The 141,729-nt window shown below is 46.1% G+C and overlaps 7 protein-coding genes and 2 non-coding genes across 9 annotated transcripts in view; 4 read left to right on the plus strand and 5 right to left on the minus strand.

Annotated features, from left to right (window-relative positions):
* The first annotated feature begins 4,816 nt into the window (after positions 1–4,816).
* On the plus strand, positions 4,817–11,493 carry LOC134489848 (zinc finger protein 184-like). Its single transcript, XM_063292722.1, has 3 exons — positions 4,817–5,918; positions 7,164–7,287; positions 8,956–11,493. The coding sequence occupies exons 1-3, from the start codon at positions 5,001–5,003 to the stop codon at positions 11,031–11,033; spliced, it is 3,120 nt and encodes a 1,039-aa protein (XP_063148792.1). The 5' UTR covers positions 4,817–5,000; the 3' UTR covers positions 11,034–11,493.
* Positions 11,494–18,175: 6,682 nt separating this feature from the next.
* Positions 18,176–25,493, plus strand: LOC134492109 (zinc finger protein 165-like). The gene is made up of 3 exons (XM_063296269.1): positions 18,176–19,136; positions 20,785–20,911; positions 24,182–25,493. Exons 1-3 carry the CDS (start codon positions 18,441–18,443, stop codon positions 25,063–25,065), a joined length of 1,707 nt encoding a protein of 568 aa, XP_063152339.1. The 5' UTR covers positions 18,176–18,440; the 3' UTR covers positions 25,066–25,493.
* Positions 25,494–36,976: 11,483 nt separating this feature from the next.
* Positions 36,977–37,048, plus strand: TRNAM-CAU (transfer RNA methionine (anticodon CAU)). Its single transcript has one exon. It is a non-coding gene; the product is annotated as a tRNA-Met (tRNA).
* Positions 37,049–39,770: 2,722 nt separating this feature from the next.
* On the plus strand, positions 39,771–39,843 carry TRNAF-GAA (transfer RNA phenylalanine (anticodon GAA)). Its single transcript has one exon. It is a non-coding gene; the product is annotated as a tRNA-Phe (tRNA).
* A 7,302-nt stretch (positions 39,844–47,145) lies between these two features.
* Positions 47,146–69,677, minus strand: LOC134492080 (zinc finger protein 436-like). Its single transcript, XM_063296216.1, has 4 exons — positions 69,615–69,677; positions 53,306–54,019; positions 51,529–51,652; positions 47,146–49,565 (listed from the first exon to the last, which is right to left on the minus strand). The coding sequence occupies exons 2-4, from the start codon at positions 53,996–53,998 to the stop codon at positions 48,319–48,321; spliced, it is 2,064 nt and encodes a 687-aa protein (XP_063152286.1). The 5' UTR covers positions 53,999–54,019; positions 69,615–69,677; the 3' UTR covers positions 47,146–48,318.
* A 35,667-nt stretch (positions 69,678–105,344) lies between these two features.
* On the minus strand, positions 105,345–106,247 carry LOC134489849 (zinc finger protein 22-like). The gene has a single exon (XM_063292723.1). The coding sequence runs from the start codon at positions 106,245–106,247 to the stop codon at positions 105,345–105,347; it is 903 nt and encodes a 300-aa protein (XP_063148793.1).
* Positions 106,248–115,765: 9,518 nt separating this feature from the next.
* Positions 115,766–131,797, minus strand: LOC134492064 (tigger transposable element-derived protein 1-like). The gene is made up of 5 exons (XM_063296185.1): positions 131,693–131,797; positions 129,519–130,004; positions 119,270–121,157; positions 117,287–117,413; positions 115,766–115,813 (listed from the first exon to the last, which is right to left on the minus strand). Exons 2-4 carry the CDS (start codon positions 129,990–129,992, stop codon positions 117,307–117,309), a joined length of 2,469 nt encoding a protein of 822 aa, XP_063152255.1. The 5' UTR covers positions 129,993–130,004; positions 131,693–131,797; the 3' UTR covers positions 115,766–115,813; positions 117,287–117,306.
* A 2,483-nt stretch (positions 131,798–134,280) lies between these two features.
* Positions 134,281–134,755, minus strand: LOC134492166 (zinc finger protein 501-like). The gene has a single exon (XM_063296346.1). The coding sequence runs from the start codon at positions 134,583–134,585 to the stop codon at positions 134,337–134,339; it is 249 nt and encodes an 82-aa protein (XP_063152416.1). The 5' UTR covers positions 134,586–134,755; the 3' UTR covers positions 134,281–134,336.
* Positions 134,756–136,232: 1,477 nt separating this feature from the next.
* Positions 136,233–141,729, minus strand: part of LOC134489850 (tigger transposable element-derived protein 1-like) — a 6,902-nt gene continuing 1,405 nt past the window's right edge. The window contains exons 1-2 of the mRNA XM_063292724.1: positions 141,224–141,729; positions 136,233–136,348 (exon numbers count right to left, since the gene is read on the minus strand). The exon at positions 141,224–141,729 is cut by the window's right edge and continues 1,405 nt beyond it. Coding sequence (XP_063148794.1) covers positions 136,233–136,348; positions 141,224–141,729 — 622 coding nt within the window. The remainder of the gene's footprint in view (positions 136,349–141,223) is intronic.

The following is a 141,729-nucleotide window of genomic DNA, read 5'->3' on the forward strand; positions in this document are numbered from 1 at the left end:
TTCTGGGGATCTTTTATGTAGGGATGATTTCTCACTCCCAGCTGCATTATATTCTTTGAACTGGCAGGATTGGGGGCTTGGGAATGAGACATTGAGTCCAGAGGTTTGCCTTCATTTCATGGTATAGTTACAGCAAAGATTTGCTCTATTACGGTATGTTCGTTAGAGGGAAAGATCATCTGTAAAATGTCAAGGAAGCCCTATCTCTTCTTTTTCCTTTTCCTGACCAGTAGATTCAGTTTTACAGATTTTGGAGGATGCATGACAGCCAAGCTTCTCTCCCATCCCATCAAGGAAACTGTTCCACCCCTGATTTCCCAGATCAAGCTAACACACCAGAAAATTACCTGGCAGCTGAAGCCAGCTTCCTAGGCTGCTGGGGTTGAAGGATAAAAATGCTAATTTTCACCTGTTATGTCACTACATAAAAGGCTTATATGGAAGAGAGTTTTGGGAAAACAAAAGAGGAAAATTGTCACTAAGATCTCTGAATACAGGAGCATTACGGGCCTCTCTTTTGCCATACCCTAAAACAGGAGTTTGTCAGACATGGCAAGTGGAAAACACAAAACCAGAGTTTAAAATGTTTAGCTGTACCTAATGGGTACAATTAGTGGGATAATAATAATAATAATAATAATAATAATAATAATAGTAGCAGTAGGAGTTGGTGTCACAGTCAAAAGCCTAATAGAAAGAGTGAAATCTTTTCCCTCAATAATGATGCTGAGAAATATTTCCCTTTCCAAACTTAGTGCCTTCCTACTTCATAATTAACTTCCGCTCTTGTTCCCCTTTTGCCCACTGAAGTTCTTCCTTGCAACTGAGTTTAACGCACCAATCGATTATGTCTGCTTATTTTGGTGTCTCGTGTTTTTTTTTCCTGCCAAATGGGTTAGGCTTAGGGTTAGCAATCTGTGAATTTATGTACTGGTGCTGTAACCACAGCAAGGCTATTACCCAATCAATTATGTCCATGGTGAGCAAAAATGTTAAATGTGAACATATGTTAGACAACAGATGCAGTATATTGTCCCTTAATTCTCCCTTTAAATACAAGTGTGTATTAGTTAATAGCTGGAATAGGAAATGTTATTTCCTTCAGTCTTTTTTTCTTTCTTGATTGTATAGTTTTAGTAAATGACATTATTACTTTACTATTGTTTATTTTTGATGTTATGTAAATATATTGAGAGCTCTTCCACCAAAGTCAAATTCCTTGTATGTCTAATCATACTTGGCCAATGAAGTGTTCTGTTCTGTTCTGTTCTGTTCTATTCTAAACTTTTTGGACATGAGATTTTTGTCTGTCTGTCTGTCAATCAGAGAGTCAGTCTGGTGTAGTGGTTAAGGTACCAGGCTAGAAACCGGGAGACTGTGAGTTCTAGTCCTGCCTGGGGCATGAAGCCAGCTGGGTAACCTTGGGCCAGCCCCTCTCTCTCAGCCCTAGGAAGGAGGCAATGGCAAACCACTTCCGAAAAACCTTGCCAAGAAAACTGCAGGGACTTGTCCAGGCAGTCACCAGGAGTCAACACTGACTCAAAGGCACCAAAAGAAAAAAATCTATCAAATTTGTATGCCACCTGACTTCCAGTGATTTTTTTTAAACTAGTGGCAGGCAAAAAAAAAAAAAAAGACAGGCTTAACTTTAAAAACTTCAGAGTGACTATCTGCTTATGAGGGACTGAGCCGTGAAGAAGCCAACCCAACTTCAACCCCATATGTGACATGATCTCAGCTCAGGGCAAAGCAGAATTCAGGGAGTTTTATGAAGCCAGGAAGTTGGATTCATAAATCAACCACGTTACATGAACCGCGGAGAAGCAGATTTTACAAAGTGGGCTGCAAGGCTGCTTAGAAACCAGCTGACCATGCATGTAGTTCCTTCCCGCCCCGAATTCCCGTAATTTGCCATTTCGGCACAAGCTGATTCTGGAGCTACCAGATCTGGACGACGAAGTGATGGCAGGAAAGAAAGAGGGAGTTTTGGTCGTCTGGACTGGCAGCTCAGATATGGTCATTCTAGCTGGGACCTGCTAGAAAGAATTGCCGCCTTGAGTTATATATTTTAAAAGGAGGAATAATAGTAATAACAATAACAACAAAATAGTAATAATAATAGACTAAGAATAATAATAATAAAGGCTTGTCGTACTGGGCTTGCCAAAAACTGGACTTCCGCTTGGACGGCAGTAGGCTTGTCGTATTGGACGGCAGCAGAGAGGCGCAGAACCCTCTAACTCTCATTTTTGCAACCCAGATCCTGTGACACGTGCAACCGTTCCCCACGACCCGCCGCCTCGTTCACTTACCCGCCCTTTCTTCTTCTGCCCTCCCTGGGAGCGAGTCGCGGGCTCAGCTGCAAACAGGAAGAAGCTGTCCTCAACCATCTACGAGGCCCCTCTAGAAGTGTCAGCTCTATGTCTTTAACTCTTTAATTGCCGAGCAGTTGCGATCGGGCTGAAAGGGGCTAGAGGAAGTGCGTAGACCATCCTGGGTAGGGAATTCTGGGAGTTGAAGTCCACACGGCCTAAAACCGCCTAGTTTGAAAAACACTGCCGTAAGGGATAGTTTTTTTGTCATCATTTGTATTAAATTGCATTCCCAAACGGGGGGGAGGGGGAAATTACCATCTTGCAGTTTTAAACAAGCTCGGTTCTTTTTTTTTTTTAGATTAAAAGATTTAACCAGTTATGGTGAAAATTAACTTGGCCATATATTTTGGGAAGATGTGTGTGTGTGTGTGTGTGTGCCCTAGCATATCCTTACACACTAGGTGTGTTAAACCATGGTTAAGCATCGTTTACTGAATTCACCCAGTTTTCCAGGTCCATATTATCCTCAATCGTAAATGCAGACCACAATGGGCTGTGGCAACCTTGGCTGGCCTTTGTGACTAGCATTTCTCCAATGCAGGGACCAGGACATTTCAGCAAAGCTTTTGGAAAAATGAAAAAAAAAACCCTTTAGAAGCTTCTTTGCTTTGTCGATTTTGACCGGACAACACTGCCCAGATCTGTTGAGAGTTCAGCGGCCTACAAGTTTAATACATTTTTAAATTGTTGTTACAAGTCGTCCTTGGGTTATGACCACTCGTTCAGCGACTGTTTAAAGCTACAATGTGCTGAAAAAAGGGGAATTACGACAGGTCCTCAGAGTTCTGGCTGTTGAAACATCCCTGCAGTAACGATCACGATCCAGGTACTCGGTGCCTGGCTTGCTATTATGACATCACAGAGAGCTGCGGTCACATGGTTGCAATTTCCGATGTACTCTGCTAGCTTCCCACAAGCAAAGTTAATGGGGAAGCCGCCAGGGTGTCACAAGTTGTGCCTGCTTCTGCTGCTTTTCCACCTGCCCATGCTCTGTGGCACCCGTCCACCAACCTGCTTACCAGGGACTCCTGCCTCTTCCCACATCGCAGCCACGTGAGGTCCTCACTTATCGACCCGTGTGGTCCTGAGGTTACGACGGCAACCGGGACTGCCTGGATTGCTGTCGCTAAGTGGTGTGGTCACATGACATCATGCTTTACGACTGCAATTGCCGTCATAACCCGAGGACTACCTTGTCTTGTGCAGGCTTACTATCCTGGTACAGCCACAACTATGGAACGTTGCCAGGAAGGGTTAATGCAATAGAGTCCTGAAGCTAGAGCGACACAAGCCTGTGGCCGAAAAAAGGCTCCTCCCTGTTTTTCTTGGACGGGGAATAATTTTGCTGCATTTTGTAGCCTGGGGGAGGTCGGGGAGGTTGCGGGCCCGAAGGAGCGCGATGCAGAAACCAGGTCCTTCCAAAAAGCCTCCGGGAGGAAGGGCCGCGGCGCTGCCAGATAATGCTTGTTTTCATCTTTTCAAAGGGCTTTTTACTGCGGTCTCCTATAATAAGTCCGGGAGAACGAAAGAAGATGCTTCGCTTAGGTCTGTCTGCCTCCTGCAAAGACGATGGATTTAATGCTTTCTTTCTAGATCTTTAGTCCCGGGGCGGGGGAGGAAGAGTTGTGAGAATTTTCTGCCTGAGCTGCCAAAATACTTGCTCCCTCTGGATCTCAGCCACGCTGACTCAGTGTGTGTATCGGAGCCCATTTCTTCCGCGTCAGGTAGTGCAATTGTTCGGGTGGCGTTTTGTTTTGAGCTTTTATTCCTTCGGGGTACAGAGTTCGCATCCCTGGCAGATTTTTGGCACAGCCTGGCCTCCCGGCTGGATAGTCTTTATGTGGGACACGTGCACATTACGTGGATGAACATTGGCACACATGGGACGTTTCTGTGGTTGAATTAATGGGAAGGAAGCGGCTGTGCCTTGACAGAGGACTGACCTGCACAAAATCAGGACGCAGAACTTGCCGTGGTTTAATGTAATCCGTGTCTAGTGTTTGCAGCTGAACTGCACTTAGACTGCAGGCTTTTGCAGGTGGCTGTTTGACTGGGTCTCACGCTCTCACTAAACCATGTTATGTGGTTTGTTTGGCTTAGTACGTGGTGCAAATGCCCCAGTAGGGTTTAGTGTTATGCGTGAATCAGTCACTGCAACTCTTCAGTCCAAGAATCCTTCCGTGCTGTTTTGTGCAAATATAACTTAGGTCAGGAATGACTTTCCCATCACCTTGATTTGTGAGCATAGTTTGGTAATTCAGGAGGCCAAGGAGTGAAGTGACCTTGTGTCTGGTGGGAGCACTGTGGTAAGAATGAGAAGGTTGGTTCCCTTAGCATAAACTCAATATTTTACTGTAAACCGCCCAGAGTCCCTCCTTGGGAGGGAGATGGGCGGTGATAAAGTTTGATAAGTAAAATAAGTAAAATAAAAAATATTTTCATCTCCTTGCCAGCCTTTTAACAAACACTGCATTTGTGAAAAGGTGCCCAGAAAAACAGAGCTTTGATTCCAGTGCCTTTTCTCTCTTATTTTCTGTCCAATATTTTTCCTTCTCAGTGGACAGCACTTGTGCCGTTTTCAAGAAGGTGGAAGGCATTTATGCTTTGATGGGTGAATAAATTTGAATGAGTCAGGTCTGTTGCCTAGTGCTGCTGTATCCTTCAAGGAGCGCTGCGAATAAAGACAGCGAAAGAGCCGGCCAGTCCCTGCGGGAGGAAGCATCTACGGCAGGGGCTGCTCAGTCTCTGCTACATCAGAATATGGATCCTGAAATAAAAATGGAAGAACAAGACTCTGTTGACCCTGAGCCAGGAGAGGGAAGAGCACATTTTCTAAACACTGGAAAGAGCAGGGAAGACCCAAGCCATAATGTAAAACAAGAGCCAGAGGAAAGTCCATCAAAGAATTGGGATGCCCAGTTGCAAGACTTTCTGAAGACCCTGCAGGATCCTCATGTAAGAAGGGACGTTCCACAGTTCCTTGAGCCAAAGCTGTGGAGTGGTCCTAAATTGCCTTGGATGTCCTCCCAAGGAGGGATGGATACCAGCAAGTGGTCAAAAGAAATGTGGATTTCCCAAATCCAGACTCATCTCCTTGGGACAACCCAACAGGATTGGGAGACCCTTCTGGACGTTGCCCATGGTGGGAAGGAGAAGGTTGGAGATCTAGCTGAAGAAGCCATCAGGGTGGAGACAAGATGCCATCGTTTTCGGACCCTGGGCTACCAGGGGGCTAAAGGACCTCGGGATTTTTGCCAGCAGCTCCAGGAGCTTTGCCGTGAGTGGTTGAAGCCAGAGAAACACACCAAGGAGCAAATCCTGGACTTAGTGACCTTGGAACAGTTTCTGGCTGCCTTGCCTCTGGGTACGCAGAACTGGCTCAGGAGAAATGGCCCAGAAACATGTGCCCAGGCAGTGACCTTGGCAGAAGAGTTCCTCTTGAAGGGGCAAGAGACCCAGGCATGGGCACAGCAGGTGAGGCTGTTTGCAACTTGGACCATTGCTGTTCTGGGGTTTATAACCACACAACATAAATTAGATACTCCCCAATCATGATAAAAAATACGTGCCTGCTCACCAGCTACTTGTATCTGTTAGGATGCAGTTCCTTTGATGAGGACAAGGGATTAGGGGACAGTTTAAGGATGGCAGGTGAAGGTACTGTATTTGCACTGGGAGAGCCAGTTTGGTGTGGTGGATAAAGGCGCAGGGATAGAAACTAGGAGACTGTGAGATCTAGTCCTGCCTTAAGCATGAAGCTGGCTGGGTGCTTTGAGCCAGTCCCTCTCTCTCAGCCCTAAAAAGAAGGCAATAGCAAACCAGTTTAAAAAATGCTGCCATCTGCATGGACTTGACCCTGTAGTTGCCAGGAGTCAAGACCGACTCTAAGGCGCACACACAAAAAAGATGTTTGCACTGGATCAAGGAGACAATCCCATGGAACGAGACATCACTAGCAATGTCTTTGTGGGTATCCAGGCACCTGGGATTATTCTAAAAGGCATCCTTGGAAACCTCAAATGAAGTAAAAATTCTGTATATGAAATCTCACAAGATCAAATCTCATCAGAGTTCAGTGTTCTCCTATGAGATCTTATGTATCATGCAAGAATCGATATCATTTCTTCGTGAGTAAGGTAGCATACAAATAAAAATGATATGTTGAAGATATAATCTATCCTGTTGAATAGATGACATTTCATGGGAGTTGGCCTTTTAACTACTAATATGATTATTTTTAGGAGCTGCATAAGAAATCACAGCATGGTGCCCGGAAAGGTTACTGAACTTTGCTGCACAGGGGGAGCTGAAAATAAGCATTTGAAATAAATGAAAATAATATGGCTGATTCCTGTTAGCCTGAGGATGCTCTTGGGGCGGCCAAAACCCTTTTTTATATATTTATATATATAGAGAGAGAGAGAGTGTGTGTACACACACACACACATGATTTTTATTGTTTTTTTATCTGTACTGTTCTATTGTGCTAGACCACAGGAGTCTTTGGATTCTGGCAATGTAGCAAGTAAATAAATATACGTAAATAAATATAACAAGTAAATAAATACAGTAAAGGACTTCCAAGCTAGCCTGTCAGGTTCCAGTGTTTGTTTGTTTTTAAATCCAGGTAAGCTGCTCAGAAATCCTCTTTTTTTTTTTATAAACTGAGGAGCAGGAAACTAAGTCCCTCTAGTCAGTAAATGATGCCTTATTCACCCACTGCCATTTTGATTTCATCATGAATTCACTTGGAACTGTTCCCCCCACCATCCCTCCCAATCTTTCCAGGTGACAGAGATGTCAGAAAAAGACTTTGGAAAAGCGTCCAAGACAAACCAGCCTCCATCAGAACCACTGAAGGACCAAGATGCTGGAAAGGTTAAACCAGAGGGTGATGGCAGTGGAAACTTGTGTAAGCCGCTGAGAGCCGGGCAGCGTATAAATTTAATAGTAAATAATTAAATCTCCCTGTCAGGTTCAGTGTTTTTGTTTTTTTTCAAATTCAGGTACAGGTCCCACTGAATACTGTTCAGGGTCTTGGACTCCCATTGCTGTCTTGTTTCTGAGATGAAAGGCTCATCCCAAACATGGAACATGGGACATATACTGTCCTGACTCCCAGGAAACACTCTGAGACAGGGAACTGGTCTCTAATGTTTTATTGCTAATACATAACAGGAATCCTAACAAACTGAACAAGCGTGGGAAAAACCCAGCCATATAAACCCCGCAGGTTAAGGCGGTCCCAATCGGTACCTCTTGGAATGGCTCACCAATTCCTCAGTGCTACGCATGTGCTTAACAGTCTGGATGGGAGCCCCCTGCTCGCCATCCTTACTCATGACAATACAGGTGTAGACTTTCACAGCCAGTATCTGTTGGGCAGGGATGAGCTTCAGGGTTTAGTGACCGAGATCTATTCAACAGATCTCCTAGTTTGTTGTCTAGACCATGGTCACTAAATCCTGCAGGTTAACTCTGCAGAACATGGGGAAGTAGGAGAGTCCAACCTACAGGTGCAAATCTGGGGCATGAAACCACTTTCTTGAAATACAGCTCATGTTCTCTGTGTCTCACAAGGGCAAGAGCTTGGAAGCCAATTCATAATTATAATTTGCCTCCTGTCTTAGAACCATCTGTGTCCATAAAGGGTTTAGCCATATGCAGAGGAAGAAAGGAATAAAACTGGTCTTCGAGTGCAGGATTAAGGAAGTCGTGACCAGCGGTGTCCACAGCTTCATAGTCTGGTGCTGGGGAAATCTCTTTTGGTTCCTGGCGGTTGGAGATACATAATCCAGGCTCTTCCCTGCAGAAAGGCAGAACAAAGTGCAAATATTTGCTATGCGTGTGAGGCATTTATATATTTATTTGCTGAATTTGTGTGCCTTTAAGTCCCAGCTGACTCATGGCAGTTCACACTGCAACAATTAAAACATCTACGGTATAATGTAATCAATCATAAAAGATCCACATTAAACACTGTAATTCCAAAACATCCATAGGAAATCAGTGCACATGCACATAAATACTCATGCAGTAATTAAATTACTACTAAGAATGTATTGTTCATTCTGTTTATTTATTTACTTATCATTCAAATTTTGCTACCGCCCATCTCCCCCAAAAGGGGGACTCTGGGCGGTTTACAATAAAATAAATAAAATCAAGACTATAATAATAACAATTAACATCTATAAAAACAATTACAGATATAAAATGCAGTAAATAAGTATAAAATCCAAGAGGTTAAAAATTCTGATCAGGTGGGAGGGGCTCTAAGGCGCGAGCCAACCCCATGGATGGTTGCCCACCTGCCTGCCCTGTGCGAGATGGCAGAACCAGGTTTTCAGGGCCCTCCTAAAGGTCGGAAGTGAAGGCGCCTGCCTCACTTCTGCGGGCAAGATGTTCCAAAGGGCGGGGGCAACTGCCCTTTATCTTCTGTTTTTCATTCAAGGAATGTATGGAGGAGCCTCTGAGATAAGCCAGCTTGAAAGTGAGTGGTAGAAAGTCATGCAGTGATTTTCATGCCATAGTGGACACTTGAACTTGGGTTCTCACCCAATACTTTAATAATCCAAATATCAACCCATTCAAGCCTTGTTCTGCGCAACCATAAAGGTTTTTGGTGCCTGGCAATTGATTGAGGTCCACATTCTATACTCTTCCTATAGTTGGGGGCAAAAGGCTGAATCCTGTGGTGGCATATCCAGAATGGCAGGAAAAATCATTGGGCACAATGATTACCCATTTTGGGGGGATACCAAATTGCTGGTGGGAGCAGGCAAGCTATCCAAAGGGAGCAGGTTAACACAATACATTCCTGTTGATGTCCAGTTTCCTTTTTTTCTTTTAGCAGGCGTTGGGTGGCTGAATGCAAGTGGCGAGCTGAACCTTCTGTCAAAGAGCTCTGAGAAAATGGAGCCTCTAAGGATGTTTTTGGAAGCTACCATAAAGAGTGATTTGCTGGATTTCAAAGAGAATGACGGCACAGCACACACAGCACCGAGGCAGAATGGAAATGATGTAGGGAAGCGGGTGGATCGGCTACTTCAACCCCAAAGTGTTTGCAAAGGGGTCAATGAGCCTGCTCTCCAGGAGGACGAGAATGGGATAAATAACAATGGGAGTTGGGGAGGTGTTGATCCGAGCTTGCAGATTACGACAAATGAAAGCACAGATGCAGAAGAGAGGCCGTTCAGATGCTGGCACTGTGGTCAAAGCTTCAGTAACAGTTCAAATCTGGTGACCCATGAGAGGAGCCATGTTGGTGAGAAACTGTATAAATGTTCTCACTGTGGAGAAAGTGAGAGGACCCATACGGGCCAGAAGCCCCACAAATGTTCCCACTGTGGGAGTACTTTTGGCAGTAACGCTCACGAGAAGATCCACGTGGGAGAGGGACCTTACGCATGTTTGGAGTGTGGGAAAAGCTGCAGTCAGAAATCTGATCTTCTAAAACACCAGAGAACCCACACGGGCGAGAAACCTTACCAATGCTCTGTGTGTGGCAAAAACTTCAGAAATGGGTCAGGTCTCAAAGTACACCAGAGAATCCACACCGGTGAGAAGCCGTATAAATGTTTGTACTGTGGGAAGTGTTTCAGCTGGAGCTCACACTTCATGTCGCACGAGAGAATCCACACGGCTGTGTGCTCCTACTGTGGAAAAAGCTTCAGTCAGAAATCAGAGCTGGTTGAACACGAGAAGACTCACGTAGCCGAAGATTCGTTGGCCTGCTTCGCCTGTGGGAAAACCTTTGAACTCAGTTCTGAGCTTGTGGCCCACGTGCGGACTCACAAAGAGAAGCCGTTCGAGTGCTCAGCCTGTGGGAAAACCTTTAGGAACAGTTTGCAGCGCATTGCGCACCAGAAAGTCCATACAGGCGAGAAGCCGCATAAATGTTCCCACTGTGGGAAAAACTTCAGCCAGAGGCAGAGTCTGATTGTTCATGAGAGAATCCATACTGGAGAAAAGCCACATAAGTGCTTAGTATGTGGGAAAAGCTTCCGAAACACCCCTAATCTTAAATCGCATGAAAGAACTCACACAGGAGAGAGACCATATAATTGCTCCCATTGTGATAAAAGTTTCAGGTGGAGTTCGCATCTCATATTGCACAAGAGGATTCACACAGGAGAAAAACCCTACAGGTGTTCCGAGTGCGGAAGAACGTTTGACAGGAGATCCAACTTGCTGGTGCACTTGAGGATCCACACAGGGCAGAGGCCATACATCTGTTCAGTCTGTGGGAAAAGCTTCATCTCAAGCTCAGTCCTTTCACGACATCAGAAAGTCCATGTGGGGAAAGATGTCGCAATGTGCTTAGAATGCGGGAAAGGTTTCAGGCAGTGCCGGGACCAGACGGAAAAGGTTTCAAAATGTTCCGAGTGCACCCAGAGGCATTCCCTGAGTTTGGATCTTGAACGTGCACCAATGCAGGTGAAGGAGAAGACATTTGAGTGCTTACTGTGCAGCAAAACTTTCAGGAACAGCTCGCACCTCATGACGCATCAGAGCGTCCACACCAAGGTTCAACCAAGCCAGTGTTTGGACTGTGGGCGAAACATAATTAGGAGGCCTAACCTCATTGCCCCTTTGAGAAACCACTCTGGGGAAACCCCACAGAAATGCTCAGAATGTGACAAACAGCTTAACTAGGTCCTGGAGGAACACGTGGACCTCAACTTTTGTCCACTCATCTCCTGAACGTTGCATTTTGTTCTTCTGTCAGAGGGCATCCATGGTGTTGGTGAATGAGTATGTCGAGATGGCCATGACTGTGGGATCAAAGCTCAGCCCCTTTTATATATGTATGGATGCGCATCAAAAAGAGAACTTCAATCACATGGTTGCAGCCTCCATCTTGATCTTTTTGAATGCTTCCACAGATGGTCACTGTCCTCTGTCAATTGCCACATGAACATGTTGCTCTAAATTAGAAATTATTTATTTCTAAATTATATTCACTTCCTATAGCCCAAGTGGGGCTTCCCCAGCGCCCCCCCCCAAAAGTCATGGAAAATTAGTTTTGATTGGGACTGAATATGTCGGTGGGCATTATATGAACTGTACTTAATAAATCTATTTAAGTTTTAAAATTAAATTCAATTTAGGGGTTGCCCTGGCTCTTCCCATGTTTTTGGAGAGGTTCCATATGGCCCTTGGCCTGAAAGAAGCTGTGAGTTCTATTTTGAAGAAATACAATTCAATCAGGAGAGAATGAGACCTCAGCATGCTGGCTGGGGCATGCTGGGAGTTGAAGTCCACCCATCCTAAAGTTGCCAAGATTGAAGAACACTAGAGTACTCTCTGAGATGATCCTTGATGGAATGGAAGTTGGGGTTCTCTCCTGTGGAGTCCTTGGTGCTCTCTGAGCCTGGTTGTTTGCTTGGAGACATTTCGTAGTCCAACTAGGCAACATCTTCAGTGCTAGATGGGAGTGGGCCTTGCTACATTTATATACCGTGGCTTGCCCTGCCAGTGCTGGTGGGGTGTTGTTCTCTCCTTGGTAGTTCCTTGATTAGGCTGTTGTTTACTGCTTGATTGTTTGTCTGGTGTTGATCCTGGTGTTAATCTTACTTATCTGGGTGTTAATTGTTGGCGAGGAGTTGGGCAACTAAACGTCTGCAAGCAAACAACCAAGCACAGAGAGCACCAAGGAATCCACAGATCAACCCTGAGCTATAAAGAGTCTCTTCTCTTGGATTCAGTTCCTTCCAACTCTTTTATAGACATGCTGGATTATCTCAGCTTTCTTGCTGGGCTTCCTCAACATCTTTCATATATTTTTAGTGGTGGTTTTTCTAGTAGTCTGATTAGCGGTCAAGATGTTCTTTGTTATAAGTGTGCCATGATAGTACCAAATACCTGGATAGGACATTCAAAATTTTCTGACCCTTCAACACTTGGCTTGGAGCATCTTGGAATATCTTGTTTATCTTGCACAATCATTCATATATTTCAGATCTTTTTCCAATGAGCACAACTCTGGAACCTTTTAATGCAGTGTTTTTCAAACTTGGCAACTTTAAGATGTGTGGACTTCAATTCCCAGAATGCCCCAGCCAGCCAGCAAGGAATGAACAATTAGGAAGAAATCCCTCCAAAGGTACCACACCCAAGTTGTGAAAGGTGGCGACTTGGGAATGGAGTTGAAACGGCACAGGAAGGAAAATAGAGATTGATCTGCCATCGAGCTGCGGAAACCAAAATAAGCTGTTTGGAGTCTTCAGCAACAGAGCAGCATCTAAGCTGAATTAATTAATTAAAACCAAGAAAAAATCATAAGCAGAATGAAATGTGAAGTTTGAAGTCCACACACTTTAAAGTTGCCAAGTTTGAAAAACACTATTTTAGCGCTATTAACTCATTAGGGTAGTTTTGATGGTTAACTAAACCATAGCTTTAGGACAATGTGGGTTGTTAGTTCACCTCCTGCCATAGCAGGTGCTATCTTGGCTACCTCTTTTACAAAAAGGTTTATAAAAAGTAACTTTTACATGTCCCTGATCAGAGTTCTGTGGTTGAAGAGCATTGGGATGGAGACTTATGCAATTCGTTCCTTAAAAAAAAAGTGTGAAATTGGGATGCAAAGTATGCAGCCCGAAGGTCATCTTGAAACCATGGCTTGGGGTTGCCAGAATATTTGGCAACTCTATTGTTCTTTGTTCTTTAAAATCTGCATTTATAAGCATAGGTGTTAAAAACCATGACATCACTTGTCTCACAAAGTTATCATGTAAATAATACATATGGTGTAACTGATGTCAAATGCATCATAATTACATTATTTGCATGAAGATGTCACCTTGTGTGTCCTTACAGGCATTCAAGTTTGTAAGATGCATTCACATCACACAGCAAGCTATAAGGTTGGTTTGTTTTTGACTTAGTGTGTTGTGTAAACCCAGTTGGGATTTAGAGATCATGGTTCATGGCTTGGTCTGATATGTGAACCCAGTCATTTGTGGCTTACCGATCATACAAGAATTAAACTAACCCTGGCATAGTGCTGTGTGTGATCCCACACTCCCAGCCATTGGCTTAGTTCTTTGGTTTTATCTCAGCCAATGGCTTGATTTGAAGAAGACCTTCAGATCTTTACATTTCATTCTGCTTATGATTTTTTCTTGGTTTTAATTAATTAATTCAGCTTAGATGCTGCTCTGTTTCTGAAGACTCCAAACGGCTTATTTTGGTTTCCACAGCTCGATGGCAGATCAATCTCTATTTTCCTTCCTGTGCCGGTTTCAACTCCATTCCTGGGTTGCCACCTTTTACAACTTGGGTGTGGTACCTTTGATCACATTTTGCTTTTACCCTTTCTCCAAGGCCGAAACTTCTGTTCCATCACTGTGGCATCTGTTGAGTGTTGCCCATAGCGATGAGGCCTGCTGGCATTCCAGAAGCCTGGAACATGTCCTCTCTTTGGTCATTGTGGGACAATCTTGGCTCAGGCCAGTTGTGAATGATTTTCAGTGAAAGACTGAAAGGTGACCCTCCATCTGAGGTCTTTCACCCAAGAGCCCATCCTCATAAAGAAGCTGTGTTCATCACGTGTTTGACTGGGTTGTCATCATCTCCCCACTTCTGGTAACTCCATGTTTTTTTCATAGTTGCTCAAGAGAGAAATGGATCCATCAGAAAACATTGCTATGCATGGGCACCTCAAAGAATGCTTATAAAAAAAATTTGGTATCAGATTTCTTATCTAATTTATCATGTTCAGATGTGGCTTTTTTTCTTTTTTTGGTTCCAGATAATTACCAAATTCTAGCTTTATTGGGGTTTGGAAAAGAGAATTACACTGTACAGGTGGAAAGATATTTTAAAGAACCGATTCGAGAGATGCGTTCCTGACTGATTTTTGAGATACCCTTTTATTTTAAAAATGAGAAGATGGAGCAGTATTTTCTGCACGGTCTAGACACTTCATTTCTTATTAATAGTATAGTCTCTCTTTTGCATTCTTCAATCTTTTAAATCACAATTATTGATTCTTTGTGCTATCTCTTTTACTTATTATAGTAGTTATGTTTCACCTTAAAAATTAAGTACAAAAAAGAGAGAGAAATTGGTTGAGTGAATACGATTGCCACCCTATTCCGCTTTGGGGAGGGAAATTTTGTTTAAGATGTTAGCCAGGCTGTGACAGAAAAGATGTTTAACTTGATGACTGCATTAAACCCAGCCCACTGGGTTAGTTTATGATGTCATGTATTAGGCAAGCCCTAGACAAATCCCTTGTACAGTAACCTTTAAGCCCCTGTTGTTTGATTGTGGCTTAGCCTGATGTGTAAACCCCACTTTTTTTTTAGAATGAGGTTCCCCCTGAGATTTGAACGGCCCCCACCGTGCTGGTGTTTCGAAGGGCCTTTGGCGAGCATGATTGAAGCTCCCTTTTTCTTCTTTTTCTCTGTTCCCAACTGTGTTTGTTATCTCTGCCTTGTTCTTTTTTTTTTTGCTTTGTGTTGTTTTCTTGTTAGATATAGATAGATAGATAGATAGATAGATAGATAGATAGATAGATAGATAGATAGAGATAGATAGATAGAGATAGATAGATTTTTGTGTGATGGGCAGCCATATAAAGATAGATAGATAGATAGATAGATAGATAGATAGATAGATAGATAGATAGATAGATAGATAGATAGACAGACAGACATGATATGGGCATTGTGATTGATTGATTGATTGATTGATAAATAAAACGACTTTTGTGTGATGGGCAGCCATATAAATAGATAGATAGATAGATAGATAGATAGATAGATAGATAGATAGACGGACGTGATATGGGCATTGTGATTGATTGATTGATTGATTGATAAATAAAACGACTTTTGTGTGATGGGCAGCCATATAAATTGATAGATAGATGGTGGGCCTATGCCCAGGCAAGACCCTTATCCAAACGAAGTACACGTGCCCTTTTCATAAATCCATTAGATAGGGGAAAGCGACAGAAGCATTAAACCCCGGGGCTGTTACTAACAGAAGCTCTGATCGCTTGATTTTGTTATACCCCTAATGCATCTGCAGGAAAAGCAATGTGGGTTTCTGAACCCCGCCCTCGACGCTTCCTCCGCTAGCCGCTCACGGAAGGTGGCTGAGTTTCTGGAAAGGGGGTCGTGGGAAAGCTCTGCTCTGACCTAGGTACTGTTTGCTCCGAATCGCCGCCTGACCCGAACCCCGCTCTGCTCCTAATCGGGTCCTGCCGGGTCCCCGGCGAGGGCTGCCGCGAGCCTCGTTCTCCGCGTGGCTCGAGAGGCTGGCGGCGGGCCAGGGCAGCGAGGCAGAGAACCGCCCGCGGGCGTCCGGATTCCTGCAGCCCAGATCCGGATTTCCGAGTCCGTACAAATTTCTGATCGCCAGTGCTGGCTGGGATTCGCGGGAGCTGCACATCCGGCGGGCGCGCGTTTGGGAAAGGTGGTCCCGCATGGCGAGCTTTGCTTCCAGCACTTGCCATCCATCCTCCTCCCTCTCTTCCAAAACACCTGCGACCGATCCACGCGCCCCGACGCTTTGTCTCTTCCCCCTGCAGCTCCGAAGGGGTTAATGATACCGAGACCTCTTTGCTAGAGGGGCCAAGAGGCACGACTCCTTCCTACTTCCCAGCCCTCCACCCTTTTACTGGTGGGAGCCTCAGTTCTGGATTTATTTTCTCTTTATTTCCCTTTTCCTTTTCCCTTTGCAGCCTGGGAGCAGCTGTGGCGCGCTACCGGGGGTCGACAGGCTGCAATGCAAGGAGAAGGTGAGTCAGAGGAAGGCGCCGAGAGGGGGATTCAGCGGGAGGAGGAGAAGGAAGTCCCCGCCTTGAGCAGGCTTTGCAAAACGGGTAGCAACTCTCCTGCAGGGACCTGCATTGCCCCTGCCCTGCCTTGCCTCATCCATTTACTCCCTCCCCTCCCTCATCCATTTACTCCCTCCCCTTCCCTTCCCTCCCCTTCCCCGATCCTCCAGGACCAGGAGACAAGGCATACAGGAGAAATTTAGAAGAAAAAGGTGGGGGGCCCTGGTCCCATCAAGGAAAGATTTGGGGTGGGTCTCCAGGGCATCCCTTTGCCCCGCGAGCAGGGGCCCCACAAAGCAGAGCAGGAGTGGCTTGTGCGATTTGGAAGAAAGCTCAAAATGGGAAGATGGAGAGGAAGGGAGCTAGCTAAGAACCTTTGAGCCAGACTCTGAAATGGTCAAGGAACAGTTTGCTGGCTGAAGTCTGCCTGGAATAGGCAGTTGATGTCTTTAAGGACAGCGAGCTGATAAATGCAGAGTGGATCAGGCCACACCAGCCTGGATTTTTTTTCTTTATGTCTGGGTTTCTCAGATGTGCAAAGGAGGCTTTCTTGACTTACAGGTTAACTAGAGCAGCGCTTTTCAACTTGGGCAACTTTAAGATGCGTGGACTTCAACTCCCAGAATTCCCCATCCATTTGGGGAATTCTGGGAGTTGAAGTCCACCCATCTTAAAGTTGCCCAGGTTGAGAAGCGCTGCTCTAGAGCTTTAGTATGCTCCTCACTTCAGAAACTAATGAAAACTAGGGGGACAGTCTCAATCAGAGGGAGCCCCAGGGGCTGCAGAAGACAAAGTAAGGGCCTGCAGCTTCCCCCCCGCCCATCTAAAATAATTAACTATACCACTTTATAGTAAAAATATATAAGACAGGCACTATGCATTATGTAGTTAATATAAGGTGTTTGTATTTGGATTTATATGTTTAGAGGAATTCATGGAGGATAACTTTTTGAGTTAGGTAGCTCCAGGGAATATTAGAAGGTTATTTCAACAAATGCATCCAATGAATGCTTTCCAACTCGACTGGGACTGTGTCTCCCAGAATTCCCATCTGTGGGAATGGCAAATGTTGAGCTTTTCCAACATGTCTAGGAGACATGGGGGGGGGGGGAAGACTAATAGACTAACTTCGTGTTGTGCGCCAGTTACGCCCCTTCCTGGAGTGGGAGGCCCTTCGAACGGTCACTCATGCCCTGGTCATCTCCCATATAGACTACTGTAATGTGCTCTACATGGGGCTACCCTTGAAGAGTATCTGGAAGTTACAGCTGGTCCAAAATGCAGCTGCGCGGGCAATTTTGGGTGCTTCAAGATCAGCACATATTATCCCATTGCTGCGTGAGCTGCACTGGGTGCCAGTTTGCTTCCGGGTCCAATTCAAGGTGTTGGTTATCACCTTTAAAGCCCTACATGGTATGGGTCCAGGTTACCTGAGGGACCGTCTCATCCCCATTACATCGGCCCACCCGACCCAATCATGCAGAGAGGGCATTTTGCGGACCCCGTCTGCAAGAGAATTCCATCTGGCGGGGTCCAGGAAACGGGCCTTCTCTGCAGCAGCTCCCGCCCTTTGGAACATCCTTCTCCCGGAAGTGAGGCTAGCCCCCTCTCTTTTGGACTTCAGGAAACGATTGAAGACCTGGCTTTGTCACCATGCCTGTAGTGGGGAGAGGAAGAGCCACTCTTGCGGTTGGTTGGCTCCCTAGGCCTGCTGAGGCTGGTCTAGTTCCCCTTTGGGTGCTATTAGATCTGCCGTTACTTGGATCTCATTACATTTTATATTTATTTATTGATATTGATATTTATGGATTACGGATATTATTTATGATTTTATTGAATTTTTAAACTGTTTTATTGTGAACTGCCCAGAGTCTCCTGTATGTGGGAGATGGGCGGTGATAAAAATATGATTGATAGATAGATAGATAGATAGATAGATAGATAGATAAAAGAATTATTGTGTGAAGATGATGGTGAAGTAGACCTTTGAGAAGATCCAGCAAGGCTCTTCTTTAGCAACATTGTACCCTAGTTGGGTATGGGAAGACATTTGGTGGCCAAATTATTTACACCGTTGGAAAATCGGTTCCCCACTTCTTTTGGAAAACTCTGAAAAAACGTTCTGCAATGTTCACAAAAACATTTGTGTCTGCTGAACGTCACCCGTTCCTAAGACCTGTGGGGAGACATTTTGAAGAAATAAAGCAAAATGAGATCAGGAATGTTATTGGTAACCTTGATTGTAATTCACAGAGCAAAAAGAAGTAAAAATGGAGCAGGAAGTGCCAGAAGGGGCTGGAAAAGGGAAAAGATCCAAGGCTGTACTGAACGATCTCTGTGGCCCCCAAGCTGAGATTGGCACTGAGCTTCGGTTTCAGAAGATTTTGAAACCCATCAAGCAGGAACCGGAAGACGAACTGCAGCAGCGCTGGGAAACCCAGTGGCAGAAATTCCTGAACACCATGCAGGCCCCTTATTTCCCAGAAGTACACCCACAGCTGTCTCGGCCCCCATCAGAGGACAGTCCTAAAGAATTTCAAGCTGCTTTTTCCCCCTTGAAGGGGATCACAGAGACCAGGATATGGCCTAGAGAAGAGGTGTTCAGCCAGGAGACCCTTGGGACCTGTGAGAAAGGCCCGGATCCTTCTGTGCAAGTGAAAGAAGAGATGTGGGGGGAGGACATGGACAGCTTGGAGGAGCAGAGCCAGCATTTCCGTCAGTTCTGCTACCAGGAGGCTGAAGGGCCCAGAAATGTTTGCGAGCAGCTTTGGAGGCTTTGCCACCAGTGGCTGAAGCCGGAGAGGCACACCAAGGAGCAGGTCCTGGAGCTGGTGGTCCTGGAGCAATTTCTGACCATCCTGCCTGAGGAAGTACAAGGCTGGGTAAGAGAAGGCAGGCCGCAGACCTGTGTCCAGGCGGTCACCCTTGCAGAGGATTTCCTCCTGAATCTACAGAGAAGACAGCAGGTAAGGGCTTTTCCATTGCCAAATCCTGTAAATCTTGACTGGGGTGTAGTGGACATCTCTATGGCATTATGTATCCTGCCTCTCTGCTTCATTGCACAGTTGAATGGACAAGTGGAGCATCTCTATGCAGAGAGAGTCTATCTGTATAATAATTTGGAAGAACAATAGGAACAGATCCTGTCTCTATCTACCTATTTATCTGATTTGCATCCTACCTTTTGTTCAGGAGCTCAAGGTGGCATGCATAATGCTCCCTCCTCCCATTTTCCTCACAACAACCCTGTGAGGTAGGTTAGGCTAAGGGAGAGCAACTGGCCTGGACCCCCCCTCCCTGGCAAGGAGCTTCAATGCCTGAGAGGCTACTAGAATTTGAGCCACTAGTATCACCTGTGTTTCCAAGAATACCTCTGGGCCTAAGTGGTCCCCACTGGCTTTCTCAGAAAATAGAACTATAGCTGGTAGTTTATTTGGAACTTTGCCCATTGGAAAGGAAAAAAACCCCCAAAAGTTAGCTGGAGTAGTTGGGAGTGTCTTAGAGATGTGGAGGTCCCTCCTGCCATATGACTATTTTATGACTGGCATTTTGTGACTGGCTCAGGTGTGTCAGTGGCATCTGCTTTGGGATGGATGGATGGATGGATGGTCAGTTCATCATCAGACTAGGAACCCAACATCATGTAGGTCAGCACTACTTTTATTGTAAAGCTATAGTAACAGAGCCTGAAAATGTGCTTCCTCCCTCCCTCCCTCCCTCCCCATCTTTCTCTTTGTGAGAACTAGGGAAGGTTTTCTCGGAGACGTTCTCTCACATTACATTCCTTGCTCCGGACTCAGTCCTCTTTTATCTGACAGTGGTGTTGGTAGTGGCTCTTCCTCTGGTCCTCAAGGCCATTCCCTCTTTCCTCTGGAGGGAAGGAGGGAGGGAAGGGAAGGGAGGGGAGGGAAGGGAAGGGAAGGAAGGAGGGAGGGAAGGGAAGCGAAGGGAAGAAGGGAGGGAGGGAGGGAAGGAAGGAAGGAGGGAAGAAGGAGGGAGGGAAGGAAGGAGGGAGGGAAGGGAGATGTCATGAGTACTGATGGTGAGCAGGAGGGGGCACCTATCCAGGGGGGAAAACGCAGCGTAGTACTGAGGAGTTGAGCAGCCATTCAAAGAGACACAGAACAGACCCGCCTTGACTTTGGGGGTTTATCTGTCTGGGTTTTTCCCACGCTTCTTCAGTTTGTTAGGATTTTCTGTCTAATGTAGCAGTAATAAAACACTAGAGACCTATTCCTCATCTCAGTGTGGTTCCTGACTGTTAGGACAGGAGGGAAGGAAGGAGGGAGGGAAGGGAAGCGAAGGAAAGAAGGGAGGGAGGGAAGGAAGGAAGGAGGGAGGGAAGAAGGAAGGAGGGAGGGAAGGAAGGAAGGAGGGAGGGAAGGGAAGAAAGGAGGGAAGGAAGGAAGGAGGGAGGGAAGGAAGGAGTGAGGGAGGGAAGGGAAGGAAGGAGGGAAGGAAGGACGGACGGACAGACGGACCGCTGATTGTCCTGTGCGCCCAACAGCTGTTGGAGGCCAGCCTTGGTGCTGATCACAGCACAGGGTAAGAGATGGGTCTACGTTTCCTCAGCCCTGTCACTCTGTTCTGGGTTGTGTCCCTGATCTGCTGCAGGAACTGGAGCTTTTTGAAGAGGTGGTGGTTAACTCCCCCAAGGCAGAACTGGATCCATCAGACACAGAGGACCTGGGGCAGTCCGTGGAGGTTGAGCCCGATGGTGATGGCGACCCTCCCTTGTTCAGTAAGTGTTGGTGCAATGAGTGGCTGACCTTGACTGCAAATGGATGAAATCCAAGCTCAGGTGGGCTATACAAATAGTCCTCGATTAACAACAGTAATTGGGACCAGCAACTCTGTTGCCAAGCAACACCGTTGTAAAGTGTGACATCCCATGACCACACTGACAGTGGCAGTTCCAGTTCCCCTCTTAGGCAAACCCCTTGCAGTCGCAGCATCCGGTGGTCATGTGATCACCATTTGTGACCTCCCGCCGGCTTCCCCATTGACTTTGCTTGTTGGAAGCTGGCAGCGAAGGTCGCAAATGGTGATCGTGTGATGCGGGATGCTGTGACTGTCAGAATTGCGCACTGGTCACCAAGTGCCCGAATTTATCTATCTATCTATCTATCTATCTATCTATCTATCTATCTATCTATCTATCTATCTATCATCTATCTAATCTATCTATCTATCTATCTATCCAGTTTGTCCCTGCCCATCTCCCCCCATTGGGGGATTCTGGCCTTAAGTGTGCTCAGGTGACCACAGGGGCACTGCAACGGCCGCAGCTATGAGAACAGGTCGTAAGTCCTGCTCGTTCAGCACCACTGTAACCACAAACGTTCGCTGAATGAGTGAGTGGTCACTGAACAAGGACTACCTGAACGTCAAGGCTGCTTCGGTGCCAGCATGGAAGGAACTGGTCCTGACAGGGTCTATAGAGGGCCTCTTCTATGAGATTCTTCTCGCTTTCGTTCGAAATGCTTCTGCCATCAATCCAAGCCTTGTCCTGGGCACCTTATGCAAATTGCAGAACCAATACCAGAAGAAGAAAATCAAATGTACAAAGTGATAGGAGTATGCCTTGGAAAGGCAAACATTACAGGTAGTCCTCGTTCAACGGCCATTTGTTTAGCAACCTTCTGGAGTTACGACAGTGCTGAAAAACTGACTTACGGTCATTCCTCGCACTTACGATTGTCGCAGAGTGCATGTGCGCACCCCCCTCCACAGTCACGTGATTGCGATTCAGACACTTGGCCACCATCGCACATTTACAATGGTTGCAGCATCCTGCAGTCACGTGATTGCCATTTTCTATCTTCCCAGCCGGCTTCCAATAAGCAAAATCAATAGGGAACCATGTGATTCGCTTAATGACCGCCACAAAAATGGTCATAAACAGGTCTGGATTTGCTTAACGACTGCCTCACTTAGCAACCTAAATTCTGGTCCCAGTTGTGGTTGTTAAGCAAGGACGGCCTGTCCCATTGTCTGCATCATTAAACCCTTTGAGACATTTTGGTAAAATAATGAGCCGCGGTGGAGACTTGACATCCAGGAAGAATCAGAGGATCAAGAGGTAAAAATGTTTGTGCTGCACATTTTCACAAGTAGGAAGAATCGATGCTCAGCAGCTGCCCAGTGTGGGAGATGCACCGCCTCAGCTTACTTTGCTGCAGGAGAAGGTCTCAAGGCTGGGAGAGACCCTTCTCCAAAATCCTGGGATGCTCATCCTCGTCACGGAAAGCCAGGATTGAGGAATCGGTAACCTTCCAGAGTTGCTGAACTACAATTCCCAACTATTCTCACCCCAGATAACCAATAGCCAGGGAAGTGGGAAGTCTAGCTCACCAGCGTTAGCGACTGTACTCGTTTTCCATCCCCGAGGCAGGCAGCATTGAGTCAGTAACCCAAGGGAGCATTTGCTCATGGCGTAAGTGAGGTCTCTAGGGCTGAGAAAGGAACTGGAGCATCTAGACGTATTATTAACAATGAGCACGCTGCTGTTCCTAGGTCAGTCTTACCTGTAGAAGGGGTCAGTTTAGCCCTTTGGTTTTACATTCTGGGCACTAGTGGTTTAAACAGCTTTTAGAGAACTCATCTGACTGCATTCACTGACAAATAAGGGCTTTATTTATTTAAATTTATTGGCCACCCAACTCCAGTGGACTCTGCTGCAGTTTTGCTAGAGCAGTGTTTCTCAACCTGGACAACTTTAAGACGTGTGGACATCAACTCCCAGAATTCCCCAGGCAGCCTTGGGGATGCCCACACGTCTTAAAGTTGTCCAGGTTGAGAAACACTGTGCTAGAGTTTGGGCCTATTCAGTTTCCAAGATTCTGTATATTAACTTCTTTTGACAATAAGTCGAACTAATGAGACCCATTGTGAATGTTTCTTTCTGGGATTTTCTCTGCCTTTAGGGATCTGCTGCTCCTCAGTGTATCTCTGAAGATGGAGGCATCCAGGCCAGAATCTCAGCAGCTCATATAAATATTGTCTTCTTTGACCTTCCTTACCTAATTTCCCAACAGTAACATCCTAACTTTCCTAACCTAACTCCGTAACTGTAAGAACGGATCAGCAGTGGGACCAGTGACCCAGGAAAGTGGTGGGCTCTCTTTCACTGGATGCATTCAACTGTGAACCCACCTATGAGAGATGCTTCAGGGTTCCTGCACTGAGCAGGATTTGTCAGCCCAACAAGGTAGACCAGACTGAGAAACCCATGCCCTTGGGTGGAGCATGACAAGGAAAATGCAAACACAAAAACATTCTGTTGCATCCCTTTTTAAAACATATTCATCAAACTAAGCCAGTAGTCACCCACAAACACGCTATGCCAAAGACCCATTTCAGTAAAATGATTTTTTCCTTGTTGTTTTCCTGTGCCACTAACAGTACAGGAACATAAACAGTTGTGGGGTTGGCCATTGGCACATCTAGTTGGAAAAACCTCTCAGTTGGACCTGCTAGAGACTGAAGCTGCAGCTCGCAAAGTGCATAATCTGCCATTACGTTATGGCAGCCTAATGCAGAAAGGAAACCTTTGCTGTTAAATTCCTGGTTTGGGATTGCTGAGTCACTTTCATGTTGTCATGGTATGTGGGAAAGACCTTGGGAGACAGGGCGAGGGGATACTGATTAAGGAATGGTCAGATAAAAGAGGGCAGAGCCCACAGCTGCATAATGGGTGGGGCAAGAGGCTCAGAAGGGACCCTCCCTAGCTGCTTGGGCTGTAAAGAAGCTGGGGGGCGTGGGAATTGCACTTTCAGCCTTGCAAGATTCTATTAATGTAGCCTGACAATAACGTAGAATTAGTTCATCTGGTCATGTTTCATGTTTGGGAACCTTCTACTTGGAAAGGCTGACACATGTAGAGAAAGACATTAAACTCATCTCTTACTCGTCTGCATCCTGATTCCGTCTACTGCTTTAGGGAAGGTGTCAGGTTTTCTCAAATTCAGTGCAAATGTTGTAGGCTGAGTTTGTGATTCTGTCTGGGCAGGTGACGGGGAAAGGAGCCAGAGTCATCAGCCAGAGGAAATGGAGCCTGGAGAATTAAGCAGGATGTCCAGAAAAGACATACGAGAGCAGGTTATCCCGGATCCTTGCTTTGCTTCAGGTTGTGAGAACGAGGAGCAGGATCTTCGTCAGGGAAGCGCCTGGAAGGCTGAATTCAGTGACATCTCCTTCGAAGGAGGCAGAGGGACCTCTTTCCAGGTGCCTGAAGTAGCAGGAAGGCCAAGAGGTCAGGAGAGACTGAGATGTACCCAAGGAAACTCAGCCAGGAAGGTGCCCAGAAAAAACACGGCTTGCAGGGAAGATGGTTCGGACAGAAGCCCCAGCCAGAAGAGGCTTCCCGGGCAGGGGTCCCAAAAGACGGCCCCAGAAGGTGTGAGAAGTGGCCCGTGTTTTGACCTCCCTCAACCCGCCAAGACTCTGTCCTACGAATGCTCCTACTGCGGCAAGCGGTGGCCCTGCCAATCTCAGCTGCGCCGGCATGTCAAAATCCACACGGGCGAGCGGCCGCACAAATGCACCGACTGTGGGAAGAGTTTCAGCACCAGCTCAAACCTCAGCCAGCACAAAAGGGTGCACACCGGGGAGAGGCCCTACAGGTGCAAAGACTGCGGGAAAAGCTACCGACGCCGGGCCTCCCTGGTCCAGCACGAGAGGGAAACGTGCCGGAAGGGGAACCAGTTAAACGCCCCTGCGGTGGGGTACGTGGTGTTGGGGAACTGCACCTTGCTGTGTATGAAGAAATCAACACCGAGCGGGAAGAATCGTGTGATTGCGCCAAAGGGAGGGGAGGTCCCGCTCGCCGCTCAGCCCTTAAACCTCTTAACGGGATGTTCACAAGAGAGAAGCCAGTTAAATGCTGGCACTTAGGGGTCCAGGAAGCCTGAGCTGTAGGTGGTGGGACGCTGCCCTTGGCAAAACAAGACTCTCGGCTGGGGGAGAGGGACGCAGGCGGGGAGATCTTCCTTGGAACCAAACATCTGCGGGAAAGAAATGGGCAGGCAGGTGCTGACGATTAGGAAGACTCTCCTATTTCAGCATCCTCAGTGAGAACGGCAATGCAAAACTAGGAGGAGGGCAGGGAGGAGGCTGAAAATGGTCGACGGAGGCCATCTTTGGAGGGTCCTGCAAATAGATGGCTTGTTGGCCTTCTTGGAGTGGATGGTGCAAAGAATTGGGAGAAAAGTTCTGAATGGAAGGAGCTTGCTCTCGAAACGGGTTGGGCCTATTTGCAGCTTTACTAAGCCATTTAGAGCAGTGTTTCTCAACCTTGTCAACTTCAAGCTGGGTGGACTTCAACTCCCAGGATTCCCCAGCCAGCCTTGCTGGCTGGGGAATCCTGGGAGTTGAAGTCCACCCAGCTTGAAGTTGACAAGGTTGAGTAACAACTGATTTAGAGTATGCCAAAATGAGCACAATATCCTAGCCTTGGACAGTAGGGCTGCGCAGAAGTCTGGATTCCAAATGAACAAGAAAATCTGGAGCCTGCCCAGGTGGGGATGTCATGCCTGTCGGCAACCCTGTAAAGAAGCAGAGTCTTTTCCTGGGCTTGTACAGCTTCCCTAGGCAAAGACGCTTGGCTTAAGGATGCACCGACAGGGGCAGTGCAGATGTGCTGCTCCAAGTGACCTGTTCCACTTGGGACTGGGATTGTTGCACAGCCTGAATGTACAGTGGGGTTTGACAAAGGCCCTGGCAGCGGTGGTATTACTCTTCTTTTGCCGGTCCAAGCTTAAAGGATCTACATGGCTGCAAGTTGCGCAGGTTCACTCAGTTCGCAGACAGACAATCACACCATGGGCAGACCAGGTGTCACGGGTCTTTAGGAGGAAAGCCAAAGCCTTGTCCAGACTCTTCCAGAACACCAGCAGTGTGAAGACAACTTTTGAGGGGACAAGGGTGAGAGACGGATGCGTCTGTGGAAATGAGGGCACCCTCACATCCAAAGGCATGCATTTCTGCATCCTTCAACCCAGACATGAATTTTGGTGTCAAAAGCAAGTTGATTGCCCATTGGTTCAGCAAATAAACTTGCCAGATTCTCTTAATTTCTCCTTTTATTTCTTGCTTGAATTCTTTTTGAGCCCAGTATCATTTGGGGAGGGGGTGGTGGTGGTATATGCGGCATGCTGTGCCAAGAGCACACAGAAAAAGAGAGACAGGTAGTCCCTGACTTACGACCACAATTGGGACTGGAACTTCTGCGCTAAGCAAGGTGGTTGTTAAGTGAGTCACACCCAATTTTACAACTTTTATTGCCACAGTCGTTAAGTGAATCACCATGGTTGTTAAGTTAAGTGAATCACATGGTCATTAAGCAAATCGGGCTTCCCCCATTGACTTTGCTTGTTGAAAGCTGACTGGAAAGGTTGCAAATGGCGATCCTGTGGCCCTGGGATGCTGCAAATGTTGTAAATATATGCTGGTTGCCAAGTGTCTAAATTTTGATTGCAAGGACGCTGCAACAGCCGAAAGTGCGAGGGCCGGTTGTAAGTCACTTTTTTCAGCGCTGTTGTAACTTTGAATGGTCACTAAACGAATGGTCGTAAATCGAGGACTACCTGTACTGTAGTTGCAAGTACAAGCACAAATGAAGGACCCTCGTATTTCCTCTTTCTTCCCCAAGATACGCACATGCAAACTTGAATGGGGCTAGAAATGGGGTCAGATAGTCGTGTTCACTCTGTTGCGGCAACCCAATCATCAGCTTAGCACACTGTGCGAATGCAGCTATTTGTAGACTCAAGAAGGGCATCTGGAAATCATCTGGTCCAACCCCTGCACAGAATGTAACCGCAACAGCTACCCTGAGTAGGACACATACAAATAATTGCAATAAGTTATAATTGTAACAGACCATAAACAAACTTCCTTAACCAGCTTCGCCTTACTTCCTCCAGCCGAGAGTCTGTTTCTTAAGGAACGTCTGTCCTACTAGAGAACAGCTCTTACAATTGCTTCCAATGTTTAGCTCTCATGGAGAAAACCTTTCTACTGTATGTGGTCACTAAGACTCAATGCTGGCTTGATGGCACATAATCAATGTTTAACCTAAACCTAAACAATAAGAATTCTAATTAATAATCTGTACAATCTAAATAATAATACTCTAAATCCAGGAACGCATTTGGGGACAATGTGGATTAACTTTCCCTCGCTGGGTAGCCCAGTTTGGTTGTTAGATGGTTATGAATCTGTCCTTAACTTGGTTGCTTGATGTAAGCTGTTCAGAGCAGTTGGGATTGGAACAACATTCAAGTGAGTGAGTGAGTAATCCATCAAATTCCCCTATTCTTACTGTACAGAAATTGCTTTCCCCACCCCACCCCCAGGACACCCTCCAGCTTGTCAATTTCCACCTTCAAATGTGAGTTCAGATGTTCAATGCAAGATGGGTCAGGAACTGGTCGCACAGATCCCTCTGGGATTTTACAGGAGTCTGTCTCACGCGTGGGCCACAGAACACGCGTGAGAGATGGCACATGCGTCATCCTCTTGCATGTGGCAATTTTTCAGATGCAGAATCTCAATAGAATTCCGTGATCAAGGATGAGATCTTGTGGGAAATGGCCAAGATCTCATGCAAGCCCAACAAAGGCTCAAGGTTTTAGTTCTCCTGCAGGAGATCCTAGGGACAATCTTGCCAGATTTCTCAACCTCAAGAAATTTCACTTGTGGGTCTTTTTCCCCCCCATTTTCTTTTTTTGTGACCCAGCCATTGTGTGAAATTACGTGAGAATGTCTGGCAATGGAAAATGTTGCTAACCCTGTACACACTCATATTTGGACGATATTATTCCCATATAGGTATCCAATAGGGTTCAGGAGTGGAAAAGCCATTTTGGTGAGCAGCAAAGAACAAAATGGGCTGGCTCCGTATAAGGCTGCAAGCTGTCCACGGAGGATTTCTATGGAAACATATTTGTTAGATTTCATAGAAAGTATCTTGGGGATCCTCTAGTCTAACCCAGTGGCCAGGGCAGTAATTCATTTCCTAAATTTGCCCAAAAGGACTGATTTTAGCAGGAACCATCAACAGCTATCTGTCTGTACACAAACAGCACAAAAATGCCCATTTGTTTGTGAGAGAGAACCATGAAAAAGAATGTACGCTCCTAAAAGTTGCATACAAAAGGAAGAGTGTCTTTAAAAAAAGAGCTTACACTGGGAAAACTGAAAAAACAAGCCATGGGGGAGATAACGATAATAGGGCAGTTTTTAGTTCTAAAAAAAAAAAAATAGTTACCAGGGAAATTTGCTTCAGCAACTCTGTACAATCTGAAAAAAATCCATACGAAAACTCTGGTTTTTTTGGAGAACTGCAAATGATAAAGGCTGCCTTCTAAAATTCTTCTTTAAAAAAAACAGCCAAAAAACACAAAGGACTAGAAACTTGCCTTGACAGTAAAGAGGCCAGAGTGCTTGTAAACTAGATGCAGGGATGCTCTACGGTTGAAATCAGAAGTTCCACTTTCACCTTCTCATCCTAATTGGCAGCTATGGATTAAGCAAGTGCTGCCAGGGAAACATAGTTCAATGTGATCTGGTGGGCAAATCGTAGTAGGTGCTAGTGGGTAGCAGAGGGGAGAAGGACTAGAAACATGTCTACTCTTTCCAGCACCAGCTGAACATTTGGTTTAAATTCCAGCGCTGACTTCCCTGCACTGCACAGGGACAAATTCTCCAAGAGGTAGCAAGGAGGGGGCTATCATAACCCATTTGGTCTTGCAAGAAGTTACTGATAATGTGAATTATCTCACCAAGGTACAATCCTCAACCCACCAAATGCCAGGAAAAGCTTTGCAGGATTTCAATATACATACGTATATGGGTTTTCCAGACTTCTCTAAAATTTGACCACCCTTGTGGTGACCCTTCCACGCGGCCACCCTTGTGGTGACCTTTCCACGTGGCCACCCTTGTGGTGACCCTTCCACGTGGCCACCCTTGTGACCTTTCCACGTGGCCACCCTTGTGGTGACCCTTCCACGCGGCCACCCTTGTGGTGACCTTTCCACGCGGCCACCCTTGTGACCCTTCCACGCGGCCACCCTTGTGGTGACCTTTCCACGCGGCCACCCTTGTGGTGACCTTTCCACGTGGCCACCCTTGTGGTGACCCTTCCACGCGGCCACCCTTGTGGTGACCTTTCCACGTGGCCACCCTTGTGGTGACCCTTCCACGCGGCCACCCTTGTGGTGACCCTTCCACGCGGCCACCCTTGTGGTGACCTTTCCACGTGGCCACCCTTGTGACCCTTCCACGCGGCCACCCTTGTGGTGACCTTTCCACGTGGCCACCCTTGTGGTGACCCTTCCACGCGGCCACCCTTGTGGTGACCTTTCCACGCGGCCACCCTTGTGGTGACCTTTCCACGCGGCCACCCTTGTGGTGACCTTTCCACGCGGCCACCCTTGTGGTGACCTTTCCACGCGGCCACCCTTGTGGTGACCTTTCCATGAGGATTTTGTCAACCAGAAAGACAACACTCTGTCCTGGGTAGCCATAAGATGCTCTCGCATGGAAATGTGACCCACCTGCAGAAGCACTGGGGAGCGCCTGAAGCTTTCCCCCCATCTGAATATTCAGGCTTTTTCTTCTGCACGAACCCTGTTGTGTTCCATTAGCAACATTTTATCAATGGAGCTTTTGTCGCAATTGGAACCTGCTAAGGTTTTTCCCCCTGTGCGAAACCAGATTCCCTTTCTGACCGAAGCTTCTCCCACATCCTGAGCGTCGGTGTGGCTTCTTCCCGGCGTGCACTCTTTGGTGACTGCCAAGCACGGAGCTCTGCTGAAGCCTTTCCCACACCTCGAACATCCATGCGCCTTCTGTCCGTTGTCGATTCGGATGTGTTTCGTGAGGGATGATTTGACCCCAAACCCTTGTCCACGCGTGGTAGGCTGATTCCACACAGGTTTCTCTCCTGTGTGGGTTCCCTTGTGGGTAATAAAATTTGACTTTGAATTAAAGCTTTGTCCACAGTCTGAACCCGGACATGGTTTCTCCCACGTGTGCATTCTTTTATGGTCAATGAACTGAAAGCTGGTGCTAAAACTTTTCCCACTCTTGGGGTATGTGCACAGTTTCTCCCGCTGTGGATTCTCACGTGCGAATTGTTCCCCAGGCTCTTCCCGCAGAGGGAGCATCTGTGCGGTTTCTCCCCCGCGTGAGTCCTCACGTGCATAACCATCAGTTGATGTACCGCGGGCGAGCCGTTTGCTGCACTGGGAACACGGGTGCGGCTTCTCCCCCCGTGTGAATCCTCAGGTGGAAAACGAGACTCCCTTTCTGGCTAAAACACTTCCCACAATCGGGGCACGGAACGGCTTCTCTCCAGGGTGGGTCCTCTCGTGAGTGATCAGGTGGGATTTCTTTGCAAAACTCTGCCCGCACGGAGTACCCTCGTAGGAACTCTCATCTGGGTGGGTTCTTCTGCGAGTGGTAAGATTGCATTTCAAAAGGACGTTTTGGCTGCATTCAACACGTGTGCATGGCTTTTCTCCTGCGGGTCCCTTAGAGCTGCGGTCCCCAACCTTTTTGGCACCAGGGACTGGTTTTGTGGAAGACAATTTTTCCAGGGAACTGGGGGGGAGGGGGGATGGTTATTTTTCCACGGACCGGGGTGGTGGTGGATGGTTTCAGGATGATTCAAGTGGTGGAGCTCAGATGGTAATGCAAGCAATGGGGAGTGACTGTCAATACAGACGAAGCTTCGCTTGTTCACCCACCGCTCGCCTCCTGCTGTGTGGCCCGGTTCCTAACTTGCCACGGACCGGGACTGGTCCACAGCCTGGGAGTTGGGGACCCCTGCCTTACAGGATCAATTTCCTCACAGCTGGCACTGAAGGGTTTCCCACCAGCTGTGCAGCCTGATCTTTTGTGTGGATTCTCTCTTGTGTAACCAGGTGGGTTCTCCTCTGAAAAGTTTCCCAGCAATACGAACATATGAAAGGCGTTCTCTTTCCTTGCACGTCTAGATTCCCTAGAACAGCATTTCTCAACCTTGGCGACTTTATGATGTGTGGACTTCAATTCCCAGAATTCTCCAGCCAGCATGGAAACCCACAGCGAGCGTGGAAAGGGAAGGTGGCCTCCCTCCCCAGACTCCCCCCTGCCCCCACTTCCTTCACTCTGCGCAGAAGGCTGCAGGTGAAGCCTCTGGGCACAGCGGGGTTCCAGCGTCACCCCCTTTGCGGCTTCTCCCCCTCTGCAGTCTTGGCCCATGGGCATCGGCTTTGCTTCCCAGTCCTCCAGCCACTGCCTGACCAGTCCTTATTTGGGGAGGTTGGCGTGCTGCCTTGGGTGATGGGAGTTATAGTCCAGCACTCAGGAGGGGCGTCTGGTTGGAGAACGGTGGTCTGGCAGTGGTTCACAGAATCCTAGACTTGGAAGAGACCTTAGAGGTCATTTAGTCCAACCCCCTGCTCAGTGCAGGATCTGCTACAGCATCTCTGACAGATGATCATCCAGCTGTTTGAAGACCTCTAGGGAGGGAGGGAGAACCAGTTTGGTGCAGAGGTGAAGGCATCAGGCTAGAAACCAGGAGACCGTGAGTTCTGGTCCTGCCTTAGGCATGAAGCCAGCTGGGTAACCTTGGGCCAGTCCCTCCCTCTCAGCCCTAGGAAGGAGGAGGCCAGGGCAAACCACTTCTGAAAAACCTTGCCAATAAAACTGCAGGGACTGGTCCAGATGGTCTCCGGGAGTTGAAGGCACCAAAAAAGAAAAGAACTGACCACATCATGTGGCAGCCTGTGTAATGATTGCCTATCTCAACAGAGTCAGACTCACAAGCAGGTACTTAATGATATCTGATTTATTGTAAGAATAGTATGCAAATACAGAGAAAGCTGAGAATGAGTAAAAGCACGCCAAATACGAACTAAAAACCCTCGGCTCAAAACGTAATCCCTCCCCTCGCCCGGCCGTAGCAAACTCCCCCCCCCCCCCCAGGTGCTGGTAACCGTTTCTTCTGATCCTGGGAAAGGAACCTTGAACACACACGATAACCCAAACACGTTCCAAACCAGCAGCCAACAGATAACGACTCCCCGAGATGGAATCCTCCTCCCTTCCCAGATCAAACACGTATCAGGTAAATGACATGCGAAACGTTACGATGTACCAGGACCATTGGAACGGTGAACATGACAGCCTGTTCCACTGGCTGATGGCTTGTACAGTCAGGAAGGTCCTCCAGGGGCCCCACCTCAATCCTGATTTGTTTTCTATCTGAAGCAGATTGATTTCATTTTGCTAGAGGCCAGCTGCAGCCCCAGTAGGTCTCTTGCTGAGCCGTGCCTCGTCGTCGGAGTTGGGCAGCGCCCAGATCAAATAAATTAAGTTAAATTAAATTTTCAGGGTGGACCCTCCACTCATTGCCACTGTGCAGATATACAATTACACTGTGAAATATGACACCTCTAAAGCTGTAAGGTCAACTTTTTTCCTTGAGTATAATAATCCTAAGAATTATAACGATGATTGTAATAATGTTAGTAACATAATTAACACACTAGTGCTGTTAACTTGACTATGCTACTACTAACATCAGTAATTATTACAGTATGGCTTTAATAATAAATGCAATTAATATCACTACAATAGCACAATAATGTCAGTAATAATTATGGCTGTAATAATGAAAGCTATTAATATGATCACAATAGCAATAATAATAACAATAACAATAATAATGATGTCTATAATAATACTGTTAATATTGTCACTATAGTAATAATAATGTTAGCAATAATGATGCCTATATTACAGGAGGAGAGCTGTGTTCGTCTATGATGATAAAAAATCAGGAGGAGTCTTGAGGCATCTTTTCTGATTAACAAATTGTGTTGTTGTTGTTATTTTATCCCACCTTTTTTCATATATAACTTGAGACAGTGAACATACCTAATACTCCTGCCTCCTATGTCCCCCACCACAACAACCCTGCAAGGTGGGTTGGGTTGAGAGTGACTGGCCCAAAGTCCCCCAGCTGACTTTCATGCCAAAGGGATGCCTAGAACTCACAGTCTCCTGGTTTCTAGGCCAGCTCCTTAACCACCACACCAAACCGGCTCTCAATGAATTAATTGATGATGATGATGATGATGCAATATAATTATTTTATTTATCAAAAGGCTGAATTAAGGGGAGACTATTTGCAGAGGACTAGCACCATTATGGAGAAACAAATGCCTGTAGATGTCTCCTTTGCTCTGTAGTGGGCAGAGGGAATGGCCTTGAAGGACAGGAGAAAGAGCTGCTACCAAAGCAATGGGTAGATAAGAGGGTCCTGAGCCCAGGCCAAGAAAGTAATGTGAGTAAACGTCTCAGACAAGCTCCTCCCAAGTTGACACACAGATAAAGGGAGGAAGGTGGAAGCACATTCAGACCTGCAAGGTTCTGTCCCTGTAGCTGTTAAAATAACGGCAGTCCTGACCTACATGGCAGGGTTTCTTAGTCTGGTCCACTTGGTAGGGGTGATGCCCTCACATCCCAGAAATGGAGCGCTACTAATGGTTTCTGTGTTTTTCAGTGGCAAAAGGGTGGATAAGAGTGAGTCTTGAACTATTGCCTTCCCCACGTCAGTCCTGGGTAGTGTGGGGGTGGGGCCAAGCTGGGACCCCCCAGCCCTCTTTTCTGGAGGCCCAGAATCTGCTTTAATTGAGCCCAGATCTGAACCTTGACCCTTCCACTAGGCAGCTGCCTTTTGTCTTTCCTTCTGACACACCACAAAAAGAGAAAGGTCCCTCTGCACTAGAGACAGCAGCTTCCTTCAAAATTTTGTCAGTACAGACCATGTTTCCCCAGCAACACCTTTGAACCTAAGGGGTGAGGGCAGTGCCCAATTTCTTACAAAGCCAAGGATCAAACCAGGAATCCAGGATTTTATTGTAAAGTGCCCAGAGTCACCTTTTTGGGAGAGATGGGCTGTGATAGAAATTTGAAGAATGAATGAATGAATGAATGAATCCTCTGATCTACAGTCTAACACTCTCCAAACTGAACTACAGTACTTTGGCTATCCAGGAGCACATAGAAAAGGGACAAGTTTGGATGCCAGCTCTCTTTCAATGGGGGAAAGGAGAGTGTTCTTGGCTCAGGGACTTTTGCTGAGTCAGGAAGAAAAAGCATTATGATTGCAGCTATTGTTGGGCCTGGCGAGCATTTCGTCTGGCACAGAACACATCCATGTTACTCAGAAAGATGGTAGCATCTTGTCCTGCACAGAATCTCAAGCTAGCCAGTGATGGATTGATTAATACAAGCACTGTGGACAAAGTGGGGTGTGGCAGAAGGTGGCTGTGTCAGGACCCTGGAGAGCTCCCACTGCCGGCTGGGTTAAGCTTGATGTCTGTTTAAGGGCGAGGTGATTCTTTAGTTACTTCTTGCTGTCTTTAAAGAGCCCATGATCCTTCCCCTGATTTGGCTGCAAGGTTGCAAAGAGAAATGCAAGCTTCTGCATCTGGTAGGAAAAATGTACAGCATGTAAAAGGATCTGGGTGTTCTTGTCTACTACAAGTTAAACGTGAGCCAATAAATAAATAATAAACAAACAAACATGAGCCAGCAGGATATTTTGTATTTTATTTGTATTCTGAAACTTTGATGAAGTTTGATTAAAAAGAAAATGAGCCGTCAGTGTGAGGCAGCTGCGAAGAAGACAAATGCTGTCTTGGGGTGTACTAACAGGAGCAGAGTCCAGATCATTGGCAGTAGTTCTCCCACTCTGTTCTGACCTGGTCAGACTTCATTTAATGTCCCGTTCTGGGCACCACCGTTCAAACAGGACTTTGACAAATTGGAGCAAGTTCGGAAGTGGGTTACCAAGATGGCGAGGGGTCTGAAAAACCAAGTTGTATGAAGAATGGTCAGAAGAAATAGGTATGTTCTTCAGCTGAAGAGACAGCTGAGGATAGATGATAGTAAAGGTAAAGGTTTCCCTTGACATTAAGTCCAGTCGTGTCCGACTCTAGGGGGCAGCGCTCATCTCCGTTTCAAAGCCGAAGAGCCGGCGTTTGTCCATAGACACTTCCGTGGTCATGTGGCCGGCATGACTACAGGGAACGCCGTTACCTGCCCGCTGAAGCGGTGCCTATTAATTGACTCACATTTACATGTTTTTGAACTGCTAGGTTGGCAGGAGCTGGGACTAGCAACGGGAGCTCACCCCATCATGCGGATTCGAACCGCCGACCTTCCAATCGGCAAGCCCAGCAGCTCAGCAGTTTAACCCACAGCAGCCTTCAAATATCTGAAGGGCTGTCATAGAGAAGAGGGAGTGGACTTTTCTGCTACTGCCCCAGTGGATAGGATCAGAATTGGGAGTTAATACTAGAAAAAAAAAGAGCCTTGTGTGGCACAGAGTGGCAGGCAGCAGTATTGCAACTGAAAACCTCCCCACAACCCAAGTTTGATCCCAGCGGAAGCTGGATTCTCTCTTGGGTAGCCGGCTCAGGTCGACTCAGCCTTCCATCCTTCTGAGGTTGGTAAAATGAGCACCCGGCTTGCTGGGGAAGGTGATGACTGGGGAAGGCCATGGCAAACCACCCCACTCTACAGTCTGCCAAGAAAACGTCACGAAGGCGGTGTCTCCCCAAAGGGTCAGACGTGACTCGGTGCTTGCACAGGGGACCTTTCACTGTTCACACACTAGAAGGAAGCAGGTTCAATCTGGATTGGTCATCTATCAGTAGATCCTACACTAAGCAGGAGATTGAACTAAATGACTAAAGGTATCTCCTCACTCTATGATTCTATGGAAAGCCCTAGAGAAGGCTCCTCCTTTGAATCTCATTATTTACTACACTGATTTCTATCCCGTTACCTCACTGAGTTCTGGGTGCTTACAATAGTAAAACAGTACTGTGACAATAAAAATAGGACTGAAAACAAATATTATGTCCATCTTCACAAAAATGAAAACCTGCAGAAAGCAGCAACCTCAGTCCCCAAAGGTCCAATTAATATATATCTTCATTGCCTTTCTAAAAGCTAGACGATCCCGTATTATTGATTCATCCATAAAGGTGCTGAGTTGGAGCTATCGGATAATAGGTAGCTGTGCGTGATGGTCCTGTCAGAAGAACTGTCTTCAGATGTAGAAAAGCTCCAGGAGGAATCATCCCAAGAACCGGACACCATCCTTTTAGGATCCAGCATTAATGCTGAGTCAGCATCCAGCCTCACCCTCTCCGGACTGACCAAGAACCCCCTCCTCCTGGCCCTCTAGATCATCACCATCCGAAAATAAAGACTTGAGAGCTATGCCAAGGACCAGCTGATCCTGGCAGGACTACTTAGGAGCTGAAGGGAGCCAGACTTGGCCATGGGCTTAGGCCGAGTCAGAGGCTGCTGTGAATTAGGGATCATGGCCAACTGAGCTTCCTAGAACAAGGCTGACCCATGAGGCCTGGTTTCACTCCCTCCCGGGCTTTTGACTTGACTTCTCTTCTGACTGGAGATGTCTTCTGCCCCTTCTGGCACCCTTCTTCCAGTGAATTGCATATGCCAAATTTAGACTGAATTTACAACCTCCATCTCTGGTTCTTCACTTGAAAAGTGAGTCTGGCTGCATGTGATGCAGAATGGTGTGTGTCTGTGTGTCTGTGTGGTGTAAAGGTACAGCCCAGCCCTCTCCTGCTGTCACAAAGCCAGAAGTGAAATCTTTCTGCTCTGCAAGCGTCATTATTATGCCTGTTAGCTGGCCCTGCAGGAGCAGAAACAGACTGACAAATCACATCAACCTATTCCCTTCCCCTCAACCCTCTGTTTCCAGTCAAGCAGAGTGGCGCAGCGGGAGCGTGCTGGGCCCATAACCCAGAGGTCGATGGATCGAAACCATCCTCTGCTAGGCCGAGGCAGACCTTTTGCTTTGTTCTGGTCACCATGCAAAAGGGAAAAATTCTGCAGCTGCTGCTGCTGCTGCTGTTGCTGCTGGAAGTTTTTTTTTTTTTTTTGTAGAAACGTGCAAGATGCAGCTCCTTCTCACACAGTGGCCAGAAGCCTTGAAGCAGTCACTTTTTCCTGTTCCTGAGCTGCTCTCAAGTGCTCCGTGTTCTGAGTGAACCTGTCAGAGGCGCCCTTTGGATCTGGAGTTTTCATCAGAAGAACAAAATGTGCGTCCTGAGATTGCATGATAAGTCCCATCCCCTACAGACCTACGCACAGTGTTGTGCTGTGGGTACGAAAGGGACAGAGTTTGCATCGCAAGGTGTGTTTTATTATTTGCTCTGCCCTGGGGTGGAGGCCCACGGAGGCTGGGGATCTGATGGCCTTCTCGCTGAGGGCTTTTCGCTGCACACAGAGAAGGATCTCTGCAACTGGACCCTACATGGCATGGGTCCAGGTTACCTATGGGTCCGTCTCACCCCCGCTACATCAGCCTGTCCCACCCTATTGTGCAGAGAGGGCATGTTGTGGACCCTGTCTGTAAGAGAACTCCACCTGGCGGGGTCCAGGAGGCGGGCCTTCTCTGCAGTAGTTCCCGCCCTTTGGAACACCCTTCCCCCAGAAGTGAGGTAGGCCCCCTCCCTCCTGGACTTCAGAAAACAGCTGAAGACCTGGTTCTGCTACCAGGCTTGGGGTGGGGAGAGGAAGAGCCATTCCTGGGGCTGGTTGGTTCCCTAGTTCTGCCGGGACCGGTTTTCTTCCCTTATGGTTTGAATTAAATCCGCTGTGGCTTGGACTTTACTGCATTTTACACTGACTGATTATTGGTAGTATTTATGATTTTATTGAAATTTTAACTTGTTCTTATTGTGAACCACCCAGGGTCCCCCATGTGGGGGAGATAGGCAGTGATAAAAATCTGATAAATAAAATAAAAATAAAGAAACTCTGCCCTTGCATGTACAACTTTGTGCTCTTGCGGCCTAACATTTCTTGCAATCTTCCCAGTGACGTATGAGCTTCCCGATCTTGCAACCAGGTTCAAATCACCACCAACATGTTCTTTCCTTTAGCTTTTTCATGCCCAAAAGTCAAGCTATCACGTGGCCGAAGCTGCCTGGTGAAGCAAAAGGCCCAACTGGTTGGAATTTGAACAGATACATGGAGAGTAATGGGATAGCAGCCCATTGCCTTCTCCATACAGTGAAGGGCAGGGCACTGGGAGAGCCTGAACCAGGAGCCTTTTGGCTAACAGCCAGATGTGCTAACTTATTGCACCACAGAAGCAGGTACTGCTTCCTCTCAATGTCCCTTGGTTGGAGGATTCATGGCTCATCCCTGCTAGGTAACATGAGGTCCCAGGAGGCATACCTGTCCAGGGGAATTCCCATCCAACAGAGTGGTCTAGCACAAGGATGCTGGACCCATAACTCAGAGGCTGGCAGGTTAAAAAGCATCTGCTACTAAGCAGCGCATGTCATGAATTTTTACTCTGGACAGGACTCAAGAGAATGGAGGTCTCTTCCCACTGCTCTTCAAGATGCAAGCCATTACTACTTCCCCAGCCTTTGACTGTAGGGAGAGGCAGGGCTGTATTTCTGTTCTTGGAAAAGCAAAAATAGGCTAGTTTTTTCCTGGTTCTCCTCAAAGGACAGCCCCTCTTGAGAGTGGCTTATTGGTTTTCCTTCAGATTGTAGAAGGTTAGACTAGGCGATCCTTCTGGTCCCTTCCTCCTTCATAATTCTGATTCTCCAACCTGTATCAAAATCAGCACCAGGCTACAAAACTGCAAAGGTGGAGTTGTTTTCTGTGTGTCTTTTTCCGTTCTGTGTACATGCAGAGGCAGCCAGGAACTACTTCTGAAGCATCTGCACAAGCCCAGGAGAAGGAAAAAAAAATAAAATACAACAGCCTTGCAATTCCAAAAAGAAGTGTGCTGCTCACAGCGTTTTGTGTTCTGATGCACAGATTTCAGATCTGCACAGTCATGATAGAATCATCAACAGCCTGTGAGGATGCTTGAACGGATCTTGTTGCCATATCAAAAAGAGCTTTTGCTGGTGTGTTCTGTGGCTGGCATAACTTTTATGAAAACAACATCTTGGAAGCAGAATTAATGACTGATCCTGCAGACATTAATGCTGGGTGCAGTCGGAAAAAGCAAGTAAATATGCTCAGCTGTTGATTTTGATTGAGCATATACTTCATCGGGTTACTGAAGAAGATTGGAAAACCTCCATGAGTATCCAGCTAACATACCACTGGCAGTTACTCTTTTAAAGATTCCAACTTTAAATTTTTTTATTTGCTAATTCAAGTCTCTTTACCTCTGCATATTCCACAGGTAGGCTGTTAAAATGTCCTTATGAATTTGGAAAAGTTGATGTTCAGGTTTTGTTTTTTTTACTTTGACACATTTTTGATGCATTACTGCCATGATGTGTATTTTGGCCTGGAATACTTTGCCAACGCTGGTTATTGCATTTGCATGAACCTGCAAATGGTCTGCTGTTCACGACCAGGTCCCTCACCAAAAGAGAAACCCCTCTTGGGGGTGGGTTTCTGGGCTGCTGAGCTGGGCAGAGGAAAGCCAAATGCTCAGCGAACATTAGTGAACTTTGTGCTGATACTTAGAAAGTTGCAGGATGCAGGTTTAAGATGGGCTATAAACATTTTAGAGGAAGGCCAAGGTAGCTCAGCTGGGAGAGCATTAGGCTGAAGATCTAAAGGTCCCTGGTTCGATCCTGGGCTTTGGCAAAGCTTGTGAGGTGTGCACATTTTTAGACCCGCTCCTTAAAGAGGGGGTTGCACATGTAGGGGGTTCTGCCAGAACCCTGCCAGACTGCACTCCTGCTCTTCCAGGACAAGTCGGTGGTCAGTTTGTCCAGGCAGGGCAGGCATGAGCTCTGAGAGTGATCGGCACAGATTGAAAGAAGCTGAGTGAGGGTTTTGGATTTTATGCATCAGCACTGGTGCCTATAAGAGCAGGGTGCCATGGATCATCGATAAGCTGGGGTCCTCCGCAGGTGGAGGAAAGACAGGTGGCTGGTAGAGCTCCTAACCCTGTGATTCTAACTCTGAAAATTAATTGTTATAAATCAGTTAATCCCAGGTGGTACTTGAATTTTTTTTCCCTTACAGACTCTTTTTGTGGAACTTCAACACCTCAAATTTTATAGAGTTGGAACAGATGGTTAAGGACCCACTTCTGTTATATGCTAAAAGTAGTTTTAGCCTCCCTGTGGAGCTGATTTCTTGGTCTGATCTACCTAGTGGAGCTTACAGATATGTTTACAAATATGTTTTTATGTTCCAGAGAAATCTCTTCCATTTCAATATGTTTCAGGAAATTAGTAATTTTGCTGTTCAGTTACCAAAGCCTCTGGTTAATAAAACAGAGTATAAACATCATAAAACTATTGATTAGTAGATTTTGTTTTGGTAAATAGATGTCCATCATTAATCTGGATTCCAGAAATAAACATCTGTCGTTTCTGTTGTTTCAAATGAAAGGCCAATCCTTTCCCAGTTTTCTCTCTGGATTCCCAATATTTCTACTCAATACATTTCAAAGAGGATTTAATTCATTCTGAACGTAAAATCCCCAATTTGCGTGCAATGTCTGGAAACCCCACAGATTAATCATACCAAGCATTTACAGCAGAAATTTAAATTGGGGACTTTATATATTTGTAAACTCCACTAGGTAGACCAGACCAAGAAATCAGCTCCACAGAAAGGCTAAAACTACTTTCATTGAGATTAGCTCTAAGAATAGAATCTTGCAAGTCTGCTTGTGCCGTACTTTCCCCACTTCTTATACTCCTGTGAATTAGGGAGGTGTCTGTGTGAGCCACTTCTGAATATTGTCTGTCTGTTGCAGACTTAAAATAAGCTTCACCTCCTTTGCTCTGGCAATGGATCTTGCATATCTCCATCAAGGGCGTCTTCATTACTTTCTACATATTGACAGTAAGAGTGATCTCAGGGACATTGTGATCTGTAAAATTGGGGAAACCCTGGACCAGATGGATTTTCAATTTTCAAGTACAGAACTCTGACCTACTGGCACCTACGTATGTTGTTGGAAGTCTATAATGAATCATTTCATCTGTTTCCTTCATTGTCTTCCTGCAAGGTGTGCAAATTATCAACCAATATATCTGCTTAACGTGGACACTGAAATAATAATAGCGACGCTAGTCAGGAGGCTACATAGCATACCACCACTGTAATGCAGCCATCTCAGTCTTGATTTATAAAAAAATAGACACGTATCTGATGACATTCACCTGGTGATGGGTATTATGGATATAGCTGAAGATAAATCAGAATCAGCCATTCTAGTTTTGCTGGATGCTGAAAACGCCTTCAATATGGTCCAGATTGAATTTATGAAGTGCTTTTTAAGATGTGGGTTTCTATTATGTTTTGTTCACCGGATTTCAATTTGGAATCTTCATTCTGTGGCTAGAGTTATCACCAATGGGTTTGTTTCTCAACTCATGGCAGTCAATAAGGATATCCCTTAATTTTTAATTAAGTTCTTGATCCATTGGCTTCTTCTATTGTCAGCCCCAAGATATTAAACTTGTGGTAGCATTCGACAACGCATATAAACACATCAAAGCTGATATTGTGGTTATTCTTGACAATAGCACAATGTCATTACCAAAGTTTATTGGTTATACACCAATTTAGTTTATATTCTGGTTACACTATTACTTGGAATGTCTAGTTTATTGCCTTTGGAATCTACTATATCTAATTCAACTGAAATATTATTTCAGGTCTACTGGATCCCTCAGAGTGTTTAAAAAGGGGTAACCATTACCTTTCCTCTGCTGACGAGAGAAGAAATTTGAAAGTTCTCTAACTCTCATGAGCTGGTCTTTGATCTCCCCCCAAACCTCTGGGGAATGCTGCATCTTGCACATTACAATATATCGAAAGGGCCTGCAGCACTTTACGTTCAAGAGCAACAAAGCCTTCTGAGCAGACGTCACCCACGTCGGCAGTGCCTTGAACCCAACACATAATTTCCCCAGGATCGTGCTGCAGCTGTGGAGAAACCACCATGCAATCCTCCAAAGATGCAGCTGCTTTAAGGAGCTGCAGAAGGATGCTACCTGGTTTCCCTCCTGCTCTAAATCTGTTTTTTTCCAAAACGCTGAACAGCCCCACTATATTGGCCACAATAGAGAATATCTGTTGCTCAGGGTTGGAGTGTTCGGTGTTCTCTGAGCTTGGTGGTTGGCTTGCAGACGTTGCATTATCCAGCTAAGCAATATCATTAGGTCCCTGATATACTGGTATGTTTTTGTCACTTTGCTTTCTAATGCTTCCATGTGGACATCGTGTTGTAAGGCTTGAAATCTGGGAGGGCGAGACATTAAGAAAACTAATCTGAAAAAGCTCAGAGGCATTTTAGCAGCTCTGGGAGAATGTTGGCCTAGAACCCTGTTTTCCCTGACACGCTGGTTGTCTTCGCGCAGGGATTATTTTAATGGAAGGGTGGATCACGCAAGCTCCTATTTTGGCAACAGAGCTTAGCTGCGTATTTTCCGCCTCTGTCAAAATGTGTAAGAATGAAAGCCCTTTTAAAAGACCTTTTTTGGTTCATCCTAGAAAGACCTTTTTTGGTTCATCCTAAAGTGCCATTTCACATTTCATGGTTCTCTCTCCAAAAGGAAGATTGATCACCACCATTTCCAATAAAGTAATGGTAGAAATAATAGTGAGGGGCAATTTGGTGTAATGGTGAAGGCACCAGGCTAGAAACCAGGAGACCCTGAGTTCTAGTCCTACCTTAGGCATGAAGCCACTGGGTGACCTTGGGCCTGTCCTCCTCACTCAGCCCCAGGAAGGAAGAGGCCTGGGCAACCACTTCTGAAATACGTTGCCAAGAAAATGTTGCTAGAGTCAACACTGACTCTAAGGCATAACAATGGTGCAGAGACTGATTTTCAAACGTGTCCAAAACCAAAACTAAACATTTAGACCAGAGTACTTTTACTTTTAAATTTTATGTACGTAACTATTGTTTGGTACAGGAGTGAAGGTGGTAGACTACAAACCAGGAGACGGAGAAGCCAGCTGGGTGACCTTGGGTCAGTCCCTCTCTCAGCCCAACCTGCCTCACAGGATTGTTGTGGTGGGGAAAACAGGAGGCAGGAGCATTAGTTATGCCACCTTATGTAAAATAAAGGCAGGATATAGATCTAATATAGTAATAATGGAAGAGCCCTCTTTTTGCAGCCCAAAAGACAACTCCTTCCATGTCTTTTTTTTTTTTTTTTTAAAATAGGGCTTCAATCCACCCCAAGGCGATTAAGTCAGCTGCTTCCTGAATTCTTCCCCCAGCTTTCTATTAGGCTTAAGGAAGTCCTCAACTTACGACCATTCATTTAGTGACCATTCAAATTATGATGTTGAAAAAAGTGACTTACGACTGGTCCTTGCACTTACCATGGTCACAGCATCTTCATGGTCATGTGACCTTCCCAGCTGGTTTCCAACAAGCAAAGTCAGTCAGGAAGCCGGCAGGGGAGATGGCAAGTTGCGGTCACACGAAGTCTCCCTTAACAACTGCGGTGATTCGCTTAACCGCAGCAAAAAAGGTCATAAAATCAAGAGAAGTCATGTGATGCCTCACTTAACAGCCACACTGCTTAACAACGAATTTCCCGGTCCCTATTGAGGTCGTAAGTCGAGGACTACCTGATGAAATTTCCACTGTCACCAAAGCAAGCTTTCCGAAAGGTGAAGCCCCAGGCCACCCCATGGAGCCGAGTTTGCCAAGAAATCACCATCTCCCCATTACGTCTGTCATAAATAAATCCAGTTTTGTTAGTCAACAGGGCAGAGCCAACACTACAGCAGGCACTGGACAGATGCCAAGGGCCTCTCCTGGCATGTCAGGGTTCATCTCAACCACCCCTGATGTAATGAAATAAACAGAATCCACACACTAAAAAAAAAATTTTTTTAAAGAGAAAATCAACAAGAAACACATATGGATAAATTAAAGATATTTTAATGCATTTACAACTACAGCATCACAAACATTCACGGGATGAAAGCAGTGCTCGCCCCTGTGTGTGAATAAAGCAGACATGCATACAGGTTGAGCAGCTACAGACGGGCGCGAACGGCGAAGTTAGACTGAGGAGGAGAAAGCCACAGGAGGCTGGAGAAAAGGCGGTGAAGTCACAATCATCTCAAAAGGAAGCACTGGCTAATTCGGACTTGAAGGGAGGGCAGAGGCCCAGACTCAGCCGCTTAATCAGGACAAGTGGCGGGTCTTTGTTGGATGTTCTTTTTTCATGGAAGAAAGGCCATTTGCTTCTAGCTAGACACACACTAAACCAGTGTTTCTCAACCTTGGCAACTTGAAGATGTGTGGACTTCAACTCCCAGAATTCCCCAGCCAGCCATGGCTGGCTGGGGAATTCTGGGAGTTGAAGTCCACACATCTTCAAGTTGCCAAGGTTGAGAAACACCACGCTAAACAGTTTCAGTTCTGGGATGTAGTTGGGCTTGACACTAGCATTCTTCATGGACCTCTTCAGCAGCATCAGATTATAATGCCCGTCATTGGAGGAGGCCAGCCTGACCAGGGATGGTGGGAGCTCCTGCCCAACCATCTTGAGGGCACCAGGTTGGCAAGCATCTTGTGGAACTTTCCAGGCACTGAGCTTCTCCTGGACTGGCAAGACCTGAGTTTGAATCTCTCCTGACTCAGGAACCAGGACCCCGAATCAGATGGGACGGAAGTCAAAGCTATGTGCGATCTCCATTTTCCTCTTAAGAGGAACGTGTGACCATTGGCGAAAGAGTATCCTATGATTACAAGGGCGCAGCATGCCTACCGTATTTATTATTATTAATTTTAATTTATTATAGCCGCCCAACTTGGTATTTCGTGAGTACCGAACAAAAACAGAGGAGTACGTAGAAGGTTCTTGCTTAGGAATGTTTTGAGCACAAAAGTGCCAGCTTAGACTAAAATATACCCCGTTTGGTTGAGGTTCAAATCATGCTGAAGAAGGGTTTCTCAAATGCAGTTAGGGCTGAACTTGGGCTCACTGGCCAGTGCTGGTTGCACATAATTTTGGGTCAAAACAATAAAAACGGCAAAGGAGGATACCTCGCTCCCCACCCGGTTTTTACTGGAAATGTTATCAAGTTATCTACCTAACAATGTCCACTCTCCTTCATGTTCAGCTCAGCTCCTGATGACTTCATGGACAGGCCCACGTAGTTTTCTGAGATGAGTACAGAAGTGGTCTGATGTTTTTGGGTTACTCTCCCAGTCTTACAGCCTGGGATCTCCTGGAAGTCTCCCGTCCAAGACTATTCAGACCTTAGTTTTTCTAAGACCAACCAAGGTTGGCTACGTGCTGCCTTCTACCGGTCAATCTCAACACTGCCGCATGTCACACCCTTTCCCTTCCCAACCCTCTCTTTGACCAGAAGGGTGTAACCCCATAAACCCTTGAATGTGCCTCCAATCCTAGCTTGCTACCAGGGTTATTGTAAGACGAATTAAGATTCCCCCTTCTTGCTTTCCTTTAACCATTAAGTTGTCCTGAGCTACTAGAATAGGTTACTGTTTACGGACTAGGCCACTATTCATTTTACCCAACTACGTCCTGCACTGAACCGTTAGAATCTACATTCCCAATTTCTAAATGAACCCAACTCCATCTAAGGCAGCAGGGTAAAACTGGGAGAAGCCCTAAATCAGTCTTTTGCAAACCGCTGGCTGGGGGATTCTGGGAGTTGAAATCCACACATCTTAAAGTTGCCAGTGAAAAACACTGCCCTAAACTTTAAAATCAGTATTAACGCGGATGACGGGAGAGACTGAAGAACCTGACTCAGAAAGCCTCTACGCTCTTTCTACAGGTAGTCCTCGCTTAATGACAATTGGGACTGGAATTTTGGTCGCTAAGTGAAGCAGTCATTAAGTGGATGACCCAATTTTACCACCTTTTTGCTGTGGCCGTTAAGTGAATCACTGCAGTCGTTAAGCAAACCACATGGTTGTTAACTGAATCATGTGGTTCCCCATTGATTTTGCTTTCCAGAAGCTGGCCAGGAAGGTCGAAAATGGTGATCACGGCACGCTGAGACAGTCATAAATGCAAACCAGTTGCCAAGCTCCCAAATCATGATCACATAACCGCAGGGACACTGCAGCAGTCGTAAGTGTGAGGACCGGTCATAAGTCAGTTTTCCCAGCACTGTCGTAAGTCCAAACCATCACTAAATGAATGGTTGCTAAGCGAGGACTATCTGTACTTCTAAAATGCTTGGAACGTTCCTGGCATCCAGACATTGGGCCTAGGAAGAAAGAGATGGCCACGTTCAACATTTTCCCAGAATATTCCCTGTTTTCAATCTCGCTGACCAAACAGGGGAAGAAACATTTTAGAGCTGCTTCCTCAGCCTTAGTAGAAAGGAGTGCTCGTTCACTGGAGAGCAGAGGAAAAAAAACAAAGAACATAAAAAGGGAACATTCGGTATCGCAGCTCTGCTCTGGCTCCATGCTCGTTTTATATGTTGCCCTTTCCATCAAGCCCAAGTGATATTGGCATAGACATTATCCCAGCTCTCTTCCTTCCTATTTACCTGTAAGCATCTTCCTTTCCAATGGAACCCCTCCTCTTTCTTCCCTATGTCCCCACATGCATTGGGGGGCACCACATTCTCCAGCATACAGACAGAACCCCCCTCTGGGGCAGTTCACACATGCAGGTTAAATGCTTGCTGGATGCAGGAAGCTTTAAATAAGGACAGGTTGGTTCGTCACAGACCTGATGTCGCCTCCTCACATCTCTTCCAAATCCCCGTATTTTGCAACGTGGCCATTACTCAAGTCACGCATGTGTGAACCGGGTCAGAATCTTCCTTTTTCCTCTCAGAAAGGCAACAGACCTCTGACTTCTAAGATTCTCTCTTGCACACACTTTTGGCAATTCTCTCTCCCGATTCCCACCTTGTATCGTGCCGTCCCATATACAGTGAGAGAGAGAACAGAAATTAAGAATGAGAGAGGAAGTTGGCTAGTTCACCCCATCTAGCCCTGCATTCTGCTTCCCGTCGCCCATCAAACACAGCATGATGGCAACTCAGCCCACAGGCCCCCAAACATTACAGGACTACGATGTCGACCTAAGAGAGGCAGAGCAGCCGCCCCTACATGGCAGCCTGGGCAGTGACAAGAGCCCACGTATCCCGGGAGTGCCCCTGATCCAGGCTGAGTTTGCCCAACAAACTAGATTAGGCTGTAATGGGGCTAATCTCTCCTTGCCTCAGAGAGTTGAGTGAACTGGGCCATGCCATTGGGCCATGCCATTAAGCCATAAATATTTATTGGTTTAGTGTTTTAGGTGACTAACATTGAGCAATTTGTGCTTGTCAACCTGAGATTAGGGTTTAGAGTGTTGTGTGAACCCAGCCTTGAGTTCTTCTCTGCAGCTACTTGGGCATCATTCCACAATCCTCAGTTTCCTGGCAGAAAGGGGGGGATCGCTGGAGAACACTTTGCTCAGGCCTGTAAAATATGCACAGGTAAAGTGTCTCCTAGATCTTTTGCAATATTCAGAGCAGAGACTACTCAGGGTTCTTTTAGCTGATAAAATAATGGGGAAAGGTTTTCTTAATGGCAGGCAGGGAGAAAGATATAGTGCCTGGAAAAATTTCCTCATTTCCCAGCTATCTCCCTGTCAAAATCCCCCTTAGCTATTCTCTATCTTATGGCACGGCCGGTTCACGCCGTCAGCTGCTGGGACTGGCAAAGATGGCCCGGGGGACGCTGTGAGACAGACTTGTGCTGGGTCAACCCTTTGGCCCCACCAGCTTGATATGTGCCCCACTGGCGTTTACATCAATGGGCGATACCTTCCACCTCTTTCAGGAAGTCGGGAGCAATGTTCACGCAAGCCAAGCCTGCACCTTCTGCATGCGGATGCGCGCGAAGATGCGTAGTGGCCAGCGCGCGCGCCAGCCAGCCTGACCGATACAGACGTGAATCTTGCAGGGATGTCCCTGGGCTTAGGAAAAAAAGAACGAGGCTCTTTAAAAAACTTTCATGGTACATCAAGGAAGCGGAACGGCCCTCGGAATTACAGATGCTACGCCATCCCGGAGGTACAGGATTCCCCGCCAGAGTTCCACGGAAGCCAGCCCGGGAAGGGTGGTGCCCCGTCAGCCACGCTCTCCTCTCTACGCACATTTCAAAGGTTCCTCTCCCGTGTGGACCCTTTTATGGCTTAGAAGGTGGGAGCTGGATATAAAGCACTTCCCGCACTCCAAGCACTCGTAGGGCTTCTCCCCCGTGTGGACCCGTTTATGGCTGACGAGGCGAGAGCTGGAGATGAAGCTCTTCCCGCACTCGGCGCACTCGAAGGGCTTCTCCCCCGTGTGCGTCCGCTTGTGCGTGATGAGGGACGCCTTCTGCCTGAAGCTCTTGCCGCACCCTGAGCATATATATGGCTTCTCCCCTGTGTGGATCCGGCTGTGGGCCGTGAGGTTGGAACTCCGGCTGAAGTTCTTCCCGCAGTCGGGGCACTTGTACGGCTTCTCGCCCGTGTGCGTCCGCTTGTGGTCGGTCAGGTGGGAGCTGCTCCCGAAGCGCTTCCCGCACTCCAGGCACTCGTAGGGCTTCTCCCCCGTGTGCACCCGGATGTGGTTGATGATCTGGGAGCAAGCGCTGAAGCTCTTCCCGCAGAGCGTGCACTCGTAGGGCTTCTCCCCCGTGTGGGTCCGCTTGTGCGTGATTAGGGAGGCCTTCTGGTTGAAGTTCTTCCCGCAGTAGGAGCAGCTGTAGGGCTTCTCCCCCGTGTGGACCCGCTTGTGGGTGATGAGCTGGGAGCTGGTGCTGAAGCTCTTCCCGCACTCGGAGCACTCGTAGGGCTTCTCCCCCGTGTGCGTCCTCTCGTGGGTGATCAGGGAGGCCTTCTGGTTGAAGCTCTTGCCGCAAACGGCGCACTTGTGGGGCTTCTCCGGCATGTGGGTCTCCTCGTGCCGCATCAGCTCCGAGGGGTGAGAGAACCACGTCTCGCAGACCGAGCACTTGTAGGGCTTCTCCCCGGTGTGGATCCTCTCGTGGATAATGAGGTGAGTTCTCTCATAGAAACTCGCCCCGCAGAACGAGCACTTGTGGGGTTTCTCCATCGGCTGAATTTCCTGGGGGCCAAAACTCTTGCAGGAACCTTCCCCTGAGTCCACGTGCCGAGGAATCCCCTCCTGAAAGGAGCTTTCCCGGGAATTCTTGCCGCTCTCCTCAAAGCGTTTGGCCGCCTTCCCAGGATGGTTTTCGGGATGACCCTCGGAGTTCTCGTCCAGCTCAGCGCCTTGGAAACACTTCCCTGATGCTCTTTCCAGGGACAATCCGCCACTAACCGTTGGCTCGGGCTGGTTGGACTGGAAAGACTCCTCTTCCTCTTCCTCGTCTTGAACTTGCTCGTTCCCTGTGGTGACAAAAAGAAATGAAAGCCAGGTCAGGTCTCTCCACCTTCATCAACCCTGGAGAGCACGAAAGCAGCATAAGACGTCTGTGGAATCACCCTGGAGAGATACTCTCTATGGTCACCTATTAACGTTTCGGATTTTAACTGAAATTGTTCTGGGTTTGCATCTACCCTACACTGCCTGGAGTCGCAATGTTCGAGTTGGGCAGGCATACAGGTAGTCCTCGCTTAACAACCACAACTGGGACCGGAATTTAGGTTGCTAAGCAATGCGGTCATTAAGTGCACCCAGACCCAATTTTACGACCATTTTTGCAGTGGTTGTTAAGCAAACCACATGGTTGTTAATTGAACCATGTGGTCGTTAAACAAGTCACGCATGATTTTGCTTATCAAAAGCTGGCTGGGAAAGTCAAAAATGGCGATCACGTGACTGTGGGAAGCTGCAACTGTTGTAAATGTATGATGCTCGCCAAGCGTCCAAATCACGATCATATCACCGCGAGGATGCTGAGATGGTTGTAAGCACAAGGAACGGTCCTAAGTCACTTTTCAGCACCATCGTAACTCTGGATGGTCGCTAAACGAGTGGTTGCTAAGCGAGGACTATCTGTATAAATAATTTAAACACATACTGGTAGGTTAATCATCAGGTCTCGTATCAGCCTGTTAAAAAGATGCCTATCCAATGCCAATCACATCATTCTACATATTTATTTATGGTTCTGGAAAGAGGTGTGGGAGCAGAACAGGATGCTATAGTTAGGGATTTCTGCACTGGGCGATGGGTTGGACTAAGATCCCTTCCAATCCTTACTTTCTATAAGAAGTGACAGCCTCCTTTGACTAGCTGGTAAGACTGTAAAAAAGGCCAGTGCCTTTGCAGGATTGTCTCTCCCTCAGAGTATCTGCCTGTCTTACTGGATCGGATAGGGTAGGCATGCTCCAGGTCCCTTCCCTGAAATCTTGCCATTCAGTGGGACCTCAGAAGCATGCCTTCTCTGTGGCTGCCCCTACCCTATGGAACACCCTCCCTCCGGTGATCTGGCAGGCCCCCACCCATTTAGCCATTCAGAAGACCTGGCTTTGCACCCAGGCACTGGGGTAGAGTGAGGATGTCTGGAGTTGGGTGTGGGGCATCCCAAGGGGATGATTGAGGTGCTGGGTTTTGTTCTGTTGATTTTATGGTTTTTATAGTTTTAATAGTTCTGAGTTTTATTGTTGTTGCAAGCTGCCAAGTTGTGTTTTTAGATGGGCAGCTATACAAATCTTTTGAATAATAATAATAATAAAGGTAAAATAACAAATAATAAAATGGGTTAAACATTCCAAATAGTAGTAACAACAAAATAATAAATAATAAAATGACTCAGACATTCCAGATTGTGAAGGTGAATTAGATGATCAGGAAAAAGACGGCTGGGTTGTTCATATCCAGCTGTGATGTGATAAAAACCCTGTTCCCTGCGCAATTTGTGGGAAATGATATTTAAACGGGGCTGTCAAAGCTTCAAAAGGTGATTTGTTTTGAAAAAAACTTTGAAGCAGAGAAGCAATCAGACCACTTTGATCCAACCAACAGGAGGGGCTTCTCTGTATATGCCCAGGAAGCTTTTTTTGGTGAAGCAAATTGGCTGATCCCCCCCTTGATGCTCTACTGACGCAGAGCAACATTCCTTGCTCAAGGAAAATGCTTTGCCAGCCAGAGCGACGCAGCTGTAAGAGGCTAAGTTCCTTGCCAAGGCTGACTGCTGCTGAGCCACCCTCTCCCTGTGTTCCTGAAATTCCTTCTCTCCAGAATGATGACCTTGAGGAATCAGAGCGTTTGGGGACGTTAAAGAAGAAACATCACAAAACCAATGAAGGGAGCTTGCACACCTGCCTGGGAACTCTGGAGGGAGGGAAAAGGAGACCACAAAGAAATCATAGCAGAAAACAATTTTAAAAATTCAAACTAACTTACCTGACAAGGTGGCCTCCCAGTCATCCTCCTGCTTCTTTTCCAAAGGGAGCTGCATCTTCAGGACATGAGGTGGGGAATGGTCTGATTTGGGGGAATTAAACCCCTGTTCTAAAGTTCCTGACACCTAAATACAAAAATGACACAAAAAATGCATTTGAATACAGTTAAATACAGGCAAAAGAACAGGATCAGAGACCCATTTACCTGTCTGCCTCCTGACCAAGTCAAAACTGCTGACGGTCTCAAACATCTGGTCATAAAAGATAAGCTGCTGCTCCTGAAGGTGGAGGCTCTCTAGTTTTAAGTTCAAACAAGGGAACAGAGTTGGGCCATAAATCAACCTAATCTCTGCTGCAGCAACAACCAAGTTTTTATGGCCTCAGACTCTCTGTACAAACTTGCGAGCCGCCTAGAGTTACTTATACAGTGAGATTGGTGGCATATAAATTTAATAAACAAATAAAAATAAATAAATCAGCAGGTGTTTAACCAGGAGAACAGATTATAGCAGAACAGAGCTAGCTGGCTGACTGAATTGTGTGTTCAATTTAATCCAAAACTGGGCTCTATTTCTAACAGTCAATTAAGCTGGGATTAGCCAGGAATACAGGAGAGAGGGATCCGAGAGATTTTTCTGAGCAGGAACAACGTCATAATCCATCCAAAAGACAGATGCCCCTCGATCTGGCAAATGAATGAGGGATATAATAAGGCTTTCAAGCATTAGTAGTTGTAGAGGAAAGAGAAATCAGTGAATAGCACAGTTAGGCAGATGCTCAGCAGAGGTGGTCCTCGCTTACCGACTGCTTGTTCAGTGACCATTCGAAGTTACGACGGCACTGAAAAAGTAGGTTTACGACAGGTCCTTGAAGTTGTGGCTGTCGCAGCATCCCCACAGCCATGCGATTGCCATTCAGGTGCCTGGCAACTGGCACACATTTACGATGGTCGGAGTGTCCTGCAGTCACGTGATCGCCATTTGTTACCTTCACAGCTGGCTTCTGACAAGCAAAGTCAATGGGGAAGCCGGCAGGAAGTCGCAAGTCATAGTCATGTGATGTTGTGATTGGTAACTGCTGGTAATTTGCTTAACAGCTACAATGGAACTGATGTCATAACTCAGGTGCAGTCCCATGAGGTTTCACTTAATGACTGCATCCCTTAGCGACAGAGTTGCAGGTCCCAGTCGCAGTCGTTAAAGGAGGACTGTCTGTACTTCTTTTTTTTCTGACAAGGTTCTTATTTTAGATGCACCACGCTATAATTTTGAAATTATAATAAAAATTAAAAGCAATTGATTTGAGGATTCTGGGGTAGGGGTTAGGCAGCCTGCACTATTAACTGCTCCAATGAAACACCGACTGAGATAAAGAACAAGTAAAAACTTAAAACTACATGAAACTCTTCGAGACAGGAAACCAGAACCATGAGTACTAACACTACTATTATTGTAAGGTCACAGTAAGGGAATCCTGCAAGTCTGAAAGCACTTCCCCCCTCCCCTGCCTTTACTTCCCAGAGAACTAGGGAGGGTCTCTCCCGAGATGCTTCCCATGCCCCCTTTCTGTCTGTGGGCTGAGCTCTCTCTTGTCAGACCATTATTGTCCAGGCAGCGGCTCTTCCTCCTGTCTCCCAAGGTCATCCCCACAGCCCATTAGAAGACAGCATCCCACTTAAAATGCTGTGACTTTGCCTGCCAATCCCTACCCTCATTAATCAAGGCACAAGCCCCTTTTACGGGATCAGCGCTGCCCTCTCCCAACACCGCCCTCCTCACCTTCTGCTCCGGCTCCTCAGCGTCCTGCAGGAACCGCTCGGCCAGGGCAACAGCCCGTGTGCAGGTCTCTGGCCCGTGTTCCCGGACCCAGCTCTGCATCTCTGGAGGCAGGACAGTCATGAACTGCTCCAGGATGAGGGACTCCAGGATCTGCTCCTTGGTGTGGGTCTCTGGCCGCAGCCACTGGTGGCAGAGCTCCCAGAGCTGGTTGCACACCTCCCGGGGCCCCTCGGCTTCTTCGTAGCAGAAGAGGCGGAATCGCTGTCTCCGCATCTCCATGTGGACGGGGTCCTCCTCCAGGACCTCTTCCTTCACTTTCACGGGTGACTCCTGGCTACTCCCATAGGGCTTGCTGTCCCCCAACATGGTCTGAGGTATGCACTCTACTTTCGGCCACTGGCTGGCATCTTCTCCTCTCTTGAAGGACGGTGGACAATACTTGGGGTCTTCCCCTAACATAAAGTGGGGGGACCGGGGGTTCCTCCATCCCGAACGGGGCGGCTGCATGGTTTTCAGGAAGTCCTGTAATTGGTTCTCCCAGCACTGGTCCTCCGGCTCCTGCTTAAACTGCTGGGGGGGCACGGCCCCTTCCAGCAACTCCCCGGTGGCCCCGATCTGGACCACGTGAAGATCTCGTGCTCTGCCCTCCAAGCCCTCCCGGGATTCGGCTCCTGCCGCTTCCTGTTCCTCCATTTGGGTTTCTGAATCCGGCTCCTGCGTTGAAAATGAAAAACCGGGTTACCTAAGTACAAAGAAAGGGTACCCAGGCCCCGCCCCAAAGCGTACTGCAGGGAGAGCACCAACTAAATTAAGAACGCAAAAAGAGTCCTAGGGGTCTCAACCAGGGTTTTGTTGAGCCTCCCTTCTCCTCCAGACGCGTGAGAAGGCAACCTCAAGATTTCCCAGTTAGAATGCAATTCTGGGACTTGGGGTTGCAACACACCTGGGGAAGACAAGTTTTATCCAACTTTGCAGACAGCCAGGAATTGCATATGAGCTGAGCCAATGGGGAGATGGGGACAACTGATCCGCACAGAAGCCAACAAAAGCTGGAGCTTTCTCCAGAGAGGAATTTACTCCAATCCCAGCAGCCTATCTATAACAATGTATGGAGCAAAGACAAAGCACCAAAGTGGGAAATGGGATACGGTAACAAAGGGAATCTGCCCCCAAGCCCTGGCCAGAAACCAGGGTCTGCTGAGAAGTTGCACCTACTCCATCTCAACAGAAGCCCCAGCTAGAATCAACTGAATTGGCAAAAAGGCAGCTTTCTAAGTATGCAATGAGCCAAAAAGCAGGGTATCAGTCCTAAAAAACAACAATGGAAAAATAACAGATATATCTGTTCAGGCTTCCAGGGTCAAATATCAATGGTTAAGGGACCAAGTATGTCATTTCAGCCCCCTCCCCGTTTTTCTATTTTTCTTTTCCAACTGACACCTAATAAGGCATTGCCATTCCTTTTAAAAAACTGTAATTAAATTAAATAATTGTAATTAAATAAAATAAAATATTTAAAGTTAAGATATTATTATTTAATTATTTAAATGGCTAGCATTATTACCACCACATTATTACTACCTCCTCTTTTTCTTTCCAGACTTCTGTTGCTACAAGATGCGTGCTTCTCTGTTACTCTGCTGGCACTCAATATCACATTTCCTTATTAAAAAGAGTGAGATTCCCTAAGATTATACTATTTGAAGCCCAGATGTGAGCAAGTAGTCATGCTATTTCCTGAATATTGATCATTGTCAAAACAGCCACCCTGCAGTAAACGCATATTAATATCCTGGTGTTTTAACAGGACTGAACCTGTCTTACTGAATTGACGTTGGAAGGAGACTCAAAGATCATCTAGTCCAACCCCAGTGAGCAAAGATGGATAGGCAGGTAGCTACGCAGGCAAAATATTCTGCCAAAGGAGAATTTGCTTCCTTTTGAGGCCCTGCCAAACAACTCACATCACCCGGAATTTGTCACATGGACTTAAACTACAAATTCTTGTAATATGAATCTTCAGTTTCAGCCCTACCCGCCAGGAACAATAGACTGCCTGTGTGTCCCATTCTAGATAGGACAGCCCTTCATAAAGTTGGCTATCTAATTTCCCTTCCACTGTTTCTCATCTCTGAGACTAGCATTTGGCAAGGTTTAGATCAGTGTTTCTCAATCTTGGCAACTTTAAGACGTGTGAACTTCAACTTCCAGAATTCCCCAGCCAGCCATGCTGGCTGGGGAATTCTGGGAGTTGAAGTCCACACATCTGAAAATTGCCAAGGTTGAGAAACACTGGTTTAGATCTCTGCACGTTGCCTCCTCTGCTGCAGAACTTTTGACATGTTAGCTATGGAACCCAAAGATTTGGGAAAACGTTCTGGGGACCCGTCCCCTATGTTCACCCCCTCCTTTGGGCCCCCATCATGAGTACCCTTTTTCTCATGCTGGAGTAAATGAAGTCAGCACCCTGGACGTGCTCCATCCTCCATGCAAAAAGACAGCAATGGGGAGAGAAGAACAGCAGCTAACTACGGGCTAGCTTTCTGGGGAAGTCTTTCCCCCATTACTCATCCCTTACGGTGCCTGCAGGGACTCCCGAGGACCCTCTGCAGCCCACCAACGGAGGCCTGCCCCTGGGGAGTGAGAATGTGGGCTTTTCTACCTTTACAGGCAGAATCTGCACAAGGGAAGAACCATTGCCAGCCTAACAATCCTGCAAAACGCACCCACCAGCCCAGACGGGGCATCGGTACGATTCTGCAACCGGGCACCCGCAATTTCCAGCCCGAGCGCAGGGCCAGTCCATTGCAGCAAAGCAACAGAGCGTCTTGGGGCATCTTAAAGACTAGTATATTTATGAGACCAGCGCCCTCAGCCTACTCCTCTGCTGACTAAAGTTTCTCCCTTGCGCCTCCTCCCCCCCCCAGCCAGGGTTCCTCCATCTCTCCCCCTTCCTTGGCCCCCTGGCATCTGGCTCCCCCCCCCACACACTGCAGGGGGCTTCCCCCCTTTGCCTGCCTGAACTCACCCCCGCCTTGCAGCCTTTGTGTCTGCTGCAGCAGCAGCTCTCTGATGGCTCCCAGGTTGGGGACCAAGAAGCGAAAGGCAGTTTCTCATGTCACCAGAGGCAAGAGGCAGGGCGGGAAGGGGAGGAGAGGAGAGGGGAGGGGAGAGTCTGCCCGCCTGCCCGCCTCCCTTTCCAGCTTTTGAATCAAATTTCCACTGCTTTTCTAGGAAGCAAAACTTGGTCAACTTAACCCCTCGCCAACCAAAGACGAGAGGACTCAAACTCGATCCCAGGGACCTCCTAAGGGTTTAAGGCCAGGGAAGCTGCAGCCAGATTGGTCAGGCCCACTTTTTCAGAGCAGAACTGCCATCCTGTGGAGGGGCACGCTGGCCAGGGGTGATGGATGTTGCCGCCCAGCCTATCTCCCGGGAAGGGCGATTCAGGGGAAGGCTCGCAATGTGTAGCGAGGAGGGGCAGTTAATTTATATACCTTTTACAGACCTGCCCACAGCTGTACAAGCAGCGAGCGGCACATCTGTTGATGGATGGGACGCCAGGGCATAAAATGCTGTATCGATTCATTTATTCTATGCACATGAAATATATATGAGCATGGCATTCTCAAGTTGAGCAACCAGAAGAGATCCAAGCAAATCAAAGGACAATGAAAAACAGGATGAAAAACACATTGATGCCCCTGAATGTGAACACACACATATTTATTTATTTATTATTCAAATTTAATTACCGCCCATCTCCCCCAAGAGAGGGACTCTGGGCGGATATATATTTTATATATATAAACATATTCTCCCCCCCGCCCCGCAACAAACGAAACACACCATGCGCCCAGATACAAATTGTAAGCAATTGGACCAGATTGGCAGAATCTATGACAGTGTCTTGCAGCCACATCTACTACTGTCATCATCGTCACCATCATCTACCACCACTTTTATTTTGTACAGCTCAAAGCTTCTGCTTCCTGTGCCCCTCCACCCCCAACAACAACCTTGCGAGGTATTCAGGAGCCAGGCTCCTTCCCTTGAAAGCCTAAGGGAAGACTAAGCAACATTCTTGTCTGCCCAAGCCCAAATATATTCAAGACCGAACAGCCAATGGTCAGTAGGCTTACTTTTAACAAAAAGCAAGATTAAAATAGGCAAAGTGATATTGGATGGAACATCCCAGGTTTGTTTGCTTGTTTATTTGATTTTTATGGCCACCCATCTCAAACAAGTGACTCTGGGCGGTGAACGATCATAGAATCAATTAAACCCAGATACAAAACAATGCAAACATTTTGAGTCTTCTACTGAATATAAATCGCTACCACACTCATTTGTGCATAGAACTCATTACACAGTGAGGACAAATTCCAGGAGGGAAATAGGTTTAGCAGCTGCATGGGGCAAACACAACCAAGTGTCTTCATTCCTTTGAAACACCAGCAGCTGCACAGGGCTCAAGGAAGCTTTTTAAAACGTCTGAGAAGTTTTCAAACTTCTGGGAAAGGGCAGAATATTCATCTGAGACCCCCTTCTTTTTTTCCCTTCTCCCTGAAACTTATGGCAATTTCCTCCCTTTTCCATTGCCCTGCTCCACTGCAGGCACTAGAGGAAACCCACACAATTAGGGCGAGGGGAAAGAAACCTTGGGATTATATTTAACCCAATTGTATTGCCTTGGAGGAAAAGTATGCATCAATATGATGATTCCCCAAGGCTAAACCATGGTGGAAATGGTTGTAAAATATCATTTCCGGAGCTGGGGGACAGAGAGAGGAATGCACAACGTAACATACATGTAGGAGACAGAGAGAAAACAACAACAACACAAGGTTCACCCAATTTCACCAAAGGGCTATGAAAGGCATGAGATCAAGACTGTAACTTTGCTATGTAAAGCTCAAGAGGCAGGTAGAAAGGGACACTGTCTATTATTTTACAGGACTGATGGACCCCTCTTAGCACAGCTATCCAGATCAGTTATTCATAATAACTACATTCAGAGACAACATATCCCAGCTTTGCTCTAGGTCAGTGTTTCTCAACCCTGGCAACTTTTAAGATATGTGGACTTCAGCTCCCAGAATTCCCCAGCCACCACTGCTCTAGATGAATATTGCAACCAAGGACAAGACTGACCATTGCAAACAAAGGATACTCTCGAATAATCCCCTGGAAATAACCCAGCCGAGCATAACTGCTGACACACCTAAACTGCAATATCAGATACAAATACAGGTAGTCCTCACTTAATGTCCACTTGTTCAGCGACTGTTTGAAGTTACGACGGTGCTGAATGAGTGGTACTTATGATGGGTCCTCATAGTTGCAGCTGTTGCGGCATCCCCACAGTCACATGGTCGTGATTTGGGCACTTGGCGACCGGTGCACAATTATGACGTTGCAGCATCCCACGGTCACGTGATCACCCTTTGTGACCTTCCCTGCTGGCTTCTGACAAGCAAAGTCAATGGGGAAGCCAGCAGGAAGTTGCAAGATGTGGTCATGTGAGGTCCTCGCTTAATGACCCATGGTAATTCACTTAATGACAGCAACCAGGACTGCCGTCGCTAAGCAACATGGTCACATGACATGACATTTTATGACTGTGTCGCTTAGCAACAGAGTTTCTCGCTCCAATTACCATCGTTAACTGAGGACTGCCTGTAAAGGTAGGGGGAGATGGGTGGTGGGGGAGATGGGAGGTGATAGAAATATGATAGATAAAATAAATAAATAAAAGAAAGAGGTGAATCTGGGGAGGGAACAGATTAGGTCGCAGCGACAGAAATGAAACAAATGGGGTTTCTTTTGCTCTGCCCCCAAAGTTTCTCATACCAGCTGAAATGACTCTCTTACTAGCATTGTTTATTGAAGTCTTCTGAATCTACCGCCCTCCAGATGGGGTTGACCTTTGGCAGGCTGGCTGGGAATGCCGAGGTGTGGAGCCCAACACTTCCAGAGGATACCAGAAAAGCTGCTTTGCTGATGGGTTGCAGCCATTCGGGGTCCTGAATCCTAGGGCTGAAAGGGAGCTTGGCGATCTTCTAGTCCAGGGTTCTCCAAAGTGGTCAATACTGACACCCGGGGGTCAAGGGACTACCCAAGGGGTGTTGTTGTTATTATTATTATTCGTTTAGTTAAATAATATGCTATTACCTAATGCTATTAGTTAAAGTAGCATTTATTAAATTATTTTCACATAAGAAATGTTTGGGCGTCAATGAACAATCTGAATCTTCATGAAGGGGTTGAGGAGCCGAAGAGCTTGGGGACCCCTGAACTAGTCCAATTCTTTGCCCAAGGCAGGAAACCTCAGATCATCCTGGACAAATGGCTGTCCAGCCTTTGCTTGGAGACCACCAACGACGAAGCCTCCAGGAGTCCAGAGGACAGGCAGGTCCCCTGCTTAACAGGGCTTATGATCAAGAAATTCCTCCTTATTTTGAGTTTGGCTCTCCCTCTTTAACGCTTCCACCCGTCGTGGGTAACACCCAACTGGTATTTGCTCAACTGCTCGTTTGCTGAAGTTTTATTTTTATGTCCTTCAGTTGCTGGCTCCATGTTCTATTTTTTCCATTGTTTTAACCGTGACAGATTGTTTTAATTATTCAGTGAACTCCCTTGGAGGCCGGAAACAAACATTCAAAGCAAGGCTCTACCCCGTTTCGGCCTTAACCCACCCCACATATATATCCAAGGCAGGGGGTGGGAGGGTTGCAGTTCCTCCATATTCTCTCACTGCGTTTCACTACACCAGATCCAAATGTGTGTGAAAGCAAAACCTGGCTCACACACGATGCTAAGCTAAGGCACCAGGGAGCTGTCCCGAATCAGACATGACTGGAGCGGCATACAAGCCGAGTGAAATAAAGAAATAAAAACCTATGTGTTTTGCAAAAATACCCCATGCGTTGCAAAATTTATTTTCAGGCCACCAGACTCAAAATGATCTGTTGTGGAGCACACACGGAGTCTTCTTTCAATCTCTAGGTTACATACACAGGTAGTCCTCACTTAACAACCATTCGTTTAGTGACAGTTTGGACTTATGACAGTGCTGAAAAAAGCAACTTACAACCAATCCTCACACTTACAACCATTGCAGTGGCCCCGCGGTCACGTGATTACAGTTCAGGTGCCTGGCAACCAGTTCACATTTATGACTGTCGCAGCATCCCGTGGTCACGTGATCGCCATTTTCGATCTTCTCGGCCCACTTCTGGCAAGCAAAAGCAATGGGGAAACTGCATGATTCGCTTAATGACCACATGGTTTGTTTAACACCTAGAGTGATTTGCTTAACAACCTCCAAAAAGGTCATAAAATTGGATCGGATTCACTTAATGAACACTTTGCTTAGCGACCAAAATTCCAGTCCCAGTTGTGGTCATTAAGCAAGGACTACCTGTATTTAAAGAAGACAAATGTGCAGCTTTCCCCGATCCTGCCAGTGGTGAGTTGCAAGGGAGCCTCATTCTCTATTCAACACCCAGACTGGTTTTGCGGGGAAGGGCTGGACTAGCAGTGGTGAGAGCCTCTGGGCCAGTCCTCCCCTCTCAGTCCAGAGCCAGAGTGGGGTGATGGTGAAGGTGCTGGAATAGGAGTGGAGAGACCTGGGTTCAAATCTCCTCTCAGCCACGGAGAGGAGAGATGCCGCATGGATTTGTCACCTCGTGTTCCAGCATAAAATGTAGAATCTCAGTCCAACAAGCAACATCTACTCCTTAGCAGGAGTCTTACACAAAAATCTCTCTCTATAATCATGTTATGCAGACTAGGGAGGATGGGACACACAAGTCTCACATTTCTAGAGGACAATAGGTTGGGGAAGACCATCCGCCCAGCTCTGCTGTCTTGTTTTTCAGCTTCGGGTATTTTATTTTTTTTTCTCCCTCCCCTTTGCTGTTTTTTTCGCCTGATTACATTCTGCCTTTATTTTTTAACTTCAGTGATTTGCTTTGCTTTGTTCCTTTGTTTTTTGCAGATTTTATTGCTTTATGATTGATGGCTTTAATCTGTTTATTCACAGTTGCTGGTTCCTTTGGTTTGCCGTATAAGAAAAGCCAGGCGCAAAATCTTTAAATGAGGGAAATAAATAAAAGCCAGATTGCCTGCCCGTTCTAGGGGGCTCTTAAAGTCACCCAGGCCTCACCAGAATGAACAGCGACAGAATTACCACTCGGCTCGGACTATGATTTTGTTAATTTTTAATCTTATTTGTGAGTGGGCAGCCCTGAAATGAGGTTTAAAACATTTCTCCCCATCACTCAAAAACGGGATAGCAGTGGATCTCTTCCAAAAGCTGATCCATTCAGTGCAAATTTTATTTATTTACTTGGCAGTTTTTCTAGCCTGCCCCAATCTGGAGACACCAGGCAGCTTAACAAAGTAAGGACATCAAACAACATTAAGAAACACACAGAAACACCCACACACACACCCCAGGATGGAGACCACAAAAAAATTCAACTAAGTTTGAAAGCTCAGCATAATGAATATTTTATGGACTCTCTTACAAAAGGCTAGGAGAGATGGGGCTATGGGGCTAGGGAGCTCCAAAACCTGGTGGCCTTGGAAACAGAGAACCTGGGCTGTCTGCAGGAGAGGGGTCAAAAAAGTCAAGATGGCTGCTGTATCAGTGCAATCAAAGCCCCACCTGGTATTCCTGCCGGCAATATTTATCAATGGAACGACTGAAACAAAAGGCAGTTTCCAGTCCTTGCCATTTTAACAAGAAAGTTTGGGACTGTTTTTCATTGGGTTAATAAAAATACGCTACCTCACTATAATGATATAGGCATCAGCACTGGAGACTATATAACATTTTTTTTTCTTCAAAGTAGCATTATGACAAGGTATTGACAATGTCTTGGGCAGCAAACCTCTTATAAAGTAGGAGGGAGAGAACCATGGAAAAATCCACAATAAATCCACTCCGAAAATATTTATTTTCTACTAGAAATGCACGACAGCTTGGCAAAAAAACCCTCCCTCCATTATGTCCAGCACCATTAAAAAAAAAAAAGCAATTCCATTGTTTTCCTATTTTCCAAATAGGAAAACAAGGGAATTTCTCGGCCCCACCCAGTCAGCAGGCAGCTCTGCCCACTAGGCCTTATTGCTATAACCCACTGAAACCCATGCTCCACAGCCACCCAAAGGTTGCCCACAATCTTACTACCTCACTCTCCAGGGTTTTTAGCAGTCTTGCTGGCTGGGGGATTCTGGGAATTGAATTCCACACACCTTGAAGTCGCCACGGTTTTGAAACACTGGCCTGAACCTTCAAGATTATAATTATTTCATGAGCTTTAGGCTCTCATAGTGGCTGTTAAAGCAGTCAATCAGCTTCCTTCCACTGGCCCTTCTAAACATTTACTGGCTATATGGCTATCGAGATCATAAATGCAGATTCACAGTACAAGTTTACAGCCACAAGGGGTAAGGGTGGGCCAACCATCACTATGTGGGCCTAAGGAGAGCCCCGCTTCCCCCCCTAGAAATGCAAATGGGGAGATTTTTTGATCATCCTCGACTCATGTACATAAAATCCAAAGCAGTGTGGCTTGGTACGTTGATGTCTGCTGTCCTAATTCTTTATGGCTGTGCTTAACAAAGAACTGGAGACAGTCTCCCTTTTATTAATCTAATAAAAGGACCAACCGAGGGATTGCAATATACAGAGTGCTCTCCAGCCAGGCACGTTGCTCATCCGCCAAGCCATCAACAAGGCAGTCAGAAAACCGAGATCATTTTAAAAATGCTGCTTCCCTCTAGTAAAAAAAAACATGGCACGCTTAGTAGACATATCGGCAAGGTTGATTATGGGGAACCTGCAGATTCTGATGGAGTGTATCTCTGAATAACAGGCTGGCCACAAATAATAAGAAAAAGGAACACACCAGGCCTTAGTCAAACCAGTAAGTCAAATCCACCTGTCCAGGATTTTCAACTACCTAAACTAGTAGTGCCAAACACCTTCTGTAGGTAAAGCAGGTAGACTCGTACTGAGCCACAGTCCCTTAAGGACTATTTTATTTTCGCAATAACCCTGTGAGGCAGTTCAGAGAGAGATATAGTGAGTTTTATACCTGAGGGAGGATTTGAATCTGGGTTTTTCAACTAGTGAGTCATTTGAGGGCCCGCTGCTGCATGAACGCACGGTCTCCTTAGACCAGGGTTTCTCAACCTGGATTCCGGGGCACCCTAGGGTTCCGCGAGAGGTCACTAGGGGTTCCCTGGGAGACCATGATTTATTTAATGAATTATTTCAAATTCGGGCAACTTCACATTAAAGAGGTAAGTTTCGTTCTTTATGTTCAGTTTAAGAACACTGTTAATGCATCTATGCAGGCCTACCCATGAAACAAATATAGTAATAATTTTGTCACTTCTGGCCTATATTTCAGCCTGAATGTGCAGGGGTTCCCCAAGGCCTGCAAAATATTTCAAGGGTTCCTCCAGGGTCAAAAGGTTGAGAAAGGCTGGCATAGACACTGCTGAAATCAGTTGCTGAAAATCCCAGAGGGGGTGTGTGTGTGTTGCCCTTTTGAATTAGGGAACACCAAACTCCAGAGGGAAATCTAAAATAACTGGAAAAGAATGCAAAGCACAACCTTTTTCCAAATTCCTCCAAGCCACTGGGAGTCAGGCAGCATATACATTTAATAAATTAACTCCATTCCTCAGCCCACACAGAAGACCCTGCCATTTGAGTGACATGCACCCACCCCTTGCACATCAGCACCCCAATCCTTGCAGCCTTCGTGCAACCCCAGCAGATCTTAAGCACCCATTTAAATGGAGCAAAAGCTCTTTTTGAATTCTAGGGGTTGATAGCTGAGAAGGACACATCCACTGAAAAAGCTACACCTACTTATTAGATCCCTGCAGAGAGGGATGTCATTAATTAAATTTGCTTCTGATAGGTTATCTTTCTGTTTGTAAAGACTCCCCACTCCCTTGGAGATGCTTTAAACCAGATGTTTTCAAACTTATTCAGGCTGCAGAACCTGTTAGTTAAAAAAAAAAAAAAAGCCCCAGAATCCCTGATCAAGAGGCAAAGCTTTCATGATTAAAAAGGTATGTATTCAAGTGAATTTTTCCCCCTTAGTCTCGTACAGAACCCCTTCAAATTATCACAGAAATGTAGGGTTCCATAGAACACAAAGCTTTCAAAAGCTTTGCTTTAAAGGGCAAAGTTTTAAAGTTTGAAAAGTGTTTTTCAAACTTGGCCACTTTGAGATGTGTGGACTTCAACTCCCAGAATCCCCCAGACAGCATGTGCTGTGCTGTGCTGACTGGGGATTTCTGGGAATTGAAGTCCACAATCTTAAAATGGCCAAGGCTGAAAAACTCTGCTTTAAATGAAGAGAATCCCCCTCCTGTAAATGTTCTGAAGTAGTATTGTCCCAAAAAGGTGTACTATCCCCATTTTTTTAAAAAATCCTCATAACTGTGGATTCACATGTGTGAAGTCCTAATGTGGTTTATTTGGGCTTAATGGGCATAACTGGGTTCACAAAACTCTCTTAACCGAGTTAAAAGCCTAGCGTCGCCTTCCCACAGCTGGTCAAGCTAGGTTTATTTTAACTGGGGAGAGGCATGTGACCTAGTGGTCTGTGTGAACCTAGAAAAATAAGTTTAATTCAGCCATGAGGCTAAAAAGTGTTCAATTCAGGAAACCTGGTTATGCAAAACACAGCAAACCCATCCAATTGTATGTTATGCAGTAAACCGCAGCAAACAGGTGTTTAGAGATAAGCACAAACCCAAGTTCTGTGCACGTGTGTGGATGTGTGCAAGGGTGTGAACCCATACACCCACCCACTGATTTTTAAACCACCAGAGAGCCCCTCACCAGGCAATTTCGAGGGGAACGCAACCAACCCACAGAGAGTCCCCTACCACTTAAAGGCAAACCCGAATGTCCGCAGAGCCCACGAGATTTTGCACGGATCCCCACGGCCCTTAAGTTCCCGTTACAGGAGGCGAGGAAAGCCAGGAAAAATAGGACAACAGTAGAAGAAAGCAAGAATCCTCCTCCGATAGGAAGAGCAACAGAAACCAGCCACAGCGCTGGGCTGGAAATTTGATTTTTTTTTTGGTGGTGGTGGGGGGTGTTTGCTTTCTGCAGCCACAAGAAGCACATCAGCAGGGAGGCGCGCGCGCCCCCCCAAAAACGCCCAGCCTTCCCTGCTCATTTCCAGGGTCAGAGAGCAATTTCCCGCCTGCCCTGCTCTTTTCTCTCTCTCTGGCATTTTCTGCCCTGCTTCGCAATCTGGGGGTCCTCTGCCCCCCCACCTTCCTGGGCTTCTCCCCCGCCCCGAATCACCGCACCCCCCCTCTCCCCGCGCCAGCCACTCACCTGCCTCAGCTCCGCTCTGCGGCCGCCCGCCGAGCCGAATCCCGGTCCCCCGTTCGCCAGCGGGAGAGACAGGAAGTGCCGTCCCTACTTATGGGCTCCAGGTCTCCCCCCGACGTCTCCCCCCATCCCACCCAGAAATCCCCTGCCCCTCTAGCCGCGGCGGCTTCATGGTTTCAACCCTTTCGGGAGCGGACGGGCGGCGCGCCCCGGTTTGCGGCGGAGGACCCAGTGACTGGAGGAGGGTCTTCGACAGGGGCTCCCAGCGCCCCCCCGGGGCACACTTGGCATCCTGGGGGTCTCCTGGCGGCCGCACCCCCAAAGTAGGGAGGTTCGGTAGAAAAGCTGAAGTGTGTTGAATTTGGCACGACGGCTACGCAGTTAATTCCCCGACGGCTTGGATAGTTAATTAGTTCTCCCTGAAATTCAGATTTTTACCCTTGAATAGCAATCGGGGGTTCCACAGTCAGGCTTCCGGGCGCCACATGTGGCGGGGGGGGCTCAGATGGTGCAGCCCCTCGGGTTAGAAAAGCGGACTGGACTCCGAAGGCATTCCTGCATCCTTGAATTCGGATCAACCGTTTTTGGACTCCGTCTTCTGTAGGGCTTACATTTTTCAGCTCCTCCCCCCCTTTGAATTAATACTTTCATTAACACCGCTGCACATGTTTGTAGTTTCCTTCCATTAGTATAGTACAAGAAAATTACATATATATATAAAAAAGAGCCTTCCAATCATCCCTCCCTCCCCCAAATTAAAAGTTTTACAGCATCTGTTCCCAATGCAAAAACATAAGCTCGGAAATGTTACCCCCATCTCCAGAAGCCACTTAAACCTGCCCCCTCTGACTTTGACTCTAAACCCCAAGCCATGGCTGGGATTACTGTATGCAACAGTTAGCCACAACAGTTAGCCACAATCCTATTTATTTGGCGGGTGTTAGGTTGAACGTGTAAGTGAGCCTTCAGAACTACAGAAATGCATAAATATTTATTTTATTTAATTTTTATCTTGCCTTTATTATTTTTATAAATAACTCAAGGCGGGGAATATGCCTAAATACTCTTTCCTCCTCCTATTTTCCCCACAACATCCCTATGAGGTGGGTTGGGCTGAAAGAGAGGGACTGGCCCAAGGTCACCCAGCCAGCTTTCATGCCTAAGGTGGGACACGAACTCACAGCCTCCTGGTTTCTAGCCCAGCACCTTAACCACTAGACCAAACTGGCTCTCTTTAGCTGAAAGCACCTTTCTAAAATATGCCTGACGGATTTGATTTTGATTTTGATTTGAGCCACCTATGGGCACAACCAGAGGGCCACATTAAAGTCTCTCCTCCATTCCCTGAGGGGGCAGAAAACTACACTGGCATAAATTATACTGCCCTCCTTGCCAATTGCCCAGGTTTAATGCAGGGGGATTCCCCTGGCTAGGTTTCCCTCTCACCAATATCACCTGCCAACAGGAAAAATAACAACAACTTTTCTTAATGTGTGGCAGGACCTGAAGGGGCAAGTGTAGCAGATTTTAGGTGTTTTAGCCACTGGTCGATATTACTCAACCAACAGCTGGCTGGTGCAGAGGTGCTCCACATCTGGACCCTGGCAGTCAGGCTATTTCTGAGCACAAGTCTAGCGCTCTTCTGAAAGAGTGCTAAACCCGTGTCCCAAAATTGCCTGGCTGGCAGTCATGGGGATAGTAAAGTGGTGCAGGGTAAAGAAAGAGGGGGCAATCAATAGCCAGCAATTTGACTAGCCCTGCAAGGGAACGACAGCCCTGCAAGGGAACGACAGCACTGGTAGGGAGCCATGCCTGGCTAGCAACATCTGGAAGGAGCCCAAGAATTAACCAAAATGGCCCCTCCCCCCACCATAAAACAGGCAAAAGTACAGCTGCACAAAACCCCTTATGGCAGAAGCAGCAGAAAAATCCATTACGCCCTCTTTGACGGTGGATCCAATAGCCTGAAACTGCCAGAGCTGGATCCCTTTCGTGGGGAAATTGTTTTTTGCTCCATGCAGCCCTCCTGCCGTGTGCAGGACAGAAGAGCACCAGTCCTTGTGCTGGGAGACACACTTGTGAAAAGCCAGATGTGCCCAAGTGAAAATGGGCATGAATGGGCGCGCTGCAGCCTCAACACTTGGACAGGAGCTGGGCAGAGTATTTATTTATTTACTTTAGATCATTTGTATGGCCCATCTTAGACAAGTAATGCTAGGCAGCTAACAAGCAGCCCATTAAAAAAAAGATCAGACCAATATAGAATAAAGCAAAATGCAATTAAAAATAATCGAGGCACCTCATTGTCCACTCACAGTGCCAACACACGCATATTGGGTTCCACTAATATCCTGGCCCTAACGCCAACGGGGAAAAGCAGGTCCCAGCCTCTGCTTGCATCACCCACCAGATTGTGAAATTATTATTTATTTATTTAGAGGCTGCTCTGGGCAGCTTTGAAAAGAGAAATAGAGAAAAAGAAAACAACAAAAAAAATTAAACAATAAAAACAATAAAAATTGGAACAGTGAAAGATGGCTTGAAGCTGCCTAAATATTAGGCTGGGGGTGAGACGAAGGCCTATCACGGGGACATGGCATATCCAAACAGCTACTGGGCAGGTTGGTATGGTGGTTAGGGCAGGTTTCTCAACCAGGGTTCTGCGCAAGGTCACTAGGGGTTCCCTGGGAGATCCTGATTTATTTAAAAAAATCTTTCAAATTCAGGCAACTTCACATTAAAGAGGTACGTTTCATTCTTTATTTTAGTGTAAGAACACTGTCAATGCATATAGACAGGCCTACCCATGAAACGAATATAAAAATGTTGTAACTTCTGGCCTATGTTTGAGCCTGAATGTGCAGGGGCTCCCCGAGGCCTGAAAAATATTTCAGGGGTTCCTCCAGGGTCAAAAGGTTGAGAAAGGCTGGGTTAGGGGAATGCAAGGAAGAGCCTGAAGCGTGGCCTTGCGTTATCTACTGCATTGTGGCAGAGAAGGCCAACGCAGAAGGGTTTTGCCCCCTCTCACAAAATACTAGAACTCAAGACAGTCCAAGAAATCCTTGGCTTTAGAAAAGCCAAGGACGATTTAAAAAGTGGTGGAAAAATTGCAGTAGAACAATTAATCTACGGAACTGCTTGCTTCCAGATGCAGCAAGGTTCCCCCGGCAGATAATTTTTTTCCTGTAAGAGAGGCACATCAAACAATCTTTTTAGGATAATAGCCGCAACAACCATGAAAAATGGAGCTTCCAGACTCAGGAACAGTATATCTCCCAACAGCAATTTCACAGGCAGGGAATCGATTTTTTAAAGGCTGCATTCTCGCCCTTTGAGTTTTTGCAAGTCTAGTGCTGGCAGACAAGTGAAATCAGAGGCCGAGACTGGCTGGTCCTCTGCTTTTCCTTTAGGTCAACATAACAAGCCGGATTTGAAAACAGCCGCTCCGTCTCAGGAGGCCTCCGCAGAATCCGAGGCTTTCGCCAACATGACAAAAGCAGAGTCGCCGTGACGTCGTGCCAGCCCCGCCCTTTTCGAATCTCCGCGGGATGTCACGATTTGCGGACCGAAGGGACGCTGCTTGCATCTCAACGCCCCGGGGCTGTTTTTGTCATTTGTACCCACCCCTGACGCCTCTGCGCAGTCTTTTTATGCCTCCCCAGTACCTGGGTTGCGGAGGTGTACTATGCTTGAACATGGAGGTTCAACTTTCTATAGGAATGTTGGGCTCTGCAAGGACTAGTTGTTCTATACTCGCCTGGGTCTCAACAGGGAGAGAACTAAGCAGGCATACTTGAATATTTTTGGGAAAAAAATTATTTACTCAAGGATGGTTTCCCTTTAACCTTCCCCCCAACTCCCCCTTCCGGAATATCTTATTCTTTCTCAGATCTCACTCTTTTTCTGAATTTTTCAAATTTAACTTACCCTTCCGAACTGCTGATGCAACGGCACACTCGGCGAAATTAAAACAACAACCCCAAACTCTAAAAGTTTTATCCAAAGGAGCCACAGGAAAAGGAATTCAGTAAGAGGAAGAAAAAAAAGAAAAGTCCGCCTTTCTGGATCTACTCTAGGCTGCCGAACTTTGTGCATTTAACCCTTTCAGCTTTCCAGAAAGTTGCAAGGTTTCACTTGACACAATTGTGAACTGATCCCCCCACAACCCAGAAAAATTCCCGATCCTGTATCCTTAGCTGGGGGTTAATATGCAGAACCCAGCAGCTGGACAAGCATTTTATAGCAAGGATTTAAAGCAACGTGGAAGCAAAAAAAAAAACTATTAGCAATAACGATTCCATTTTATTTTATTTTATTTTATTTCAAATTTCTATCATGGCCCATCTCTCCCGAAAAGGGGACTCTGGGCAGCTAATATTTGGAATTTTGGAATAAGTTTGCCTAGAAATTAACTTTAGTTAGCCTTTGCCACAAGCATAACCATCGACCATGGTATGCTTTTGGGATGGCTCAGAGAGTTGGGGGTGCGCGGCGTGGTTCTACGCTGGTTCACCTCCTTCCTCCAGGGCCGGTCCCAATCGGTGGTGATAGGGAGTCAGAGATCCGACCCTCAACCCCTCCTTTGTGGGGTGCCGCAGGGTTGGGTCCTCTCTCCTCTCCTTTTCAACATCTACGTGAAACCGCTGGGTGAGATCATCCATCACCATGGGACGAGGTATCATCAGTATGCTGATGATAATCAATTGTATATCTCCATCCCAGGTGAAGTAAGTGATGCTGTGACCACCCTCTCTGAGTGTCTGGGGGCTGTGGGGGTCTGGATGGGGAACAACAGGCTTCGGCTGAACCCTGGTAAGACGGAGTAGCTGTGGGTTAAGGGCTCTGCCATATCCAGGACTTTGTCATCCTTAGTTCTGGATGGGGTTGCACTGCCGCCGAAAAGACTCAGTGTGTAATCTGGGTGTTCTCCTGGACTCACGACTCCTGCTCGAAGAGCAGGTGGCAGTCGTGGCCAGGAGGGCTTTCGCACAACTTCGGGTTGTGCGCCAGTTACACCCGTTCCTGGAACGAGAAGCCCTCCGAACAGTCACTCGCGCCCTGGTCATGTCCCATATAGACTACTGCAATGCACTCTACATGGGGCGACCCTTGAAGAGTATCCGGAAGCTTCAGCTGGTCCAGAATGCGGCCGCACGGGCCATTTGCGGTTCCCGTAGGTCGGCACATATAACACCTTTGCTGCACGAGCTGCACTGGGTGCCAGTCTGCTTCCGGGTCCAATTCAAGGTGTTGGTTATCACCTTTAAAGCCCTACATGGCATGGGGCCAGGTTACCTGAGGGACCGTCTCATCCCTATCACATCGGCTCACCGCACCCAATCATCCAGAGAGGGCATTTTGCGGACCCCATCCGTAAGAGAATTTCATCTGGCGGGGTCCAGGAAGCAGGCCTTCTCTGCAGTGGCCCCCGCCCTCTGGAACATCTTGCCCCCGGAGGTGAAACAAGCCCCTTCACTCCTGACTTCCGGAAGGCCCTGAAGACCTGGTTCTGCTGTCTCGCCTGGGGCGGGAAAGTGAACAACCATTCTTGGGGGTGGCTCGCACCCTAGAGTCCCTCCCACCAGCTTGGAATTTTATAGCCTCTTGGATTTTATATTTATTTATTGCATTTTATAATAATTGTAATATGTTTGATTTTTATGAGATTTTAACGTTTATGGCTGTAGTTTGATTTTATTGTAAACCGCCCAGAGTCCCTCTTTTGGGGGAGATGGGCAGTAATTAAATTTGAATAATAAATAAATAATAAATAAATAACCACAAGAATGCCCCAAACTGGTCTTAAACTGGTTTTGAGGAAGTATGTTTATACTGGATCCATGTGAGAGGGACTTTCCAGCAGCATACATGACAATGAATATTCACCATGTCCTTGACATAATGGTTGCTGCGCTAGGCATGCTCAGATGTCTGGTAGCTAATCTGCTAAATGAATAATGAATCCAGTGATCGTATGAAAAGAAACTTTTAAGCTTCTACGATGTCAGCTTTCAACTGGACCATTGAAACCCAGTAACAGTCTGTGTCAAATAATTTTATTTCTGTAGATGTAGCCGATTCTCTCTGGTCTTGTTGGAAAGTGGCTGAACAACAGCGCCATGTGCTAAGAATCAAAGAAGAATTGAAGAAGGTGGTCAGAGAAAGGAAACAACGAAAACTTTTCTGAAAGACTGGAAACCTTATGTGGACTTTTTGTTGAAAAAAGAAAAAAAATGATATGATTTATGGGTTTGAGGGTTGAAAAAGATGTGGACTAAGTGAGGGGCTGAAGGGACTTGTATGATATCTAAGAGGGAGGGAGGATTGTAAAGTTGTAATTAGCTGTTGAAGAGAAGGTTGGAAGTCTTATTTTATTTATTTATTTATTTATTCATTCATTCATTCATTAATTCATTAATTCATTAATTCATTAATTAATTCATTCATTCATTCATTCATTCATTCATTAATTCATTCATTCATTCATTCATCCATTCATTCAGTTTGTATGGCTACCCATCTCAAACAAGTGACTCTGGGCAGCAAACAAGAATAAAATCAATCAAAAACCAAATTACAATCACAAGATAAGCATTTAAATACATACAGCAGCCGAGAAAATATTATAAACCACAGGTGTTAACATAAGCAGGAAACAGGGCCCTTCACACGCTTGGGACCCCAGGCCCGGGCACAGAACCAGGTCTTCAAGGCCTTCCAAAAGATTCAGTACAACATGCCAGCTGCAAAAGAGATTGTACACCCATGACAAAGTGTTTCTGTTTCGAGAAAAAAGGAAACCGTGTTAAAAAGCAAAAACAAGTTCCAGGTTAAAATAGCTAAATTAAGCACCACTTTTCATCACCACCCAATTAACCAGTCGGGTGAGATGCTGCTCTTTTAGCAAGACAGGCCAGTGAAACCTGTATATAAAATTGTTAGACACCAGCTGTGTTTGCACAATCACATTTAGCCCAGTGTGTTGATACATGTATGGATTGAGGATAAATTAATCACGTCAGGCAACACCCCAGCGTCATTTGGAGGGAGGTGACCTTTGGAAGCCAAGATTGATTGACTGAGAGAGTGAGTGCCATCAAGTCATTTTTGACTCCTAGCAACCACATAGATAGATTTTCTCCATGATGGAAGCCAAGAGCACTACAGGTAGTCCTCAACTTATGACCACAATTGGGTTCAGAACTTCTGTCACTAAGCCATACAGTCATTAAATGAGTCATGCCCTATTTTATGACATTTTTGCAGTGGTCTTTAAGTGAATCCAGCTTCCTCCATTGACTTTGCTTGTTGGAAGCCCCCTGGGAAGGTCACAAATGGCGGTCACATGACGCCGGGATGCTGCAACTGTCGTAAATGTTGGTTGCTAAGCGCCTGAATTTTGATCACGTGACCACGGGGATGCTGTGATGGTCATAAGTCACTTTTTTCAGCACCATCAGAACTTTGAATGGTTGTTAAACGAATGATTGTAAGTCAAGGGCTACCTGTACTAAAATTGGGGACAATCGGTAGCTTCGTGATCTGAAGTGGATGGGTGTACCGTGGCAAGATTCTTTTTCTTTCATCTGCTATTAGTTATGGTGGTGCCCTTTTTAAAACAATGTTATGGCTCACACCGCATTTGGGGTTGTTTTTACTGTCTCGTATTGGCATCAAACTATGCCCCCAACTTTCTGAATCGTGACAGGAGGGGTTTCCAGGGGCCAGGAGGCCTCATGCTGCTCAGAGGCTCTGTTGCCCACTTCTGTCCTGCCCTCCTGGGGATTAATTTGCTGCTGTATAACCCACGGTTCACTGCTTCTGAAGCCACAAAAGTGTGGCTTAGTTTACAACAACCTGGTATGGGATAGAGATATCCCCACTCCCAACTCCAAGAAAATAAGTTTGCATTTTTTATTCTCAACTGTTCCGGTCGTCCTTCTGCAGCTGCGGTCTGAAATGGCAAGTAAGGAGTAGCCTCACTGATTGATTGATTGATTGATTGACTGATTGTGTGCCATTAAATTGTTTTTGACTCCTAGCGACCACATAGATAGATTCTCTCCATGACAATCAGTCCCTAACCTGTTCTCTCAGGTCTCCCAAGGGTGCCCCCCTGGTCACTGTAACTGAGTCCATCCACCTTGGTGCTGGTCCTCCTCCTCTTCCCTTTCCTTCCACTTTCCCAGCAACAGAGCCTCCTCCAGAGAGCGGGGTCTTCACATCGTGTGTCCGAAGCAGGATAATCTGAGCCTGATCTTTTGTGCCTCAAGTGAGAACTCTTGGTTGATTTGTTCTGTGATCCATCGGTTTGCTTTCTTGGCTGCCCACAGTATTCTCAGGAGTCTTCTCCAACCCCAAAATTCATGAGCATCAACACGATATTCTTCCTATCCTGCTCCTTCAAAGTCCAACTTTCGCTTCCATAGAGTGTCACAAGGCAAGCCATGGCCTGCACAGTTCTGGTCTTTGTAGGGATAGGCTCATCGCGGCATTTGAATACCTCTCCCAAGGCCTTCATGGCTGCTCTACCGAGCATTAGTCTGTGGCATATTTCTTGACTGCTGGTTCCTTTGCTGTGGATGGTTGATCTCAAAAGGCAGAAGCTGTCCACCACTTCGAATCTTCATGGTCAATTGTAAGGCTGGTTGTTCTACCTGTTGTCATGTTAGATTAAAATCATACATTGTAGGAATGTGTTAGAAATGGTAAAAGGCAAACCTCTCCTCTCCCCACAACCACCCCCCCAACCAGCCCCTGATTAACACTTGCAGCCTCTGAGTACAGGGCCCTTCTAGCAAGGCAACTTGGCATTTTGATGGTCAAGGAATCCCAGAAAGGGGATTCTTGCTTTTATTGAAATGAGAAGTTAACCAGGCCTTGCTAACTAGGATGACTCCGTGGGCCATTCTTGCTTGAAACCAATGATCTTTCTCCTTGCAAGGAGTTAAAGGCACAGACCTGGAGGGCCTAGAGCAATCTGCAGATTGGCATCCTCAGCAGGGCCCTCTTTCTGATTCCTCTCCTGGGGCTCCAATGCCTTTCTCTCGCGCGCAGCTCTTTCTCCAGGTTGCAACGTCAGAGTTGCAGGCAGAGGGGGAATTACAGTGACACCAGTTCCAGGTTGCCAACCTTCCATTGCCCTCCCAGCTGCGCTTACAACAGATCTTAGTCTGCAGCAACGTGGTGAGCTTCTCTGCTGGGAAAGCCTCTCGTGGTGACTTTTGCATGGCAAACTGCCATTGGAGGCATAGCAGCAGGCCAGGATGCCACCTACCCTTCCCACTCTCTCCTGAGCTTGTAAAAGAATACTGCAGCAACAGGTTGTTGCACAGAAGTGCAACAATAGTGCAAAAATCAAGCCCTTTTTTTTGTGGCACAGAAAAGACAGAAGCAGCATCACCTGCTGTTGAAAGCAGAGGGTCACAAAGAGGTTGGCAACCCTCGTGTGTAACATGGAATGGCTGAGTGCAAACAATTGTGTCACATGGGGGAGGCAAGGCGGAGAAGTTTCCCCATAATTTCCCCAAAGAGCAGCCAAGAACCAGGCTAGCTAAGCCCTTGTAATTGACACAGATTAGGCCATTCGCACCTGCCTACAAATGCTAAGGGGAAAAGAGAACTTAATAGAAACTTACAGCTAGACATGAAATCCTGAGAGTAAATTATAAGTATAGGCCTAGTTAAATACAGGTAGTCCTCATTTAGTGACCATAATTGGGATCAGCAACTAGGTTGTTAAGTGAAGCAGTCGCTAAGTGAAACCACAACAGCTTATGATCTTACTTCAGCTTCCCTTGGTTTTACAGACCTGGGAAGGTTGTAAAGACAAGGATCGATCACAGTTACTTTTTCATCACTGTCGTAATTGCAAATGGTCACTGTATGAGGCAGTTGCTACTAAACGAGGACTACCTGTAGTTATAGTGATAAGATTTTACAAAATAAGTGGGCATCTTTAATTTTATTCATTTTTAAAGAATGGTTATGCTTTTAATAATAAATCCTCTCTGTTGTGTGTTGAATCATAACTGACCAGATCAACCCCGGACTCAGTAAAGACACAGTAAGCGCAGGAAAGTTGGTTTGTTTTCACATCTCCCCTCAGTAGCTGGGGGAGGTCTTTTACTCTATAAAACGAGGATGGTTTACCAAAAGGAATTGTGAAGGTGTTCAATATTTTATAAACCAGAATCTTATTCATTCATTCATCACATTCATATAGCCACCCATCTCACGGAAAGCGACTCTAGGTGGCACACAATAAAAAATAATCATAAAATCAAAATACTAAAACAAATCCAATTAAAAACATCAACAATATTATTAATAGCAAGACAATAGAGGAGACTGATGTTAAAAGCAATGCAGCTGTCCATCCATGTCTTATTCTTATTCCTCTTATTTTGGAATAATAATTTATTAAACTTGCATGCCACCCAACTCAACAACTCTGGGCGGCTCACTACAATCAAAGAAATTACAATCAAATCAATAAAAATAAAAGATAAAGATGGAAGATGGCAAGTGCAATGAAGCGAGGGGGTTCCCCATCCCTCACCAAAGGCCTTGCCAAAGCAGAGTGGGGGCCACCCAGATCTCGGGGGGAACCTCATTCCAGAGGGCAGGCGCTGCTACAGAGAAGGTGCGCTTCTGGGCTCCTGGCAGATGGCCTTGCTTAATCAAAGGAACCCAGAGTGTGCCAACCTGACAGATTGGATCGGCCGGGGAGATGCTCTGGGAGACAGGGGGTCCCTCCAGGAACCAGGCCCTCTGCCTTGTAGGGCTTTACAGGTAGTGACCAGCATCTTGAATCACACCTGGAAGCAACTGGCAACCACTGCAGCTCGCAAAGCAGAGGTGTTACGTGAGCACACTGAGGCTCCCTTCTGCTACGTTGTATCTGGTCATCCTTGGTCACCTCGATTGACCAGACTGTCGCCGGACAGAGTTCTGCTGGTCGCAACTCGCTTTCCATTCATCTCGATTCCTGGCTTTTCTTCTCCAGGTTCGGCCAAAGTTCTTGACGCCTTGATCTTCCCATCTCTTTGGAGGTCGGCCAATGGGTCTTTTTACTTCTCTTAGATACCATTTGGCAACGGCTGTTGTCCAACGGCCATCCGACACGTGCGCGACATGTCCTGCCCAGCGTAGCTTCCGTTTTTGATATTCGACATCATTTATTTCACTTTGGAATCTGGTCATCCTAATATTTACTTACTTACTTACTTACTTATTCTATCCCACCTTTATTATTTTTATAAATAACTCAAGGCGGGGAACATAGCTACTACTCCTTCCTCCTCCTATTTTCCCCACAACAACCCTGTGAGGTGGGTTGGGCTGAGAGAGAGGGACTGGCCCAAGGTCACCCAGCTGGCTTTCAGGCCTAACTATCCTATTGCTAAATCAAAGTTCTGAAGCTATTATTATGCCTTTGAGTCATTCTTGACTCTTGGCAATTATGTGGACAAGTCCCTGCAGTTTTCCTGGCAAGATTTTTTGGAAAGGGCTTGCCCTGGCCTTCTTCTTTCCGGGGCTGGGAGAGGGACTGGCCCAAAGACACCCAGCTGGCTTTGTGCCCAAGGCATTCCTAAGCTGCCCAGGGTTCCCCCTCACAGTCCCGATTTCTAGCCTGATGCCTCAACCACTACACCAAACTTACTCTCATATAAGATCTTTTAAAGCTGTCCTATTGCAATTGCCTATTTTCTATAGGCTCCATATCTACTCTATACTTTCCAAGTCTGTAACACTATAGCTCCATCGTTCTCTATTCCTAAGCTCTACATTTCTCTGGTCCTAATCGCCATATTGCAGAAGTCCCTCAAGGCCCGGCTATGTCATCAGGCCTGGGGGTCCCAAGGGACCAGTGAAATTTTAAGATAGCTCCAGTACTGTGGCTAATATTCACTCTCTCTTGTGCCTTGTGGTTTTATATTTTAATAATGACTATTTTATATTTTTAATTTTGTTGTTTATTCGTTCAGACTCTTCGTGACTTCATGGACCAGCCCACGCCAGAGCTTCCTGTCGGTCGTCAACACCCCCAGCTCCCCCAGGGACGAGTCCGTCACCTCTAGAATGTCATCCATCCACCTTGCCCTTGGTCGGCCCCTCTTCCTTTTGCCTTCCACTCTCCCTAGCATCAGCATCTTCTCCAGGGTGTCCTGTCTTCTCATTATGTGGCCAAAGTATTTCAGTTTTGCCTTTAATATCATTCCCTCCAGTGAGCAGTCTGGCTTTATTTCCTGGAGGATGGACGGGTTTGATCTTCTGGCAGTCCAAGGCACTCTCAGCATTTTCCTCCAACACCACAGTTCCAAAGCATCTATCTTCCTTATATTTTTAATAACGATTGTTTTTATATATTTATTGTTTTAATAACTGTTGTAAGCTGCTGAGAGTCAGTTTTTGTGAAATGGGCGGCCATATAAATTTGATAAATAAATAAATATTTCCCCATAGCATCCATCCATCCATCCATCCATCCATCCATCTATCTATCTCTATCATCTATCAATCTATCTTTTTTTTCACACTGAAGATGTTGCCTAGTCTGGCACTGAAATGTCTGCAAGAAAACAACAAGGCTCAGAGGACTCCACATCTCTCTTAATCAATCAATCAATCATCTATCATCCCATCCATCCATCCATCCATCCATCGATTTCCTACAGAGTTCAATATGTTTTTTATCTTTCTACTTTTTGTTTCTGCTCCATCAATGCCTTTACTTTTCCTTCCATGGCCAGCGGATGGAGCCCTCGCACCTTTTCAGTTTGTTTCCTGATGGGCTCCTTTCCTTTTAGCTCTCTGCTCCCTCCTCCAGGGTAGTGTCATGAGTAAGGATGGTGAGCAGGAGGGGGCCCCTATCCAGGGAGGAAAATGCATGCGCAGTTTAGAGGCTTTGAACTGTCCTTCAAAGAAACCCAGAACACAGACCCGCCTTGAGTTTTGGGGTTTATCTGTCTGGGTTTCCCACACTCCTTCATTTTGGTAGGATTTTCTGTCTACTTTAGCAGTTATTAAACACTAGAGACTAATTTCTTGTCTCAGTGTGGTTTTTTGCTTAAGTCAGGACAGGTAGAAGGGTTTAGTCCTTGCTCCAAGTTCTCCTTCAGCCAGGCTGTGGCTTTTCTGCTGTGCTTGTGGGCGTTGGCCGGGCTCCTCTGCGCTCCATTACCCACAGTGAAGGCGGTGATGGGAAAAGCCAGTGTTGCAACTGTGAGGCCTGTTTGATGTCTGCCAGAGAAGATGGTACAGTGGTACAGGAATGCTGATTTATGTTTGACAGTTTAAGATAATGCGGAATAGAGCGTGGTACTGTGAAAAGATAACAACGTTGAAATAAAATAGAGCCAGTAGAGATATGGGAAAGCGCGCAAGCATGCGCCTATAAGAAATATCTTGTCCAAAAGTAGACAGACAGATCATTAGCATGGTAAAAATCACGCCTTCCATTAGGTGATTTCCTGCCTTAAGGTGGAGATGATTCTTAGGAAGCAGAAAATACGGCTATATTAGGTAAAAACACAAATGTATGCATACCTGAGAGATACCTGAGACCGCTGCAGCAAAAATTATCCAGTTATTGCTTTTGGCTTGTAACCACTCCTTCTTGAAAAAGTATAAATTGCTTGATTTTTGAGAAGTTCAGGGTTCCTCTTTTGGGAGAGGAATCCCATTTCACTTGGTACCAAATAAAATGGAGAAAAGTTTTCTCGTGTCCAGAGTCTTATTGGATTGAGTTTTGGGCTTATATACTTTACCACATTTTGCGGCCAACAACAGTGGGTCTTGTAGGCGGACAGCCAGGTTAGTCTATGGTAGCAAAAAAATCCAGAGTTTGATCGCACCCTTTTGGATTAACAAATCTTATTAAAAGGCAGGATTTAACTGATAAGGCCCTTGCAATCTGTCTCACGTATCTGCAAACCCAACCTGTCTTCCCCTCCTTCCCTCCCCACAAACCCTATTTAAATCCTACATCAGTCTAAGCCAGTGTCAACCTTGGCAAGTTTAAGATGTGTGGACTCCAACTCCCAGAATTCCCCAGCCAGCCAAGCTGGCTGGGGAATTCTGGGAGTTGAAGTCCACACATCTTAAAGTGGCCAAGGCTGAGAAACACTGGTCTCAACGCTTCGTGCATCTGATCAGGTGAGTTGCGGCTTGCAAAAGCTAATGCCTTTTAATAAAATTTGCTGGTCAGAAAATGTACTACCAGATGTTTTGCCACAGCAGAACTTCGTTTCTTTTTACCTGGTGGCCTGCCTTCGCATGTATCGGCATGCTGCAGCGCCTGTATTTCCAACACCTGTGGCTGCGTAGCTTCAAGGCAGACATTTGGTCTTCTCCCCTACACACACACACACACACACACACATTGGAAAACACAGTTTACTTGGCCGCTGTGTTGTCCTGACACTGGAAGAGAGTTGAAAGGGGGGGGAAGGCAGGCGTGGAGGGGCCTGCAGTCCACCAGGGGACGTTGTTTCACTGGGCAGGTGCTCAGACCGAGAAGGGATGGCACAAGGTGAAAGTGCTTGCTGGAGGGTACCCAGAATGTCGCTTCCCAGTCACATCTGCCAGGCATGTTGTGGATTGTTGCCAAAGTCAGGAGCACAACACCGATAAGAACCATGTTGGTTGATTACAGTAATCATTGGGTGCCCCCCTTTACAAGAGGGACCCCAAGCAATGGAGGAGCAAAGATTTTTATAGAAGTTGAGGTGGGAAATCCTCAGGATCTGATTGGCTGGCCGGTTTGGGGAAGCAAGGCCGGTCCTTGTCAATGTGCCTGGGGGGGGCAGGGGCAGGGAGTCCATCCTTAGGCAAAAGGGGCCTTTCAGGAGGGCCACAGAGACAGGAGGTCCATTGTGAAGGAGATGGAATGTTGGGACAATGGGGGCGTGTCCTGGATGGAGGATGGAATGTTGGGGGTTCTCAGCTTGCTACTTTGTTGCCACTCCCTTCTGGGGGCTGGGCTTGAGCTGGGGAGGGGGCTGCTCCTTGGCTTGATGGGACTGCAGGGGGGCTTTGTCAGGGGCAGGGAGGGTCAGTTTGGGCCTGGTGGGATTAGGCAAAGACTGGGGGGGGGGAGCGGAGAGGGCAGTCTCCATTTTGTTTTAGGCTGACCATATTTCCTTGAGACAAAAACGGGACATTGGGATGGCAAAACGGGACGGGGTTAAACTTATGTAATATTCCGTATTCATGAAAAAGTAAGACGATAAAAAGAGTTTTAAAGATCCATTTGCTGGTCCTTAAACAGATTACTGTTTATATAAAAAGATCTTTGTTTTCATTAAAATGAAAAAGTTTTATTACATGAACGTATTGAGCTAACAATTATTCTCCCGTGACAGAACTCATACAGAAATTCAGGTAGATGTAGAGGGGGATCGCACCAAGAATATTTATCCGATGAAGCAATCTTACGCAGCAAATTTCGGTCTTTCCATACCTTATCATAAAACTTCTCACACTCCATGACACAGTTTTGTTTTACAACTAGCATCGCCCTCATTGTCTCAGCCCTTAATCTAGATTTGCACTTTGACCTCATGCTGCTCATAACAGAAAATATCCTCTTGACAGGTGCCGTACTTCCTGGAAGACAAAGAATGAACTCCACAATATTGCAGAAGTCTTGAAAGTCTAGGCGTTTTTCACTCATTTCTGAAAAAATCTGTACCCATCTATCTGATACAGAAATGTTTTCTTTATTCCATGTATCCAACTGCCTCACAATTGTAGATTTTACAAGGGTCCACTGATCAAATGCACGGGTTTCTTCTGTGTGAGTGTGATGAGGTCCTGGTTCAGGCTGTCCTGTATTTCTTTCCATTCAGGTGTCTGTCATGTTCATCATTTCAATGTTCGGTTAACATCATAATGTTTCTCATGTCAAACCTGTCAAACCTCTAATCCGTGTATTACATGCTTGCACGTTTGCGGGTATTTTCCATTTCTGCTGTGTTCTTTATCTTGCTACTTCGGAATGTATGTTTGGGTTAGTAACTCCTTTCAAGGTTATTTTCCCAGGCGCATGTAACGCTTGCTAGCACCTGGGGGGGGGGGTTGCTAACGAGCATTGGGGGCGGGACCGGTTCGGACGCAAGGCTTTTAAGTTTGTATTTGCCGCGCTTTTGCTCATTCTCAGCTTTCTCGGTATTTGCATACTATTCCTTTAATAAATCAGTTATCTTTAAGCCCGGGCTTGTGAGACTGAGTATTTGGGATTAGGCAACCATTACAGCGTCTTCCTTAGCACCACCCACTTGAACTTTTCAGTGTTTCCCACACTGCACTTCCACTTGTTGGTATATTCCAAGCTAGTTTCCTAGAAATTCTCGACTACCTCAAAAAACTTAGCCTCAGTAATTTCTCCTGAATCTACTAACATTTTCAGTTGTGTTTTGACATCAACACTTCACTTTTTCTGGACTCTAAATTGTTTACGAGATTTTCAATGTTTACAGCCATTTCTGTAGCTGAAATATTACTTCTTTCAATCAAACTAATGTATGTTTGGAACATAGGCACTCGATCTCTTGCAAATGACAACCACGGTTTCAAACAGGGGTCTTCAAACCATTTTTGCAATATAACGGCATTTTTCTTGAGAAAGAAAATAAGAAGTAAGCCCATCAAACATGCTTAAAATTCTGTCAATTGATGGACCCAAGGACAAAAATCTTGTATTTCCATGCTCTAACAATTTAGTGTAATTGTGTCCTGCAAAGTCACAAAGGTTTTTCAGTTCTTCAACTCTAACTGTGTATATATGGAAGTATTTGTATACTTGCACTGCAAAACATTCAATATCAATTGGTAAACAGTCAACAGCACACTGGAGACAATTGTGCATAATATGTGCCCCACAACCAATACCGATAATTGGCCTCTTCAGTTCAGTTTCAAGTTTTCGCCACACATTATTTTTGCCCAGTCTTTTGCAACCACCAAAATTGGTGTTCGTCTTACCTGCACAGAGAGCAACAATTTTGTTTTGTAAAGCAAATTTGTCAATTACTTCCTTCAACATAGCATGCTGTAGGTCGGCTGTTTCACCAGGTAAAGAAACAAAGCCTATAATTTTGTCTTGAACACCACAATTTGGCAAAAAGTACCGCACAACAACTGGAAAAAGTTTGATGTCGTTTTTGTTTGATGCATCTAAACTGACTGTAATGCTTTTTGTTTTCTTCAAATCCTCTATTACTTTGCCCAATAGGTATGGGAATAAAACATCAGTAATTATTGCTTCTGATTTGGTACATGCTGAGGAAAATTTTGGTTCATAAATTTTCTTTGCCAGTGTCGACAAGCGATCATTCGCAAGAAAATTTTGGTCATGACGCACGGTATGATACGCAAAAATGGAAGCCAGAATATTTTCAGCATCCTTATGATTCTGGCTACGTAGATGTTGGTTGATATCACTTCTACCTCCACCAGCAGTGGAACAATGGCTATTATGATGTTGGCATACCACTTTTGTTCCATCACTGCACATTTGTCTAGTTTAATAAATTTGAATTCCTTCTGGAGATCGTCATTAAAATTGCAGTTTCGCCTCTTCGTCTTTGGCATTGCAAGGGTAGACTTCAAGCTATAAAAAATACGAAGTTTAAGCTATAGACTTTAAGGTATAAAAAATAAGACTTAAAAATATGAAGTTTAAAACAGCAGTGCATTACTTCCTCTGTGACAGAACCCATCTGTGGAACAGAATTAGTTTAGTGCCCCTCCAGAGCATCCCTACTGATGTTGTCCACCATCCCATGTTGCTTTTTGACCCTTTGCACAGCTGGCTAAGGCAAGGGCACAACAAAATGGCAGCCATAATTAACGGACTCAGCTTCCCAAGCTGCACCTGGGCTCCTCAATGTCATATGGACACAGAGGGGCACTGCCAATCTCAAGTGTGCACAGCCACTAAGTAGAGAACCCACATGGGCTAATGGTGTTGGACTGGTACCACACAGACCTAGACGCTAGCACACCCTCAGCCTAGGTGACTTTGGGCCAGTTGCCACCTCTCTGCCCATCCTACCTCGTACAGTGGTTGTTGTGGGGAAAAATGGAAGGAGGGAACCCTTTGTGCCCCCCCTTGAACTCCTATACAAAAGGCAGGAAATAAATTGAACATTAATGAATGAAATGAATGAAACCACAGCCCCTCCAAGAACCTGTGCTGGCCTGATCCCCAATATATAACATCTAAGTATATGAAGCAGAGTGGTCTGCGGAGTGCATGTGCGTGTCAAACAAGGTCAAGATGGTAGCCGGAACTATGCAATTGAAGCCCCACCCTTCTGTTGTGGCCACCATCTTGACTTTGTCGACCTCCACAGACACCCTTCTGTGAAGACTAGTTGCTTGCAGATTGTGGCGGGGTTCACTTTTGCACACTCTTTTTGGCAGGGCCACCCGATAACTCCTGTGTACTTTCTTAGGATGTAGTAAATAAAACTTTCCTTAAAAAAACAGACCCTTGTCCTCCATTCTAGACATGCATTTTACCACTGTTCAAGTTAATTAAAATGGTTTCAGGTGTTCTGCTCAAACTTCACACCAGAAACGGAGATTCAGGCACATCCTCCTCTGTCCTCTTCTGCTTCCATAAATATTTGGCCTGTTCAACTGTGTCCCGGTGTCGTGAATTTATCTGCTGGCCCTCCAGGTCCTCAGATGCAGTCAATGGAGAGCAACAGGCACACAAAGTTGCATCAAAAGTTGGATTGTCCAGCCTTTTCCAACCTGGCCCTTTCCAAATACGGTGGCCTGCAACTCTTTAAATTCCAAGATAGCAGGGCCAACGTGGAGGTGCAATTGGAATGCATTTCCAGGTTGGAGCAAACTGTCTGAAAGGCTGTACAATAACTGGGATTCCAAGGGCAAAATGTGATTGGAAGCGGGCGTGTAGCGACTAATGGAAATTCCTTAAATAAAATGAGTCTTTACCTAGGATTGAGGGGGACAGCTGTGCAAGTCCAGGAAAAGAGCTGCTGTATGTCCCCAGTGGGTACTGATGTGCATATCATGCTCCAAATCACATTTTACTCTCTGGTTCAGATGGTTGCATAGCGCTGCTAGTAATTTCAAAGGTTTATCTGATGGCCCCATGCAAACAGAGCATTATTGGTCCAAAGCAGTGTTTCCCAACTGCAGCAACTTTAAGATGGGTGGACTTCAACTCCCCAAATTCCCCAGCCAGCATCTTAAAGTTCCCAAGATTGAGAAACACTGGTTTAGAGGGATACCTCGTGGGCTTCACTGATGCAGGGACATGCCCAGAGTGATTCATAAAACCCAGATAAAACTATTTTTCTCTTTACACTGTTGGATTTTCTTTAAGTATGCCAGCTTGCAACTCATTCTCAAAGCATAGCGAAGACCGGCTTGCTTTCTGCTATGTGGAATTGGTGGGTCAAAGAAAATCCTCTGAAATGGACTCTTACTCTTGAGAAGGCAACTTTCCGTGTAAGCAAGTGTCTTTACCACTACAGATTTTCTCCTGTGTTCTGGAAAAACAGGATAGTCACAGATTGCTGCTGTTTGCACAGTGTTGCAAGCTGCACCCTTATTGTTTCAACATAAGCCCGGGAAACCACTTGTGTTTTTCTCTTCAGAGGAAAGAATGGTCTCAGAAGTGGGAGATGTGTTCATCTTTTTAAAAAAGTTATTCCTGCCCATTAACTTGAGATAAACAATAAACTTGGGGGGGGGGGAAGGAAGCCTCATTTAAAGGGGAAAATGGCTCCTAAGGAATGTGAAATAGCTTTGCTTAGGTCATACTGTGTCATGGTTTGAAGATCTGAAGTGTTGGCTGTGCGGTGGCCAGACAAAGAGTCCCCACAGCACTCAATAAATCACCTGGACAGAAGGAGGAGAGTATACAGGCATTTATTGCAATAAACAGGAGCCACTCCTCCCTTTAAGCAGCTCAGCTCGACACTTCAACAACTCTTATTTTCATACATCCCTGCCCGGACCGGTACAGCCCTCCTTGTTCCCCATTGGCTTAGGTACTATGAGGTTACAATCTGTCCGTCTGCCTTCTACATCTTTCCTGGTTCTTCCCCTTTCATACGTGTACATACATTGCACATGTATGACAATGAGTACATTAGATATGCAAGGTGTGTGAGATAATATTCATAAAGCAATTAAGCATGCACAGGATATTCTATGGCTTGTCCTTTAAACGACCTCAGAACTTCTTAAGCATCTTTTACTAAAAACCACAAAGCATCTGCTACATATATTCTATAGGTAAAGGTGAAGGTTTCCCTTGACATTAAGTCTAGTCGTGTCCTGCTCTAGGGGGCGGTGCTCATCTCCGTTTCAAAGCCGAAGAGCCGGCGTTTGTCCGAAGACACTTCCTCCGTGGTCACGTGGCTGGCATGACTAAATGGAACGCCGTTACCTGCCTGCCAAAGCGGTGCCTATTAATCTACTCACATTTGCATGTTTTCGAACTGCTAGGTTGGCAGGAGCTGGGACTAGCAATGGGAGCTCACCCTGTCACGCAGATTCGAACCGCCGACCTTCCGATCGGCAAGCTCAGCAGCTCAGCGGCTCAACCTGCAGCACCATCGCTATATTCTACAGCTTGTGCTAAAACCACAAAGCACCTCTTAGCTAGCCAGCACCATTAGTAATTTCCCACCCAGGCATCAAGCTTGTCTAAGTTCTAAAGATAAGACTGCATAATGGTCCCGCCCTCCCGTCTATGTTTTCTGCGGTGTAGGTTCTCAAGTTTTCAGCTGATGATTCATAACTTCAGAGATGCTTGACCAATTTTAAAAGTTTCCCTTCCTGCAATCCCTCCTTTTTATTTTTATGCTGAAACTTTTAATTATATTTTGATACCATCAAATCAATCAGATCATTGTGTCCCCTTTCCTTAGATGACTTATCGTCTTTGATATTTTCTACCTTAGTAATCATTAGCTTGGTATTAGTGACTGGAACTGCCTCCATTCTCATATTCTTTAAGGAACTCATGACTACTTGCTTAACTATTGGTATTATGCATGGGATAAACGTCAATCCTGCAATTCCACATATTAGTAAAAACAACATCTGTTTTACCCAAGCAGTTCCAGGGAGCCAGGACCACCACCGTCCTGATTCCAACATCCTTTGCCTCATTTGGGAGGCCTTTTCTTGTAGCTCCCTAGCGGCCTCCCTCACAGGTCCTGAAGGGTTCGTATAAAAACAACATTCTTCCCCTAAGAACAAACACAATCCCCCTTTTTCAGCTGTCAATAAATCCAACCCTCTCCTGCTTTGGAGCACTACCGCAGCTGAAGAATCAGTTTGGTACTTGTATGAAGCTTTTAGCAATCTCCCCCAAGCTTTCTTGTAATTCTTGAGATAACTGCTTGAAAGGAACGAGGGAAGTAGATAATCCTCCCACTCCAGTGCCGATGCCAGTTAGTATTCTAGAGTTGGAAGACTCTGATTACCTGGTACCACTCCAACCTGCAGAGTTAAATACACCAGAGTGCAAGTTCCTGTCCAGTTAGAGGGCAAACATATATAAGCTGTCTGACCACATAAGAAAAACACGCCTCCTGTTTCTAGGCAGACACCCAATTCTAGAGAGAATATATGCCGGAAATCTTTCTTTCCCTGCTCTTTAGCCGGCTCATTACTCCATAGACCCAACGTCCCAGCTAAGAACATACCGGTCAGCGGCTGAAGAGGAGGCCTGGATTGTTCTCTAGCCACCTCCAACACCAGAGTGGTCTTAATGTCAACATAGTAACTGGAGGTGTTATTACTACCATCAGGTATAGGAAGACAGTCCTCCCCTTTCGCATTAGTTTTCCACCAAGGGGGAAACCGAGGTCCCATGTTGGAGGGCTTGTCTTTACACAACTTAGAGCTTTTATAGCTGTTACTCCTGTTTGTATTCTTCTCTATTCCCACTTCCGGGCCTGAGGAGAAGAAGACCTTATTTGTATATTTTCCATTAGCAACAGGAGAAATATCATAATTTATCTGATGTTCCTCATGTTGGTCCTTGAGCTTGATAGTTACTATCATGTCACAAAGGTGTGGATTCACCTCTCCCACCTTCGTAAGATTTCCCACTGAAGTTCCAGTTCGTTTGACGCATAATGGAACGGTTCCCAGGAGTGGCACATTTATTGCAACTGGCCCTATGATTGGCAATTGGGTCAGATGCAATTTCAACAGCTTTTGATACAAATCTGAATATAATTTGGAAGCTGCATCTGCCCCCGCAGTAGGATAATCTCCCAAAAGAGTTTCCGCCCTTTCCTTAAAAATCTTTCCTACATGCTTTCGGAGGGTTAGGTTGGCGGAAGTTGCAAACCATTGTTCCGGGGTCACTGGAATTGCCTGATAGGCTGAGGAGGACATAGAAGGACATAACCAGCAGTCCTGTGCCAGAACAGGTTGACTTGTATTGAGTAAATTCTGTGCTAAACTCAAAGTCCTCAACAAATGACTAGCATCTATCAACTGCCGCACAGGCGCCACTTTAATTGCCCTCTTGGATCTGTGTGACCCACAGTCTGAACAAGGGTTCTTCCTCAATAGGAATCTTCCCTTCCACCCAACGAGGAGATTCGCGTTACACTTCCCTCTACTTCCCTCATATCTACAACACTTTTGATGTATCAGCCTCAGTATGAATTGAGGTTGTTGATGTTTACATCTTCCCATCATAATACCATTAGTAGCTTCCTCACAGTAGAATTCTATATCTCTTTCGAAGGGACAAGTTTGTAAGCATTCCCTTCTTATGGTACCCCAAATTTGTCCTGATATAATCTCACTGGTACAATTTAAAAACTTCAACACATACTTCCCTTTTCTACCTGAAATTATACAATCACACTTACCCCCATATAAGTTCCTCAAGGGCACTTCAGTTTCCTGGTTCTGTACACAAACAGCTTTCAGTCCACTTACCAAGGAACACAGCATAACAAAAATCAGCTTCAGAGTCATGTCGGATACAGAGACACACAGGGCAGCAATCTACACACCAAAAACAGCAAATACAACCATGCTAGCAATTGCAGAGTATGCCCATCAGGTTCTTCTTTTTAACCTCAGTTTCAGTTCTTCAACAGGATGGACTTCCCATACAGGTCCAGTCTCTGGTCTTGGGGCTAGTTTCACTCGAGTGTAATGAATCCAACCCTTCTCTGCCGTCCGAATCACTGATTCGGTGACCAACAAGACTTGGAATGGCCCTTCCCAGACAGGTTGCAGAGATTCCTCCTTCCAACTTTGAACCAGCACCTACTGTCCTGGCTTGATTCGATGAACGGGGAATTCCAAAGGAGGAGTCTGGGCCAATAAGGCTTCCTGCCGGAGAGAACACAAATTTGACAGTACTTGCTCCACATACTTTCTTATCCACCCATCAGTCAGTTCGGGCACAGAGGATAGTTTTTGAGGGACTGAAGGCAACGGTAGTCCATAAATTAGTTCATAGGGGGACAGCCCTGTGTCTCTCCTTGGTCAGGTCCTCATTCTAAAAAGGGCTAATGGTAAGACCTTAGTCCAAGGCATCCTGGTTCCCAGTATCAACTTCTTTAGCTGCTGTTTGAGGGTCTGATTGGCCGGCTCAACTTTTCCTGAACTCTGAGGATGCCAAGAGGTATGGTGATTCCATCTTAGTCCTAAAGCATCCATAATTATAGTCAGGGTTTTTCCCGTAAAATGTGTCCCCCTATCACTATCAAAGGCTTCTATTAATCCATACCTAGGAATGACGTTTTCCAATACTATTTTAGCTACCATATTAGCTGTGGCAGTTGCTACGGGGAAGGCTTCCACCCATCCGGTCAAATGGTCTATCAACACCAGCACATACTTTAATCTCCCTACTTTTGGTAATTCTGTGAAGTCCACCTGAACATATTGGAATGGTCTAATTGCTAAAGGTCTTCCTCCAATTACTTTCGAAACACTGCAACTATGATTGATCTTGCAAATCAGACACCCATCTGTAATGGCCTGTGCCATTCCATAGATTCCACTTGCTACATAGGTTTTTAGAAGAGTATCCACCAAAGCTCTAGCTCCCCAATGACTGCTCTCATGCAATTTTTCCAACACCTTTCTTGCCATCCCTTTTGGTAACCATAACCGACCATCGGGCAAAATCCAATTTCCTATCTCATTTTCCTTAGCTCCCATTTCCCTTATCTTATTAAGTTCTTCCTTTGAATAGCGCAGTTTTTCTGTGTATATTGATTCTCTCAAAGGGATTAGAGCCATTAAGTTTAAGTCCTCCTCAGGTCCTTCCACTGCCGCTCTCTTTGCTTCCTCATCTGCCAGGCTATTTCCAATTACTTCGAAATGATTACCCCTTTGATGTCCTTTCACACATATGACAGCTAGCTTCATGGGGAGCCAGATATTCCTGAACACTTGTTCCACTATTTTCTCGTGAGCTAAGCTTTTTCCTCTACTACTAATTACCCCTCTTTCCTTCCAGATTTTCCCAAAACTGTGAATCAAACCAAAGGCATACTTGGAGTTGGTATATATGTTTACTATTTGTCCTTCGTAAAGCTCTAGGGCTTTGGCTAAGCCCAAAGTTCACAAGCTTGCGTGGGCCAACTAGAAGGCAATTTTCCCTTTTGCTTTAATAAGCAACTTTCTATTCTTGCATATCCGCTCAATCTACTCCCCTTCACTACTCTGGAGGAGCCATCAATGAATACCTTGCTTCCATCTTTGAACAGCTCATCCTCAACATCTTCTCTGAGTTTAGTCTCTAGATCTACTACCTCAGTACAGTCATGCTCTACCTCCAAGTCTTTTTCGTGATCTTCAAAATATTCCGCTGGATTGACCTGGTTTCCTACCGTAAGTATTAGATCGGGTTGATCTAACAAAATGGACTCAGATTTTAACAGTCTGGAGTCTGCTAAGCACCTATGGGCTTTACTGCTTAATAAGGTTCGGACCCGATGAGGAGTGGTCACTACCAAATCTCCCCCAAAAGTTAGTTTCCTGGCTTGTTCTACTAACAAGGCGGTGGCAGCACAAGCCTGGATGCACCGAGGCCATCCTTGCACCACTGGATCTAATATTTTCGATAAATATGCCACCAGCTTCTCAACCCCTGCCCATTTCTGTGTGAGTACCCCAAAGGCTGGTCCCCTGTTAGTGAATACCCAGAGGTGGAAAGGCTTCTTCAAGGAGGGTAGAGTCAAAACAGGAGCCCATTTTAAGGCTTCCTTTAACGCCTGAAAAGCCTTTTTCTCCTCAGGGGTCCTCACTAAGCGTTTGGGCTGGTCGGAGAGCAATTTTTCATGTAATATTTTAGCCTTCGTGGAATAGTTCTCAATCCACAATCCACAATATCCCGTCATTCCCAAGAACCCTCTCAACCCTCTCTTGGTGGTAGGCAAGGCCCATTCAGTAATGGCCTGAGTCCTCTTAGGATCTACCTGTCTTCCTCCTCCTAAATACTTTACGCTCCTTTCTCCCAATTGTGCTTTCTTTTCCGACACTCCCAAGCCCTTCTCGGCTAAATAATTAAGCAGTCCGTGGTAGTCTTCTCTACCATAGGCTTCTTTTCTCCTGCTATCAGTAAATCATCCACATACTGTATTAGGCACACCCCTTTGTCAGGTTCACACCCCTCCAATACCCCTTCCAGTACTTGACCAAAAAGATTCAGGGACTCAGTATACCCTTGGGGTAATATTGTCCACCTCAACTGCTGCTTCCTCCCTGTATCAGGGCCTTCCCACTCAAATGCGAACAGGTTCCTACTGTCTGCATCCAACGGGCACGGCCAAAAAGCATCCTTCAAATTTAAGACAGTATAATACTGGCTCTCGGGAGGAATGCATCCCAGAATAGTATAGGGATTAGGGACCATGGGATGTTTAGCCAATACAATTTTATTCACTTCTCTCAAATCTTGCACCAAACGATATGAGCCATCTGGCTTTAACACGGGTAAAATTGGAGTGTTATATGGTGACACAGGGTTCCAATAACCCATCTTTTAATAGTTCTTGTATCACTGGTTTAATTCCCTTTCTTCCCTCTAAGGAGATTCCATATTGCCTCACCTTATCAACTTCCCCTGGGCTTTTCAATTATATCTGCAGAGGAGTCATCTGTATTCCCCCTCTATTTCCTGTCTTAGCCCAAACTTCAGGATTTATTTTCTTCGCCCCTTCTTCACTCATTTCCATCATCTTAACAACTATTTGTTCTTCCTCTGCCAGTATAGAAATTCCTTGTTTATGTATCAGATCCCTCCCTAACAACTTACAACTTCCTGGTATATACACGAAATCCACCCATTCCCATCGATCCTTAGGTTCCCCTTTAACCTTGGTCAGTTCGAAAATGGGTGCTTCCACTAGATTCCACCCATTCCCCACCCCTTGCGCTCTTATCTTTCCTGGTCCAATTTCATTCCTTTTGGGATGAAGTTCAGGGTGGATTGAGTGGCTCCAGAGTCCACCAAAAAATCTACCACAATTTCAGATGGTCCCACTTTCAGTTTTATCAAGGGCTCCTGGAAAGGGGGTCCAGAAAACAGGCAAGTCCCCTGACACCCCTAATCTTCGAAGCTCATGAGTCCCACTAGCTCTTCTTGTCTTTGTCATTGAGGACACTCTCGTTTCCAGTGGCCCTCCTGCTCACAGATGGCACATTGGTCCCTCCGTAAAAGAGGGATATCTTGGGACCCTATCTTCTGTTCTCCTTCCCTGCCCCTTCCTGGTCCTTTTCCCACAAAGACTCTTCTTCTGCCTCTTCCTCTTTTCATCCCTATCCCTCTGACTTTGAGTATTTTGCAACACTTGTGCCATTACCTTGACTTGCCTTTTTTCTTTCTTCTTCTCTGTTTCTTCCTCCCTCTTACTGTATACTTTCTGTGCCTCCCTCAATAATTCTTCCATCGTCCTGTTTTCCCAATCATCCAGTTTGTGAAGCTTCTTTCCTATGTCCTCACATGCCCTTCCCACAAATTGAAATTTTAAAAGCTGTTGGTGTGCCAAATTGTCGGGATCCAGGCTACCATACTTTTGTAACTGCTCTTTCAATCTCCCTATCCAGGCTGTAGGACTCTCGTCCTTCCCTTGCTCTAGGTCCAAAGCCTTTTTTATATTTAAAGATTGAGGTACTGCTTTGCGGATACCTTTTAGTATATAGTCCTTATAATTTTGGGCTCGATCCAATTGGACTTGATTATTTGGGTTCCAATTAGGATCATCTTCGGGGAGTACAAGATCAATGTTAACTCCCCCATTGTGATCCATCCTCCAGTGTTCCCTTGCTGCCCGAAAAATCATCTCCCTTTCTTCTACTGAAAACAAAATTTTTAGAATAGATTGCATTTCTTTCCATGAATAATCAGAGGAACCCAAAAACAGTTCCAGTTGTTTCCCTACTTCCCATGGGTCCTCTATCAAAGAAGGTGATTCCTTCTTAAAGTTTCTAATATCCGTTGTACTTAATGGAACTTCCACCATCTCTGGCTGTGTAAATCTTTGGCCAATAGGTGAAAAAGTCCCTCCTTGACAGCAACTTTCCATCTTCTTTCTCAACTCTTCATTATCCCCTATCAAATTTCTGGTTTCCTTTGGAATTCCACTATCCTTTTCAGACCGGGGTTCCGTTGGAGGAGCCATCGCCACTACGTTGTAGGCCGGCAACTCATCCAAGGGGTCCCATGCGGGCATTTCATGATGCAGTGGGTTTGCGTTCCTAACCAAATTGCAGCATATCTAGATTCTTCGCTTCCTGCCTTATTCTCATTTATCGTAACGTTTAAATCTTGACAAATAATTAAATCGTCGGTCCCACAAGGGGGCCAGACAAAACCGTTAATTAACTTGTAGGTTGGCCAAACCTTCATAGAATATTTAACCATGGTTTTCTTTTCTAAATTCCTTATCTGGGGTAAGGAATTCCAATGTTTCAACATCCTTCCCAGAGGAGTCCATTCTGGTATTTCTATCTCCTTTCCCTTATCCTCTCCAGAGCCCTGACCCTTGGACTTATTAGCCTTACAAGCCTTATTACCCATTACGTCACCACGTACCTGTTGGGCTGCTTCACTTGTCATCAGCCAACTTCCCTAGTCCCGTCCTTGGTCCAATGGTCTCGGTCTCCGATCATCACTCGTTCTCGACCAACTCACCAAACCTCAGGCTGGTTCAAAAGAGCCCAGGCACGACCCCTCAGTTTCCTGGGTCCAACGAGTCGATGACAAATGGATCCTGGACGAGCCCCCAAATTGTTGGCTGTGCAATGGCCAGATCACCTTGACTGGAGACAAAGAGTCCCCACCACATTCAATAAATCACCTGGACAGAAGGAGGAGAGTATACAGGCATTTATTGCAATAAACAGGAGCCACTCCTCCCTTTAAGCAGCTCAGCTCGACACTTCAACAACTCTTATTTTCATACATCCCTGCCCGGACCGGTACAGCCCTCCTTGTTCCCCATTGGCTTAGGTACTATGAGGTTACAATCTGTCCGTCTGCCTTCTACATCTTTCCTGGTTCTTCCCCTTTCATACGTGTACATACATTGCACATGTATGACAATGAGTACATTAGATATGCAAGGTGTGTAAGATAATATTCATAAAGCAATTAAGCATGTGCAGGATATTCTATGGCTTGTCCTTTAAACGACCTCAGAACTTCTTAAGCATCTTTTACTAAAAACCACAAAGCATCTGCTACATATATTCTATAGGTAAAGGTGAAGGTTTCCCTTGACATTAAGTCTAGTCGTGTCCCGCTGTAGGGGGCGGTGCTCATCTCCGTTTCAAAGCCGAAGAGCCGGTGTTTGTCCGAAGACACTTCCTCCGTGGTCACGTGGCTGGCGTGACTAAATGGAACGCCGTTACCTGCCTGCCAAAGCGGTGCCTATTAATCTACTCACATTTGCATGTTTTCGAACTGCTAGGTTGGCAGGAGCTGGGACTAGCAACGGGAGCTCACCCCGTCACGCAGATTCGAACCACCAACCTTCCGATCGGCAAGCTCAGCAGCTCAGCGGCTCAACACGCAGCACCACCGCTATATTCTACAGCTTGTGCTAAAACCACAAAGCACCTATTAGCTAGCCAGCACCGTTAGTAATTTCCCACCCAGGCATCAAGCTTGTCTAAGTTCTAAAGATAAGACTGCATAATGGTCCCGCCCTCCCGTCTATGTTTTCTGCGGTGTAGGTTCTCAAGTTTTTAGTTGATGATTCATAACTTCAGAGACAATTGACCAATTTTAAAAGTTTCCCTTCCTGCAAAAGTGATTCATAAAACCCAGATAAAACTATTTTTCTATATTACACTATTGGATTTTCTTTAACTATGCCAACTTTCAACTCATTCTCAAGGTATAACGAAGACCGGGTTGTGAAATAGCTTTGCTTAGGTTATATTGTATCATGATTTGAAAATCTGAAGGGTGCCTTCAGATTGAGCTGATCCAAGATTTCTCTCAATATATTTTCTTCCCAAGAAAAGTTTGAGATGTTTCTTTTTTTTTTTTCTCAGCCCCTCAAAAGTGTCCACAGGGCACCCTCAACACAAACCACCCTCCAGCCTAATGGCTTTGCCACAGTGAGCACAGGGGCAGTGGCTCTGAGAGACAGACAGGACTGGCACCTTCAACAGCTTTTCCCAAATTGATCCCCCCCCCCCCAAATCTGTTGGACTACAGCTCCCAGAATTCTCAGTTAATATCGGCCTGGGATTTCTGGAAATTGTCGTCCAACACCTGGAGGGCGCCAGGTTGCAGAAAGAAAACTGTTCTATAAGCCTCATTCTTTGTTGTTTATTCGTTCAATTGCTTCCGACTCTTCGTGACTTCATGGACCAGCCCACGCCAGAGCTTCCTGTCAGTCGTCAACACCCCCAGCTCCCCCAGGGACGAGTCCATCACCTCTAGAATATCATCTATCCATCTTGCCCTTGGTCGGCCCCTCTTCCTTTTGCCTTCCACTCTCCCTAGCATCAGCATCTTCTCCAGGGTGTCCTGTCTTCTCATTATGTGGCCAAAGTATTTCAGTTTTGCCTTTAATATCATTCCCTCAAGTGAGCAGTCTGGCTTGATTTCCTGGAGGATGGACTGGTTTGATCTTCTGGCAGTCCAAGGCACTCTCAGGATTTTCCTCCAACACCACAGTTCAAAAGCATCGATCTTCCTTCTCTCAGCCTTCCTTATGGTCCAGCTCTCGCAGCCATATGTTACTACGGGGAACACCATTGCTTTAACTATGCGGACCTTTGTTGTCAGTGCGATGTCTCTGCTCTTAACTATTTTATCGAGATTTGTCATTGCTCTTCTCCCAAGGATTAAGCGTCTTCTGATTTCCTGACTGCAGTCAGCATCTGCAGTAATCTTTGCACCTAGGAATACAAAGTTTTTCACTGCTTCTACGTTTTCTCCCTCTATTTGCCAGTTATCAATCAGGCTGGTTGCCATAATCTTGGTTTTTTTGAGGTTTAGCTGCAAGCCAGCTTTTGCACTTTAAGCCTCATACTGCACAACTAAATCTGAGGACCTCCATATATAATTGGCTTTGACTTTAATGTCGGGCACTGCCATAAAACGTTTCCTTTTAAGAGAAAACTGCAACCGTCCCGGTAAATCAGCAGCTCGAATGTCCTGCTACTGAGTGGAAACGCTGCACCGACTCGGAACGTATGCATGCGATGAGCCCGGGGTCTGTCTTGTCATCCGGTTCTCTAAGCATTAAAACGAGCGACGCTGAGATTCCTAGACAAGACAGGGGGGGGGAAACAAGGCAGCCCATTCGCTCCTTCCGCTCGGCCCCCTTCCGAAGCTTGGGAAACGCAAAGAGACCACGTGGGATTCCCGGGCTTGGGGAAGCGCGGCAGCTGCGGCGGGGAAGGGAGGGCGGGGGCGGTGCCGTTGCGGGGCGCCCAGCTGCAGGGAAGGGGAGGCGGGCTCTGCAAAAGACCGGCGCCCCCCCCCGCCGCGACTCCCCTCTTGCATGGCCGGCGGGGGCTCTGCGGCCCCTCTGCCGCCCGTCCGTCGGTCCGAGGGCGCCCCTGAGTCCTGGCTGCAGGAAACGGCGGCCCAGGCCATTTAATTGGATTTTTGCATTGCTCCTTGGGAAAACGAGGAGGGTGTCAAGCACTATTTTGTCACTTTGGCGTCCGACCCCCCCCCCCCCCCCGCCAGCGGGGCGCCCGGGCACATGCCCCGCTTGCCCCCCCCCCTTCGCGGCCCTGCGAGAAGGAACCGGAGGGTGGCGGGAGCTTGCGCAGGAACGGAGTCGCTTGGCCAGGAAGACTTACGGCGTTTAGAAGGGCAGGTCAGCAGGGCTCGGTGGCGGTCTGCGGAAGGGTAGACGGATTGAGACGCGGGGTAGAGCGGGCAGGGTTGGATCGGCAGGCAGGGATGTCTCCGGTTTCCGGGCTGGGGATCTTCGGATTCCTTCGTCTGCGAGAGGCGAGGCTGGGCTGGAGAGCCTAGTGGGTGTTCCCGCCTCTGGCCCTGCTTTTACTTTCTTTTCTCCCCTGCCTTTCAAGGCAGGAGCCAGTGGGCTTGTTTGGTCACCGCCTATCAGCTGATGCTGGTTTTTTTCTTTTTGCAAGGTTGAGCTCTGCGGCTCCCCTCCCCCAGTTTCTGCTGAGCTCCCCCTCCTTCTAGTCAAAGTCAGACTGCATTCTGACAGGTTCACGGGAACTTTCAAATTTTTAAGTAAGGGTTTTTAAGAAAAGGGACAAAATGGACATTTATATTAAAAGGACCTAGGGTCAGGAAACGTTAAAAAAAGGGACTGTCCAGTTCAAAATGGGACCTATGGCCAGCCTATTTTGTTTGTTATTTTCTCCCACCACAGGGCAAGCAGAAACAATTGGAGGCTGGGTGAACCTGCAACATCTGGTCTTCTCCCCTCTGGCCCTGTGCCATCTACGGCTTTAGAATCATAGGGTTGGAAGGAACCTTGGAGGTCTTCTAGTCCAACCCCCTGCCCAGTAGAGGTGATCACCAGCACCTGCTAAAAGCCCAGAGGTGCCAATAAAGCTTGTTGAGCAGCAGGGTTATTTAACACTGACATGAGACACCAAATACTATCTGTGCTGCTGCATTCTGGACCGGCTGCAGCTTCCGAAGCCTCTTCAAGGGCAGCCCCAAGTGGAGTGCATTACAGTAATCCAACTGGGAGGTGACTAAGATCTTCTGCTTCATGGAAGGTCTGCTAAAGCATTTCAGGCAGATGGTTATCCAGTCTCTGTCTGAAGACCTCTGCCCTCTGGGATGACAGGGAACAAGTCCACTTCTTCCCCCTTTGGATATCTGAACATTGCTCAGTGTTTAGGTTAAGCATTCCCAGTGCCTTTAAGCATTCTTCACAGGACTTGGTTTCCAACCCCCTCATCATCTTGGTAGACCACCTTTGAACACACTCCAGTTTGTCAGTGGGGTACCCAGACCTGGACATTGGATGCCAAGTTGGGTCTGATCATGGCAGAGTGGGATGAGGCAGTTATTCTTGTCATCTGGACGCAACACTCCTGTGAATAATTCCCAAAATAGCATCTCTCTTTTTAACAGCTGCATCACGGTGTTGGATCATGGTTGTGGTCATCTTGGTAGACAACCTCTGAACACTCTCCAGTTTGGTTATGGTCATCAAAGAAACAGATTCTTTTTAGATGTATTGCTGCCCAGCCCATTCTCTTCATCCTACACTGGCACCCGCCTGCAGGCTTTATGCTTCTCCCTGTTAAATTGCATCCTGTTTTGGCCCACTGTTCAAGCTTGTCTTGATCTTTCTCCTGCTGTGTTAGATCCCCTGCTCATATATTGTCATTTGCACTCCTTACACCTGCACAGATGGCCAGGCATCCAAGTCACTGATTATATGCCATCAAGTCAATGTTGACTCTTAGCGATTATGTGCCATCAAGTCAGTTGACTCTTAGTGACCACACAGATAGATTTTCTCCAGGAGGATCTGTCCCTCACTTGGTCCTTCAGCTCTTCCAATGGTGCCCCCCTCACCTCTGTAACTGAGTCCACCCCCCTTGCTGCTGGTTGTCCTCTTCTTTTTCCTTCCACCTTTCCCAGCATTACAGCCTTCTCCAGACTGCTAGGTCTTAATGAAACGTTAATAAAAATGCTGACCAGCACAGCCCCCTGGACATCTTCCCATGGCCCTTCCCATTATACAAGTCAATGTGGGGCCATTTATGAATTTATGATTCTCTGGGGATGGTCATTCAGCCACATAGAATCAATCTTATCATCTAGCCCATATTTCACCATGTTATTAATTAGAATTTCCTTGTTTCCAATATTACTCTTCAGATTTTACTTGAAATGCATTTGTAGCTCTGTGGGTGGATGAAGACAGAATTAATTATTTTGATGTTCCAAGTAAAGTCTTTAACACTGAAGTCTTTCAGGTTTACATTTGCTCTGGAAACTAATAATAAAAGATGAACCTTTAAAATATTCCTTTCTTGACACTGCTTCCAAATATTTAAACAGTAGTTTTAAAAACAGTAGGATGGCTTCTTACACATTTAGCAATGGGTGCTATTTTTATTTTATGTTATATTATTATTATTATTATCATTATTGTTATTATCATCATTATTATTACTATTTTGGTATGCCTTCCCTATCCCTTTTTCCTCTTGTGTCTTTCTAGATTGTAAATGTGAGGATTCAGGCTGTGTTTTCCTATTTATGTCCAATGCACCTTTTCAGATAGACTCTTTGTACATCAGCGACAAGAAGAACTGATGGTTCTTCTGCTTTCTTTTCTCTGTGGAATCAGTAATTTTTCTCTCTTCATTGGTTCCAATTTGCTGCAGATTTTTGCTATGAAACGTGGCTAAAGCCACTTTTGTTTTATCTCCTTCAAGTGCTGATGATGCTGATTGTGATGCTTTGCAACTTCAAGTGAATTTCAGTGGAAGATCAAAAAATGACTCAGAGATGGCTCTGACCTACAAGTAGAGGATGAACCATAAGAACAAAACTTCATGGAAAAGTTGAATTTTCTGGAGGGATTTGAAAGATCTGCCCGGAAGCAGTGCCAGGTAGAAGAAATAAGAAACCTTGGGAGCAACAGATTTGCCGTGCAGTAATACCACTGAATGGGTGTATTAAAAATTAAAAATCAGGTGGAGAGTGTGTGTTTGAGTTGTTTATTCGTTCAGTCGCTTCCGACTCTTCGTGACTTCATGGACCAGCCCACGCCAGAGCTTCCTGTCGGTCCTCAACACCCCCAGCTCCCCCAGGGACGAGTCCGTCACCTTTAGAATATCATCCATCCACCTTGCCCTTGGTCGGCCCCTCTTCCTTTTGCCCTCCACTCTCCCTAGCATCAGCATCTTCTCCAGGGTGTCCTGTCTTCTCATTATGTGCAAAAGTATTTCAGATTTGCCTTTAATTTCATTCCCTCAAGTGAGCTTTGTTGTTGTTTATTCGTTTAGTCGCTTCCAATGCTTCGTGACTTCATGGACCAGCCCACGCCAGAGCTTCCTGTCGGTCGTCAACACCCCCAGCTCCCCCAGGGACGAGTCCGTCACCTCTAGAATATCATCCATCCACCTTGCCCTTGGTCGGCCCCTCTTCCTTTTGCCCTCCACTCTCTCTAACATCAGCATTTTCTCCAGGGTGTCCTGTCTTCTCATTATGTGGCCAAAGTATTTCAGTTTTGCCTTTAATATCATGTGTTAGAGTGGGAAACTGGAAAATTGGAGGAGGGAGTTCTATTTATGCTGGCTTGAATAACTGAAGGAAAGGTGAGATAAATCCAGCAAATAAATAAAAGAGAATGGGCTAGACTCATGAGATGCAGAAACAAACAGTTTTGTTTGCATTGACTCAGCCATGAAATTGTTAGATTTTTAGCACTGGCAGAAGAAAGAAAATGAAAAATAATTGTGAAAAATCACCACACTTTTGAATGATACCTTGGCAATTGACCCTGTGATGAGCACAGGAAATGTTCCCAGTGGTGACAGAGAAACACTTTTGTTTGAAATATGGGAGAACTCCTGCCAGTCGGAAAGTGCAGTGCTGAATTTAATGGGCCTGCTTGCTGCCTCACTTGTACTATAAAACATGAACAGCCAATGCCTTTAATCTGGATTAATCATGGGAGCTCCAGCAAATCAAGACATTTGGAGGTCCCAGATTGGAGGTTGGAAATGGACAGTGATAAGTCACTGCCTTGGGGAATGTTTCTTTGACTTTGTAGTGGAAGCTACTTCTGGGATTACCTTGTGGTGTCCCATCCATGCACTAATCAGGCCAGTCCACTTAGCTTCCAAACCTAGGCAAGTTCAGCTAAGTGCCGCACTTGCTGAGACCTTCCAATTGGGCAGCACGATATTGTACAGCATGCGCACACCTGTCTGCGACTTCCTAAACCAAACTTGTTTTAAACCTAGGAAAAGGCTTACCTGGTTTAAAAAGATGGCTGAAATAAAGCTACAGTACAATAACGGATGAGTTATTTTCAATCCTTTTCCTATGATCTCAGGCCTCAATCAGAGTGCTGAGACAAGGGCACAGATAGAGCATCTCCCTATCAGACAGATTTTGGCTGGGATGACTCCTTGCCCAAGCCTTTAATAGAGCAGGGGGGTCCCCTACCCCGCTCTCCCCAAGCCCAGGGGCCACAAGTAGTGCTTGCTAAAAGCCTATCCGGGTAACAGAGCCCCACCCTTTCCGTTTCCAAGCGACTGTGAGTTAGAATAAGCAACAAACAGAATTGTGGCGTCACCGCCTTTCAGCACCACCTCCGTTCTCAGACCTTCTGCGTGGAGCTCTCCATGGTCCTGACTTCCTCTGTGAACGGAACAGCCAATGGATTTTACAGGTCCTGAACTAAATTTCAGCAGAACACAACGAAGCTTTTTTTATTCCCGACTAATCCGTCCAGGCCAGGTTATCAAAGTTTGCAGGACACACCAATCCCGCCTACTTCCTTACGCAGCGTAATGAGGTTCTTCCAGTAGAAGCCATACATTCGCAAATAGGGCCGTGAAGACCGCTCAGAAATACTGCTCGTTTTAAAGCTAAGCACGACGATCTTTGCACTGGCCCCACACGAGAGAGAGAAAGTCAGCCTTGAAAGTCTTGAGGCCACCTTAAGCAAGAGCCTCCGTTTTCTGAAAGAGAGAGGAAAAAAAGGCAAGGCTACTAATTGCTGGCCCCTGTGAGGAAGTCTGTTTGTCGTATTGGGAGTCCTTCATGGAGCCAAATTCCAAACTGTTCCAGGGATTCAACTGCACTGGGGGAATAAATGCCTTCAGTATGGTTTCATTAGCAATAAAAGGACTCTTTCAGTTAAGCTCAATTCTTGGTGAATGCAGGCACTCATCCATGCTGCTTTACTGGCAGTTAGGAAGTGATTAGTCACTGCCTTTTTTGAGAATGTTTCGTTGACTCTGTAGTGGAAGCAACTTCCGGGATTCCTGGGATTCCTGGACTTCAGAAAACAGCTGAAGACCTGGTTTTGCTGCCTTGCCTGGAGTGGGGAGAGGAAGAGCCACTCTTGGGGCTGGTTGGTTCCCTAGTTCTGCCAGGACCAGTTTTATCCCCTTATGGGTTGAATTAGATCCACCGTTACTTGGATTTCATTGCATTTTGCATTGATTGATTATTGGTAGTATTTATGATTTTATTGGATTTTAAATGTTTATTGTGAACCGCCCAGGGTCTCCCGTGTGGGGGAGATGGGCAGTGATAAAAATATGATAGATAAATAAATAAATAAAATTACCTTGTGGTGTCCCATCCATGTGTTATCAGGCCAGCCCACCTTAGCTTCTAAACCCAGGCAAGTTCAGCTAAGTGCCGCACTTGCTGAGACCTTCCAATTGGGCAGCACGATATTGTTCAGCATGCGCACAACACCTGTCTGCAATTTCTTAAACCAAACTTTTTTTAAACCTAGGAAAAGACTTACCTGGTTTAAGAAGATGCAAAGTGTTACATGCGCCCTGCAGTATTCTCTGACACACCTTTTTGCCTTTGAATTAAGCCCTTCCCGGCTCAACTTCATAGCTACCTAATTTCTGAAAAGGAATAAATAGGTCTATGGTCCCTAGCAATACCACAAAGTGCCCAAGGCGGTTTAGTTTGGAGTGCAAGATGCTTTCTTAGTCATGACTGTTAAAACATGCTGGTCACGGGCACTTTGATACTTGGAACAAACTGGGGTGGAGATAAAAAATATTGTGCAGGAATCGTCATTACACCACAGAAATTCACTATTCATGTAACAATGCCTGTAAGTTTAGAGGAAATCCCTACATTCAAAGAAAAGCATCCAGCATTCGCAGCATGCTATGCTGGGCTAAAATGGACCTCAGCAGTTTGAGATTCAGCTTGTTGTCCCGAAGAGCCAAAAGTCTAGATCAAAACTGCTGTAAACTCTGAACTTTGCACAGGGATGTGTTCCTTTTTCAGTTGCAGGAATGGGGGCTGGCACGGAGGAGCATTTGGAAACGTTATTCCTGTTCTGCCCCGAGGCCTCTTCAGACATTACGCACACACTTCTCTTGATTTTCTTCGTGTTTCTCTGAACAGTTCTGAAGCTTTTACCATTTCTCCATAATCCAGTCCTTCTGATTTCCAGCTGATGCCTCTGTAGTACAGCATCTAAGTATGTTCCCCATTCTACACCATTCGCTCAACAAAAATGTCTACAAAAGCAAAGCAATCACAGGATTGGAGCAGCCCCTGGTGAGTTTTGGGGTGTGAACCTATGGAGGGCACTGCTAGAAAAATCCTTTCTTTTTTTTGGCCACTCAAAGCATTGCTCTGCTGAACATGTTTTACTGTGTTATATAGTGGAGAACATAACAAAATGGAGATTGCACTCCCCCCCCCCCGTCTTTTGGACATGACCAGGGGACCCCCCCCCTTTGCCTAATCCCACCAGGCCCAAACTGACCCTCCCTGCCCCTGACAAAGCCCCCCTGCAGTCCCATCAAGCCAAGGAGCAGCCCCCTCCCCAGCTCAAGCCCGGCCCCCAGAAGGGAGTGGCAACAAAGTAGCCAAGGAGCAGCCCCCTCCCCAGCTCAAGCCCAGCCCCCAGAAGGGAGTGGCAACAAAGTAGCCATGGAGCAGCCCCCTCCCCAGCTCAAGCCAGCCCCCAGAAGGGAGTGGCAACAAAGTAGCCAAGGAGCAGCCCCCTCCCCAGCTCAAGCCAGCCCCCAGAAGGGAGTGGCAACAAAGTAGCCATGGAGCAGCCCCCTCCCCAGCTCAAGCCCAGCCCCCAGAAGGGAGTGGCAACAAAGTAGCCAAGGAGCAGCCCCCTCCCCAGCTCAAGCCCAGCCCCCAGAAGGGAGTGGCAACAAAGTAGCCAAGGAGCAGCCCCCTCCCCAGCTCAAGTCCAGCCCCCAGAAGGGAGTGGCAACAAAGTAGCCAAGGAGCAGCCCCCTCCCCAGCTCAAGCCCAGCCCCCAGAAGGGAGTGGCAACAAAGTAGCCAAGGAGCAGCCCCCTCCCCAGTTCAAGCCCAGCCCCCAGAAGGGAGTGGCAACAAAGTAGCCAAGGAGCAGCCCCCTCCCCAGCTCAAGCCCGGCCCCCAGAAGGGAGTGGCAACAAAGTAGCCAAGGAGCAGCCCCCTCCCCAGCTCAAGCCCGGCCCCCAGAAGGGAGTGGCAACAAAGTAGCCAAGGAGCAGCCCCCTCCCCAGCTCAAGCCCAGCCCCCAGAAGGGAGTGGCAACAAAGTAGCAAGCTGAGAACCCCCAACATTCCATCCTCCATCCAGGACACGCCCCCCATTGTCCCAACATTCCATCTCCTTCACAATGGACCTCCTGTCCTGAAAGGCCCCTTTTGCCTAAGGATGGAGCCCCCCCTCCCGACATATTGACAAGGACCTGCCTTGCTTCTCCAAACTGGCCAGCCAATCAGGTCCCAAGGATTTCCCGCCTTGTAATCCTCAATAAAAAAATCTTTGCTTTCCCATTGTTCAGGGTCCCTCTTTCTCGTACAGCAGACACCCAACAATTGCAACAAACATGGTCCTCCTCAGTGTTGTGCTTACTTACAGCTAGGCGCAGTCATACAACTAATGAATAGATGCCCTCACAGAACCCGTTTATTATATTGATTTACACAGACACCCATCTTGCGATTGTGACTCTTGTTTTCAGCAAGGTGATACATGACCCATACCCACACCCCTTACAGATATCAGACGACTGATCTGTTCAGTTTTATTGGCTTCTTTTGGCAGCAACCACCAGGATTTCCAAAAGGTGTCATCTTGGATCCTGTCCAGTGATCTCATAAATTTATTTATTTATTTATCAAATTTCTCACCGCCCATCTCCTCCGACCAGAGGGACTCTGGGCGGTTTACAACACAAAATTGAACAAGGACCTTCAGACCTTCAAGATCGACAGCTTCTGTGTAACATTTTAAGGTGACAATATTTTACATACCCACCAATTCTCATTTGCTTGACTTTCTAGAGCAGTGTTTCTCAACCCTGGTAACTTGAAGATGTGTGGACTTCAACTCCCAGAATTCCCCAGCCAGCCTTGCTATCACCCCACTTCTAGGAATGTCATTTGTAGCTCCCAGAAGTCTTGGAGACCGTGTCCTCATGATCTGATGACCAACCCTGGACCCTAGGACATCCCTCCTGGATTTTCACGTGCCCATGAAAATCAGATGAGCTGTAGAAACTTTGCTCACATATTGTGCATTTGTACAGTTTCTCTCTGGTATGGACCACAAGGTTGTATTTTTTACAAAAGCTTTCTCACGGTTGGAGCACTTGTGCAGCTTCCCGTCCGTGTGCACTACTTTGTGTTTTTGGAGGTGTGAGCTAGAAACGAAGCTCTTCCCATAGGCAGGGCAGCCGTACGGCCTCTCTCCCGTGTGGGCCCTCGCGTGGAAGACGAGCCGTGACCTCTGGCTGAAGGTCTGCCTGCAGTCCAAGCACTGATATGGCTTCTCGCCTGCGTGCGTCCTCTTGTGCGCTTTCAACTGGGAACTGGTCCGGAAGCTCTTCCAGCACTTGGAGCACTCGTAAGGCTTCTTGCCCATGTGGGTCCCTTCATGTTTAATAAGAGAGGCCATTTCCTGAAAATTGCCTCCACAATCAGAGCACTTGTGTGGCTTCTCGCCTGTGTATGTCCTCTTGTGTTTCACCAGTGATGCTCTCTCACTGAAGCTTTTGCCACAGTCCAAACACGCATGCGCTTTCCCACCGACGTTCGGATCTCCTTGGAGCACAGCCTCCCCTCTGGCCCCTCCGGAACTCTCCTCCTGGGGACCTTCCTTGACTCTCCCCAAGGGGTCCTGGAAGTCCTTGGCATCTTCCTCCAAGGGAGGTGGTGGTGCGGGACGCCCTGCCACCCTTTTCAGGAACTCCTGCCACTGCGAGTCCCAGTGTTGGTGCGATTCCTCCTCCGACTCCGGCTTAATGTGGGACGGGCCGTCCCCGGCCAGAAAGTCCTCAACGGTCCTCACTTGGACGACGAGAGGCTCTCCTTCCCCTCTCTCAGTTCCCTCTTCTTCTTTGGGTACCACAAGCCTCTGTTCCTCCATAGCTGTTCCTCCCTGCAGTTCCAGGAGGGGGAAGGAAAGGAAGAAGGAAATGTTAATGGGGGCAACGCAATCTGGACGGAATAAAAAGACCCACTTCTGTGTCTCTAATATTCCTTAATAACAATACAGCAGATCCTTGTTGCCCCTGTCCTGCATACTGATGTAATGGAAATGTTGCCTGCCAGCTTGTCTGATGGTGATTCCTCTCTGCCTGAGTTGTGGTACGTTTCAAGCAAATCTATTAAATTAGATAGGGGCCCGCAGGGGGCAACTTTCTGAACAGGGCTCTTGGATCTTTTCTTTGCTAAAATGACGGAATTATGCTCTCCACTGTTTTTTGCCGCAACAAAGCAAAAGGTTTGCTGCTACCAATCTGGAACCTCATCATGTTGCAGTGCATCCCATCGATGCAACTGTGAAAAACGGGGTAGCGAAAGATCAGGGACGAGAAGATCCAAGATCCCGCGCTCTCATCCCAAACGCGCAAACGAATCACAGTAATCAGGGAGATAGGGTGAGATCCCGGGGCCGGGCCAAAGAGAGGGGGGGGGGTCTGCTTTGCAAGAAGGGGACTCCTCCCGGGGGATGCACCTGGAAAGCAAAGGCGAGCTGCGCGCACGAGTGGGAGGGAAGCAGGAAGCCAAGGGAGAAGCGCCTCGCGGCCGCCACCCCCGCCCCGCCGCCTCCTTCCCCAGGGAAGCCGCGCGCGCTCCTTCCACGCGCCCCGCCGCCGCCGCCGCCGCCGCCGCCGCTCCTCGCCCCCGCCGCCGCTCCTCGCCCCCACCCGCCGCTCGCGCGGCCGCCCCGCCACGCGCCTCCCTTCCGGACGGGCTGCAGCCTCGCCGGCCACCCGCGTCCTCCTCGGGCGGGAGGGGAGAGGCCAGCGGCGCCCCTTCGGGCGGCCTCTCTGGGACGCGCAGCTCTATGGCTTTAACTCTTTCGCGCTTCCCCGGGCAGCCAGCTTTCCAGCGGCGGATTCGCACAGGTTAAGCTTGCGGGTTTTGCTTCCGGACGGGTGTCAAAACGTGTTGTGAGAAATCCGCAGCCCTCCCCTAGCACTGCTCACTCCCAGCCGAGAGTCAGAGATGCCTGGCTTCTGGAGGGCCATTCGGGCAATCCTACCCAATTCTTCCTTTTATGGACCCACTTCTCAAGAATTGGTCAAATTCATCTTTGTCCCTTTACTGCAATGTAAGTCTGTCTTGCTTTCTTGGCAATACAAAGGAAGAGAAGTTCCCATTGCCTTCCTCTGCGATGCCTCTTGTAAAGGGTTGCCTGGTGGTCTCTCATCCAATACTATGGCAAGTTATCACGCTTAGCTTCTGAACCCAGCCCAAATCAGCCTGACGCTTTCATCCGCTGAGACTTTGCAGATAGAGGCGTTAATGGGGGATCTAGAGGGCTGTGCCGGGGAGTGGGGGGGGGAAGAAAGGAAATGAGTGGAACTGAGGGGGAAGGAATGAAAGTGTGTGTTTCTCAAAAAGCAGCGATAGTTTTTTTTCTGTACATTCTTTTTCCTCCAGCTCAGTGCCACAAAACAACAGAACATTTTCCCAGCACTACATCAGGGTTCTAGTTCTGTTTGCAACATTTTTAGATGTTTAAAAAGTTTTATTTTAAGACAAAGACTTAGTTTCATTTTAGAAACCTTTTCAGTGTGTTAGGATGGCTTGCTTTTTCCATGCGAGACAGGGATGCCCTGCCAGGAGCCGAGATGGCAGGCCCGGGAGCGCAATCGAAGTCCCGCCTGGTTTGTGGCTGCTTCGCATCTTATCTGTTAAGGCTCTACTGTGGGTCAAGACCACTCTGAGGGTTGCAAGGGTCTTGTGGGGGGTCAGGCAAAATGGGGGCATGATGAAAAGTCGGTCTCGGCTCACCTCTCACTTTGCCTGCACCAGCAAGGCCGGCTGGGGAATTCTGCGACTCAAAGTCCACACATCTCAAAGTTGCCAAGGTTGAGAAACCCTGATCGGGATTATCGATTTAAATTTATTGTTTTCATTTGAACTCTTTTCCTGCTACCCAGAGTCACTGTTATGAGATGGGCAGCCATATACATTATTTAAAAATAAAACATCAGTGACTTCTGGTGGGGACCAGTGGTGGCTTGAGCATTTTTTTCTGCCGTCTACAGACTGACTTGTCAGCGGGGCATTTTTTTCGGGCTCAGGCAGGCTTCCTTAGAGCCCAGAAGTGTTCTCTGGAGCAAGGAGAACCCCAGGAATCGCCCATGTCCTCTGGATGGCTGGTCACAGCCAGAAGACCGCAAAACAGCATTTCACGATCAGCTGGTGAGTGATCAGCTGGGAGGCGGGACTGTCATCTTTTCCCAAGCCAGGCTGAAGCCGAAAACGGACTCTAAAGCTGCCCACCCCATTTCTATAACACTAATTTTTTATTATTATTTTTTTCCAGAGAGGCTTTTTACAGCAAAGGAATGCAGAATCTCTTGGTGACTTTAATTATTTTTGGAATTTATTAATTTGGTGATTTGGCTTTTTTTATATATATATTTTGGTTTTTTAATATATCTTTAAAAATGATTTGGCTGTACACACACACACACAGATACACACGTAGAGTATATATCTCAACAACCTCAGATATGCATACAATACCACCCTAATGGCAGAAAGTGAAGAGGAACTAAAGAGCCTCTTGATGAGGGTGAAAGAGGAGAGTGCAAAAGCTGGCTTGAAACTCAACATTAAAAAAACTAAGATCATGGCATCTGGCCCCATCACTTCCTGGCAAATAGAAGGGGAAGAAAAGGAACCAGTGAAAGATCCTATTTTCTTGGGTTCCACAATCACCGCAGACGGTGACTGCAGCCATGAAATTAAAAGTTGCTTACTCCTTGGGAGGAAAGCTATGGCAAACCTAGACAGAATATTGAAAAGCAGAGACATCATCTTGCCAACAAAGGTCCGTATAACCAAAGCTATGATTTTCCCAGTAGTGATGTATGGCTGTGAGAGTTGGACCATAAGGAAGGCCGGGCGCTGAGGAATTGCTTTCCAACTGTGGTGCTGGAGAAGACTCTGGAGAGTCCCTTGGACTGCAAGGAGGTCAAATCAGTCAACCCTACAGGAAATCAGCCCTGACTGTTCATTGGAAGGACACATACTGAAGCTGAAGCTCAAATACTCTGGCCACCTAATGCGAAGAGAGGATTCAATGGAAAAGACCCTGATGCTAGGAAAGACTGAAGGTGAAAGGAGAAGGGGATGGCAGAGGATGAGATGGTTAGATAGCATCACCGATGCAGTGAGTATGAATCTGAGTAAACTCTGGGAGACAGCAGAGGACAGGAAGACCTGGCATGCTATGGTCCATGGGGTCACAAAGAGTCAGACATGACCTAACAACTGAACAACAACTAATATAAATATAAATATATAAATATAAATATATATTTAAAGCGGGGGAGGGTGTTTTTAGTTTCTGGTTTTATTGTTACCTTTTACTACTGTATCAGAAAGAGGCAATTACAACTAGATAATAGACCTAAACTGCTTTAAAGTGATGGGCGGAGGGGGCTGTCCAAATTAGCAATGCATCCATAAGAATTATTGTAAATGATAACTGTAGGCTGTTTTTTCCAGAAAATATACACCTATTTGCTTTTACTTTCCAGTGGGAACCCGCTTTGTTATTACTTTCTATCTCCCTGATTGGCTACTTTGAAGATAAGGAGCTGAGGAACTTTCCAGTTAAAGACCTAGTGGGCTTTACTTTCCTGAGGCACTAGAGGGTACCAATCAAAGTGACTATTTGTAGCTCAGGGTTGAACTGTGGAGTCCTTGGTGCTCTCCGAGCCTTGTTTTCTTGCAGACGCTTCATGGCCAGACTAGGCACCATCTTCAGTGCAAAGAGGGAGTGGGCCTTGCTCTCTGTTTATACACCGTGGCTTGCCCTGCCTGTGTTGGTGGGGGTGTTGCTCTCTCCTTGGGAGTTCCTTGATGGGGCTGTTGTCTGCTGCTGGGTTGGTTGACTGAGTTGATAGTTCCTTGATTAGGGTGTATTCATCTGGTGTTAATCCTAGTGCTGATTTTTGCATATCCGGGTGTGGATAGGGAGGAAATTAAGGCAATTTTAAAAGATTTTTACCTTGAAGTCACTGAAGTTCTGGACATGTCTCAGAACTTGGTGGAGTCCAAATTGTCCCAACCATTGAGAGGCGCTGACAAGATGGAAAATTATCCTAAGTATAAAGCGGCTTCCCCAAAGAAGATGAGAATGGACTCAAAAAGTGAAAGGAAGAAAACTGAGTTGTGGAGATTTAAAGTTCATAAAGAGGGATGAGAAAGGCTGTGATGTCATCGTACCAAGACCCAAAAAGAGAATTAGGCTTCAAAGACTGGAACGTTTTTGAAGAATATTTGGATTTTTCAAGGCAGATAGGAGTAAATTACAGTGAAGAAGGATATTTGTTAGTTTAATAGGTGAAAAATTATGTTTGAAGGGGCTTCACATGTTCTTTAACTGGGAGGGAAAATTTGTTTTAGAAGGGAATGCTGAATTGAGAACTGAAATGTTTTATAGAAGCAATATTTACTATAATTTAAATTGGAGTAAGAGATTGATCTTCAGCAAAGGATCGTTACCTTGCCGTGGTGCTGGAGCTTGAGCACCTCAATGATGCCATGAGCTAAACCGTGAAGGGCCACCCAAGACGGGAAGGTCATGACAGAGAGGTCAGACTAAATGCGATCCCTGGGGAAGGTAATGGCAACCCACCCCAGTATTCTTGCCATGAAAACTAAATGGATCAGTACAACCAGAGATATGTCGGTATACCATCGGAAGATGAGACCCCCCGGTCGGAAGATGGTCAAAATGCTACTGGGGAGGAACAGAGGATGAGCTCAACTAGCCCCAGGCGTGATGACGCAGCTAGCTCAAAGCCGAAAGGACGGCTAGCGGCCGACGGTGCTGGTGGTGAACGGCGAATCCGATGTTCTAAGGATCAACACACCATTGGAACCTGGAATGTAAGATCTATGAGCCAGGGCAAATTGGATGTGGTTATTGGTGAGATGTCAAGATTAAAGATAGACATTTTGGGCGTCAGTGAACTGAAATGGACTGGAATGGGCCACTTCACATCAAATGACCACCAGATCTACTACTGTGGACAAGAGGACCACAGAAGAAATGGAGCAGCCTTCATAATTAATAGTCAAGTGGCTAAAGCAGTGCTTGGATACAACCCAAAAAACGACAGAATGATCTCAATTCGAATTCAGGGCAAGCCATCTAACATCACAGTGATCCAAATATACGCCCCAACCACAGATGCTGAAGAAGCTGAAGTAGAGCAGTTCTATGAGGATCTGCAGCACCTACTGGACAACACGCCTAAAAGAGATGTTATTTTCATCACGGGAGACTGGAATGCTAAGGTGGGCAGTCAAATGACACCTGGAATTACAGGTAAGCATGGCCTGGGAGAACAAAACGAAGCAGGACATAGGCTGATAGAATTTTGCCAAGACAACTCACTCTGCATAACAAACACTCTCTTCCAACAACCTAAGAGACGGCTTTATACATGGACTTCACCAGATGGATAACACTGAAATCAGATTGACTACATCCTTTGCAGCCAAAGGTGGTGGACATCTATACAGTCGGTAAAAACAAGACCTGGAGCTGACTGTAGTTCCGATCACGAACTTCTTCTTGCACAATTTAGGATCAGTCTAAAGAGATTAGGGAAGACCCACAGATCAGCTAGATATGAGCTCACTAATATTCCTAAGGAATATGCAGTGGGGGTGAAGAATAGATTTAAGGGACTGGACTTAGTAGATAGGGTCCCAGAAGAACTACGGACAGAAGTTCGCAGCATTGTTCAGGAGGCGGCAACAAAATACATCCCAAAGAAAGAGAAAACCAAGAAGGCAAAATGGCTGTCTGCTGAGACACTGGAAATAGCCCAAGAAAGAAGGAAAGCAAAAGGCAACAGTGATAGGGGGAGATATGCCCAATTAAATGCAAAATTCCAGAGGTTAGCCAGAAGAGATAAGGAATTATTTTTAAACAAGCAATGCGCAGAAGTGGAAGAAGACAATAGAATAGGAAGGACAAGAGACCTCTTCCAGAAAATTAGAACCATTGGAGGTAAATTCCAGGCCAAAATGGGTATGATCAAAAACAAAGATGGCAAGGACCTAACAGAAGAAGAAGAGATCAAGAAAAGGTGGCAAAAATATACAGAAGACCTGTATAGGAAGGATAACAATATCGGGGATAGCTTTGACGGTGTGGTCAGTGAGCTAGAGCCAGACATCCTGAAGAGTGAGGCCTTAAGAAGCATTGCTAATAACAAGGCAGCAGGAGATGACGGCATCCCAGCTGAACTGTTGAAAATCTTGCAAGATGATGCTGTCAAGGTAATGCATGCTATATGCCAGCAAATTTGGAAAACACAAGAATGGCCATCAGATTGGAAAAAATCAACTTATATCCCCATACCAAAAAAGCGGAACACTAAAGAATGTTCAAACTATCGAACAGTGGCACTCATTTCACATGCCAGTAAGGTAATGCTCAAGATCCTGCAAGGTAGACTTCAGCAGTTCATGGAGCGAGAATTGCCAGATGTACAAGCTGTGTTTAGAAAAGGCAGAGGAACTAGGGACCAAATTGCCAATATCCAATGGATAATGGAAAAAGCCAGGGAGTTTCAGAAAAACATCTATTTCTGTTTTGTTGACTATTCTAAAGCCTTTGACTGTGTGGACCATAACAAATTGTGGCAAGTTCTTAGTGGTATGGGGATACCAAGTCATCTTGTCTGCCTCCTGAAGAATCTGTATAACGACCAAGTAGCAACAGTAAGAACAGACCACGGAACGGACTGGTTTAAGATTGGGAAAGGAGTATGGCAGGGCTGTATACTCTCACCCTACCGATTCAACTTGTACGCAGAACACATCATGCGACGTGCTGGGCTTGAGGAATCCAAGGCTGGAGTTAAAATCGCTGGAAGAAACATTAACAATCTCAGATATGCAGATGATACCACTTTGATGGCTGAAAGCGAAGAGGAACTGAGGAGCCTTATGATGAAGGTGAAAGAAGAAAGTGCAAAAGCTGGCTTGCAGCTAAACCTCAAAAAAACCAAGATTATGGCAACCAGCTTGATTGATAACTGGCAAATAGAGGGAGAAAATGTAGAAGCAGTGAAAGACTTTCTATTTCTAGGTGCAAAGATTACTGCAGATGCTGACTGCAGTCAGGAAATCAGAAGACGCTTAATCCTTGGGAGAAGAGCAATGAGAAATCTTGATAAAATAGTTAAGAGCAGAGACATCATACTGACAACAAAGGCCACATAATGAGAAGACAGGACAGCCTGGAAAAGATGCTGATGCTGGGGAGAGTGGAGGGCAAAAGGAAGAGGGGCCGACCAAGGGCAAGGTGGATGGATGATATTCTAGAGGTGACGGACTCGTCCCTGAGGGAGCTGGGGGTGTTGACGACCGACAGGAGGCTCTGGCGTGGGGTGGTCCATGAAGTCACGAAGAGTCGGAAGCGACTAAAGGAATAAACTACAAAAAGAGATTGATAAAGATTTATGTATATCTTTGCTGTAGAAAGTCAGAAGTCACTGTATAAGTTTTTATTTATTTATTTATTTTATTAAATTTATATTGCCCATCTCCCCCGTTTTGTTTGTACTTCCACACTTTTTAGTTTTTTTTTCTTTGTAGAAATTTTGTTTCATCCTTTTTTAGTTTTTATCTGTATGTTGAAAAAATTTAATAAAGCTCTTTCAAAATAAACATAAAACATCAGCAAATAAAGGTATTATTTTTAAGTTTGAATGCCACCTGACTCTGAACGACTCTGGGTGTTATTTTAATCACAGGATTAATTCTTTAACCTATGTGTAGCAGCAGGCCTTGATAAAATTTGGAGGGTGAAGAATGGGTGTGGCCCATGAGGGCATTTCTAGGAAAGTCCCCTTTTTGCCACCCAAATATTCCCTGAATCGATTTTACTGTTTCAGGCTGAAGCTCCTCTCCTGAAACTTCTACGGAGGCCAAATATTTTCAGCCAGGCACCACATGGCACAGAGCAGCATTCTTTACAGATATTGATCAGCCAATCTCTTCAGTTCTGCCCATCCCGGCTCACAGCAACTACCAAGATTTCACAAAAGGGTCATTTCTAACCTGCCTGTGATTCCAGGGATTGAGCAAAAGCTTCAACGTGGAACGAGCGTTTCTTGAGAACACTTTAATGTGTCAATAGTTCTAAAAGCCACCAACGCTCGTTATGTTTGACTCTCAGCTGCGAGACTGCATCTTAGACCCTGACACTAACCCTGTCCACTAGGATGTCCCTCCTGGATGGGTTTTCATGTGCTTTTGAACCATGGAGGAACTACAGAATCTTATTGCACACACTGAACATCCGTATGGTTTCTGTCCAGTATGAATCTGCTCATGGACCACCAAGTTGGAATTTTTTTACTAAAGCTTTTCTCACGGTTGGATCACTTGTGCAGCTTCCCATCCGTGTGTACTACAGCATGTTTTTGGAGGTGTGAGCTAGAAACGAAGCTCTTCCCAAAGGCAGGGCAGCCGTACGGCCTCTCCCGTGTGGGCCCTCGCGTGGAAGACGAGCTGAAGGTCTGCCTGCAGTCCAAGCACTGATACGGCTTCTCGCCTGTGTGCGTCCTCTTGTGCGCTTTCAACTGGGAACTGGTCTGAAAGCTTTTCCTGCACTTGGAGCATTCCTACAGCTTCTCTCTTATGCGGGTCCTCGTGTTTGACGAGGGCACCTCTTTCAATGACGCTTTTCCCACACTCAGAGCATTCGTACAGCTTCTCTCCTGTGTGGGTCCTCTCCTGTTTGATGAGGGCATCTCGCCCAGTGAAGCTTTGGCCACAATCGGAGCATTTATGTGGCTTTTCCCCCATGTGGATCTTCAGGTGCTTGACCAGAATCCCCTTTCCCCAAAAGCTTTTCCACATTCGGTGCACTCGTACGGCTTCCCTCCTGTATGGGACCTCTTGTGTTTAATCAGAGTGGATTTTGCATTAAAGCATTTGCTGCAGTTTTTCTGCGGCTTCTGTCTTGTGTGGCTCCTCTTGTGCTTCACGAGGTTTCTTTTCCAACCAAAACTCTTCCCACAGTCTGAGCAAATGTACGTTTTTCTTGCTGAGGGAGCGCCCCCCTGTAGAATAATGGGGGATTTGCGGTTGATTTTCTCACTGTGTATATACTTATGGGGTTGATCCTTTACTTGCACATGTGAAGTATTTGGAACACTGGGGGTTGGACACCATCTCTGGCTGCTCTTAATTCCGGACTTTTTGCCACACTGAAAAGCGGATTTATTTTGATCACCTTCTTCGGGCAGGAAAGCTTTGCTAGCTTTCTTTCCTGAGTGCCTTTGTTCTCCTTGTGGATTTGTTTTTCTTTAATCCCAGAAACCCAGAAAAAAGAACTTCTGACTCCTTCCAATGGACTCTTGCAAACGTCTGATTCTTCAGATCTTCCCACCTGGAAGGTCTTCTCCTTATGGGTTGGCCCATATCCGTCATATTCTGAGAGAAACAGAAAAACATTTACGTCACGTTGCCCCCAACAATAAATTCCATTTCAAACAATTCCTTGTATGAATTCAAGGGTTGCAGGGTCTCCTCAAGCACCTAGTCTTCTCCCTCCCGTTTGACCTAGGAAATCCCAAATTCAGGCATCCTCATTGGATGGCTGTCCAGCATCTACCAGAAGGCTCCAGTTTGGGAGGACCTCATCATCAAGAAGACTCTCTTCCAGGGCAACAGAGTTCACATATCACTAAGGCAATGATTTACTAAAAATATTTCATTTCTTTTAAGTAAATTAGTGTTTAAACTAATGGGCTCACTAACTAACATTTTACAAGCCATCGTTGCTGGATCCACACAACGTTCTAACCCAAACAAATCTTACACCTTAGCTCAGCCTTCCCTAGATGTCCACACTTCAGTTCCCAGAATCCTTCAGACGGAAGTCTACTTCTCCAAAGAACCAATAGAACAAGGTGTGAATTCAACCAATGTGCCTTTGCCCTCTATTAGACAACAGCCCTTAATATATGCTGAAAGGAGGGGAATCATATGTATTGATCCTTGCAAAACGTCCTTCGTTTCCCCTTCAACACCCTGTCGTTTCCGGTGTTCCTTCAAAGCTTAAAACCCTGTTAGAAAGGTATCTGTTTGAACGCACTCCATATTCCATAAAATGCAGCTAGGATAGAATGGGATGTATATGGGGGGATTCTTTTGGGTTTTTGGAGTTGTGGCAAGGGTTTGAAATTTGCTCCATTAAGCCTTATATTGACTTTGCTTGGCGACATCATTATAAATGTTCAGGCAGAGAGAAAAACCCTTTCCCATCAAATCCCACTGGAAATTCCCAATCAGTCTCTCAAGTGGACAGATAAAGCAATGGTCCAGAAAGGTGGTAGGCTCCCCTTCCTCCTGGCCAGGCAGAAACTAGATACCTGTGCTGGCGATGGCTGAATTTGGATTCCCACCCTGAGTCTGGATTTGCTGGCCCCCCCCAATGTAGGATTCTATCATCTGTAGCACAAAGTTAGGGATCTCGTCATGGAGGAAATCTATCTATGTGGTTGCTAATAGTCAACATTGACTTCATGGTGCATAATCAGTCCATCAAGTTATGGGTCCACCTGACATGTTGGGAACATAGGGGAGAGCTAGCCCAATATTACACGCGCAACTGGCAGCAGGTCTCTAGGTTTTATAGCAGTCAAGTCTTCCCCATCCTCTGCAACCTACTCCTTTCAGCCAAAGATTCTGTGAACCCCAAAGATGCTGTGATGGAAACTGGGACCATCTCCTTCCCCAGAAAATGGCATTTGGCTTGGTGGACCATCAGACATGAAGGACTGCACAATCAGCTCGTTCTGCAAGATGCTGGCACTTCTCTGGGTATCAAAATGGAAGCAGAGAACCATCTTGGCTCAAAGCACCCCAGAAACACTTGAAATTATTGACATTTTGCTTCCTTACCTAGTGAGAGGGCCTCCCCATCATTTTTTTGCTTTATCTCCAGGGGAAGTTGCATCTTCACAATATCCAAGGCCTCTTCCTCCAATTTGGGAGATTTTAGCATTGTATTCTTCAGGGTTTGGGGTCCCTGAAAAAAAGAAAAAGGAAAGTTGGTTCAACTCTTTTCCTGAGCCAATTCAGAAGCTTGAATTCCCAAATCAAATCACAGGATAAGTCAGAATTGGATTAGGTACAATTTGCACGGCCCTGATTAAGAGACTTTATTTCCTCCACACCTAACACGGCAAAGGAAAGGAAGCAGCTTCAGGCATCTACATCCAGATGGCTGGCAGCTCGAGATTCTTCTGGGCCGCAATTCTGAACTGAGATGTGGATGAACGGGCAGAGAGGTACAGCAGACCACTGGCTCCAGCAACGAAGCATAACGACCAAAAGACTCTTCCCGACTCCACCAGAGGTGCCGGTTAGAAAAAGGGAATTCTGCAATTCCCACCAGGATAACATCATCCCAACTGAAACGTCTCCTGGCTCTAGGAATCGCAAGGAGCAAATCCTGGGCAGCTGCCTCCTATAAACCTTTTCTGCATGGCTGATTACACCCACTCCTCGTCCCGTTCCAAGAACCAGGTCGTTAAGTGAATTGGTCGCTGGGTGAGAATCGTGGTAGCCCAGGCGTGACCGTGACTGTGCTTGTGACGCTACTTCAGCCTTCCATACTCAATTTCTGTTATTCTTCCTGGACATTTTTGATGACATTTTGTACATTCTACTTCAAAGAGCTCTTTAATCCCAACCTATTTTTGCCATTAAAAAATACACTGTAATAATTTATTCCCTTTTAAATCTTTCAATGTCCTCTTGACCATTTAAAACAAAGAACTTTTTTTAAAGCTTTGGTTTAACAGTATGCAGATTTTTTTTTACAAGTAACCTAAACAGAAACAAAAAGGTTAAATGGAAACTCGGTGTATGAAAAGTCGGTTTACAGGTAGACCTTGGGTGATGACCACTCATTCAGCGACCGTTCAAAGTTACGATGGCACTGAACAAGGGGGACTTACGGGCATCCTCGCAGTTCCAGATGTTGCTGTGTCCTGGCAGTCACCTGATCACAACCCAGGAGTATGACGTCGCATGGAGCCACAGTCACACGATTGCCACTTGTGACCTTCCACGCCAGCTTCCCACAAGCAAAGTCAATGGGGAAGCCAGCAGGGAAGGTTGCAAGTCATTCCCGTTTCTCCTGCTTTTTCTCCTCAGGAGCCATGCTATAGAGTAAAAGATCATAGGGATCTCGTACTCCGTAGCACACGACCTGCCTGCCCATGCTCCACAGCAGCTCCAGCTGGCCTACATATGCTCAGTAGGGCCCGCGTCAGGCACTCACCCACTGGCCTGCAGTTCTCATCTGCTGGTCTGCTTTCCTGGGACTCCAGTCATATGAGCTCCTCTCTTAATGACCCACGCGATCTCTGTCTTACAACGGCAACCGGGACTGCCAGGGTTGCCATTGCTAAGCGATGTGGTCACATGACATCACACTTTATGACTGCATTGTTTAGCAGTGGAAATTCTGGTCTCAATTGCCATAGTAACTAAGACTGCAATTGGGCCCGGAACTAGGTCATGAAGTTAAGCAGTCACTAAGTGAAACCACGAATGTGCTTATGATCTTACAGGCAGTCCTTGTTTAGCAACTGCCTCCTTTAGCGACCAACTGCAGTTACAATGGTGCATAAAAAATAACTTTCAATCCTTGCATTTACGATCTTCGCAAGTCTGTAAAGCAAAGGAAAGCTGAAGTAAGATTTGAAGCAGAGTACCTGTACTTTAAATTTCCTTTCCTTTACAGACCTGCAAAGTGGTAAATGGGAGGATTGGTCATAAAGTTACTTTTTTATCACCACTTAACTCCAGTTACTAAATGAGGCAGTTGCTAAATGAGGACCACCTGTACAAAATCAGATTTTATAATTACAGTACCTGTAAACATCAAATTGGATATAAATCCATCGAAAGGTTCATTTTTTTCTGTGTTTTCAGAAACGTCGGATACGCTGGCATAGCTGGTTGATGGCTGGGGATCGTCGGGGAGTTCTACTCCTGTGGATGGGGAGGGCAATAGGGGGGGAAGCGGAGCTGGGGAAGGAGTAACTTTCTTATAGAACCCACTCTGCTTGGTTTCCATGATTTTTTTCTTTTTTCCTTCATATATTTCACGGTAACACTTCAAGATTTCACGCATTTCCCAATGTACCTTTCTAAAACGTTCTACATTTGGATCCATACTTTCTAATTCTGATAAAATTTTGTTAACACCCGCAAAAACACCAGCCAATCTTTTCACACTGAATGTTTTGGGCTCAACTTCTACAAGTTGCTTTTCTACTATTTTTTCTTTCTCTTTTTCTTTTTCTTTCTCTTTTTCTTCTTCTTCTTCCTCAACCATCTGTGCTTCCAATTCTTCTTTCAGTTCAATTAAATCTTCATTTGAAAGCTCTCCCTCAGTGTAGGCTATCAAATTTTTCACATCTTCAGCATCAACCTCCAAATCGAGGGATTTCGTGAGTGTCAGAATTTTCGTATTTATTTCATCCAAATGTTCATTTTGGTCCAATCCTTCAAAATTATTTACACGAGCAGCAAAACGTTTTAAACACTTGGTCCAAATCCCTTGCATGCATTTCACACTAACCTCCTGCCACGCTGCGGCGATGTTTTCAATACAATGGAGGATATTGTAGCCTTCCCAAAACTCGCGCAACGTTACCCCATCATCCTGCGTTGCGGCTACGGCTTTGGCAAACGTTGCATGCAAATAGTACGCCTTGAATGCCGAGATGGCCCCCTGGTCCATCGGCTGTAGGAGAGGGCTGCTGTTTTTGGGTAGATAAACAACCTTCACATCGGGGTGGAGGCTGTCGAGATGTGGGGGATGTCCCGGTGCGTTGTCCAGGAGCAGCAGAATTTTAAAAGGAATTCCCTTTTCCCAGCAATATTCCATTACTTGGGGAATGAAGCAATTCGTAAACCAATCCTCGAACAGGACTAGTGTCATCCAGGCCTTCCAATTGGATCGGTAATAAACGGGCAGGGTGTCCTTGCTTATGTTTTGGAGCACAGAGGGGTGATCTGATTTGTGGATCAGAAATGGCTTCAGCTTCAATCCGGCGACATTTCCGCCCAATAGTAAGCTTACTCTATCCTTCAACGCTTTACGTCCAGGCGTTGCTTGGGCCTCTTTGTGTATGTAGGTCTGCTCCGGCATTCTTTTCCAGTACAACCCAGTTTCCTCCACATTGAATATGTGTTCGGGCAAATAGTTCCCTTCTGCTATGGTATCATCAAGTTCGTCCAGAAAACGTTTGGTAACTGCCTCGTCAGCACTTTTAGCTTCCCCGGACGTGTGTGTTTTCTGGTAATGGAATCGTTGCTGAAACCGCATAAACCAGCCACGGCTGGCAGTAAACGTTTCGGTGCACTCCTCACCTGCTCGTTCCTTCAGCATCGTGAAAATGCTGCGTGCCTTAGCCTGGATGAGAAGAAGGCTGACCGGCATCCTCTTCTGTATCTGATCTTCGATCCAAAGTATTAGGAGTTTTTCCATTTCGTAGATGAGGCCTTTTCGCTGCCTTGTTATACTTGCATTGATTCCTGCTGATCCTTTCATCGCCTCTCTGATTCTTGCCTTATCCTTCAAGATAGTGGAGATGGTGGAATGGGCCAGGCCTTCTTCTCGTGCTATTTTAGTCACCTTCTTCCCGGCCTCGTATGCTTTGATGATCTTCATCTTCAAATCGAGATCGATGGCTTTCCTTTGCTTCTTGCTACTTCCTTCGGCTGAACTGGGGTTCTTTCTCTTTGAAGACATCTTGGTATGGGATACAAATGCGCGTAAACAAGTAAATAAGCAAGTGAAAATAACAGCAGGTTACACGCAACACTAACTGTAATAGAGAAGATGTGACGGAGGGAGAGAAAAACACTGCGAAAGTCGTAAATGCATGCATTGGACGCAGATTGATTTTTTGTTACTGTCGTATTTGTGAATGGTCGCTAACCGTGGTAGTCACTGAACAATTCTGGGCAATTTACTGCAGAGACAAAAGATCACCTCCTTGCTTACAAACCTTTGGCTGACTTCTCACAACATAACCCTAACCCTGGTTTCACAAGCCATAATACAGCCAATCTTCCTTTTGCGGCTGCCTCAGCTAGCAACCTTCACAAATACAACCATAATAAACGGGGGTGGGTGGGAATCATTTTCTGATCAATGCGTGCACTTACGACAAATTTCTGTGCCTGAACAACAACGCACACCAGAGTGAGAGCAATCCTGGTGTTGCTGCACAACAGAACTTTGTCTGAATGAAGCAGCACAGCAACCAGAGCTCTTTGCAGCATCTCCCTCTCTTTCAGTCATGTGTCCGCTTAGTGACCATTTCGCTTCCAATTTAAGGAAAGGATTGCATCGCTAAATGAGGAGAGGGTGTACTGGTGTTCATATAACTTACTATGTCCAGGCAAATGAACCATAAGGCTGAATATTATTACCCTTCTTCATGCAAGTTGCAAGACAAAGGTGAGCTTCCGACAACATGGTCAGTCACAAACTATCCAACCCTATGTGATAATGATTATGATGATAACAGTAATTATAATTTATATTCTGGCTCTCTCCCAGAGACTCTGGGCAGTTATGTGGATTGATGGATTGATGGATTGATGATATTTATGTGGCCACCCATCTCACATAATAAAACTCTGGGCAGTGTACAAAACAACCATAAAAACCATTTTAAAAACATTCAAAAAGTACAAAACATTAATGTTATAAAAGCCTAAGGGAGCGCATCAGATGGCGTGGGCCTCTGTCGCCATGGGGTGAGGTATCATCAGTACGCTGATGATACCCAATTAACATCTCTGCCCTGGTGAAGTAAGTGGTGCTGTTGATGTCTTATCCCAGTGCCTGGAGGCAGTCTCCAGGGGTCTGGATGAAGCCACCTAATCAAATTATTGTTCCCTTGTCATATCTACTGTAGGGCTGTTGGCACAACCAGGTTTTAAGGGACTTCTGGAAAGTCAGGAGAGATGGGGCCAATCTCACCTCAGGGGGGATGATGTTCCACAAGGTGGGTGCCATGGCAGAAAAGACTCATTTCCTGAGTCCCGTCAGATTATAACTCCTTAAAAGATGGGACCCGTGACATTCCCTTCCTGCCAGACCTGATGAGACAGGCTGATGTGATCAGGGAGAGGCGGTCCCTCAGAAAACTTGGCCACATGCCATGGAGGGCTTTAAAGGTCAAACCAGCACCTTGAATTGGGCCCGGAAGCAAATTGGCACCCAATGCAGCTCGTGGAGCAGAGGTGTGACACGTGCCACTCTAGGGGCACACACAACTGCCCACGCTGCAGCATTTTGCACCAGTTGAAGCTTCTGAACGCTCTTCAAGGACAGCCCCATGTACAGTGCATTGCAGAAATCCAGAGGGGAGGTGACCAGAGCATGAGTGACCGTGAGCAGAACCTCCTGATCCAGGAACGGGCGCAAGTGGCGCACAACACAAAGCTGTGCAAAGGCCCTCCTAGCCATGACTGCCACCGGCTCTTTGAGCAGGAGTTGAGAGTCCAGGAGTACCCCCAAGTTGCACCCTGGGTCTCTTTGGAGCAGTACAACCCCATTCAGCACCAAAGACGGCACAGCCCCAGAATTGGCAGGCCCAAAAACCCAGAGCCACTCAGTCTTGCCAGGATTCAGCTGAAGCCTCTTGTTCCCCATCCAGACCCCCACTGCCTCCAGGCACTGGGATAAGACATCAACAGCACCACTTATTTCACCAGGGGCAGAGATGATAATTGGGTATCATCAGCATACTGATGATACCTCACCTCATGGCGAAAGAGGCCCACCCCAGAGGCCTCATGTAGATGTTAAAAAGTGGAGAAAACCCCGAACCCTGTGGCACCCCACACAGTAGGGGCCAAGGGTGGGACGTCTCCTCCCCAATCCCCACCGACTGGACTGAACCGCAGAGACAGGAGGAGAACCAGCACAATACAGTGCCGCCCACCCCCAATCCCCAGCGCCAATCCAGAAGGATATCACCGTCGATAGAATCGAAAGCCACTGAGAGGTCAAGCAGAGCAAGGATGGATGTACAACACCCATCCCGCTCCTGCCAGGGACCGAAAAGTTCCTGTCCCATACCCAGGCCTCAGTACTAACTGAAAGAGGTCCAGATAATTCTATATTAACCTAGAGTTCCCAAGCTGGTGTTCTTAAAAATTCAGCCTTCCCCAAACAGGCACATTTTAATGTACTACAGGGCTGGGATGATGAAAACATGTGGAAGGCACATGTTGGGGAAAACACAATTAGCAGAGAGAAAAGGGACATTTCCGGTGGGAAAACGGCAGCTTGACTGGCTCCTTTTGAAGTAGAGCTGTTGGTGCAGTTTTTTCTGGGTGCAGGCAGGATTCCTGCAGCCTGAAGAATTCTCCAGATCCAAGGGGAATCCTCAAAATTACCCCATTTGTCCTCTGGACAGCAGTTCCTTGTTGGGGGGGGGGCATGGAGCAGAGTTCCAGTGATCAATCTGTGAGTGGGACAGCTGGCAGGCCAGGTTGCCATCCTGTTCAAGACTGTGTTGAAGCCGAAAAATGAACTTTAGATCCAACCATCCCATTTCTAAGATACTTTATTTCTGTGCCTATTAGTTATTTAAGAGAGGCTTTTTACAGCAAAGAGAAGCTGAACTTCTTGGAGATTTTCATTATTTGGGGGGATTTTTTTTAAAACGAGTAACTTGGAAATTTGCCTTTTATATATATTTCTTAAAAAAAAGAAATGGATATTGTTGTTTTATTGCCTTTTTTAGTAGCAAGTTAGTTTTTATGGATTATTGAAGATTTCCCTTTTTTTTCTTTTTTGATGAATCTGTATATATAGTTGAAATTTGCCTTTTTTGTTCTTATGTTCCTGTGGGAAAGTTTTTTGTTATTATCTCCTACTATGCTGATTGGTTTAGTTGTGTAAACAACAGTGATTGGATAATTTCCTCCTATTTCCAAAGTAACTTTCCTTTTCTGAATGGAGTTTATTTTTCTGGGTCACTAGAGGGCGCCAGAGACTATTATAGTGAGACATGGAAGATTTTTGATGAGTTTTTTCTCAAAGTTATTCAATATTTGAAGCATAGATATTTCTCAGAAGATTTTGAGATTAAAGTGGATCAACAGTTGGAAAAAACTGACAGTGTTGCTAAATTCCCAAAGGATAAAAGTGGATTTTTCAAAGATGAAGATGGGGATTAGAGACTTGGAGTCAAAGAAAGAATTGGAAATGTCTTGTTGAAATAGGAAGAAAAGAGACATGGACCTAGAAGGAGAGATGGACAAGACTGTATTGCTGGAGCTTGAAGAAAAAGAATTTGGTCCAAAATGGTGGAAGATCCCGGAAGAGAATTTGGGATCTTTAAAAAGGGAAGAAGAAAAGATGAACAAATGGGGAAAGTTTTTTTTGTATAAAGCTAAGATATGTAAATGTTTTGGTTTATTGAGGTGGGATAAATTTTAAATGTGTTTGTCAGGATGGCCTTTTAATGGTTAAGGTGAATGTTTTAAGATGTTACCCTCACTTAGATGATAAGGATATTAAATAAAAGTAGTCTTTTATATACACACACAAACACATATTAGTAATAAGGTATGTTATTTCTGTTATTTATAGTGAACTATAAGTATCGTGTTTATTTTTTTGGATGGGACAAATTCTTATTATTATGGTTTGTATGGATTATAATGATCAAGATGAATACCCAGGTTGTTCTTTTTGCTTTAGATAATATTATTACTGATAATGGAAATGTTGTTTAGGTCAACTAAGCTTTATATATAAAGTGAGGGTTTTTTTGTCTTTTTAAGAATGGTAAGAAATACTGGGAACAAATGTTTATTTTAATGTTAAAGGTTTTTAACTTGAATGTGTAATAGAATTTATCCCTTGTAACGTTTTGCTTTAAATAACAATTTGACTGTATTGTAAGTTTTTTTAAGTATAATGGCAGAAAGTATTCTTAGAGGATACTTAGACGATACTTCAGCAAACGATATTTACCTTGTTGTGGTGCTGGAGCTTGAGCACCTCAATGATGCCATGAGCTAAACCGTGAAGGGCCACCCAAGACAGGAAGGTCATGACAGAGAGGTCAGACTAAATGCGATCCCTGGGGAAGGTAATGGCAACCCATCCCAGTATTCTTGCCGTGAAAACTAAATGCATCAGGACAACCAGAGATATGTCGGTATACCATCGGAAGATGAGACCCCCCGGTCGGAAGATGGTCAAAATGCTACTGGGGAGGAACAAAGGATGAGCTCAACTAGCCCCAGACGTGATGACGCAGCTAGCTCAAAGCCGAAAGGACGGCTAGCGGCCGACGGTGCTGGTGGTGAACAGCGAATCCGATGTTCTAAGGATCAACACACCACTGGAACCTGGAATGTAAGATCTATGAGCCAGGGCAAATTGGATGTGGTTATTGGTGAGATGTCAAGATTAAAGATAGACATTTTGGGCATCAGTGAACTGAAATGGACTGGAATGGGCCACTTCACATCAAATGACCACCAGATCTACTACTGTGGACAAGAGGACCACAGAAGAAATGGAGTAGCCTTCATAATTAATAGTAAAGTGGCGAAAGCAGTGCTTGGATACAATCCAAAAAACGATAGAATGATCTCAATTCGAATTCAGGGCAAGCCATCTAACATCACAGTGATCCAAATATACGCCCCAACCACAGATGCTGAAGAAGCTGAAGTAGAGCAGTTCTATGAGGATCTGCAGCACCTACTGGACAATACGCCTAAAAGAGACGTTATTTTCATCACAGGAGACTGGAATGCTAAGGTAGGCAGTCAAATGACACCTGGAATTACAGGTAAGCATGGCCTGGGAGAACAAAACGAAGCAGGACATAGGCTGATAGAATTTTGCCAAGACAATTCACTCTGCATAACAAACACTCTCTTCCAACAACCTAAGAGACGGCTTTATACATGGACTTCACCAGATGGACAACACCGAAATCAGATTGACTACATCCTTTGCAGCCAAAGGTGGCGGACATCTATACAGTCGGTAAAAACAAGACCTGGAGCTGACTGTAGTTCCGATCACGAACTTCTTCTTGCACAATTTAGGATCAGACTAAAGAGATTAGGGAAGACCCACAGATCAGCTAGATATGAGCTCACTAATATTCCTAAGGAATATGCAATGGGGGTGAAGAATAGATTTAAGGGACTGGACTTAGTAGATAAGGTCCGGGAAGAACTATGGACAGAAGTTTGCAACATTGTCCAGGAGGCGGCAACAAAATACATCCCAAAGAAAGAGAACACCAAGAAGGCAAAATTGCTGTCTGCTGAGACACTAGAAGTAGCCCAAGAAAGAAGGAAAGCAAAAGGCAACAGTGATAGGGGGAGATATGCCCAATTAAATGCAAAATTCCAGAGGTTAGCCAGAAGAGATAAGGAATTATTTTTAAACAAGCAACGCGCGGAAGTGGAAGAAGACAATACAATAGGAAGGACAAGAGACCTCTTCCAGAAAATTAGAACCATCGGAGGTAAATTCCAGGCCAAAATGGGTATGATCAAAAACAAAGATGGCAAGGACCTAACAGAAGAAGAAGAGATCAAGAAAAGGTGGCAAGAATATACAGAAGACCTGTATAGGAAGGATAACAATATCAGGGATAGCTTTGACCGTGTGGTCAGTGAGCTAGAGCCAGACATCCTGAAGAGTGAGGTTGAATGGGCCTTAAGAAGCATTGCTAATAACAAGGCAGCAGGAGACGATGGCATCCCAGCTGAACTGTTCAAAATCCTGTGAGATTATGCTGTCAAGGTAATGCATGCTATATGCCAGCAAATTTGGAAAACACAAGAATGGCCATCAGATTGGAAAAAATCAACTTATATCCCCATACCAAAAAAGGGGAACACTAAAGAATGTTCAAACTATCGAACAGTGGCACTCATTTCACATGCCAGTAAGGTAATGCTCAAGATCCTGCAAGGTAGACTTCAGCAATTCATGGAGCGAGAATTGCCAGATGTACAAGCTGGGTTTAGAAAAGGCAGAGGAACTAGGGGCCAAATTGCCAATATCCACTGGATAATGGAAAAAGCCAGGGAGTTTCAGAAAAACATCTATTTCTGTTTTGTTGACTATTCCAAAGCCTTTGACTGTGTGGACCATAACAAATTGTGGCAAGTTCTTAGTGGTATGGGGATACCAAGTCATCTTGTATGCCTCCTGAAGAATCTGTATAACAACCAAGTAGCAACAGTAAGAACAGACCACGGAACAATGGACTGGTTTAAGACTGGGAAAGGAGTACGGCAGGGCTGTATACTCTCACCCTACCTATTCAACTTGTACGCAGAACACATCATGCGACATGCTGGGCTTGAGGAATCCAAGGCTGGAGTTAAAATCGCTGGAAGAAACATTAACAATCTCAGATATGCAGATGATATCACTTTGATGGCTGAAAGCAAAGAGGAACTGAGGAGCCTTATGATGAAGGTGAAAGAAGAAAGTGCAAAAGCTGGCTTGCAGCTAAACCTCAAAAAAACCAAGATTATGGCAACCAGCTTGATAACTGGCAAATAGAGGGAGAAAATGTAGAAACAGTGAAAAACTTTGTATTCCTAGGTGCAAAGATTACTGCAGATGCTGACTGCAGTCAGGAAATCAGAAGACGCTTAATCCTTGGGAGAAGAGCAATGACAAATCTCGATAAAATAGTTAAGAGCAGAGACATCACACTGACAACAAAGGTCCGCATAGTTAAAGCAATGGTGTTCCCCGGAGTAACATATTGCTGTGAGAGCTGGACCATAAGGAAGGCTGAGAGAAGGAAGATCGATGCTTTGGAACTGTGGTGTTGGAGGAAAATTCTGAGAGTGCCTTGGACTGCCAGAAGATCAAACCAGTCCATCCTCCAGGAAATAAAGCCAGACTGCTCACTTGAGGGAATGATATTAAAGGCAAAACTGAAATACGTTGGCCACATAACGAGAAGACAGGACACCCTGGAGAAGATGCTGGTGCTAGGGAGAGTGGAGGGTAAAAGGAAGAGAGGCGCCCAAGGACAAGATGGATGGATGATATTCTAGAGGTGACAGACTCGTCCCTGGGGGAGCTGGGGGTGTTGACGACCGACAGGAAGCTCTGGCGTGGGCTGGTCCATGAAGTCACGAAGAGTCGGAAGCGACTAAATGAATAAACAACAATTCTTAGAGGAACAATAAGACAAATTTAATGAATTTGGCAGAGAGAACTAAATTGATTATAGGGATGAGAGATAATAACTTAAATTTCTTTCTGGTATTTGGGTTTTTTTTTTATTGGAGAAAAAAGTGATGTTTTAGTTAGGAATTCTGATTATTAAGTTGAAATGGACTATAGAAATAATGTTTACTATGGTTAAATTGGAGTAAGAGATTCATGCATTTTTTATGTATATCTTTACTCCAGGAAGTCAGAAGTCACTCTTGCTATCATTTTCTATATATTTCTGCACTGCTTTAGATTTTTTTCTTCAGTTTTATTTCAATCTTTATCTTTTCATGCTTTTATCTATACTGCACTTTGAAAATATAAAGTTTTATTTTAAACAAGTATCAGGGATGAAAGGTTTGACCCTGCAAAGGTTCCTGGAGTAAATCCATTATCTGAAGCAACTGACAAACTGACCTAATCAGGACCTAAACTAATTTATATTCTATAACAAAGGCCAAGGTTGCCTTTATTTATTTTTTTTTCCTGATCAGTGAATAGTCCTCAAAACAGAACATCTGAAAACCCTACCATTCTCCTCTGCCTTTCTAATCCTCTGGATCCACTCCAGAATCACCTGCTGCAAAATATTCTCCTTTGGGCAATTGGCTGACCGCCATAGACAAATAGAATCCCGCACAATCTCCTTAAAAGAATCCCAGAGTTTTATGTTATGGGACTATTATACCAATCACCTTGTTTTCAAGGGGGGGCTCTTGCAACCAAATTGAAACACAAACTCTGACCACTGCTACTAGAGCTGGCTAGTAACACACCTCACAGGTTAGTAATTTTGATGGCTTTCTGCAACTGCCCCCATATTCACCACCCCCTTTCCCCCTTTTTCAGCCACTGGTGGCTGGATACCTCCTGGTGCTCATAGGCATCCTGGGCGGTGAGCTGCCTGAGGTGCAGGGGCCACTGTGTTTCCAGATCAACCTCCTCCTCTTCCACCTTCACTATCACGCAGGAATCCAGCTCTTCCCTGCCCAGCCAGGCTTTCCCACCGACGTTCGGATCTCCTTGGAGCACAGCCTCCCCTCTGGCCCCTCCGGAACTCTCCTCCTGGGGACCTTCCTTGACTCTCCCCAAGGGGTCCTGGAAGTCCTTGGCATCTTCCTCCAAGGGAGGTGGTGGTGCGGGACGCCCTGCCACCCTTTTCAGGAACTCCTGCCACTGAGAGTCCCAGTGTTGGTGCGATTCCTCCTCCGACTTAATGTGGGACGGGCCGTCCCCGGCCAGAAAGTCCTCAACGGTCCTCACTTGGACGACGAGAGGCTCTCCTTCCCCTCTCTCAGTTCCCTCTTCTTCTTTGGGTACCACAAGCCTCTGTTCCTCCATAGCTGTTCCTCCCTGCAGTTCCAGGAGGGGGAAGGAAAGGAAGAAGGAAACGTTAATGGGGGCAACGCAATCTAGAAGGAATAAAAAGACCCACTTCCGCATCTCTTAATATTCCTTATTTCTTCAAGATTTGCAAAATATTCTCTCCCGGAATAAAGACAATTCCCTGCTGTGGGATTCTTAGGTGATGCTGAGCAGCTCCCTAATACAAGTTAGAAAAAAGAGAGGGAGGGAGGGTGGGAGGGAGTCCCTAAATGCAGTTTGTTTTATCAGTTTGTTAACCATAGTTTATGGTTTCTCATGTGGTGCAAACACAGCCACTTTCTCTCAGACCAAGCTACCTCACAAGATTATAGTTGTGGAATTCTCTGTCCTCAACCTTGAACTTCTGGAAGAAAGGCAGGAAGGAGGGAGGGAGAAGCCCAAGCCCAGCTGAAGCCAGGGGTGCTGGTGCTTCAAGCACCCCAGTCCCCCTCCAGTGTCCCCTGGCCTCTCTCTCTCCCTACACTCCTTGGGGCCGGCCCTGCTCAGAGTTCGGCCTGCAGGTTCAGGGCCTCCACGTACAAGGCCCTGTCAGCCTGGAATCAGCTCCCTTTGTCTCTGGTCAAATCTGGCCTTTCAAAGGGGTATAAAAATCTTTTTTTTCTTTTGATGAGTGATTTAGTTTAGGGCCTGCTCATTCCACCCTACACTTGTTTAGCTGGCAGCTCCAAGCGAACATCTAACTTAAATTGCTTTGTATACAGAAAAATATATACCAGTTGTGCTTGCTTAGCAACCACAACTGGGACCGGAATTTCAATCGCTAAGCACTGTGGTCGCTAAGGGGAAAATCACATGACCACAATAGACTTACAACATCACTTCCCCTTCAATCATTAAGCAATGTGGCATGATTGCTAAGTGGAAAATCACCTGACACCGAGTTATGATTTTACGACTGGCTTCTCCACTGACTCTGCTGGTTGCAAGCCGGTTGCAAAGGGCACGAGTGGCGATCATGTGACTGCAGGACGCCATGATGGTTGTAAATGCGAGAATTGGCCGCAAAGCTGGTTTTTTTCCCCCCACTGTCGTAACTTGGAATGGCTGCTGCCCGGGACATTATCCCCCGGACCTCCCTTGGCCTGGAGCCCCTCGGCCTGGAGGAAGGCCCTGAAGACACGGCTCTGCCAGCCTGTCTGGGGCCTGGCAACGGGGGGAGGGGGAGCCCCTTCGGGAGCTCTGCTGAGCTGCTGTGGAGTGACTTCCATGCCGACCGTGATTTTGGGTTTTTAAATTGATTATGGATGGTTTGCATATGTTTGCATACTGGTTTTTAATTTGGTTTTCATTGTTTTTACCTATTCTGAGCTGCCTAGGTGAGGTGGAGGGCCCTACGAGTGGAGTAAATCATCATCATCAATAACATCATCATGGCAATCATGTGACTGAGGGTCCTAAATGCGAGCCTTGATCGCAAAGTTATTGGTCGCTGCACGAGGCAGTTGCTAAGCGAGCTCTACCTGTGTATCATCCTCTGATGGAAAATTCTGCCTGACAGTCATGCACCCAGAGTCAAACATTATAAAAAAAAATCTATTAAATAACACTCTAGCAGACTGATATATTTGATAGTGATAGAATAATTTATATAATTAATTGGGGGGGAGAGCTCTATGACACTATACACCTCTCCACTGCTTCTTGAAGTCACAAACCAACAGGGCTGCTCCCACTCCGATTGCCACTAAGAAAAACAGGCTATGAAAACGGTCAAGGGACAAGGCAATCGCCGAGAAGATCCCGCTCTCATCCCAAACGCGCAAGCGAATCACAGTAATCAGGGAGATAGGGTGAGATCCCGGGGCCGGGCCAAAGAGAAGGGGGGGGTCTGCTTTGCAAGAAGGGGACTCCTCCCGGGGGATGCACCTGGAAAGCAAAGGCGAGCTGCGCGCACGAGTGGGAGGGAAGCAGGAAGCCAAGGGAGAAGCGCCTCGCGGCCGCCACCCCCGCCCCGCCGCCTCCTTCCCCAGGGAAGCCGCGCGCGCTCCTTCCACGCGCCCCGCCGCCGCCGCCGCCGCCGCCGCCGCTCCTCGCCCCCGCCGCCGCTCCTCGCCCCCACCCGCCGCTCGCGCGGCCGCCCCGCCACGCGCCTCCCTTCCGGACGGGCTGCAGCCTCGCCGGCCACCCGCGTCCTCCTCGGGCGGGAGGGGAGAGGCCAGCGGCGCCCCTTCGGGCGGCCTCTCTGGGACGCGCAGCTCTATGGCTTTAACTCTTTCGCGCTTCCCCGGGCAGCCAGCTTTCCAGCGGCGGATTCGCACAGGTTAAGCTTGCGGGTTTTGCTTCCGGACGGGTGTCAAAACGTGTTGTGAGAAATCCGCAGCCCTCCCCTAGCACTGCTCACTCCCAGCCGAGAATCAGAGATGCCTGGCTTCTGGAGGGCCATTCGGGCAATCCTACCCAATTCTTCCTTTTATGGACCCACTTCTCAAGAATTGGTCAAATTCATCTTTGTCCCTTTACTGCAATGTAAGTCTGTCTTGCTTTCTTGGCAATACAAAGGAAGAGAAGTTCCCATTGCCTTCCTCTGCGATGCCTCTTGTAAAGGGTTGCCTGGTGGTCTCTCATCCAATACTATGGCAAGTTATCACGCTTAGCTTCTGAACCCAGCCCAAATCAGCCTGACGCTTTCATCCGCTGAGACTTTGCAGATAGAGGCGTTAATGGGGGATCTAGAGGGCTGTGCCGGGGAGTGGGGGGGAAGAAAGGAAATGAGTGGAACTGAGGGGGAAGGAATGAAAGTGTGTGTTTCTCAAAAAGCAGCGATAGTTTTTTTTCTGTACATTCTTTTTCCTCCAGCTCAGTGCCACAAAACAACAGAACATTTTCCCAGCACTACATCAGGGTTCTAGTTCTGTTTGCAACATTTTTAGATGTTTTAAAAGTTTTATTTTAAGACAAAGACTTAGTTTCATTTTAGAAACCTTTCAGCATGTTAGGACGGCTTGCTTTTTCCACGCGAGACAGGGATGCCCTGCCAGGAGCCGAGATGGCAGGCCCCGGAGCGCAATTGAAGTCCCGCCTGGTTTGTGGCTGCTTCGCATCTTATCTGTTAAGGCTCTACTGTGGGTCAAGACCACCCTGAGGGTTGCAAGGGTCTTGTGGGGGGTCAGGCAAAATGGGGGCATGATGAAAAGTTGGTCTCGGATCACCTCACTTTGCCTGCACCAGCAAGGCCGGCTAGGGAATTCTGCGACTCAAAGTCCACACATCTCAAAGTTGCCAAGGTCGAGAAACCCTGATCGGGATTATCGATTTAAATTTATTGTTTTCATTTTAACTCTTTTCCCGCCTCCCAGAGTCATTGTTATGAGATGGGCAACCATCTAAGTTATTTAAACATAAAACATCAGCAAATAAAAAGTATTATTATTAAGTTTGAATGCCACCTGACTCTGAATGACTCTGGGTGTTATTTTAATCACAGGATTAATTCTTTAACCTATGTGTAGCAGCAGGCCTTGATAAAATTTGGAGGGTGAAGAATGGGTGTGGCCCATGAGGGCATTTCTAGGAAAGTCCCCTTTTTGCCACCCAAATATTCCCTGAATCGATTTTACTGTTTCAGGCTGAAGCTCCTCTCCTGAAAATTCTACGGAGGCCAAATATTTTCAGCCAGGCACCACATGGCACAGAGCAGCATTCTTTACAGATATTGATCAGCCAATCTCTTCAGTTCTGCCCATTCCAGCTCACAGCAACTACCAAGATTTCACAAAAGGGTCATTTCTAACCTGCCTGTGATTCCAGGGATTGAGCAAAAGCTTCAACGTGGAACGAGCGTTTCTTGAGAACACTTTAATGTGTCAATAGTTCTAAAAGCCACCAACGCTCGTTATGTTTGACTCTCAGCTGCGAGACTGCATCTTAGACCCTGACACTAACCCTGTCCACTAGGATGTCCCTCCTGGATGGGTTTTCATGTGCTTTTGAACCATGGAGGAACTACAGAATCTTATTGCACACACTGAACATCCGTATGGTTTCTGTCCAGTATGAATCTGCTCATGGACCACCAAGCTGGAATTTTTTTACTAAAGCTTTTCTCACGGTTGGATCACTTGTGCAGCTTCCCATCCGTGTGTACTACAGCATGTTTTTGGAGGTGTGAGCTAGAAACGAAGCTCTTCCCACAGGCAGGGCAGCCGTACGGCCTCTCTCCCGTGTGGGCCCTCGCGTGGAAGACGAGCTGAAGGTCTGCCTGCAGTCCAAGCACTGATACGGCTTCTCGCCTGTGTGTGTCCTCTTGTGCGCTTTCAACTGGGAACTGGTCTGAAAGCTTTTCCTGCACTTGGAGCATTCCTACAGCTTCTCTCTTATGCGGGTCCTCTCGTGTTTGACGAGGGCACCTCTTTCAATGACGCTTTTCCCACACTCGGAGCATTTATGCAGCTTTTCCCCCACATGGATCCTCAGGTGCTTCACCAGAATCCCCTTTTCCCCAAAAGCTTTTCCACATTCGGTGCATTCGTACGGCTTCTCTCCTTTGAGGGACCTCTCGTGTTTAATCAGAGTGGATTTTGCATTCATGCTTTGCTGCATTTTGAACATTTATACGGCTTCTCCCTGTGTGGATTCTTTCCTGAGTGCCTTTCTGCTCCCTGTGGATTTATTCACTTTTTTTAAATCCCAGAACCCCAGAAAAACTCTTGCAAATGTCTCTTTCTTCAGATCTTCCCACCTGGAAGGTCTTCTCCTTATGGGTTGGCCCATATCCGTCATATTCTGAGAGAAACAGAAAAACGTTTACGTCACGTTGCCCCCAACAATAAATTCCATTTCAAACAATTCCTTGTATGAATTCAAGGGTTGCAGGGTCTCCTCAAGCACCTAGTCTTCTCCCTCCCGTTTGACCTAGGAAATCCCAAATTCAGGCATCCTCACTGGATGGCTGTCCAGCATCTACCAGAAGGCTCCAGTTTGGGAGGACCTCATCATCAAGAAGACTCTCTTCCAGGGCAACAGAGTTCACATATCACTAAGGCAATGATTTACTAAAAATATTTCATTTCTTTTAAGTAAATTAGTGTTTAAACTAATGGGCTCACTAACTAACATTTTACAAGCCATCGTTGCTGGGTCCACGCAACATTCTAACCCAAACAAATCTTACACCTTAGCTCAGCCTTCCCTAGATGTCCACACTTCAGTTCCCAGAATCCTTCAGACGGAAGTCTACTTCTCCAAAGAACCAACAGAACAAGGTGTGAATTCAACCAATGTGCCTTTGCCCTCTATTAGACAACAGCCCTTAATATATGCTGAAAGGAGGGGAATCATATGTATTGATCCTTGCAAAACGTCCTTCGTTTCCCCTTCAACACCCTGTCGTTTCCGGTGTTCCTTCAAAGCTTAAAACCCTGTTAGAAAGGTATCTGTTTGAATGCACTCCATATTCCATAAAATGCAGCTAGGATAGAATGGGATGTATATGGGGGGATTCTTTTGGGTTTTTGGAGTTGTGGCAAGGGTTTGAAATTTGCTCCATTAAGCCTTATATTGACTTTGCTTGGCGACATCATTATAAATGTTCAGGCAGAGAGAAAAACCCTTTCCCATCAAATCCCACTGGAAATTCCCAATCAGTCTCTCAAGTGGACAGATAAAGCAATGGTCCAGAAAGGTGGTAGGCTCCCCTTCCTCCTGGCCAGGCAGAAACTAGATACCTGTGCTGGCGATGGCTGAATTTGGATTCCCACCCTGAGTCTGGATTTGCTGGCCCCCCCCAATGTAGGATTCTATCATCTGTAGCACAAAGTTAGGGATCTCGTCATGGAGGAAATCTATCTATGTGGTTGCTAATAGTCAACATTGACTTCATGGTGCATAATCAGTCCATCAAGTTATGGGTCCACCTGACATGTTGGGAACATAGGGGAGAGCTAGCCCAATATTACACGCGCAACTGGCAGCAGGTCTCTAGGTTTTATAGCAGTCAAGTCTTCCCCATCCTCTGCAACCTACTCCTTTCAGCCAAAGATTCTGTGAACCCCAAAGATGCTGTGATGGAAACTGGGACCATCTCCTTCCCCAGAAAATGGCATTTGGCTTGGTGGACCATCAGACATGAAGGACTGCACAATCAGCTCATTCTGCAAGATGCTGGCACTTCTCTGGGTATCAAAATGGAAGCAGAGAACCATCTTGGCTCAAAGTACCCCAGAAACACTTGAAATTATTGACATTTTGCTTCCTTACCTAGTTGGCCTCCCCATCATTCTCTTGCTTCATCTCCAGGGGAAGCTTCACCTTCACAATATCCAAGGCCTCTTCCTCCAATTTGGGAGATTTTAGTATCGTATCATTTCGGGTTTCTGAAAAAAAAGAAAAAGGAAAGTTGATTCAACTCAAAGACATCCTGGAAGAGTTATGCACCAGACTTCCTCTCCATTCCCTCCAAGGGAATAACATTCAAACCAGTTGCGGGAGATAGGATCCAATTTGGAGATTTAATGCACAGAAATCACTTTTCTTGATCCAGTTCTGAAGCCTGAATTCCCAAATCAAATCACAGGATAAGTCAGAATTGGATTAGGTACAATTTGCACGGCCCTGATTAAGAGACTTTATTTCCTCCACACCTAACACGGCAAAGGAAAGGAAGCAGCTTCAGGCATCTACATCCAGATGGCTGGCAGCTTGAGATTCTTCTGGGCCGCAATTCTGAACTGAGATGTGGATGAACGGGCAGAGAGGTACAGCAGACCACTGGCTCCAGCAACGAAGCATAACGACCAAAAGACTCTTCCCGACTCCACCAGAGATGCCAGTTAGAAAAAGGGACTTTCTGCAATTCCTACCAGGATAACATCATCCCAACTGAAACGTCTCCTGGCTCTAGGAATCGCAAGGAGCAAATCCTGGGCAGCTGCCTCCTATAAGCCTTTTCTGCATGGCTGATTACACCCACTCCTCGTCCCGTTCCAAGGACCAGGTCGTTAAGTGAATTGGTCGCTGGGTGAGAATCGTGGTAGCCCAGGCGTGACCGTGACTGTGCTTGCGACGCTACTTCAGCATTCCATACTCAATTTCTGTTATTCTTCCTGGACGTTTTTGATGACATTTTGTACATTCTACTTCAAAGAGCACTTTAATCCTAACCTACTTTTGCCATTAAAAAATACACAGTAATAATTTATTCCCTTTTAAATCTTTGCATATCATTCTGGCAATTTAAAACTTAGGAACATTTCTTAAAGCTTTGGTTTGTTTGTTTATTTTTATCCCACATTTATTATTTTTTATAAATAACCCAAGGTGGCAAACATACCAAATACTCCCTCCTCCTCCTGTTTTCCCTGCAACAACAACCCTGTGAGATGAGTTGGACTGAGAGGGAGGGACTGACCCAGGTCACCCAAGAGGCTTTCATGCCTAAGGCAGGACCAGAACTCACAGCCTCCTGGTTTCTAGCCCGTTGCCTTAACCACTAGACCAAACTGTATGCAGTTTTTTTTTTAGTAGTAGCCTAAATAGAAACAAAAATATTAAATGGGGACTCATTGTATCAAAAGGTAGCTTACTGTATTATGTAAGTACAAAATTAAGCATACTAATATTGTGTTACCAAAATAAAAGAGTACAGGTAGACCTTAATTGCTTCAGCAAAGGATCGTTACCTTGTCGTGGTGCTGGAGCTTGAGCACCTCAGTGATGCCATGAGCTAAAACCTTGGGTGAAGGGCCACCCAAGACGGGAAGGTCATGACAGAGAGGTCAGACTAAATGCGATCCCTGGGGAAGGTAATGGCAACCCACCCCAGTATTCTTGCTATGAAAACTAAATGGATCAGTACAACCAGAGATATGTCGGTATACCATCGGAAGATGAGACCACCAGGTCGGAAGATGGTCAAAATGCTACTGGGGAGGAATAGAGGATGAGCTCAACTAGCCCCAGATGTGATGACGCAGCTAGCTCAAAGCCGAAAGGACGGCTAGCGGCCGACGGTGCTGGTGGTGAACGGCGAATCCGATGTTCTAAGGATCAATACACCATTGGAACCTGGAATGTAAGATCTATGAGCCAGGGCAAATTGGATGTGGTTATTGGTGAGATGTCAAGATTAAAGATAGACATTTTGGGCGTCAGTGAACTGAAATGGACTGGAATGGGCCACTTCACATTAAATGACCACCAGATCTGTGGACAAGAGGACTACAGAAGAAATGGAGTAGCCTTCATAATTAATAGTAAAGTGGCGAAAGCAGTGCTTGGATACAATCCAAAAAACGATAGAATGATCTCAATTCGAATTCAGGGCAAGCCATCTAACATCACAGTGATCCAAATATACGCCCCAACCACAGATGCTGAAGAAGCTGAAATAGAGCAGTTCTATGAGGATCTGCAGCACCTACTGGACAACACGCCTAAAAGAGATGTTTTTAATCACGGGAGACTGGAATGCTAAGGTGGGCAGTCAAATGACACCTGGAATTACAGGTAAGCATGGCCTGGGAGAACAAAACGAAGCAGGACATAGGCTGATAGAATTTTGCCAAGACAACTCACTCTGCATAACAAACACTCTCTTCCAACAACCTAAGAGACGGCTTTATACATGGACTTCACCAGATGGACAACACCGAAATCAGATTGACTACATCCTTTGCAGCCAAAGGTGGCAGACATCTATGCAGTCGGTAAATACAAGACCTGGAGCTGACTGTAGTTCCGATCATGAACTTCTTCTTGCACAATTTAGGATCTGACTAAAGAGATTAGGGAAGACCCACAGATCAGCTAGATATGAGCTCACTAATATTCCTAAGGAATATGCAGTGGAGGTGAAGAATAGATTTAAGGGACTGGGCTTAGTAGATAAGGTCCCGGAAGAACTATGGACAGAAGTTCGCAACATTGTCCAGGAGGCGGCAACAAAATACATCCCAAAGGAAGAGAAAACCAAGAAGGCAAAATGGCTGTCTGCTGAGACACTAGAAGTAGCCCAAGAAAGAAGGAAAGCAAAAGGCAACAGTGATAGGGGGAGATATGCCCAATTAAATGCAAAATTCCAGAGGTTAGCCAGAAGAGATAAGGAATTATTTTTAAACAAGCAACGCGCAGAAGTGGAAGAAGACAATAGAATAGGAAGGACAAGAGACCTCTTCCAGAAAATTAGAACCATCGGAGGTAAATTCCAGGCCAAAATGGGTATGATCAAAAACAAAGATGGCAAGGACCTAACAGAAGAAGAAGAGATCAAGAAAAGGTGGCAAGAATATACAGAAGACCTGTATAGGAAGGATAACAATATCGGGGATAGCTTTGATGGCGTGGTCAGTGAGCTAGAGCCAGACATCCTGAAGAGTGAGGTTGAGTGGGCCTTAAGAAGCATTGCTAATAACAAGGCAGCAGGAGACGACGGCATCCCTGCTGAACTGTTCAAAATCCTGTGAGATGATGCTGTCAAGGTAATGCATGCTATATGCCAGCAAATTTGGAAAACACAAGAATGGCCATCAGATTGGAAAAAATCAACTTATATCCCCATACCAAAAAAGGGGAACACTAAAGAATGTTCAAACTATCGAACAGTGGCACTCATTTCACATGCCAGTAAGGTAATGCTCAAGATCCTGCAAGGTAGACTTCAGCAATTCATGGAGCGAGAATTGCCAGATGTACAAGTTGGGTTTAGAAAAGGCAGAGGAACTAGGGGCCAAATTGCCAATATCCACTGGATAATGGAAAAAGCCAGGGAGTTTCAGAAAAACATCTATTTCTGTTTTATTGACTATTCTAAAGCCCTTGACTGTGTGGACCATAACAAATTGTGGCAAGTTCTTAGTGGTATGGGGATACCAAGTCATCTTGTATGCCTCCTGAAGAATCTGTATAACGACCAAGTAGCAACAGTAAGAACAGACCATGGAACAATGGACTGGTTTAAGATTGGGAAAGGAGTACGGCAGGGCTGTATACTCTCACCCTACCTATTCAACTTGTACGCAGAACACATCATGCGACATGCTGGGCTTGAGGAATCCAAGGCTGGAGTTAAAATCGCTGGAAGAAACATTAACAATCTCAGATATGCAGATGATATCACTTTGATGGCTGAAAGCAAAGAGGAACTGAGGAGCCTTATGATGAAGGTGAAAGAAGAAAGTGCAAAAGCTGGCTTGCAGCTAAACCTCAAAAAAACCAAGATTATGGCAACCAGCTTGATTGATAACTGGCAAATAGAGGGAGAAAATGTAGAAGCAGTGAAAGACTTTGTATTTCTAGGTGTGAAGATTACTGCAGATGCTGACTGCAGTCAGGAAATCAGAAGACGCTTAATCCTTGGGAGAAGAGCAATGACAAATCTCAATAAAATAGTTAAGAGCAGAGACATCACACTGACAACAAAGGTCCGCATAGTTAAAGCAATGGTGTTCCCTGTAGTAACATATGGCTGTGAGAGCTGGACCATAAGGAAGGCTGAGAGAAGGAAGATCGATGCCTTGGAACTGTGGTGCTGGAGGAAAATTCTGAGAGTGCCTTGGACTGCAAGAAGATCAAACCAGTCCATCCTCCAGGAAATAAATCCAGACTGCTCACTTGAGGGAATGATATTAAAGGCAAAACTGAAATACGTTGGCCACATAATGAGAAGACAGGACACCCTGGAGAAGAGGCTGATGCTAGGGAGAGTGGAAGGCAAAAGGAAGAGGGGCTGACCAAGGGCAAGATGGATGGATGATATTCTAGAGGTGATGGACTCGTCCCTGGGGGAGCTGGGGGTGTTGACAACCGACAGGAAGCTCTGGACTGGGCTGGTCCATGAAGTCATGAAGAGTCGGAAGCGACTAAACGAATAAACAACAAAAAGACCTTAATTGAGGGCGGCAACAAGATCAATGAAACCGCAGCTGTGCTTATCATCTTACAGGTAGTCCTTGTTTAGTGATTGCGTTGTTTAGTGGCCATTCACAGCTATGATGGTGATGAAAAAATAACTTTACAATCAATCCTTGCATGTACGATCTTCGCAGGTCTGTAGAGCAAAGGAAAGCTGAAGTAAGATCATATGCAGAGTACCTGTACTTCAAATTTCCTTTGCTTTACAGACCTGTAAGAGGTTGTAAATGGGAGGATTGGTCATAAAGTTACTTTTCATCACCACTTAACTCTAGTTACTAAATGAGGCAGTTGCTAAATGAGGACCACCTGTACAAAATCAGATTTTATAATTACAGTACCTGTAAACATAAAATTGGATATAAATCCATCGAAAGGTTCATTTTTTTCTGTGTTTTCAGAAACGTCGGATACGCTGGCATAGCTGGTTGATGGCTGGGGATCGTTGGGGAGTTCTACTCCTGTGGATGGGGAGGGCAATAGGGGGGGAAGCAGAGCTGGGGAAGGAGTAACTTTCTTATAGAACCCACTCTGCTTGGTTTCCACGATTTTTTTCTTTTTTTCTTCATATATTTCACGGTAACACTTCAAAATTTCACGCATTTCCCAATGTACCTTTCTAAACCGTTCTACATTTGGATCCATACTTTCTAATTCTGATAAAATTTTGTTAACACCCGTGAAAACACCAGCCAATCTTTTCACACTGAATGTTTTGGGCTTAACTTCTACAATTTGTTTTTCTACTACTTTTTCTTTTTCTTTTTCTTTCTCTTTTTCTTCTTCTTCTTCCTCAACCATCTGTGCTTCCAATTCTTCTTTCAGTTCAATTAAATCTTCATTTGAA

Source organism: Candoia aspera, chromosome 2 (assembly GCF_035149785.1).
Source record: "Candoia aspera isolate rCanAsp1 chromosome 2, rCanAsp1.hap2, whole genome shotgun sequence".
Taxonomy (NCBI): domain Eukaryota; kingdom Metazoa; phylum Chordata; class Lepidosauria; order Squamata; family Boidae; genus Candoia; species Candoia aspera.

Bases quoted from the DNA above. Each gene is read 5' to 3' on its own strand.
- LOC134489848 (XM_063292722.1), top strand. From the start codon at position 5,001: ATGAGTCAGGTCTGTTGCCTAGTGCTGCTGTATCCTTCAAGGAGCGCT. The intron at 5,919-7,163 runs CCCCAATCATGA...CAATCTTTCCAG, and splicing joins CACAACATAAATTAGATACT to GTGACAGAGATGTCAGAAAA. The intron at 7,288-8,955 runs GTAAGCCGCTGA...AATAATCCAAAT, and splicing joins TGATGGCAGTGGAAACTTGT to ATCAACCCATTCAAGCCTTG.
- LOC134492109 (XM_063296269.1), top strand. From the start codon at position 18,441: ATGGAGCAGGAAGTGCCAGAAGGGGCTGGAAAAGGGAAAAGATCCAAG. The intron at 19,137-20,784 runs GTAAGGGCTTTT...GATCTGCTGCAG, and splicing joins ATCTACAGAGAAGACAGCAG to GAACTGGAGCTTTTTGAAGA. The intron at 20,912-24,181 runs GTAAGTGTTGGT...CTGTCTGGGCAG, and splicing joins TGGCGACCCTCCCTTGTTCA to GTGACGGGGAAAGGAGCCAG.
- LOC134492080 (XM_063296216.1), bottom strand. From the start codon at position 53,998: ATGGAGGAACAGGAAGCGGCAGGAGCCGAATCCCGGGAGGGCTTGGAG. The intron at 51,653-53,305 runs GTGAGGAGGGCG...TTTTGTATTTAG, and splicing joins CTGAGGAGCCGGAGCAGAAG to GTGTCAGGAACTTTAGAACA. The intron at 49,566-51,528 runs GTAAGTTAGTTT...TTGTCACCACAG, and splicing joins CTGGGAGGCCACCTTGTCAG to GGAACGAGCAAGTTCAAGAC.
- LOC134489849 (XM_063292723.1), bottom strand. From the start codon at position 106,247: ATGGAGGAACAGAGGCTTGTGGTACCCAAAGAAGAAGAGGGAACTGAG.
- LOC134492064 (XM_063296185.1), bottom strand. From the start codon at position 129,992: ATGGAGGAACAGAGGCTTGTGGTACCCAAAGAAGAAGAGGGAACTGAG. The intron at 121,158-129,518 runs GTATCCAGCCAC...TCCCATACCAAG, and splicing joins ATGCCTATGAGCACCAGGAG to ATGTCTTCAAAGAGAAAGAA. The intron at 117,414-119,269 runs GTACTGTAATTA...TCTTTTTTTCAG, and splicing joins ATCCAATTTGATGTTTACAG to GGACCCCAAACCCTGAAGAA.
- LOC134492166 (XM_063296346.1), bottom strand. From the start codon at position 134,585: ATGTTCAAAATGCAGCAAAGCATGAATGCAAAATCCACTCTGATTAAA.